Source organism: Dermacentor albipictus, chromosome 2, assembly GCF_038994185.2.
Source record: "Dermacentor albipictus isolate Rhodes 1998 colony chromosome 2, USDA_Dalb.pri_finalv2, whole genome shotgun sequence".
NCBI lineage: Eukaryota > Metazoa > Arthropoda > Arachnida > Ixodida > Ixodidae > Dermacentor > Dermacentor albipictus.
The window spans coordinates 132,991,177-133,135,355 of record NC_091822.1 but is presented as its reverse complement, the minus strand read 5'-3'; the positions used below and the strand labels follow the sequence as shown (position 1 = coordinate 133,135,355).

At 46.6% G+C, this 144,179-nt stretch overlaps 4 protein-coding genes and 3 non-coding genes across 11 annotated transcripts; 1 reads left to right on the top strand and 6 right to left on the bottom strand.

Annotated features, from left to right (window-relative positions):
- Nucleotides 1–22,887: 22,887 nt before the first annotated feature.
- Nucleotides 22,888–65,528, bottom strand: LOC135917910 (uncharacterized). 5 transcript variants are annotated; one of them, XM_065451547.1, is made up of 16 exons: nucleotides 65,245–65,528; nucleotides 63,196–63,351; nucleotides 61,932–62,204; nucleotides 59,851–59,960; nucleotides 57,049–57,579; nucleotides 50,868–51,045; nucleotides 47,773–47,866; nucleotides 45,638–45,674; nucleotides 44,812–44,904; nucleotides 43,893–43,991; nucleotides 43,345–43,425; nucleotides 39,176–39,247; nucleotides 38,538–38,697; nucleotides 36,434–36,604; nucleotides 35,313–35,468; nucleotides 30,867–31,815 (listed from the first exon to the last, which is right to left on the bottom strand). In XM_065451547.1, exons 1-16 carry the CDS (start codon nucleotides 65,365–65,367, stop codon nucleotides 31,693–31,695), a joined length of 2,457 nt encoding a protein of 818 aa, XP_065307619.1. In that variant the 5' UTR covers nucleotides 65,368–65,528; the 3' UTR covers nucleotides 30,867–31,692. The 5 variants fall into 5 exon arrangements, with proteins under 5 accessions (XP_065307638.1, XP_065307619.1, XP_065307604.1 ...); XM_065451532.1 differs by having other exon boundaries at nucleotides 44,812–44,922; nucleotides 65,245–65,527; XM_065451540.1 differs by having other exon boundaries at nucleotides 35,313–35,450; nucleotides 44,812–44,922; nucleotides 65,245–65,526.
- TRNAL-AAG (transfer RNA leucine (anticodon AAG)) lies at nucleotides 25,552–25,633 on the bottom strand. Its single transcript has one exon. It is a non-coding gene; the product is annotated as a tRNA-Leu (tRNA).
- TRNAL-AAG (transfer RNA leucine (anticodon AAG)) lies at nucleotides 26,308–26,389 on the bottom strand. The gene has a single exon. It is a non-coding gene; the product is annotated as a tRNA-Leu (tRNA).
- TRNAL-UAG (transfer RNA leucine (anticodon UAG)) lies at nucleotides 49,192–49,273 on the bottom strand. The gene has a single exon. It is a non-coding gene; the product is annotated as a tRNA-Leu (tRNA).
- A 12,390-nt stretch (nucleotides 65,529–77,918) lies between the features above and the next one.
- LOC135917456 (uncharacterized) lies at nucleotides 77,919–100,244 on the top strand. Its single transcript, XM_065451019.2, has 10 exons — nucleotides 77,919–78,070; nucleotides 80,264–80,362; nucleotides 82,704–82,818; nucleotides 83,728–83,800; nucleotides 92,579–92,624; nucleotides 93,253–93,272; nucleotides 96,267–96,339; nucleotides 98,379–98,482; nucleotides 98,763–98,819; nucleotides 100,093–100,244. The coding sequence occupies exons 1-10, from the start codon at nucleotides 77,948–77,950 to the stop codon at nucleotides 100,139–100,141; spliced, it is 759 nt and encodes a 252-aa protein (XP_065307091.2). The 5' UTR covers nucleotides 77,919–77,947; the 3' UTR covers nucleotides 100,142–100,244.
- A 12,935-nt stretch (nucleotides 100,245–113,179) lies between these two features.
- On the bottom strand, nucleotides 113,180–124,003 carry LOC135917444 (uncharacterized). Its single transcript, XM_065451010.1, has 9 exons — nucleotides 123,911–124,003; nucleotides 122,011–122,125; nucleotides 120,171–120,243; nucleotides 118,150–118,195; nucleotides 117,761–117,780; nucleotides 117,243–117,315; nucleotides 116,793–116,896; nucleotides 115,522–115,578; nucleotides 113,180–113,303 (listed from the first exon to the last, which is right to left on the bottom strand). The coding sequence occupies exons 1-9, from the start codon at nucleotides 123,971–123,973 to the stop codon at nucleotides 113,255–113,257; spliced, it is 600 nt and encodes a 199-aa protein (XP_065307082.1). The 5' UTR covers nucleotides 123,974–124,003; the 3' UTR covers nucleotides 113,180–113,254.
- A 4,748-nt stretch (nucleotides 124,004–128,751) lies between these two features.
- LOC135918864 (uncharacterized) lies at nucleotides 128,752–137,680 on the bottom strand. The gene is made up of 5 exons (XM_065452555.1): nucleotides 137,553–137,680; nucleotides 134,741–134,798; nucleotides 133,148–133,284; nucleotides 132,231–132,343; nucleotides 128,752–128,957 (listed from the first exon to the last, which is right to left on the bottom strand). The coding sequence occupies exons 1-5, from the start codon at nucleotides 137,615–137,617 to the stop codon at nucleotides 128,752–128,754; spliced, it is 579 nt and encodes a 192-aa protein (XP_065308627.1). The 5' UTR covers nucleotides 137,618–137,680.
- Nucleotides 137,681–144,179: the final 6,499 nt, after the last annotated feature.

Here is a 144,179-nt window from a genome sequence, read left to right as displayed (position 1 = left end):
CCACCGACTTCTTGACTTCTTACATGTACATCCACTCAGTATAATATACCCACCCGTGTTAGGAATTTAACGTTCAGCCACAAAAACAATTAAGTCTATTGAAAGCAGCAAGTGAAAAACTGAAATGTACTTGACAAGATCTCATGAAGCCCACCAAGTTCTTCAGTAACCTTTCACTGTAGGATCATGTCAGCCCACTCTAATTTGAGCTGTAGTAGCCTTGTAATTTTTACAATGCACTTTTTGTCACTGTCTGAGCGGTTTTAAATGTGCCGTGATGATTAATAACTAGATTTTGGAGTACACGTAATGCGGGAATGGTTTCATTAAATCGATCGAAGTTGTTACTGGGTAACATGGAAAGTACGCAAGTAATGCAGAAGTCGTTTAATGCAAAGCATACTGTGATTCACCCAAAGCACTTGATGGTATATGGGTAACCAGTTCATGTCTCACATTCTTTCGGGTTTCTTCAGCAACAACGACAACTACAATGAAAAGTGTAGATTCGACGAATATCTTCAAATCTATGTGTAGCGAAGCTTTCATATGAAGATGGTGGATGTTATAAGAGCGTTCATCTTTTGAAACGCGTATTTCAGCACAGCAATTTCCATGCCAGAAGGGCAGATCAGCAAGCAACGCGCGCAAACAACCATGGATTACGTTAACCACGTGATCCATGCCACCACAGATTATTTCTGCATACTGCGTCGAAACTATTTTGCGAACTAATCTGAACCAGAACGAAGTTGGGGTATAGTTGAACCAGAGCCGAACAGATGCATTTGTTTTTCTGTTCGACATGCTTTTAATGGCACAGAACGGTTCGCGGTAGAGAAATAATAAGTACGCAGATGAAACGCAAATGTTGGAATCTGTCTGAAACGAAGCTTTCGCGAAGCGGTTAATAAAACGTTGTACATTTGTCCATTACTTCATTCCCGCGTAAAAAAAAATTTCGCGCTTGCTTGCTCTCGCTTTAAAGGAAGAAAAAAATTTCGTGCTCGCCAATGCCCTCGCGTGCTGCGAAATTAATGAGTTGTCGGGCTTTTAGCGGGACGTCACAGCTAATCTGTAGCCCGTAGTCGTTTCTTTATTTAAACCATTTCACGACATCCTTGATTGGTGGAAAACCATTTTTCAATCTGGACTATGGCCTACGTCATTCGATTGCGCTGAAGTAAGCTACAGGAACACGGGGCACGAAGTCCCCGTACGTGTCAGCCAGGGTTCAAAGGGCTGCCGTGAAAGGGCTATAGTGTGTAGTTGTCGGGACATCGGCAGAAGATAAGGGTTAGCCTACTCAAGCTGGAGACTGATGCTGGAACTACTTGATTACATTTGCCTCGATGTACTAATCTCTGCGTGGACGCGATAACTATTTTCAATATACAGCCGGTGGCGACCACGCGATGGCGAATGGTTTTTGTAATAAGCTGCGTGTTCTACGTCCGCTTATCGTTTCGATGGCATCCTTCCTCGTGCCTTCATTTTGTGTGTTTATTTACCTAAACTCAACTATAGCGCAAAACATGTCTCCGGCATTCCAAAGGCTAAACTGTACTTGAAATACTGCATTCCAGCTGGGGCAGAAAGGCAACCGTGGTCGTCTTGGGCAATATATTGTGCAGTGTTTCCTACCGACTGGGTGACCGATACGGCACCTTTGAGGTATGTTTCGCCTTCCACGTGCGGCAAAGCAGACATTCTGGTGGAAATTCCTATCGTCCTGCTCACCAAAGTAGAGAAGCTGTACTCAATGTCATTCGACGAAAACACCGTTGTGGAAACTTGGCAATAGTGCATTCACTACGGGAAATTTTTCGTTTGTGATTAATTTTTCTTGGCACACGGCCTACCCTTCGCAGTGAATCGCGCAATGTAAAAAGTGATCTGTGCGTTCAGGACGCAAACATTTCATCTTTTGTTTTTCTTTCTTTCCTTCTTTCTCACTTGAGAAGAAAGTCGCCTATCGGACAGGTCACGTAGAATTTCAATCAGGTATTGTGCGCTAAAAATTCTGCAGCCTTAAGCTCATAGAACACGCCGTTCTTGCCTCGACCCCTTGTTTCACCACGCTGCGAATCGCTCATCCGAATACGCAGCATGTTTTTTTTTTACATTCATTTCAGCTGCTGAGGCCAAATTCACGAGCGTTCACGAGCTTCCTGTTATACATAAACCGGCACTCAGGTTATATAAACTGCTTAATAAGCTGTCGACCATATAAACTCACTTATTATCGGAATTATCCCGCGCCAGTTATTATAAAACTTTCATTCTACTGAACAGCTTTCATTTATTAAAGTCCTTGAGTTTGGGTCACTGCATATAGAATTATAAATTTTTTTATAAAGAATGACATATTATAAAATTTAAAAAAAATATAATGACATATTAAATTGGTTATTGCACAGTGCTCTCCCAATGCTACAAGACTCTAAAAATATATATATGTTTATCCAGTATGGATAATCTGTCTTCCTCACCGCCGTTGTAGCCAGCACATGTACGTACTAAATTTTACTTGTGGTCTTTCGCTAACTGAAAACAAAAATCGTTGAGTTTAACGTCTGGAAACTTCCCAGTGGGTTTATGGGGGGTGCCGTATAGAGTGAACGGCTCCGGGTTTAATTTTCGCTACCTAGGCTCCTTTAACCTGCACTCAGAAGTTCGGTACGTAAGCGTTTTTGTATTCCGCCCCAATCGCAATGCGACCACCGCGGCTGGAATCGAACCTACGACGTCGTGCCCTGCAGAGCAACGCTATATCCACTGAGCCACTCCGGTAGGCTTACGCTAAATTTATAGCTCTGTACTAAAGCGCTTCAATTCGGTTGGTCGAATATGCTTTGAGGGCACTCGCGTAGTCAATGAAGCACTAAAACGACTAAGACGATGAGCAAAACGTGAACAAGGTGAATGCAGGAGCCAACGTTTCGACAAGTGGACTTGTCTTCTTCAAGGCAAGTCCTTGAAGAAGTCCTTGAAGTGGCCTTGAAGAAGACAAGTCCACTTGTCGAAACGCTGGCTCCTGCATTCACCTTGTTCACGTTTTGCTCATCATCTTGAATTTCCATATCCCGCATTCCCCGTCTTTTCTCTAAAACGACTAAGGATCGACTTGAGACAATCAATTGGCAGACGCCCGCAGATCACGATCGCGTGATAGCGAGAAACGATCGCGTGGTATAAATATCCCAGGTCACAGTACCGTGTTCTCCCTCCGTCTATTCCTTTTGTCCGTGTCTGACCCGCTGTAGCTACCATGAACCCTGATACGAAGAGCGCGCGCTTGTTAGGATGGTGTCCGACACCTGGATATGTTAATCGTGAAAGCATCGTGTAATTCGTGTTTAGAGGATTGTTCGATGCTAAAACATGCTTCCTTCAGGTATTGTCCTTCTCAATATTCGGGGCTTCAGAGCGAGCAACGCTATAGAGGGACCACTGGAAGCGTCTGGACGACGTGGTAAGTGGCATTGAAGCCGTTGGCAAAGGGTGTACATAACGCGGTACACTGTGAAATAATTTCACTCTACAAAGTGAAAAAGGGTGTAAATGTGTTTATAACTCCCACACTTAGGGTGTTATCCATATAATAGACACCCTGAAGGTGTGAGTTATAGACACATTTACACCCTTTTCACTCTTTAGAGTGTAAATTATTTTACAGTGTACACCGTGAGAAACTGTCGCGCGCGTTGAGCTAAACATTCTTCACAATCAGGACAGCCTTGTCTAAGTGACTGGGTGAACGAGTGGGCATATTGTAGGCCCCTGCCGTTCACTTCGAGTAATTTGGTTGCTATACTGGGCTCATCAATACGAAATTCCTGCAAGAAGTGACAACGCAGACCGAGATAAATGGAGCAGTTTGCTTTAAATTAGGAAAAAAAAAACAGATTACAAGTGCATGAGAACGCCGTCTTTTATGCAGAATGATTATCGAAGAGGAACTGCTACTGATAATTTTTGTAGCTATCTTGCTTCATATATGGCAAGCGTTACAAGTGCCTTTGAAGAGACGGCTTTCTTTTTTCAGATAAACCGCTGGAAGTTGGCTCTCGCCCTCATCGTACGTGTCCAAACTCGCGGAGCGTTATTTTATTATTACTTTGTTATTCCGAGTGAAGTGTTCCATCCAGCCCCTGAAAAGCCTCAAGTGGCTTTGCGAAGAACTTGCGGCTTCTTCGAACTGAGTAATAGCAAGCAAATAACGCTTCTAGAGGCAGGCAGCCGCATCACGGCGCATGGACTTATCAATAAAGGAAAAAGGAAACAACTCGTTTTATGTAAAACACGCCTAATGGGTAGCTTAGAAGATGCTTATCGCCTCGGACAAGGCGCTAACTGCTTTTGCCTCGATCCGCCTGACTGTAAAGCAGGCCGCCACTGAAAAAAAAGAAGGAATTCTTTACAGGTGATAACTTCCTCCTTTCCACCGAGCCAGCGTCCAGGCTGAAGTGTAGAAATAGCCTCACTAACACTGCTGTAGTTGGGCGCGTGAAGATAAGTGGCGCTTGTTGCGATTGGCAAGTCCTTCGCACTTGGTGCCTCTCGTCACTTGCCAATATATTTGCATCTTAATGTTCTTGTGCGAGAGCCGAAAGGTTATCATGCTAACTTTTGTTTTTTGTGGTAGGTGTCGTTTGCTGTGACTTTGACAACATTTCATCCTAAACAAACAGGTTTCCTTCAGATTTCTGACTTTGTTCCCTGGCTACCGTACTTAGTTACGAAGCTCTCACCGGCAGCTGTATAGCAACAGGCTATTACACCCGACGTATCTTACGGGGAATATGGGCATGAAGCGAGCCAGCAAAGAACAGTTTGCTGAAAAGCTGTGTGAGATGACTATGGCAAGCTTTCATGACCTGGAGTATATCGTACATGATCATGGTCATATTTTGTCAAGAAACAAAAGGAAATACTAATACAGTGTTTACGTGTAAGGTGACTGAAACACTCCGTGCTCTATGTTAAAAATGTTTATATCGCAGTTCAGATAACTTAAACAGTAATGTTATGGGCATAGACTCACAGAAACCTATATTAACAACCGAGGGTCGGGTCGTAGTACACGTCTACCCATAAAAAAAAAAAAGATAGGTGGGTATTCGGCGGCACCGTGCTTCGAACCCAGTGCCATCCACGTACAAGGTGGATGCTCTACAATTTCACCACCACTGCGGTTAAAAAGGAGTCTGGCGGTCTCATGCAGCCAACTTCCCAATAGGTGGGTGCCCTTCCAAGCGTCTGGAACTCCCGTAGCTGCCAGGTACCTGTCCAAGAGCGCGCTTGTATCTTTTACAGCGAAGCTCTCTGTGGCTAGGGTCCCGGTAATTCTTCGCGGCGTAACGTCGACAGAAATTTATCATCATCTGTGGCTCATACCCCCCAAACTCATACCCCCATAAGGCAGAGGTTACAAGCACTCAGCAAAACGAAGTCAACGGTGCACACATTGTTTGGAATCACGCATACACCATACACAACAGCATACGTTTCAACAGAGAACAAGTTCAAAACAAGCATCCGAACAACATAACTGATCATAAGGCTCTCCTGCGCCTACATGCAATGCGAAGCTCGTAGCGCTCCCTGCATAACATTACTGTTGCGCAAGCTGCCGCGGCGACGGCAGCTTGACTGTTGCATACGAAGCAGGGAGTGGCGTAACTACACTTTCGTAGTAAAAGAAGATCCCGCCTAGCCACTGATTTGTCTTGTGACAGTGCTATGGGGAGGCCACATATAGTGAGGACTCTTGAAGAGCAGCGTGCATGCGAGGCGCGGCAAATTTCTCTTCTCTCTGGTCCACTTTCTGTAGGTTCACAAAGCAGCGGCGCAAGCCAAATCGCAGGCCGTCGAAACGTCTTAGGCCAATAATTAGGTAAAGTACACGTCAATGTCGCCATGTGAATAATCTCAACCTACGTCGCAATGGGCACTCGTTCTAGTTGTCGTTTACAGCTTCCCTGTCCAACCACCTTCCCAGCGTAGATTGGAGAACTTTTTTTTTTATTTTGCCGGTAAACACCCGGCGGCAGCACACCTCTGCCTCCCGCAGCAGCGGCGGACGCTCGACTAAAAGCTATGGTGAGAGAAGGGGCGTGGTTGTGCGTTGATTTAGCCTGGAACACTGGCCTTTCCAATGCAGCAGATAGCACACATTAGGAAAATTTAAGACTGCTGCTTTGCTGTCGGCAGTAGCAAAAGCAGGTTCACAACGAGTTTCTGCTGGAAACCACTGAGACAACATGGATGGCGCATAATGCGTCAGTGTGACCTTCATCACCCGCTGAGAAGGAATATATATATTTTCTTTAATTACGCATGTAGGTCATATCACTAAAGCACCAGTGATAATCGTCATCTTTGAGTTCTTGTATTCTGTTTTCTTTAGTCAATTTTAGTTGCGTCGGTTTTCTATTGCATATAATTCTTTTTCCAGCAGTTTTGTTGCGACATTACTAAACATCACGTCAGCTTGAAAAAAGAAACATTATTGGGAGTAACTACTGCTTTTGCCACTTTCTGTATATCCTCGTATTTCGATCAATCGCTTTCTTAACTTACCATGAAATATTAACTAGCCCAAAGCTATACACATTGTTCCCGTAAAGGTTGCCTTGCGGAAATAAAGTCGCAAGTACAAATTTATTATTTCTCATGAGACATTTCAAGCTCGCCTTCTTGATCTGCACTATCTCAAACTGGAGACATACCGAAAGGAATGAAAATCTCGGTTGTCAGGCCAATATACAAAAACGGAAAAAAGAGTGACTGCGGAAATTAGACCGCTTTCTATACTTTCAGCGCTTGCCCACATAATGGAAAAGCATGTAGCATCCGTGCTGTTGTCATTCTGTGACCGATTTTCACTGAACAATAATCCTCAATTTGGCTTCACACAGAATAAAAATACAACTTCCTTGTTAGATGAGCTTTCCGATTACATCAACAGTTCGATAGAAAATAACCGAGTGGTCCTGGCTTTAATGTTAGATTTAACAAAAGCTTTCGATACCATCGACCATAATATTATGATAAAAAAGTTGCAATATCTAGGCTTTCAGGGACACTTCATTAAGTTTTTTTCAAGTTATTTTGCTGACAGATTTCAGTGTGTTAAGTTAGGAGAAACATATAGCTGTTTGGAGCCATTAAAATATGGAGTACCTCAGGGTAGTATGTTAGGACCCCTACTTTTTAACATTTATGTTACAGACCTCAGCCTTCTACGATTACATTCTAAAATTTTCCAGTGCGCGGACGACACTGCGATTACTATAGATGTTGCAAACATTGATACAAGGTTCCAACAACTACAGAGTGATATGGTTAAATTATGTAATTTGTTTCAGGAAAATTATATTTTCATAAATAAAGGAAAAACAAAGCTAATTTGTTTTAAGAATCCCCACAAAGCTATCACAATTAATACGAAGATTTTTTTTGCATTCATCAGACTGTAATTCATGCCATTGCCTACCTTTGCTACTCGAATCAATTGTAAAGTATTTAGATGTACATTTCGATCGATGTCTTAATTGGAATAGTCACGTTAAGCACATATGTAAAAGGCTAAGATCAATTGCTGCCATGATGTATCACCTTCGTGGCAGAGCTCCATTTAAAGTAAAGCTTACTGTATTTAAGGCGCTAGCTGAAACTTTACTTAGGTATGGCATTACATTATACGGCACTTGCTCTGAAAACAAAAAAGAACTTAATCGTGTAATTCGTAAAATAGTCAAGAGCGTAACCTACGGTACAGCGTCAGATAGCGCAGGTGCAAGGAAAAAATACCAAGCCCTGGGTATACTACCAGTGAAAGAACTATTTAATTATGTAGTTTTAAAGAATCACTACTTCAGCAAAGAATTCAGGGTTGCCGTAAAAAAGAACGTGACATTGCGACAAACTGAGAGGTACGTGAAACCACGTGTCTACACTCACTATGGAAAAAGAACCCGGAACTACTATGTCTTTACAGTATTTAATCAATTGAGTGATGAATTATGTACAATAAACACGAAACGCAAAATGAATAAAGCGATCAGAAAATGGTGTGCAAGCTCAATAAACACGTAGTAGGTAAAGCCAGTTGACTCATATGAAATTGTTTACCGGCTTTGTTTTCAACTTTTGTTTATGTTCTTGCTTCGATAACTGTGTATAATTTTGAATTCAGCAGTTCGAAGAATTGAGTTGTAGTCCTGTAAGTGACTGGTGTATTTATGTATCGCTTTGATGTTTTGGCTTTGTTTTGACTTTGATGTTTTTCTTGTCAACATTGTGCAATGAAAAAACAGGAACTCAATATGCTTGTTTTTTTTTCATGCACTGGACGGTGTTCAGTGTATATATGCGAGAGAACGTATTAATTGTGGTAAATGAATTTAATATGTTGTTTCACCAACTGCCTGGTCATTTTACAAGCACTGCGTGCTTAGATTGACCAGCAAATTCACCCTGTACAAGGAACTTTGGATAAATGAATGAATGAATGAATGAATGAATGAAAAATTCTCGGCTTGAAAATGGCAGCAATTATCGCCGAACGATTCACGTGATATTAACTGCGGACATCTGCAGGGTAACTGCTCTCTCTATGTCCTGTTTGCCTTCGTGCTGCTATCGCCTCTGAAATATGCGGCACCATTTCGTGCTGCCAATGTCTCTATATAGCGAGTTGTGCTGCTTGTCAGGCGAGAGGTGAGCACTTACTGGCGTAAAGCAACTTGGCTTATTTTAATGCGAGACGGCCAGCTTCAGACTCTGCGGGGTCACTGTTTCCTACACCTTAATACAAACACACTGAGCTCGAAGTAGCACATATATTTAGACAAATTAGCTTCAGTTTCTCGCTTTCATTCCGAGTAGTGAAAGTAAGTGGACAAGGTCGGGTGCTGTCGGCAGAAGGTTAACGCGCCTGTTAAGAAGGCGACATCTCAATGTTCGCATCCTCGCTATACAGGAAAGTTTCGCGCTTCGCACGTGCGTAGATTTGCGCCAGATCACGTATCATGAGATGCCTGCTTCTTTTTTTACAAGCCAATCCACCTTCAGCGAGACTCTGTAAGGGCAGCGATACTTCGCTGCGCTAAACAAGTGATTTGTGTGCCACGCGTACCGTTCTCGGCAGTGACGGCATGCGTTCAGCATGCTTAACTGGGTAAATGGAATTAGCATATCTTTTATATCACTGTTTGCCTGAAGTCGACTGCTGGACGGGTTGCTTTCCAACGGAATTGGTCTCTCTCCCACTTATTAAGGACTTCGCTAAAATGACGTTCACCAAAATGAGCTTCTCTCGAGCAAGTAACAAAAATGCAAGTATAACATAGCGCATTAAGGATGACGGTGCGTTCCAAGGGTGAATTCGTCTCTCTCCCGCTTATTAATGACTTCGCTTAAATGACGTTCACTTAGATGAGATTCTCTCGAGCAAGTAACAAAAATGCAAGCAACATAGCGCAGTAAGGACGAGGGACAAGTCGAGACAGGAGCTTTCTCTCGTCCTTACTACGTTACTTCCTAACCCGCCGTGGTTGCTCAGTGGCTATGGTGTTGGGCTGCTGAGCACGAGGTCGCGGGATCGAATCCCGGCCACGGCGGCCGCATTTCGATGGGGGCGAAATGCGAAAACACCCGTGTGCTTAGATTTAGGTGCACGTTAAAGAACCCCAGGTGGTCAAAATTTCCGGAGTCCTCCACTACGGCGTGCCTCATAATCAGAAAGTGGTTTTGGCACGTAAAACCCCAAATAATATTATTATTACGTTACTTCCATTACGATGAATAATCAACATTCCCAAACCTATTCCCTGCTGGGGTGCATAAGAAGCGGGAATTAATATTGAACTATCGCTGTACTGGGACGGCACGCTTCCGGTGACTGAGGGTGCGCATAGCGCGGCGCACAGACGAAATCTGGCAACACTGTCAGGAAAAGGAGCGAGCAGGAACAAGATAATGCAGTAGTCTGGCTAAGTAGTTGTTGCTGTGCTCAGGTGCCTTCCTCGTGTCACATAACTTTTTTTTTCTCCGCCTAGCGCCTCACTAACACGTACCGTATTTCTTCTTTTTCGCTGCTCTCTAACGTTTAGTCTCGTGCCGTCTGCTCAGTGACACTGCCTCTCGAACAATCACAGAGCATTTGACATCTTCGGTAGGACACATTTGAACTGTCATCGTGATTAACATAGCCCACTCGGAGCACTTTCCAGCTTGTGTTACAATAAATATCATCGACCATATAGCGTCTGTTCAAAGTCACAAGCCTTCTTCCTCCTTTTATAAAACTTACTTCGTGTTTCTTTACGAGTAATGGAACAGTGGTGCTTTTTTTTATTTACATACTGAAGACAGTGACCATTCATAACGTGTTGTTTGGGCATCTCTAGCCTCTCTTCGGTTTTTCTTTTTTTTCAATAAACGCGTCCGCTACACTTCCTAAAGTAAAGAAAAAGAGAAATGCTTCCGCTGTGTGTGGCTCCTCATCTCCAGGGTTGTTCTAGATAACTTTATGTAAAGCTCTGAATATCCACCCATCTCTTGACTTTGACATTAACCGATTTCAAAGAGAGAAAATTTCCTTTCTGCAAATTCTTTTTCCAGATTCCTTTTGCTCTCTGCTCCTGCTGCCCATTTCTGTCTTGTCGCCCATAGTGGGTTACGCCATCTCACTGGGGGACCATTGTTACGTGGAAGCGTTAGGGAAGAGCAACGCATCCAGGAAAAACCTCTCCAATCGATCAGAATGGCAGAAAAGATAAACAGGCCATTTCTTTTCGGCACGTCGAGCCTCAATGACGTTGTCGCCAGGCAGCGCATCGTGTTCTGCGGCGTGCATTTCAGTTCTGAAACGGGGTCGGACAAAAGCGCTGGTGCTCCTTGTGTCAGCACGATGGCCGCCTCCGCCCTCTTAATGATGTGCGAACAATTCAAACGATTCTGAACGCGCAGCCCACCTAATTTCTGCGTTACGTTTTAACTCACAAGTTCGAGTAATCTCAAGATTCAGCATCGAGGGCTAATTTAGGCCTAATTACCGTTTGCAAAGGGCTTCATTATAAAATTAGCTGAAGTTATTTTGACGCTGCAATTGTTCAACCACGACGGGAATCGTGGGTAGTATATCAGTCTTTCTGTGTGTATGCGTGGATTCGTTGACTAATTAAAAAAATTATTATGGACTTGCCACCCCAAAGGGACAAGCTATGAGAGCCCACGTAGCGGGTTCATTTCGGTCAGCTCGGTTTTCTTAAAGTGCACGCAAATCTTGGAGTAACCACACGAGGGCCCTTGAACAGCACGTCCATCGAAAAGCGGTCACCGCGGTTGAGAGCTGAGCCTGCGACCTCGTGGTCGGCAAGCTGACAAAGTGCGTTGCAGCAGCTCCATTCGTTGTTCAGTGCAGTTCCATTGTGCAGCGTTAGAAACAAAAAATACTTTGACAAAAGCATCAAGATGCCCTGAAAGACCAGCGCAACCCCGCGGAGACCCACCCCCAGTGATCTCTATTGCCACAACATGGACAAAGTATCGATATTCTATGCTTATTAGAAAGTTTTAGCTTGCTTGTATATGTACTAGCTTTTGCAGAATAGTGGGTGTACCAGAGAGCTGTACGACCACAGCAACGCTGGCTGCAACATTTCTTTTTTTGTGTGTGAGGCAGAGTCTAACCGGAGAGCAGACGTCTATACCGCAGTGAACTACAACATTATAATTTATTGCTGGTGTAAAGCATTGGTACCAATGCCATCGTCAATGTTCAGTCATTTTATGATTTTCCTTCCATACGAAAACATTCACTCGTCGCAAAATATTTTTCAAGCGCATTTTAGTTGAAAAAGCCCCCATATAATGTCGCTGCCAGCTTTGATCCTTGCCATCCACGGTTCCGCTACCGAGGTTATCCGTAAATGATAGGAAGTCTGCGGACACGGTGAAACTCAGATATCTCGTGCGTAGTGTACTCGACCGGTACCCTTGCTTATAAGATTGTTGCTTGGCCAGGTTGTCTGTAGAAGTTCTTCATGCATGATGCATATATGCACAACGATGTCGCTATTATGGGACCTGCGACGACGTCTGAGTTAGAGCTGTACATCGAGAAACACAAACCCGCCGACTGCACGCCGAAGCCGTTTCAATCGATGGACGAAAGCATCTGTGGGTTACAGACAGTTTTCTCTTACGGTGATGAGGAGCTAAAAATGGGCTATGAAAAAGCCGCACACCTGTTGAAAACAGTTAACGACGAGTCGGCTGTGGTAAGCAGTAGACACCTTGATGTCGGGGCGTGAGGACGTCAGAGAAATTTCGTTCGTTGTTGTTCCTTCATGCTTCTTTCCTGCTGCTTTGTTGAAGCGCTTAAGATCGCTAGATCAGAGATCAAATGAAGACAGATTTGGCTCGTTGCACTGGAGGTGCGCCCGGCAGAAACGGGGTTCTTGGCGACTGTGAGTGCAGTCGCCAAACTGGAGGAGGCTTGATCTTGAAACAATAACGCCATCTTATTTACAGGACTTTACAGGTAACAAGGAGTAATAACAAGGAGGTAACAAGGAGGTAACAAGGTGGTGGTAACAAGGAGGAATTTCGGAACAGGCTAACACTGGGAACTTGTCCCAGTCGGCGGTGCCAAAGATGCATAGCACCTGACCTTAGTGAAAAAACCCGGAGAATTGCTTCAGGCGTAATTTTAAAGGTGCGGCAGCCCATGAGTCACCAACAACCTATAATAAATTTACTGAAATATAGTTGGTCCATTTAATGCCCACAGGGTCCTCCTACCCGGACGGGAGTACCAGCCCGTCAACACTGACAGTGCAACAGTTCCTCTCCCACATTCTAAACAACGAACGTGGGAACACAAATAAGGTCAATTTCGCATGCATCGCACCAGCCACGCGCGCGCACGGCAACTAATGGCGTCTTCGAGTGGCCGTTTGAGAGCGCTCTAGACCACTCTCGCGAGCGGCGTTGTGTACGGCTGGCTGAAAGAGTGTACACGCGTTGCATTCGGCTTGTTCTTTTCGATCGCCCTACACCGCCTTCGAGCGCATTCAGGCGTTCTGAGCCCTGCTGTCGGAGCAGTCGTCGAAACTGAGGGCGTTTCCAGCAACGTCATCACAAGACAGCGTCGCTGCTGTTGGCTACGGTCCACCTTATGGGGTCTTCGGGGCTCACAGGAGTACCGACCACCGCGGGTTCGAGCTTAGCGAGCCACAGGGCCGCGTCAGCCGTCAGCCTCTAGCGCCGCTGCGCGCGAGCTCAGGCCACAAGGGGCTACCGAGCGACGCACGCAAAAACACAGTATTGCCCTAAAATGAAGGAAACCGTTTATTGTCTCCAACGGCACCCAACACTGCACAAACACCCGGTCCCGGGACGGCGGGGAACCAAAGGGGTCCCGCACCAAGGGCGAAAAATACAGCTAGGGGCGCCTGTAGCACGTCGCTGCGAGAGCACAGGCTCAAGCTGGGACGCGCCGCTAGGAAAAGTCCCGGCGGCTATGCTACTTGCTCTCGCGATAACCAATGGGCCAACTCGCGAGAGCTCGGGCAATCTCCTTCGGCTTGGGCCTCCGATGAGTGCGGCTCGGCGTGGTACGACCTCGCGCGAGCACTAGGCACCCGTTCTTCGGCTTAGCGTCGGGATAGGAAACAACACGAGGTACTCGCTCCCCGCACGGGCAAAGGCACCGTGCGTGAGCTCAATCCTAGTCACAAAGGTGTCGGCGGATGACAGAGAGCATCGTACGTACCGGGTGCTGTCCGAAGGATAAAGAGAGCCGGTACCGTCACGGCAGTAGCCACCAGGGGCCGCTGCGTGACGTCACTAGCTCCGCCCTCACTGCGAACCATGGCGGGTGGAGCGCCACCGCTAAAATCCGTTTCGGAGCAAGGGCGACGTGGCTTGGATTACAGACATGGGTGAAATGCGCCCGCGCAATGGCGCGTCGAATTCCCCAAATCCCCACAACCTTGACCGGGGAAAGCTAGGCCACTGCATGATGGCGTCTCAACGAGCGCTCGTCCCAGCGGCGCGTCTGCCGGGAGCTTTGGAGAGGCGAAACACGAAGGAAGGAAAAAATAGCCGACGATTACGCTTCTTGGTAATGCGATCTTTGAGCGCAGCTGCTGCCTTATTTCAACAACAGGCAACCGCATACAAAACACGCAGTGCCCAACGGAGGTGGTTCTGCGTTTCGGATTGGGCAGCGCAAACCACGATCCGCTGCTATCGAGCCGGCGCCCCGGCGATGCGCCATCGTGCCATCTACTACCGGTGTCACACACATGCACTTCTTATCGCAATCGGCACCAATCCGGATCGAAATTCTTGACTGCGATTGGCTCTCTCGCGCATTTTGTGCAATGGCGCCAATCACAACCGAGAAATTCGATCCGGATCGTGCTTGATCGCGATCAAAAAGTGCGCCTTGTGACACCGGGATTATAGTGAGTCACCGCCATGGAGAGAGGGCGGTTAGCAATTATTATTTAATGTTTCTTCCGACGTGGGGAGAGGAAACGGGTGGAAAACAAGGGTATTGAGTAGAGGTCACACACTCATTCACTCACAGACAGGCCTCAATGTGGCCACACAAGGTCGGGGTGGGAAGTAGAAGTAAGACGACAAAATGCCATAACTGTCTTTCGAGTCACCGCAATGGCCCTGAGCCAGGTAGGGTGTAGGGTGCAGCCAGCCAAGAGTGCAGGCGGGTGAAGGACAGCCAAGAGCAAGCACTGCCAGAGCCGACAAATGCCACTGAGGAACGCGCCCCGCAAACGGGGAAGCGAGAGACACGGCTGAGAGCCGTACAGCCACGCGACGCGGAGACGGAGGAGCGGAGAGCCATGGATCATCCGCGAGGTGGCAAGGAGCGCCCGCCGCCGGCAACACGGCAGTGCCGCGACAGCGGTAGAAGGGACGGCGAGGGCGGAGTGGACGGTAGCGGCGAGAGTCACCGCAACTGCGCTGCGCGGAGGAAGGGGGCGAGAGGATAGGCGAGAACACGTGATCCGGTTTTGGAGGACAATGGGGAGAGCAAAACTTGAGCCGCGCGCGAGAGATGGCAGCAGGAGCGCGCGTAGCTAAAGCAGCGCGTGGATGGTGACCTTGGTTACGGCGAGGCCGACGGCGACACGAAACGCCGCGCTCAAAAAATAGGAGGGAGCATAGCGCAACGCGATTGAAGCCATAGCTGTCGGCCCAACATGTGATCGCAGTCAAAGTTCGGAGTTGCTTTTCATGTTCTCGCTTTGCAGGCAGAGCCACGGCTGGGCAGCTGAGCAAGCTCGCACTGAATAAACACTACTGGCATAGCTAATGGGAACCAAATGTCTCGGGATACATCGAGTCTTGCTCCGTGATCTCGAAGCAAGAGGTCACGTAGTGGGCCATCACTGTGGCTTCACGGAGCGTCCGCTTGCCAAGGCTGGCTGCATGACGCAACGTTCCCTCCTATGTTTCCTTCCTCCATAAGGCGAAACATCTCACGTTAGGCAGTAGTCACGTGGTTTCGGATCTGCCATTTCCTCCTCCGAGAATAGAGAGTTTTAGCCCAGCGGGTTTACGGCCAGCGGAGCGGAGCGGGCGAGCGGAGACGCGACTGCGCATGCGCACCACGCTGAGGCGGCCAGCGGTTTTACGGAGCAGCGTTTACGCCCGCTGGAAAGCACTCCCCAGCGGAGGGTATACGCAGCGCGCGAGCGTGCGTAAGGGCGCGCGGGCGTGTATGGGAAATGCAAGACGGCAGCCGCGAACATGAACGCCGGCAGTTCTGCATCGAAGACGGCGACTGCCGCGCTGATCCGTACATTAGTACTCAGTACATTATTAACAAATAATGCACTGAGAACATGTAATATATGTTTATTCAACATTTCTTCCATAATAAAAGCAAGCTTAATTCAATTTCATTTCTCAGTAACTCCTATTCCAACCACTAGGTGGGGCAGCAGAGCGCCCCGCTCTTTACCCCGCTCGAGCGGGTGATCCGCTGGGCTAAAATTCTTTTTTCGCGAGCCGCTCCGCTGGCGCAACGGTGGAGACCGCTCCGCTCCGCTGGCCGTAAACCCGCTGGGCTAAAACTCTCTAATGACTCACACGTTCGGCTTGCGCGCTTGTCCACTGCCTCTGATTTAGGAGAACGCCGGATCTTCTCGTCTCTGCTACGAGGGATAGATGCGACTAGTCGAAGATACCATAAGTGATGCACAGGGAAACAACACTTAACGAACCACACAGTGCCAATACGAGTCCCGCGCGCCATGCTGCATGACGTGTTTTCAATTAGGCACACACCTACTTTCAGACAGACGGTCCACATCTACGAAACGCGCCGTCGTCGTTGATGGGCTGCAGGCTCACTACACTTTAATCCCTTACAATGTCTATTGAGCTAAGCGCGTCGCTTCGACCTGGCTACATTATAGTATCGCATTCTACAGTCATCATTACCACATGTCAGCTTTGCGCATGCAGGCTCATCCGCGTCCTCATGTGCACCCCGCTGCTAATTTGCACAAATAATGCTAGATAGCCGTGAGCCACGATAACAGCGTAAAGCTGGAACCACATGGCGCATTTCTCGCTCGCGAATACACGACGCTAGGCAAACTCCTGCGCCACCGCTGACGTGTGGCACCCGCGCGAGCACGACGGGTGCGCCGCGTTTGCCGGATGTTTCGCTGAGGCGCTCCCCATATGGTTTGCTCCGCGGGCTCACGCGGGCTCCACCAAGATGCTCGGAGGACAACACCATCTGGTGGCGTTAAGGGAACTAATGCGTGACCTATGGCGTGACGTAGACTCGCACTGCACTGCCAGGGGTAGACGCGGGCGCGGCGACGCGACGCGACGCGACGCGTTCTTTTCAACTCCGAACAGCGCCACGCGGCTACGCGATTTTCATGGCCACGTTCGTCGAAACGACGCCCGGACCCCTTCGCCGCGCGTCTATCGCACCGGAAATCGAGCCATGCGGTCCCAACTTTACGGTATACTGCGCGCTACGCTAAACCACTAATTAGCATATCACACAGAATTGGCAGCAGTGAACTCTACGAAGCTGCCTGATACATCAGTGCCCATTGCGTTCGTCAAGAATTGTAGTAAATCGCGAACGGTGAATTAGTCAATGGAACAACTTTGACTGCGCAGAAACCCGAGGAGGAGGCTCTGCCCACCGACCTGCCCGCACTGCCCGTCATGCCGTTGGAGGATATGTCCCCGGAGGACTCAGCAGCCTAGGCCAAGGAATGAATATTCGGTACATCCAATGGACCATTTTTTTTTCCGCGTGAGCGATTGGAATTTCTTTCTAATCTGAATTTTTCTCCAGCTTCGTTACTTCAGAAGTTGGTTAATTAATCTCGACGAATTATCTAATTAAGCAAAATACAAAAAATTGCGTGACACAGCAGATAGGAACATGCGTTTCGTTGCGCCGTCTTAGAGTACATCGCCTTATCTTAAAGCTCTGGATAAAGTTAGCTGGAACACTCTGGACACACACACACACACACACACAAACACACACACACACACACACACACTATATATATATATATATTGTTACGTCCAAGCGCGTCAAAGGGACGCGGGGATCAAGAAGAGGGGGAAAGAAGAGGACGAAGACTGTTCAGCGGCCATTCCTGTTGTTCGTAGCCTGCCGTTCCTGCTCTCGCACGCCTAAATAAACCCCTTTCCCCGTGCTTGTAACAAATTGGTGGACGGTGCGGGGTACACCTCGTAACCACGGAGCCTACGCTGCTACAACTTGTGGGGATTTGGGGGATTCGACGCGCCATTGCGCTGGCGAATTTCACCCATGTCTGTAATCCTAAGCCATGCCGTTCTTGCTCCGAACCAGTTTTAGCGGTGGCGCTCCACTCGCCATGGTTCGTGGGTGAGGGCGGAGCTGGTGACGTCACGGGAGTGGTCCCTGGTGGCTACTGCCGTGACGGTACGGGCTCTCTTCTCCTTTGGGACAGCACCCGGTACGTACGATGCTCTCTCTCGTCCGCCGACACCTTTGTGACTAGGATTGAGCTCACGCACGGCGCCTTTGCCCGTGCGGGGAGCGCGTACCTCGTGTTGTTTCCTATCCCGACGCTAAGCCTAAGAACGGGTGCCTAGTGCTCGCGCGAGGTCGTACCACGCCGAGCCGCACTTATCGAAGGCCCAAGCCGAAGGAGATTGCCCGAGCTCTCGCGAGTTGGCCCATTGGTTATCGCCAGAGCAAGTAGCATAGCCGCCGGGACTTTTCCTAGCGGCGCTTCCCAGCTTGAGCCTGTGCTCTCGCAGCGACGTGCTACAGGCGCCCCTAGCTGTATTTTTCGCCCTTGGTGCGGGACCCCTTTGGTTCCCCGCCGTCCCGGGACCGGGCGTTTGTGCAGTGTTGGGTGCCGTTGGAAACAATAAACGGTTTCCTTCATTTTAGGGCAATACTGTGTTTTTGCGTGCGTCGCTCGGTAGCCCCTTGTGGCCTGAGCTCGCGCGCAGCGGCGCTAGAGGCTGACGGCTGACGCGGCCCTGTGGCTCGCTAAGCTCGAACCCGCGGTGGTCGGTACTCCTGTGAGAACCGAAGACCCCACAAACTTCGCCGAAGCCGTCGACTTGCCGGACTTCCGCCACCATCACCTGACATGACTGAATACGCCTGCCAGATTCCCGGCGAGACCTGTACGACTTATATCGAAGAAGTGCTGAAACTGTGCAAAATAGTGAACTCTCAAATGTCTGAAGAGGACAAAGTTGGACATCTGTTGAAAGGGATAGCCGAAGACGTCTACAATTTTTTGATCGGCAAAGAAAGCTTGGATTCCGTGTCTGACGTCATTCGCCATTGCAGGACCTTTGAGACGCTGAAGATGCGACGGATAATACCGAAGTTTGGTCGCCTGGCGAATGTCACAACGGTGGCAAGTGTAGACCCGAGTTCGTGCGTTGACCTTCCATCAACAATACGGCAGATTGTTCGCGAAGAGTTGCTCCATCGGGAAGAGATGTACCGTTGCACACCCGGCATCGCTGGTGCGTACTTACCACACGAGATGCGAAACACGGCCGTTTCGACCGCATGGCAACCCACGGTTCACTCAGCGACCGTCGAGTATAGGTCTACTCCACAAACGAGAGGGACCCTGAGCTATCAAGATCATGACTACGACCAACGCCCTCGCCGCACGCACGCCTCCGGGCGGCCGATGCCTAGCCATGATGAATGGGACCCACCTGCTGGCTATGCAGTCGACAGCAACATGCGTGACTACGTGCAAGAACACCGAAATTTGCGGCATCTGCCGGTGTGTTTCCAATGCGGTGTCACGGGCCACATAGCGAGATTTTGCAATCGTCGCCCAACAACGTGGAATCGTCGATCGGGGCCTTCAGCAAGGACCACACCTCCTACGAGGACAACTCAACAGCCATGCACCACCTCTTGGTCAGCTGGCGTCCCTCCTGGCAACGATTACTGGCAGAGAAGCTTCCGGAGCCGCTCGCCGGCATCTGACAGGAGTTTGACGCCACCGCCAGCTTCTCGTGCACCGCGTTTACGTCAATCTCCATCGCCAGTGCGCCGCTCAGCCTCGCCTTCACCACCGGAAAACTAGCTAGCGCGGCCGATGGGGGTGAGGTCACTCGACGCCATATCATCCGCAAACGAACGGCCTCACTGAGCGCACTAATCGAACGATCACAAACATGCTTTCTATGTATGTTGCGTCCGATCACAAGAATTGGGATGAAGTTCTACCGTTTATTACTTACGCATACAACACCGCCAAGCACGAGACAACCGGCTACAGCCCCTTCTTCCTTCTATATGCTCGGCCGCCCCGGTATACGCTCGACACTGTCCTCCCTTTTTACCACCACGACAATCCTACGGTCGCCGATACGCTGTGCCTCGCTGAAGAGGCTCGGAGACTTGCGCGTCTTCGAACTTTGGCATCACAAGAAAACTCGAAATCCCGCTACGACGCACGACATCGGCCAGTTACATATAACCCTGGTGATCTCGTTTGGCTTTGGACTCCCGCAAGGAAGCGCGGTTTGTGTCAAAAGCTGCTGGCAAACTACGATGGACCATATGTTGTCATCGACAAAGTCAGCGAAGTGGACTATACTCTCGCGCGCCTCACGAACACTGGTAGACGTTCTGCTAGGACACAAGTCGCGCATGTCGCACGGTTGAAATCATGCACGCCACGACAAGCTAGTTGACTCGCCCAGGGGGCTTTGTCTGCGAGGGGAGGTATGTTACGTCCAAGCGCGTCAGAGGGACGCGGGGATCAAGAAGAGGGGGAAAGAAGAGGACGAAGACTGTTCAGCGGCCATTCCTATTGTTCGTAGCCTGCCGTTCCTGCTCTCGCACGCCTAAATAAACCCCTTTCCCCGTGCTTGTAACAATATATATATATATATATATATATATATATATATATATATATATATATATATATATATATATATATATATATATATATATATATATATATATATATATATATCATCGCGCGATGCTCAAGAGACGAGCCGCCACGAGAACGACGATGAAGTTGGTCGGTGCCCTTGGCGCGAGCGAGTGTCGGCCTGGCTGCCTGGCTTCAGTGTAAATAGCCTGTAAATAGCCTCTTTCGTCTGTTTTTCCATACGTAACAATATATATATATATACATGTGTGTGTGTGTGTGTACAGGGTGGTTCTGCTATATATGCGAGCCCTACAGATGCACCAGTGAGTGGCTCTGTTACGTGCGGTATTACGCAAAGAAACAACAAATGGTACTTAAATATCCCCACCGCAACAAATGTAGAGCTTCAAACGCATCATTCCTTTATTTCAAGCGAGGCTTTACATTCCTTATTCTTTGGTGTCTGGTGCGTCTGTTCGGTTGCCGTCTTGTCGAGTAAACTGCGATAGTGAGATAATGCGATGGTCGACTGGGTCGATCCGGGAGACAGTGTGATCCGTGGTCGGCGTAAATCACGTGGGTCGCGTAGTGGACGGAGGGGTCTTGCGCGGCAGGCACGTAATGACTACGCTGCAAAACGCGGTACCGAAGATGACCAGTTCCGTTACTTTTCATTAAATGCCTCAATGTACTTCAATGCATAAAACAGCGCTTACTCAAAAGAAGCAGCTAGAATGCTAATATATTTCATCGGGCACTGTAAAAATTACCTCAAAACTAGCGCTGTCCTGAGAATTCGTTCCAAGTGGATACGCCTCGCGAACTCGCCGGTTATAATTCGTAGATATAAATGAGTGCCTTACAGTTACCACTTAAACAGTTATTAGCCTAATTATGTGAATTATTTAGTGGGACATTTTGATTTCTCCTACTTCTAGTGGCCGATTTCATCGATTAATTTAGATCAAGGTTTAGAATTGTGCCATGTGCGGCGAATCAGTTCTGCAGATATCTGCAAGGTGGCGGAGGCAGTTGCACGAAACGAAAACGTGTCATCCATCTCACACTAGCACAAATCTACAAAGGAAGCCCATACAGGTTCTTAAAAAATACAGCTTCGCAAATAAAGAAAATTTTGTTGTGGTCTCGAGTATCGACTAGAAGTCCGTTATTGTTCTTTCACGTTGAAGTATTTGGGCTGCTGATAGAATTCCTTTAATTGACTTTAAATTCATTATATCATTTTAAAAGATTCCAACGAAGCCAGGCCGACTTTTGCGGTAATGCAAAATAGCATATTTGCAACGTTGCCTATTGAAATTTTTTTTTAATTGCTTGCACGATGCCAGTAACTGTAGTAGGCGTAAACAAGAAATGTTGCAATTGGCAACTTTCTGTAAGGACTCTTTCTCATGCGAGAAACCTATAGGATAAATACTTCGTGTCTTATTGTAGGATTCGAACCCAGGGTCACCCCGCGCAGCAGCCCAATGCTTTACCCAGTAGAACGCACGTATTTCACGGAAGAAGAGCAAGTTTACTAGTCCTTCCCTCAAGCATGCTACAGAGCTTTGAGACGCTTGACGCGTGTCGAATAATACTTACCAAGTATGAGTGCGTTAGTTTTCCGCATCGTTCGATGTGTCGACTATAGCGCTTTGAGACATGGTGTCACTGCATCGCCTTCGAGATCAGCAAAGGCGGGCGACAGAAAGGACACGCGCGGCGTTGTGCGCTGCGTAAAATGAAACGAATGTTTTAGGAACAGTTTATCAGGTGTTGACTAAGGGTGTGCTTTATAATTTACAGAACCAAATCGAATACGAATCGAGTCATTTCTGAGGCCGGCGCGAACGGTGTGGTTCGGCGGGAAGAAAGCTAGTAGCGTCAGCGCATCTCCCATTTATTAGGCTCATCCACACAATTCAACTGGTTCATTCAATCGGATCATCTTGTGCATCCAATCGGCGTCACTGCATGGAGGAGCAGCAAGCTATCTTTGGTGGCACACAATTAACCGGCACACAAGAACAACAAAACAAGAAGCACAAGCGCGGCTATTCTTGGGGCTCTACCCTTCGAAGCCGCTTTCGCTCACATGCCTCTACACTCTAGGGTGCCTCAATGCGCACCTCCTCACCCGCTCCGGAGCGGTGGGCAAAGAGGACATTGAGGGCACCCTGTTGAATCATCAGCTTCTCCCGCGTTTGGCCATTGCAGTCCACTTCTGCTTCGGTGGTGACGTCAACGGTACCTGCATCCAATCACTGCGCAGCTTTGTCTCTGAGTGTTTTCCGCTTTTCCGCGGTCTCTCCGCCTTTCACCTTCTTGTGCGGCGCGTGCGAAAGCTTCCCACATACCCCGCTCACAGAAGCAGTGACGTCTGTAGAACGCTACGAAGTCGAGCAGTATTTATTGATCACATGTGTAGATTCATACACTGCAAGTGCAAAGCCACGCATGTGATACGTAAACCTTGGCATGATACGTAAAGACGTCTTCATCAGTCCATGTCCACTGCAAGACCAACGCCTCTCCCAGTGGTCTCCAATAAGCCCTGCGTGAGTTGACAACATGTTACGCTTCAAAGTTTTTAAAAGATTTCTTCCCAACACAATTCTCTGCCGTCCTCGACTGCGCTTAGATCCCTTTTGTAATGCTAGTGTGGAGTGTTCTTATTTTTTGTTATTCCCACTCGGGCCATCATATCCTTGCCACGTTTCAAAACTTACTTAACTCCTCTAAACACTTTTGAAGCCTGCTAAACGTATGATGGTGCTAGTGAAAACAAAAAAAATATGCTACACAACACGTAAAACAGAATGCGTGGCTGCAGGAAAAAAGCCTTCGCGATTGCTTCCTCCACTTACGTCGACCTTATGCGAACGAAACTTTCTGAGCTCCGCTTCAAATCAACGCGAGCGGGTCAAATGACAAGTCGGCTTGACTCCAACCAAACCGACCGCGTTTACAAGCATTTGGCTTTGCAGACGGAGCTAGACAACTCATTCACCGCGGTCGAGATGGCTGAATCCGCGCGGCCGTTTGTATGGAATCGTCGGTCCGACTTTGGTACGATATGCTGACTCGGCGCTACTTCATCATGCTAGTCTATATGCAGACACTAGGCTGACGTCATGTTTGGAACCTGCACCATTGGGCCCGTCCAGGGTTGGCCCGTCTCGCCCGACCAACGTACAAGATCGATGACCCTGACCCTATGTTGGTCCTCAAATACGTTATTCGGAATGACTGGCAGATTAATGCATAAAGATTGGTTCTTGGTGATACTCGAATACAGCAATCTGATTGGACCATCACACAAGGCGTGCTATTGCATACACTGAAGGCTTTTGTGGCCGAATAATGGTAACGCGACAATGGATGTTTACACAAAGCCAGCAGTGGGAATGATCTCGTTTTGAAGCACAAAAGACAGCGTAATAAAAGACACAGTGGCTGCTATGGAATGCCACCCCACTACCCAAAAGAGACCGCCATTCCACGACGCTGCCTTCGAATGTTTGGGCGTAATCGTGACTGGACGAATACGTAACACTTCGAAAACCACCGGGGTTTGCGTTGGCAAGTAACTGTGTGCGTGTGGCCAATAGAACATTGCCAGGACTATGAACAATTTTGGTAATTATTGGTCTTACGTCCATACATTAACTGCGCAGCAATAAAAGCAGTTGACAAACTACGTTTAAACAAATTACCCCAACGAAAAAAATTCTGGCACCTGTGGGATTCGAACCCACGCGCCCGAAAAGGCTGATGCCTTAAACCAGCGCCATAGACCGCTCGGCCACGCTACCTTTTTTTTTCTTTCTTATCGCCGGCTTTGACATACACAAACGATACCCAAACGATAAAACATGTCAACAAGGATTTTGCTTGCACGACTTATTAACGTTTTTCAATGCCGACAGTTTCTCTAGCATGTCAATCCATGTTGGCTGTTAAGGGAGTGGATGGACACCCCTGAACCATATACAACAGCTTCAATGAAGTGATCGCGTCTAGGTCGCGAATTGACATCCGCATTGTTCAATTGCGTTCTAGCTTTCCACAAACTGTGAAGGCCCAGGAGCATTATAGCGGCCAACGGAAAACCGCCATGTGCAGCTTAATTGAATTGAAATGCAATCGCAAAGTTCGTTGTGGAACGGCTATAAACAAGGCACAAAGAAATGCTTTGTGCGCTTCTTCCCAAACGTAAAAAGAAATATAAAGGAATATATAAAATACCTACGCAAGACGGCTCTCCACAGTATGATTACACGCCGTTAGTATGCTTGGCGGCTTAAGCCTTTTGATTAGGAAGCATCAAGAAGAGCTACGCAAAATGCCATAGAATGCCGAAGATGCAGTAAAACCTGATTAGCTCAATCTGAGCATATGGCTGTATGTTACCGCCCCGTTTCATAGGGAGTGCAGATAAACGTAATCCTCATAGTTAAAGATAAATAAAATATTTCAATCATTAGAAAGCGTATATATATCACGTGACATGCATGGATTTGAATGCAACAAAAGGATCTAAACAACAATCTTTGGGACTTCGTTCAAGGGGATTTCTCGTTCATCTTTACAGACTAACTTTTGGAGTTGTGCATTGCGCTAAACAAAGGAACATAGACATGAAAGTCGCGATGCTGTGCTTATTAATCGTAACAGTGCACTATTACAATTTGCTCAATCTGAGAAGATGGCTGTATGTTACCGCCCCGTTTCATAGGGTGTACAGATAAATGTAAGCCTCATAGTTAAAGAGTTAAAGATAAATAAAATATTTCAATCATTAGAAAGCGTAAATATATCAGGTGACATGCATGGATTTGAATGCAACAAAAGCATCTAAACAACAATCTTCCGGATTAGTTCAAAGGGATTTCTTGTTCATATTTACAGATTAAGTTTTGGAGTTGTGCATTGCGCTGAACAAAGTAACATAGACATGATAATCGTGATGCTGTGCTTATTATTCGTAACAGTGCACTATTACAGTGGCATTTCCTTTCCCGCCCCACATTCGAAGAGCCAAGATACGACATGCTGCGGCTATCAAAATTCAGGCGTCCAAGCAAAAAGTGATTGGCAGCTGTGGGATTCGAACCCACGCCCCCGAAGAGACTGGTGCCTTAAACCAGCGCCTTAGACCGCTCGGCCACGCTACCGCCATGTGTGCCTCAAATCATTTCATTGTAATTGCAATGTTTTCTGGCGTGGAACGGCTATAAACAAGGCGCTCAAGAAATACTTTGTGTGCTCCTTCACAAATGTAAAAAATTAAATGTACAGGAAATATTTCAAATACCTACGGAAAACAACTCTCTAGAGTATGATTACACGACTATAGTGCACAGAGCTGCTTAAAGGTTTTGATTACGAAGCATCAAGAAGAGCTACGCAAAATGATATAGATTGCCAAAGATGCAGTAAAACTTGATTAGCTCAACCTGGCAAGGTGGCTATATATTTTACCGCCCGGTTCCGTAGGGGCTGCGAATAAACCTAATCATCATAGTTAAACACAAAAAAAAATATGTCAATCATTAGATGAGCGTAAATATGTCGGGTGGCATGCATGAATTTGAATGCAACGTAGGGATCTAAATAACAATCTTTGGGACTTAGTTCAAAGGGATTTCTTGTTTATCTATACAGATTACCGTTTGGAGTTGTGCATTACGCTAAACAAAGTGACATAGACATGAAAGTCGCGATGCTGTGCTTATTAATCGTAGCAGTGCATTATTACAATGGCATTTCCTTTCCCGCCCCACATTCAAAGAGCTAAGAAACGACATGCCGCTGCTATCAAAATTCAGGCGTACAAGCAAAAAGTTATTGGCAGCGGTGGGATTCGAACCCACGCCCCCGAAGAGACTGGTGCCTTAAACCAGCGCCTTAGACCGCTCGGCCACGCTACCGCCATGCATGCACATGCCGGAGCGTGCGGCTCGTTGCCCGGAGCCGCTCGCGATGCGTGTCGCGTGGCGTGCTACACTTGTTGCTGGCGGCTGTGCGCAGCGAGTCTCACGCCACGCGACCTCGTTTTTGTCGCGCCTGTCGCGCCCTCTCCCGGAGCTGGAACTAAACAAGGTGCGGCAGCCTGCCCATGGAGTGTCGCAGTTTGTCGCGAAGTGGAGCACGTTCAACGGCGGTTCACGGCAGCTAGAGTGTACTAGCAGGCCACTGCACGAGACGTTCATTTTGGGGTTCCCCGACCGTTTGATCGCAGGCGCTAGTTAATACGGGCGTGAGAGAGAAAATCTGGGGGCCTTTGCTCCTGGAATATATGACACAGCCTAGGCACTACGGAGCAGGTTTCTTAGCGCGTGAGTGTTTAGAAACGCTTGAGCGTTTATTAGAAGTTTATTTACACTTCGTGAAAAAAATTATGATAGTAAACATATGTGCACATAACTAAACAGGCGATATACGGGTAACGCGTTCAATTCATTATGGGAGAGTTTCGTGATCTGACGGGACAGCGGCGACCGAAACGCGGTTGTTTGTAGTCAGAAGGGTCTAACACAAGCGCAGGCTTTCGCACATTTCGTAAGTGTTTGCTATTACAGGGTTTGAAGGAAATGCGTGGGAAATGGCGCGTGAAATGTTCGATTGCAAGCAGCAGAGCTCTTTAAATCGAAAAGCGTAACAAACGAATCTGTAAGAATACATAGTCGAGTTGAGTCAGATTTATAGGCGCAGTCACACCGCTGCCGCTCCGAATATAATTTTCCACACTTTGGAAACTGCATACAGCCTTTCGCTTGTTACATAGAATATCTCGGTTTTGCTCACTCAAATAGTCCGGTAACGCCTGCTGTCAACAAAGGCATCGTCAAACTGAAGTAGTGCACCAATAGACCCCAGTAAGTAATTAAAAGTAATCCGCGTGGGTTTTCTTCCTCGGTAGCTTCGTGCTACACTTGTGTGTATGACATTTTTCTCTTTGATTAACCTTCGTTCTCCTTGGGTGATTCAAAAAAAGTGTTTGCCAATACAAAGCGCGTTTCAAACAGTTTTAATCACTGCTGTATATGTAAATCAAATTTACGTTTAAATATACAGGACATATCTTGCACACGCTTGAGGCATGACCGACATAAGTTGTATTAAAGAAAAAAAAACATGTCCTTTGCAGTTAACCAACGAAAACACATACACACGCCGCATAAAGACTTGGAAGTTTTGTATTTTTTGTGACTGCTTGTAACGGCACATACGTAAGTGTTAAATGAGAGCAGTGCACATGTCTACACAATGTTGCATGCTATCTGATACAAAAATAGAGCGATAGCAAAATAAACCACTTGGCAATAAGCACATTCTGACAGGTCAAAAAGAGTTACACAGCTATTATGAAAGTTTGAATGCAATAACCCCACCAACCCAGCAGGAAGAAAGTAATGGCTCAAAATAACACTTTTCCAGTTCCCGTAACAAGTTTTGTGTGTTGCTAATTTCGTGCGCTATGCTACACCACCCTTTTGTTCCAGCAAACTCAAATAAGTGTTTGCCACAGACGTTTCCTTTTTATTATAGATTCAAGTTGTCAAACATTGTTCCAAGCAAAGCATTGTGGCAGTGCATAGTAATAAAACTTGGAAAGGCCGGTTGTGGTTTATTGCGTTATTATTGGGCGCAGTGTTTCTTCATAAGTATGTTTGCCGGACGAATGTCGTTGTTTGCCGAACGCAGGTTATATATGCGCTCGATCGTGGTTTGGCGGGCATAGCCATCAAGAACATGGAGATGGACGACTGGAACACAGTATGCAAACGAAGGATGGTGCTCACGAAGACAGTGGCCCGGCAGATGACACATTGTCGGGTCATGCCAAGACGCAAACAGTGACCATCTAAACACTGACTGCCATCCAAGAGGAGGGATACGATGGGAGCGCCAAATTAGTTAATTCCATGCCAATATTTTTTAACGCGAAACATAACAACGGCAACATTATTAGCGATTTTTTTACGCGCGCTCCATCGAATTTTCGCAGAAACAGCGGACAGCGCGTATAAATAACCTGATATTTAGATTTTTGTGACGAAAGCCTTACTGAATATATTGGCGCGAAAATATGGCACATATATACCACTGGGACTAAGATTGCTCCTTAATTTTAGTCTGTCATCGGAAGTGCTACCTTAGTGAACACGTGTGTTTATTATTGAGCTGAAATTTTTTGTGATATCGTGTGTAAGATGTTATTTTTGCCCTGACGAAATTTTGATTGCGTTGGTTTACAGCGAAGTGTTATTGCAATGTGGTGTGTAACAACTACCATATTCTATTTCCAGGGCTTACTAAGAATATATTCAGCACATTTCGAGCCAGAAATTAGTCAGTTACGCTGTCGGTCCAACTATGTTTATGTTGATTTCAGTACCTGAGTCAATGAAAAAAAAAGTATGGCAGCAAAATCAGGCCAATTGTCGCGATTGCCTTGTTGAGTTACGCAGAACACGCAATACTCCTTTTCGCCTTTTCTACAGCTGGGTGAGGTCGAGTGCGCCTCAAGGAGTATTGCGTGTTCTGCGTAACTCAACAAGGCAATCGCGACAATTGGCCTGCTTTTGCTGCCACACTTTTTTTTTCATTGACTCAGGTACTGAAATCAACATAAACATAGTTCGGAGATCCCGTGGTCCATTTCATTCTGTCCGCGACTGCACGTAAAAGCGAATTGCTTTTGTTTGTAATGTCGCCCACCGCTTTCGCTCGTTTTCCCTCTACAAGCAGTATTCCTACAAGGGTTAAATACCAGAATGACACATGCTTGTAATTTACGTTCAGCTAATGCCGTCCGGTAGAGCTTTGTACGGGTACTGCTGCTTACCTGGTGCCACAACGTTGGGTGAACGCACAAGAATCCCGGAACGAGCGTTTATATAGAGCCAAACAAACATTTCCTCATTTCACAAGGCGTTTTGCGTCTATTTTATGAAATTGCATGTGGCACAGATTCGATTGAGGCTTGTAAATATCGTTTGCAATCATTTTAATTAAAAAAACGATTCCACACTAAGACGCCCGCGATTAGGCAGCAGAAACAAAAGAAGAAAAAAAAAAGAATGCCGAGTAGCGCATCCGGCGTAGCACATGCCAGCTAGCGTTCAAAACTCGAGCGCCCAAAACCGGAAACAGTTAACCCCATCCATTTGGTGCCCTACAGTTAATTCGGCCGCTGGGCCCTATGTGAGTGTCCGCTCTTGTTGAATGCCTTTCCCTATGCCGGCGTTTTGACAGCGAGCGTCCGCGGCCTTTGAGTCTGATGTGCTCATGTTTGCCCGTGCGCACTGACACCATGCTTGTTAATTTAGCTAACAAGCGAATGTTTAGACGGGGGCCTTCTATACTCCGGCGGCTGCTTCGTTGCCACGGCCGCGCGAGCTCTGTCTTGAGTGCGATCTGCGATGGGACAGTGTAGGCGTCTAGGAATCGTGAGGGCCGATAGCTTCGTGTGCGCTACAGCACCGATACGCTTGCGCCCCACCCGCGTTCACGAAACGAAACTCACTAACTTTTTCGTTACGTCCTCTTGCTCTCGCCTCTACCCATGGGCGATGTGTACCGAAAGCCTCCTCCAGAAGGTGCATCGGATCGGTAGCGGTGGCGGTAATTCCGAATGTTCGTCATAGCCGAAAAGTATGTCTGTGGTAGTTCGTCTTAAGCTCGTTTTTTGTGCATCGATTCTATGGAAAGCCTAACAAACGTTCGCAGGTTGTTCGTTTTACGCGATAATTCGGCTTAACCGAGTTTATCTTAACGAGAGCTCACTTTATTTTAAACTTTTTTGACGAACCACTCTGCGTTTCGTTTGTAGCTTGGCGCTTCTTTCGATTCGATGGTTTAAGAAATGTAATCCACTTTGCGGCTTTCCGCAAAGCGACATTTGATATAAAATATTATGCAACATGAAAATATTGCAACGACTGTGCAAGGGAAACACTCGTCGAAGGCGTCCGTTCAAGGCATCTGTTGAAATTAACGCCACAAAAACGCTACTTTCTACACTCGAGCAATGTAGACCAGTCCTCTACTCCCTCTACATCACGAAGCACAGGAAATGGCACGTTCACAACGTTCTCGGGAAAGCTCCATTTGCGTTACGTGATCGTCACCTCAAAACATTACGCAATAATAGCCATCTGCACTGTCATTTTATGCAGCCTCAATTCCCAAGCATGCAGTCGCCAAGCTCAAGTTAACCTTTCTAGCTTACTGGCTTCGTATAGTTAGCAGATGCTCTTGGCCTACATCTTGACGTTATATTCGTTTACGACTGAAAAGTGCAGCCTGCGGTCATTTACAATAAAAAATACTATGCGTCGGCTAATAAACTAACCCAATGAAAAACACAGGCATATCATAAATGGCCGTGTGAGACTTGCGGAATTATGTCACTGGTTGAATCTTTTCTATATGAACACATACACAGAGTAGTACATTACTTATAAAATGGGACGTCAAAACAGATTACCTCCAATGGCACTAGTACATTCACATCTTCAGATTAACTGTTGCGCGTTACATTTGCAATCTTGCGAGTGTCGAAAGCTGCAGGGTGCGCGCCATCAACGTGGCAACAAAACATCAAAAGCACAGTAACAGTCATTTCAGTATAAACTTCCTTGTATACACTACTGCCGCATTGTGCTGAAGAGAAAAAAAAAAAACTTAAATAGCACAGCCGCATTAGCGCTCCTGCATCGCGTTGCAGAAGCATAACCAGCAAAGCTGTCTGTTTCCAGTATTGAAACTTGTGCCCTTAACTCCACCTTGTGCCCTTAAACGAGAGCGAAGACATTTAGAACCGTCATGTACGTGGATACCGGGGCCTTTCCAGCGGTTCGCGTTGTTCATAGTACTGAGGTCCCACGAAGACGCATGTCCAACAAAGGCGACGTCGGTCTTGTTGAGTGTGCACAACGTCTGGCTATAGGTACGTTGAACACAATTGCACGGTGCATCTCCTTAGCTAACAACATACCGAAAACAGTTTAAAAGAAAGCACGTAGATTGCTGCGTATTAGCCAACGTCCGTTCGTGCACGCCTGTATTTCAAGCTACTTGGACGTACTTGTCGCGGCAAGCTTTCGAAGATGATGTTGGCGAAACAGGGGTACGAGTCAACCAAAGTGGCAAGTCACATACACACACAAAAAGAGGTTATAGAGTTCTTTCGTTGTCATTCGTGGGTCACCGAATGATGCACGGGTCAGTCGGTGACGAACGTAGTCAATGTGTCATTTGTAGACGTCGGGTAGAACGCGAAGTAAATGGAGGAGGACAAAGTGAATGCTGTTGTCGTTATTACCTTGAGGAAAAGGCCGAGCAGCACCTGCACAAGGACAGTTTTTTTTTTCATTATTTTATGATTAATCCCTAGTACGTCCTAAGCCTGCTTGTGACTATACAAACACTTAAACATTGCTACGAGTGGACCAACGAGTAAATAGGTTATTCTGGCTGGAGCACCCCGCGAAAAAAACATCCGAAAATGGTCGGAGCGATATAGTTCCCAACTAAGAACGCTGGAACGGCAGATTTTCAACCGCGCATAACAAAATTGTGTGTGCCAATATCTACAGTGAATTCCTAAGTAGAAAGAACGGTGCACCGCGGCCACGCTATGTATCTGTCGAAGTGTGACAAAGCCCTGAGAGAAAGCAGCTTCGTTAAGACAGCACCAAACTGAAGAACAATGATGACTGCTTTGCCGTCCAAACAACATGGTGGCTGCGCAGCCTGTCGGTAAACAGGGACAGAAAGTTCACCTGTGCATAAGAAAACGCACGACATCACAATTTCGTATGCTCCTAGTGTAAGTTCAAGCTAGATTTTTTTTTTCGACAAGAGCTGACGCCACATCGCCGAGACGTGTTCCAAATGCGTTGCAAAATTTGAGCTCAATGCCATTTTCTTTAGCTGTAAAGGTATACTGGCTTCAACGCTGGTCATATATACTAATGACAGAGGTAGTGCACTAATTTATCTACGACTTCGTACGGCTTCGTTGATAAAGGGCACTGGGCTTTCTTTTATTTTTCTTTATGGTTCGACTGTTGATGTCCTGAAGATTATATGCCACATAAAGTTTCTTGAGGAGATGAGTAAGGTTTCCTCGCTGCATTAACAACGTATACATTTTGCCACTCACCCGCCGCGGTTGCTTAGTAGCTATACTGTTGGGATGCTGAGCACGAGGTCGCGGGATCGAATCCCGGCCACGGCGGCCGCATTTCTATGGGGGCGAAATGCGAAACCACCCGCGTACTTAGATTTAGGTGCACGTTAAAGAACCCCAGGGGGTCGAAATTTTCTGAGTCCTCCACTACGGCTTGCCTCCTAATCAGAAAGTGGTTTTGGCACGTAAAACCTCATAATTTTTTTTAGCATTTTGCCACTACTTTGCGAGTGCATAATTAGGTCTCGACATTCTTTGGAGTGTGTGCCACTAGTGATCTCCATAAGGTTTGGAATGCAAGTTTCACCATGGGCAATAACTTTTTAAATATTTTACACACTTTTTATTTGCAGCATTCTTGAGACATATAGGTTGAAATAAATTTGATTCACGGTGAATCAATCTAATCGTAGTACAAAAGTTCTTTGCGACAATAGAATAAGTCAATGATACGAATCTCGAAGGGTGTTTGGCGCTGTAACGGCACCATTTATCGAAACGCATGACCTGTTTCTAATTTTGCCGACTGAATGAACCCATGTAATTGAAGCGCACCTTAATTCTCTGCAGGCGCGTGCGAAAATTCTGTAGTCCAAGATGTACATCCGTATACATCCAAATTCGTATGAGCAGAATTGTATTTTGAAAATAGGTCTTCTTTTTTAAACATAGCTATCACAAGGAAAGTGTACTCGTGACGCAAGAGTGGCAGCTCCGCGTTAACTCGGGGGGCCCACAATATATTTTTCTCGTAAACCTTGCCAATAGACTAGGTAACGTGTCAGCTCAAAATAAACTGAAAGTTGAGGTGTGGTGTCACGTTGCAACATGCTAATACGCCACTTTACACGGAAGGCGAGGCTGACAGAGAAAAAAAAAAGCTTTACACGAAAGACAACGTAACGAGTGAGCGGAAAGAAAAAAATTACGAGCTCAAACGGGAACTGCAGCACATTTTGAACACGTTAAGAAAACGCTCTAGAGCACTTGACGTTGCTGCCGCGTAAATGCGAGCCAGATACTACTCCCTAAGCTGCGGAGAATGTAAAATTTTGCAAAATAGGGCACATGCTCTGTACTGCGGTTTTCTAAGCCTCCTGTCTTTGTGCACCATATATATATATATATATATATATATATATATATATATATATATATATATATATATATATATATATATATATATATATATATATATATATATATATATATATATATATCCTTCTAGATCCTCTAAGAAACCGGAAAGCGGAAGTTTACGCTTCTCGTTCGTGCTGTCAGTGTTGACTTGTTGCTCGTGGTCACCTCTGTGAGTGTTGTGTGTTAGTGAGTAAGAGTGCGCGAAGCCAGTGTCGTAGATAAAGGGAGTAGCGAAGGATTAACGTCGACGAGAGTGAACGGGTGGGCGGAAGAAGCCGACGACGAAGAAGCGACGCGCGTGATATCTGACGCGCCGCCAAACAAAATACTGAGAAGGAAGGAACCATTAAGGGCCGTACACTATGGGTGACATTGAAGAAAATGAAGGAAGAAGAGATGAAAGAGAGACCCTAGAACGGCGGGGTGGTGTACGGACGCAAGTGAGCGTCGAAGAAGTCAGCGCCCGCCGGGAGCGGGAGTAAGCCGTCGCGCCGTGGACCCGAGTTTCCAGATTCCCACAGGCAGAAAACCTGGACTGCCTAACCTCCCGAGCCAGTTCAAGGTCCCATCGTGTGACAACCTGAAGTTCGCTCAAGGAGCGACCAGTGCCTTCAGTCGACGACGGCGCGGTGCTCTTCACCTACGCGGCCACGTGCCAGAACTGTTGGTGAGCCGCACCCCGCTCTCAGTCTACTGTCCTTGTTTATTCGGACACACCTAACTATAGGATTAGGATAGCAGTGACTTCGATTAATGAGAACTGCGTTATAAGCAGTGTAGAAGCAGTGACTTCGATTAATGAGAACTGCGTTTGTTATAAGCAGTGTAGAGTGGTCTTTATCTTTTTTTCTATCCTTTGTTTACGTGTGTTTTCTTTCCACTTTCTATATGTAAATATACATTCTTCTTTCACTTCTGAAATGAAACGCTCTCATTCTTCATTTCAATAGAAAACATGGATAGCGATATTATTTTTCCATAAACGAACCGTGACAGAGATATGCCAACTTCCAAAGGTTACCATGAGTGCACCGCGGAAGGAAGAAAAAAGAAAGAAGAGGCATGCGGGCAGTCCTATAGGCGCCGCCTTAGCTGACAGGATGAGATGAGCGGGAAAGGTTAAAGTAACTTAGTTAATAGGTACTGACGGCCTGTTTGGTGATCCATAATTTTGGTGAAGTGGCGTATACTTGAAAAAAGAAAAAAGATGTTCACACGAACATGAATGATGAGGACAGGCACAGGCGCTGCTTCACCAAAATCATGGCGAAAGTAATAATCGCGCTTGCGATATCACCGTTCATATTGCGGCCCCAATTCGGGAATATATCTATATAGAGAGTCATCGCATGTATTTCGTGGTCTTTATCCGTTTTCAAGAGAAGTGTTTCAATGCCCCTTTGACTCCGAGAGATGCAAGCACACCAGCATGGGAATAGAGGGAAGTGCGGTGCAAAGCGCACACAAGGCTATACTGATCACTTAGTTTGGGACACGCATGCAGCGTATACCATCTCGCCGACGTTGGCGGTGGTGTGCTCGTAGACGAAGACGAGTCCGAGATGCGCGATGGGCGTGATCACGGGCAAGTAACAGGTTGCGGCCACGGGCACGGCGAAGAAGAGCGGATCGCGTTGTGCTTCGGCTACCTGCGCAGAAGGAACAGGCTAAGCTTGGCCGGCGCCGGTATAGAGGATGCAATCTTCGCCGAAATGAAACAGACTGTGGCACGACCGCCAGAAAATGCCATCGGCTCGTACGGCGTGCTGCCGCGATTCCTTGTAAAAAATTAACGAAGTGGTCACTGTCACTTAATGGAGGTTCACTCGTTCAGTCCCCAGACCAAGCGTGACGCGGCTCAACGCCAACGAATCGCGCCGCCAGCAGCCAGCTAGCCGTCGGCGTCATTTGCATGCACGTCGTGAATCGCTGCAGAGGAGTGATGGTAATCTCTGTTCGCGGACTGCATCAGGTCGGGCGAGCGTAGCTTTTGCACAGCTTTGAAGCACTGAAGCTGCAACAGGGGCGCCCCCTGGTCTGAACTTCGGTACATGTGGCATTACTATATATGCGTGAGAACTTGTAGCTGCCATAGGTTCCCGCACATGCGTGAACCACACGTGGCGACATTGCAATTGAAATGAGACAAGCCCAATAAACCGTTCTTCCTCTCTTTTATATCGGCTTTCTCTCGAAATCATCGGAATATTCAGTAGGCAATGATAATATTTAAATCACAGTAATCTTCCCTGTCAGCGAGATTTAAAAAGACAAAATATATTTAAGCGGTTCACATAACGACACTTCGTGCAACTATGAAATGCTAGCATTGACAATCAGCCCTTTGGCTTCTGTCTTGTAGTGGCCGGCGTCTCTATACTGTGGCAAATGTGCAATGTAGGGAAAAAAAGACACCGCACTTAGCTGCGTTATCACCTAAAAGAAAATCCGCGTTTGGAGTAGCAGCACACAAGGAGACATAAATGATATATGTAGCAGCCATCGCTTCCTCCCTCTCTCCACCCTGCCGCATACAGTGACATAACAGTGCTTACATTGCGGGTACGTTATGTGTTCGGATGCCTGCCCATAGTGCACACGCACGGTACAGTAACGTCGACTGCGGGCTCACCATGTCCGAGATGATTGGCACCAGCTGAGCGGTGAGCATGCCAGACTGCTCTCCGCCCTCGTTGATGAACGAGGCGACGGCCAGCAACACCAACAGCTGCCAGGTGGCCGACATGTCGCGAAATCGCTCGTTCGTGTAGCTGCTCACCAACCACACTGCCAGCCCAGAGTCCTGCGTGGAACGGGGTGCGGAGGCTATGTGTATTCAATTCAGTTCATAATCATGGTAATATAAGGAACTAAAGTTGGTTCATTGCAGCATTCAGATCGGAACAATCAACCTCGCCCTTATGTTAGGACGATCTAACGGCCCGAAGAGATGCGGGCAAGCAGGGAAACTTGCGAAAGCCATTACACATCCTTCCGGTTTCATCACTTCGCGCGAAGTCATACATTTCGTTTGTTTGATCTGCATTGTCCTGTACACTAAATCTAGGAACGTTGGCCGAAGAGCAATAATTACCAAACCATACCAAGTGCACCAATGGAGGGACTACATAATGGTGACCGACGATAAATTATGCATTCCAGTGACGTGCTACTGGGCAAGAAGTGTTGGGCTGCTAAGCACGAGGTCGCAGGATTGAATCCCGACCACGGCAACCATATTTCGAGGCGGGGCGAAGTGCGAAAACACCAGTGTACTTAGATTCAGGCGCACGTTAAAGAGCCCCAGGTGGTCGAAATTTTCCGGAGTCCCCCGCTACGGCGTGCCTCATAATCATCAGATCGTGGTTATGGCACGTAAAACCGCATAACTTCATATATATATATATATATATATATATATATATATATATATATATATATATATATATATATATATATATATATATATATATATATATGTATATATTACTGGAAAGGAAGGTAGCCATGTTTACTGGCCGACGGGTCAGCCGAAAAGCCGCGTCAGCTCTTCCCTGCACTGCTCTGCTCCCGGAAGTTACGCCAGTTTCGCCACAACGAATGCTACAGCTTATTTTATGAAGTAGACTACTTTGTCTTTCAGCATGGTACAACATATCTATGCTTTAATACGGCACAAGCGTGAGAAATAGCGCTAGTTGGTAAAGCAAAATTACAAAAAATAAAAAGCAGCCCTAGCTATTGTACAATAAAATGAACCACAGGCGCTAAACCCTGCGGTTGTTTTTTTGTCTTCCTATGGTCATATAGCGTGCGCTGTTTGTTTAGAGTTGATTTAACCCCACAAAGCCCAAACACCATCCCGCATCAAGGAAAATATAAATTTGAACACCTTTATTTTAGGGTATTACAATTGTATTCATATATAAAAACAAGGAAAACGAGAAGAATCGTAATTTTGGCTAAAAAATAATTACCTTATTAGTTATGACTGACTGGATTACTGAACTCCCGCACACAAACTTCGCTTCAGCATGTCAATACGCTACTATAGGTTTCGCATGAAGCTTCCCGCGCTTATGCCAGTCTTTTGAGATATCAAACGGCGTACTAAATATAAGGAATCAACCTGGGTTGCTCTGCAAGCATACGTCTAACATGCTTCGGGAGGTAGTTAATTTTGGCACTGTATGTTGCCCTCCGTGTTATGGGCTTCGCTCCACTTACTACCACTCGCACGCGCGACCCAGCCGGTACACTTCGAGTGACAGTTCCCCTCAACGACCAGTTCGGAACCCCATGCAGCGTCTGCAACGGCCGCGTCTCAAACGATGCCTGAAAACGCTATCTGTCACGAGGCGACGATGCGAAAGCGATCCTATTATCACTGGGCCAGCGTGGCGGTACCACGCAGTACCAGAGGTGTCACCGCTCGGTATAGTATAGTATAGTATAGTATAGTATAGTATAGTATAGTATAGTATAGTATAGTATAGTATAGTATAGTATAGTAAACTATAGTACAGGTGGTGCCATACCAACATGCGGGTTTTACCGTTGTGTCATATTGCGCTATCTTTGGGATCGGCTGACGAAAAACGGTCCGACACTCGCAGGAAAGAAACTGCGGTTAGTTCCCAAAAGAAAGCGGAGCGCTTTAGAGCGAAACTTTGGGGTCTCGTGGGGTCAACACATAGTGCGCATGCGCAGCGTCGACATTCGGCAGCGCGGCGCACCCTCAGCGCTGCCGATAGCCAGCGGCTGCCGCCGTGGATGAGGATGATGTTCCAGGGCAGCTGGGCGATCACGTCCCGCAGGGGCACGCCGCTGACGCAGGGAACGCCGAACACCAGTGCGAACGCGGCCAGCGTCACGGTGGTCACCAACTCGGCATGGCTGAAATAAATCGCGCAGAATAAACAAGGCGCAGTCAGGTAATGTGCACCCGAAACAGCCAACTTTCGGCGAATTTCTACAGCTTGGAATGACAAGGACTTCGGTCCTCCAGCTCGATTCGCGAGCTCTAGAAAAACTTTTTGAACAGAGAAACGTCGTCACTGCCCCGAGAAAGAAGCGTATGCAAAGCAGAACAGATGAAATGTAAAAAAAAAATATGCAAATGCACAAAACACACAGGCACAACACACGCACGACACACGTACACATGCTAACGCGAATACACACGCGCACACCACCTTTTGACCATGTTACCATCATTTTTTCGCCAAGTTAATGCCACTTATTGCATGCTTTGCAAGTCTAAAAGTTCTGCCTTTTATTTTATGCCGCGACGAGCGGGACTAAACAAATGTTGCTGTCAACAACGGAGAAACGCGCAGATGACGATAAAGTAATGCACTCGTGCGTCACCCACCTCGTGAATAGTATGACAGCGCAAGCGACCGTGGCGACCAAGCAAATGGCGAAGCAGAAGCGTTCCTGTAACCTGCAAGAGATATGTCAGAAAGATGTGGTTACATGTCGACCCCGGCCAAAGTTTGTCTCTTTTTCCCCCGTCTGCTAACTTGAGAACACTTAACACTCCGTTTCATAGTTGATTTCAAGTTCTCCCTATTCACATACACGCGAAACTTAAAGCGACATTGAAGACACACTTAATTTATCCTGACAAAGTATTCTTTGAAAACTATATTTCGTTAACTTTGCGAAAATATATTAGTCCTTAGAAAAAAAAATGAAGGCTGAACTTTTATTTCTGAATTTCACGCCTAAATACAGTATGGCGTCACGCATTTCGAAGTATTTTATCTTATTTTGGCCGTCGTGCCCGTGTAATTGTCCTCGAAACTCGCTAAGTTCAGCCTTGAGTTTCTTGAGAAAACAGTACAGTTTATCTTTACCGATAAAAAATTAACCAGGCCTGAGTAGATCTCGTCAAAATCGATGATGACACGGCGCGGTCGTGCAGGAACTTAAAGGAAGCGGCGTCATCCGTCTTCTGCTTTCTCGTATTTTTTTTCCACGCCTCTTCTCACTGTAAGAGTGACTTCTTTGGTATTATAGAAGGGTAATTTACTAATATAGTACAAATAATTTTTTTCCTCTTTAGTGTCGCTTTAAGCACGACAAGAGCCAGAACGTCACTTTTTTTTTTACAGACTGCAATATTAGGAACACTTTTAGCGTTATATTTCATGCTCGATTCAAAAAAGCAAATACATGTAAAACTTAGGATTTATCTTATTCGGTCATCGGCTGGTCGATTACTAATACGTTGCATTTAAAATAAGCTCTGAAGGTGCGGCGTTGCCATATCGCAGGCTACGCAAAGAGTTTGTTACAAAATATTACCTAGAGGTAAATATGACCTCATCATCTATGCAACGGGCGCTGTCCCACCATGGGAATGCTGGGAAATGGGTTCGAGACGCTTTGCGTCCAACGTTGCTTAACTTTAAAAAGAAATGTAATTGCCACAGTGATAATGCTTTCATAGAACGAAGTTGTCAAATAACGTCCTCGCTTTCCCGTAACATATATTTTCTTGTTAGATATTCACATTTATCACAACCTTTAGGCGAAGGAAACAAATACAGGCGATTGAAGCTGAGGCATGGAGTGCGCAGGCCTTGTAGTCCTGCTTTCAATTTTTTTCTTCCGTCTTTAGAATAAATAAATAAATAAATAAATAAATAAATAAATAAATAAAGTTGTTTCCATCCATCCATCTTTAGAAGGACACTGAAGAGAAAGATAGACGTACTTGAAGTGCCTCAGTAAATTACCCCTCTACAATACAAAGGAAAGCCGCACTTATCATAAAACAAAGCTTCGTAAGCAGGAAAAGACTCCAGAATGAAAGGCGGGTGCTGACGCGTAAGTTCCCGTATCAGGTGATCGTGACGTCACGAACTTTATCGGCATTTGTCAGGTTTAGTTCATTGTTTGTTTGTTAAGATAGGCAATTTTGTGTTCTAAAGAGCGGAGGACCGAATTTGGCAAGTTTCGAGTGCATTTGGCGAGCCACAATGAGTCACGTACGAAAATAAACTTTGAAATTCGTGACGTCTCAGAGAGCTAGCGGCGTTAAGGTATCGGCATGAAATTTAAAAAAAAGCAAACCATTGAAATATTTTTTTTTTTGCGTGTCGAATGATCAACAAACGAAGTGAAATTGCTGAAAATAGAGTTTGAGAAAACGTTTTATCACTGTCAACTGCTTTAGTGTTTATTCTTTATGTCCCTTTGATTGCCAATGGTTCCATTCACGCTTGATTTATTAGCACAAGAGGAGGAGGAGGAAGAAGAGGACAATGCTGGAATCTACGGGCAGATATAGCCTTGAAGAAGCAGGCCAGAAAACGCTCCTCCCCGAGCGTCTCCTTTTAATTACCATGTGGGAATATATATGCGTGGGGATAGGGAGTGCATTAAGGGACACACTTTATTCCATATCTCAAGAGGCTATCAAATGCGTTGCGTGATTCGTAAAGCTTAAGGTTACTTTCTAAACTTTTTAAACAGCATGCTCACTGACCTGGAGAGGCAAAGCAAAAGGGTGGGTCTAAAAATTAATCTGCCGAAAACTAAAGTAATCGTTAACAGTCTCGTAAGAGAACAGCATGCAGTTGACAATAGGTAGCGAGGCACTGGAAGTGGTAAGGGAATACATCTACTTAGGGCAGGTAGTGACCGCGGATCCGGATCATGAGACTGCAATAATCAGAAGAATAAGAATGGGCGTTTGGCAAGCATTCTCAGATCATGAACAGCAGGTTGCCATTATCCCTCAAGAGAAAAGTGTATAACAGCTGTGTCTTACCAGCACTCGCGTATAGGGCAGAAACCTGGAGGCTTACGAAGAGGGTTCTACTTAAATTGAGGACGACGCAACGAGCTATGGAAAGAAGAATGATGGGTGTAACGCTAAGGGATAAAATAAGACCAGATTGGGTGAGGGAACAAACGCGAGTTAATGATATCTTAGTTGAAATCAAGAAAAAGAAATTGGCATGGGCAGGACATGTAATGAGGAGGGAAGATAACCGATGGTCATTAAGAGTTACGAACTGGTATACATTGTGGCATAAAATACATTTCTTGAAAAGTGACAGAAGAAAGGGACTGGACAGAAGTTACGAACTGCATTGCAAGGGAAGGGAAGCGTAGCAGGGGCGGCAGAAAGTCAGGTGAGCGGATGAGATTAGGAAGTTTGTAGGGACATGGCCACAATTAGTACATGACCGGGGTAGTTGTGGAAGTATGGAAGAGGCCTTTGCCCTGGAGTGGGCGTAACCAGGCTGCTGATGCTGCTGATGATGATGATGTTGATGATGATGACTCGTTGAATATTGGCTAAACCCCACACGAGTTCTCACGGTTCGATGAAACAGGTGTTCTTGAATAGTAATAACGAACTCTGCATTCTACGCGCTGTTTTAGTACGAACAATGCACCATGCTGACAGACGGAACGCTGCTAGCCAAACGCGTCTTCTCGGCACCACCTCCGAGAAAGATGCCGATCCTAAGTCACCACACGTAGAGGTTCCCACGCAACAGCCGCACGGCTTCACCGGTTTCCTTCTTGGCCAATTGCATCAAACTACATTTCGATCACTCGGTCCCGTTAAGGTACACCTAAGTTTAAGTACGCATTGAGTGAGAAACAACTGTTGCAGTACGACGCATTATTGGAACGGGAAAGGTGGACCACCTAGCTCGCCATCTTAGTTCACAGTCCGTAAATATGGGGCAGTCGTTAGCCACTGGTTCAGTAACTTTTATGCTAAGAATCCAAACTCAAGACAGGAATATTTCACCTCCCGGCCGTAATTTCACAGCCATAGCAATGGATAGGATATTAAGTTGAATTTAAGAGTGAATCGAATATTGCACCAACAATGCCTTTGTGTTCCCTGCGTTAAGCTCAAAGATGAATGAATGATCACTTCGCATTGCGATCAATGTGCGTGATGTGAAAATGGAGCACCCAGGTGCAAAGCGTCTATTCATAAAGGGACACTAAGAAGAAACACCAAATCTGCCTAAAATCCCGATGCATCCTTTCGAGACCCTGTCTTCATGCATTGGCAAAAATAATTGTTCATTACAACCGTGTGAAAGGAAGGCGAAAGTTTTCATTCTTGAATTTTGCGCGGCACCGAACCACTGTGACAGTGAGTCAATGTTACGTCACGAATTTAAAATCATCCTCTAGTGTTTGTTCCAACTCTCCTCGTTAAGTTGTAGAAAGTCGCCAGATTGAGTCCTTGGTTCTTTTAGAGCACAATGTATACACTAGATTATCGAAAAAAGAAAGTTAGTTAGTCCTGAGCAGATATTATGAGAATATATGACGTCATAGCGAGTCGGTGCGGGAGCTTCAAGTTGGGTGCACCAGCTGCCTTTAGCCCTGGCGCCTTTTCTGGTTCACAAGTTCACCAAATGTGGTAAAGCTAACGTTTGCCGTGTCCAAGAACAGCAAGTTACGGATCAAGATTAACCTAGTATTCCTTTAGTGTCCCTTTAAGGAACGATATTGAATGAACGCTGCGTAGTCACTGCCCTTGTTTCCACTTACTCGATCTTGCCCATGCTGCACAGTTTCGCTTGCATTACGTCACGAATGGCGAGGGTGGATGATCGCGGTGCGAGTTCGTCACTGCAAATGAGAACGCCACAAATACATTTAAAAATCAGTCGTCGCAATCAGATCAGTGCCATGAATGTGGACACTGCTGTGGACGCAACTATACTGCGCTAAAAAAAATATTACAGGTGATTTCTGGAAGTCACTTCGTGCAGTGTAATGTTGTTCAATTAGAACTGCACCACCACTTAGACAATGACACCGCCTGCGTTACTCAGAGCCAGCTCTGACGTAAGCAATATGCGACGCAAATAAAATACTTTATAGTTATTTAGCCAATTGTTAGCAGCTATGGGCGATTATTAACTGCGATTTCTCTAGCCAAGAACGTCCGCCCCTTCAAGTAATGCAGCACAAGGGGTACATAGCACTATATGCAACAGGCGATAAAAAAAATGTGCTAACACTAAAAAAAAAAGGCCGTCTGTGACACCTACACACGCGCATACTGGGAAATGCGCGTTCAGTGATTAGCTTACTATTCGCTGAGGTATGCGAAGAACAGCGCCGTCCAACAGAGCAGTGTGGTGCACAGTGCCACGGGTAGCACAACCAGCGCGCTCACCTTGAAAGAGTACCTGCACCAGACGCACCAGGAAAAAAAACTTTTGGAGGGAATGTCGCCAAGTGTAACGTACTTGTGCTTTTGTTAAACGGTTCTGGATCCACATGTGTTCATCACTTGACTTGCTGAAATTGTCCGCACACAAATTCCGATAGCCATGATGCATTCCTCCGTAATAACCAAGCGTTCGTCACAACGGGCACAGCTATTCTAATGGGCTAAACTGGATGCAAACAAGCACCTTCTTTCCAAGCGAACCAAAACTACGATTTATTGCGTCTGTGTTTCGGAGAATCTGGCCCTAGCTTGATGCATACCCACGTATGGCAAACACTGCAGTACTGAACATGAAAGAGCTAGGAAAGATGGAGCTATTGTCGCCGCCCCTTTTCCTTATGCGGCGGAATTCTATGAAATTTTATTTGTCTACTGTGCGAACTCCGGCAAGTGATGTCCAAGTGATGTCCACCGTTATCAACCATTCTACAGACTGGACGATAAGATATACGTAACTTTCCGCTTTTGCACACTTCACACATTTTACTTAACCCAACCTGAACAAACACTATGTCTAAATCTTTATATTTCAACCACGTGCATGAAACAATGAAGGCAACCGCCTTCAAAATTGAAGCCGTTAGACTCTTTAGACTTTGTGACACCAACAAAGCTTAAATCCCTTCAGTGTGAGATGAAACGCGGATCCTTTTCGTTCGCCCATCTCGTGTTGCCATTTATTGGTCTAACAGATATATGGGTGTTGCTAGAGTCCGATTCTCTCTCTCTCGTTCTATTGCATACGCCCACATTTTGTTTTGCACAGGCGCACTCACCTGGGAACACCTGCTGCAATGAGTGCCCTCGTTGACTTCACGCAGGCTGATGCGAGCGTCGAAGTCATGACGACTCCGATGATAAAGGTCTTTCTGATGGTGAAACACATCCTGGATTACAAAGCAGAATTACAAAGCTAAATCACCATGAGCATTAAAAAAAAAGACTACACGTAATGCCGAGCAGTCAATCAGGCTAGCTTGGCTTGTTCTGACTGGCCACCTGGTGCACCCGTACTGACAGTTCATGAAAATGTCAGGATCTTTTCGTATAATCTCTCTTCAGCAGTCCAAAACAGAGATTTTTCTTCTTTTTGACAAGTAAAAATAAACGGATAAGAAATGATTCCTTATCATATGCGTTGTAACCCGCCGTGAGTACTCAGTGGCTATGGTGTTGGGCTGCTGAGCACGAGGTCGCGGGATCGAATCCCGGCCACGGTGGCCGCGTTTCGATGGGGGCGAAATGCGAAAACACCCGTGTACTTAGATTTAGGTGCACTTAAAGAGCCCCAGGTAGTCTCAATTTCCGGAGTCCTCCACTACGGCGTGCCTCATAATCGGATCAGAAATCAGTTTTGGCGCGTAAAACCCCATAATATAATTTTTTAGTCATATGCGTTGTGTTCGGTCATAATTTCACCACGTAATCCTTTCAGCATAAATACACGTGGCCAATCATTTTGGAAAGGCACGAATAATCGTGCATGGCTCCATCTGATAGAGTGAAAATTGTACCACACTAAAGATTCTGGAGAATCTGCTGACGTCCAGGCGGATTGAAAAAAAGGCAATTGCTCAAAGCGAACAAAATAATAATACTCACTTATCATTTGAGACCGTCTCGATATCTTCTGACGCACCTGGAAGGGATAAACGCTCGCTTTTATTTGTTCTTTTTTTCTCACGAAAATTTTATTATGAAAAGAAAAAGGATTGGTAGGATAGCTGCATCTCGGTGTAATACGCCCGCTACTGCTACCGTTTTGCTACCGTATTCATTTGCGTAGTTATCCTGGTTATCCTTCAATATATGACATAGCGAACGTGTACTTTTATTACAGAGGCTTCCGATTTCACCATATTTATCTATGGGAAAAAAAATGTTAGTGAATGTTTTCCGACATATATTTGGCATGTCATTAAGCTCGGTGTTGGCCTGAGTGATCTCTGTTCAAAAAACAAGAATCGAGATATTCGTTCTAAAATTTTCAGATTGTTTCTTGTACCGCTGCTTCTCAATACAATCTGTTGAATAAAATCATGTTCGGCTTCAGTTATTGACTGAATGGGCAATATTTTCAAATTCTGTAAGCAGGTTTTCCCACAAATCTCACTTGTCCTAACCAATGGGGTCGCTTTCCCGGTAGTAGCACTGTTAAAGCTAGGACGCGCGTTTTGACACCTTGGAAGCTGCGGGCAACGGAAGATTGCCGGCCCGCACGTTGGTACCTTAATTGCCAGCCCCGAGGCCCTCGATCTAGGTCAGGTCAAACTAAGTGTACGGAGAAGCACACTTGCAGGTATTGTATATCATCTATTCGACTCCTCTAAAGGCCCAATCACAAGAAACAAGTTTCCGGCGGATTTTCGGCATCGGCGCTGTGATCTCACATGGGCTAAGGTCCCGAGATAATCTGTAGACTTTGGCATGAGCCCACTTCAGCATCAAGCGAACGTCGCCACCAACGTCGCATTGTTCTTTACGACTCCGGCCGACGCAGAAAAATCTGAAGGAAACTTGTTCCCCATGGTTGGGGCTTGACTTCTAAATTGTCAGATCACATTAGGGCATGTTATTGTTTGGCAGGGCTTCCGCAACGCCACTTTATAGCGAGCTCTTAACATTGTGTGGCTGCCTATTAGTCTACTGCTCAGTGATGCTTCCTCTACCTAGTAGTGTAGCAGGTTTATTTCGGGAACTATAGAGACATTATATTGAGGATGACGTGGCTGCAGGTAATCACCGCTAGTCACATGCCGCGTGCCCTATGGAAGCAATCAAATCAACCGCTTAGGAGTGGCGCATAATGGCATAGTGCAGGAAAGCTTGCCTGTCAACTCTGCAACTTGAAGCTGCTTGGCAATGGCTATATAATTGGCCTTTCAGGGTTCTCACTCATCACGGCCTCTACCTGTTGAACAAACTGAACCACCTGAGCGCCCGTCAGACGACTGGCAGCGCTTATTTTTCTCAGATGATAATTGGCAACAAACTTTTGTCTCACAAAAAAAAAACTGTGGGGAGGAGGGATTGGGTGAAGTGCAAGAAGGTGGAGATCCCCAAATCGCTGCGGTCTGCTCCCCGAAAGCGTACAGATTCAACACCTGTACCAGACTGCAAGCTGATATCCAGGAACAAGTGGGCTAGATAGGTGACAGAGGGGTTGGAGAAGACTACAATAAGCACCTATAGGCGAATGGAATGAGAATGCTGTTTTCCACGGTGACTCAAAGCCGTATCCTCAAATACCACGCCCCTCCAAGTATTGCCTTTGTGTTCAATGTATCATGCAGCATTTTTATAAAAGTTGCATGCGTAAGTTTGGAAGTAATGTTATTGTGTTTTCGATACGTTTTGACTTAGATTTATCTGTATTTTCATTTCATTTTCGTAAATACTTATACTTTTAGTCTGTCATATGCTCTTTTTCTTATCTATAAGTAAGGAAAGTATATAGTTTATTGATTCCCATCTAGCCTCAGGCTTGGGATCCAGACGTGTTTAAACAATAGTTTTTTTTATTAAATATTGTTACGGGGCTGTTGGGAGTATAGAAAGACTATTTACAACATATACTCAGGCAGAGCCAGTGTAGTTAGAAATGGCTGACCAGCAACAACACCCAGCAGCCAGCGTCTCGCGATATTCTTCTTCCTTCCTAATCTTTTATTCTTCCGTAACAATATTTTAGGCAATACAATCAATCAATCAATCGATCAAAGTATATTTTGGCTTACGAGACGAGGTGCGGGTCAGGTCTTCGCGGGAGTAGTTCCAAGGCACCAACACTTTCCTTGAGCTCCGAGAGTCGGCCGTGTCACCGAAGTTCATCTGCGATCACGAGGCCGATTACTGCCGTCACTTTATCGCTCGCCATCTCATCGACTGTTTTTTTGCGTTGATGTTGCGAACACTATTGGGTTCTGCCATTACAAGGGATGCCGGTTTACTTGTCTTGGTGCCTACATGCCGCAGTCTAGTGTAAGAAATATCAGGTCATCGGAAAATAGAGAAGACAAGGTGTCCTGCTAGACGAGGAAACTTAACTGTAAAACAACATAAAAATGCCTTAATGAAAAAAAAAATTGCAGCGTAAAATTTTTTTCGTCATCAAGTAAATCATCATCATCAGTGACACCAGCCTATTTTTATGTACACCACGGGAAGGCTTCTCTCAGCGGTCTGCAATTACCCCTCTCTTGCGCTAGCTGATTCTAACTTGCGCCTGCGAATTTCTTATTTTTATCACTCACCTAATCTTCTGTCGTCAACTGCGCCTCCCTTGGTACTCATCCGGTAACTCTAGTGCTCCACCGATTATCTGCCCTACGCATTACATCGCCTGCTAAGCTCCATCTTTCTCCCTTAATTAATGTCGACTAGAATATCGGCTCTCCCATTTGCTCTGATCCACGACGGTCACTTCCCGTCTCTTAACGTTACGCCTAACATTTCTCGTTTCGTCGCTCTGCGCCGTTGTTAACTCGTTCCCGAGCTACTTCGTTAACCTCCAAGTTTCTGCTCCATATGCACCAGTAGATTGCAATAACTGTACGCATTTATTTTCAACAACAATGGTAAGCTCCCAGTCAGGATGTGGCTCTGTGCACTCCAACCCATTTTTATTCTTCTGTAGATTTTCTTTCCGTGATCGGAGTCCCCTGTAAGTAATTATAATTAAGCTAAATAAAGATGAATTGCGCTAAATATGTGCAAAAAAAAAGACAAGCGCTTTCTCTGACGCATTAAGTTCACATTGATTGCTAGAATAGTTGTTTACGTAACTGTGGCGCTAGACAGCAAACAAGCGCTACATAATAGCCAGGTATGCTAGGACTCGCATCTCAGATCAATGACATAAAATGAATTGAGCGCTGTGTTCAGGGCCACGCAACAGCGAGGTTTGCCGCAGACCGGATCGCTGAAGCTTTGCGCAGCATCTGAAAAAAACTTCAATCATAGCCGGCTAAAATTTGCTCTTGACGGCCAGGGCTGAGGGGTATATCGGTACAAACTTTTATGCCGCTTCATTGCGTACGTTTGGCGGCGATCAGTCGATACCGCAGAGACCACCGCGAAAAGTGATTAAGGTTTCAGGGATCAGCCTATCGCAAAAGTGTCAGCGGAAAAAAAAAAGGGGGGGGGGGTATCAAAATTGGCAGCGGTGGGATTCGAACCCACGTCTCCGAAGAGACTGATGCCTAAAACCAGGGCCTTAGACCGCTCGGCCACGCTACCCACGCTCCGGTAACGTACCGTATAGAGTGCTCACTGTTTCCCTTTTAAATGAGGGCCTATAGGTTGACGATGTTGGGAGAGCTTCACGCTCGTCTAGCTGACGCGTCAGTGACACAAATGTCGGGCTGCTGCGACTTAGACAAAGTTACTCCCTGCAGCCCAAATCTACATATTTGCGTGACTACGACATCGTCCAAGAATTAGAAAGCTGCAGTCCATTGTAGGTACAGAAGTGTTTCAAGCTTCCACCCATACCGGAACAGGGCTATACTTCCGCTGGGAGTCGAACTCGCGGTCTTCTACTCAGTGCTTAAAAGTTCGAACGGACTAATCACAGAGCAACTGCGGGTGGATAAGGGGCGATAATAGTCGAAATTTTATGGTGATATGGAAATGTTATATCGGTTATCGTGCAATAATTGAATAATGTCCCTTTGCGTATGTGTTGTAGATGTGTTCCGCATGTGTTTCAAAAAAAAAAAAACTGTCTCGCGTGAGTGTTTTCGTCGAAAAGAAACCATGAGAGAACTGCACATTAACGATTATGCCGCTACTGTCACTTTACAACGGCAGTTATAGTAGAGTATGGAAGGTCACTGCAGTATTAACTTTTCACGTCTCTGGTTTAAAATTTGCGTCACAAGATGTCGCAACCAGCGTTGAATCGAACAGAATTTACTTTTGTTTTTTACATAAATATTCTTAAGGTTTGATAAGGATATTTCAACCCATTGCGAGAGGCTATTCTTTGGGTCCAATTGAGTGTGTACTACAGTATGTAATCAGCGGCACACAAACCGCGAATGGAATTTATTTAGATTCCATACAATAAAATGGATTCACACTAGGAGTAGCGAGCATCGACCATGATGCCACCCTCCATTTCACAGACATTTAAAAAAAACATACAGACATACAATCTCTACATACAAACACTATTACAAATGCATGCCACAATAAACACACTCACATTGTTTGAAAAAGTAGTGCTTGAGTGACTGAACGAAGTTGTGACTGTGCTTTATGATATAGGAGTTTGTTCTACACGTTGAACATCTTGCGAATTCTAGCAATCAACGACCTAAATATTTTTCCTTTTTTTGTTTGTGGAGGGTATAGGGTGAATGTTCCAGCATCCATAAGCAAAATTTCGAGTGGGTAATGTGTGAAGTGATGCGTTAAAATGGCATTGCAAACATTCTTTGGTATTGCCCAAGAATGTTTGTGCCAAAATTACGATATATTATGAAGCACGCTCAGTGGTGGTCTCCGGAATAATTTTTACCACGTGGGATTCTTTAGTGTGCACCCGATGACCGTTAAATGGGCATTTTTTTTTTCTGCATTCCGCCCTCATCGCGATGCAGCAACATCAGCCGGAATTGAACCCGCGACCTCGTACGCAGCAGCGCGACGCCATAGTCACCGAGCTACCGGAGAGGGTAACCCGATAACAGCGTTGTTTGTGCTGCACGCAGCTCCTGTAACCCGATATTCCGCAATACGTGTACGGACAAGCTAATTCTGTCCGTTCTTTGGTTTCGACTGTTTAGTTAGTCTCTCAAATTCTAAAGTTGGCAGATGTGCGAGATGCCTGCTGGATGGCGGAGAGTCGCCGTCCCCTGAGCCGGTGGGGGGCCAAGTTTTTGGCGGTGACGCTTCCCGACTCACGCTCCTCGGGCGCCACTTCGGCGGGAAACACGACGCTCGAGCCGCGGCCCACAGAGCTGCCTCCGGGTCGGACTCGGGTGGGAGTCGCCATCGACGAACTCCTTGGAAGCAGAGACGCGGAGCGCCGTCACGCGATGAGTAACGAATGCAATGTAGCCCGAAGCTACCGAGAAAGCCAGTGCATGTGCATCAGGAAGAAAACTTCGCAGCTGGATAAAAATTTGAGCGTGCCAACTCGCTCCAGCACTGGGACCAGAAATGTCCTTCTACTCATGCAAGGGGCGGTAACGCCCCTTGCATGAGTAGAAGGACATTTCTTTCATGAGTAGAAGGACAGTAGAAGGACATGAGTAGAAGGACATACCGGTAAAGTCGGTGCGTTCAATCAACTAATCAGTCAGTTTTATTCTGCCAAATAGAGTACAAAGAGGCATATAAAGGTGAGACCCCAGGATCATAAGGCAGTAAGAGGGCTCCCTATATACTTTAGGGCTGGGCAGTATCGAAGATACCTGTATCGTAGGTACTATACTAATATACTCTTTGGGTATCTTGTATTTGTATCATGATACTTTCAGCAACACGTGTATCTGTATCTGTATTTTCGATACATTATGCGATCATGTATCTGAAGATACAGGATACACTCGTAGCAAAATCCGTGGACAAAGCCCGTGTCAGTGAGGCAAGTAATACAGGCCAGTTAAAATTTATTACAAGAGATATTGATGCTAACTATAGCTTTTTAAATTGCCATACACGATTGAGAAAACTGTATGCTGCGCGGCATTAGTATTAACAATGAGGAAATATGCACCACATAAGTTTTTAATTATAGCCATTGAGTGGAACGTTGCAACTGCAGAATAGAAGTTGTGTGACTGTTCATATAGCATACCCTTTTGCTAAACACTTTGCGCTTATAACATACTTTCAAGAAGTACATTCTGAGCATGTTGTAAAATACATTGTTTGTGCACAGCGCAACGCAGAAAAAGGCAGAGCGCAGAAAAATATAATCTTAAACCGCAACGCACATCGCTTCAAATTTCGAGTTTCTTGATTTAACTTTGCAAGCGCTGACACAGTCACTTATACATACCCGCACACACGTTCTATAATGAAATTCAAAGCAGCAAAAGTGGGCGATAAACAAAATATAACCGTTTTGTTGTATTTCTTCTGCTAGAAGGTGTCGCGCAAATAACTTGGCGCCAGCACGTTCTTTGAAGTCATTTGACCTGAAAAGGCACTATTTGCAGATTATTCTGTGGCAGCTGCGCAAAATTTGGTCAGAAGTAGATCACTAGCAATGATTTGCATAACATGGAGACAGAACATGACTGCTACAACAATTAGAGAGCAGCGTGCAAAAGTGTGGCCGTAGATAACGCAGTAGCCCGTCAACCACTCAAACACGACGTTGTGTTCTTTGATCATCACGTATTGGTGCGTTTTTCGTATCTTCCACGCGAGTTGTTCACAATACCTGCAACGAATAGTTGTAAAGAGACAGTGTAGGGCCGCCTTTGAGTCGCGGAATATTGCCCACCAATTCGCCGGTTTTTGATTAATATAATAAACAGCGCCTCAGAGGGCAATGAGCTCCGATCACGTCGATGTTTTCAAGTGGTAAATATTGCACCTGACGACTATCGATCGTGAATAGATAACCACTGCACCGGTGGAACTGTTCCCACTGCAGAATTAGATATTCTTACATAAGTTCGAGCTTTATATAAGCGCTTTAAAGTATTTTTACTTCCTTTTTATAGATCTTTATTCTTTGCAGTTTATAAGAGTTTCGTAGCTGGTTTCCGCTCCATCACCCCTCTCCGCTATATTGCTCCTCCAACGCGATTTTACACCCTTTATGCTGCCCCTGTCCACATCCCCGTAAGCTTTTTAATTACGGTCTAGTTCAATGACACATTTGCACATTTTCTCTTGCAAACACCACAATATCTGCTGTTCTTCTCCTGAGTACAAAGTCAAATCAAAATGTGTTGCCTATACTGCGGCACGTCAAACTTTAACCTAGAACCTAACTTACGCGCATTTTGAACATTGGTACAAGCTCACTAACCCGTTCCGTTGTCAGGATGATGATAATGAAGAATTAAAGCGTCTCACTTGAAAAGGGATGGGGGCATATCTCATCAAATTTGTTCTTTTCAATTTTTTGTGTTTCTATGTCTTTAAGCGCCTTAATGCCCTACGCTACATTTGCCATTGTATGGAAACACTAAATTCATAGCGCGACGTGTTCTTTACAATTGTTGTTAGGTTCACAGAACGCATGCAACCTATTCAGTGCATTCAGTGCAGTTTCCCAGCGCCTAAGTTCGCGTACTACTTGGCGCTTGCAGATAAAAAGATGTGCCACATCTGCTGAAGTCATGAGTGGCCCTCGCTAACACTCCCAGGGTTATATCTTGTAGACATACTCAAATACCTAAGAAAGCCCGCGTCAATGTGGAAGGCGTGGCTTTGGCTTTCATGGGCAGAAAGTAGTTTTTGCGTCCTCTTTCTTCTCCCTTTACGTTATCTGCTCACTTAAGTTAAAACCACACGTAATTTCGCCTATGCTTTCCTTGGTTTCATTGTCTGTTGGCTTCGTATGGTAGCGTCTACAAAAAAGTTGAGCCCCTCAGTCCCCTTTGTTCTCGTTCTACGATTTATTCTTTTGTGACATACGCGTAGTCATGCAGAAGGCATTTGAAAGTGTTATAAAATGTTAGTCCTAATTTCTTCAGATAAGCTTTTCCAGAGTCATGTGGCAACACATGAGCATGGAAACATACCATATACCGTATTTATCTCTGGCGCTGATAATGGTTGAAATATGAACTGTATAATGGCGAGCATTGATCTGATGCAATAGTTGTATTGATGGGCATCTTGCAATAAGGCGAATACGTGTGAAAGGTAGTAAGATGACGTGTTAATTGAGGCAAAGATCTATGGAGTCATATGAAACGCTATATAGGCAAACGCTCAAGGTCCCTGATTTGTCTCCACTTGAGGCAAAGGAATTAGGCAGGTTGGTGCATTTTTCGTTCATTTATCCTGGCTTCTTTTTTTTATCTTTCGCAATACACCCCTGAACAGTTACACAACAGCTATCCGAATATGTTAGTCACAAGAAAATCTATTCGGCTCCGAGCTCTACCAACAGATCTGACAAGGAGGAAAGCGAATGGCACACAGTGAGCACGAGTCATGCACACCTCGAAGTGAAGGAACATCTTAAAACCAAAGTACTTCTTCAAATGCTCGCAAAGGTGAGGAGGTTGGCGGAAGTTGTAAGAAAGTTGAATTTTTATGCAAGGAAGCTTAGCATGTATGCAAAAATTGAAAAAAAAAGAACAAAGCTAGAAAGCTAGCCCATTCAGGTTCCTCAGACGGAAAGCTTGGCGACTGAGAAGTTCATCCAGCGGACGAACGAGGCAGTGTAGCATGATATGTGAAGTTTAAACTTAAAAAAAATGTCGTTCACTTCAGCATATGGAACAGAGGGTGGAGGCGAAAGCCTGCGCACTGAACAAGACATTCATTAAATTACCTGACATTCTCGTTCGAACACGTTGTTTGTTACTTCTGATTGTTTTCTCCAACCAAAGGTCCTGGGTTCGAGTGCCTGAATTGGCTCTGGCTTAATTAACGGTGCCTAAATTAATGTCTCCCTAATTAACGCCATAGGTCGTGGGTTCGACTCAAACGAAAGGTCGCGAGTTCGAGTGCCTTAACTTTATATTAATTGACAGTGCCTTAATTTCGCTTTAACACCAAAGGCTGTGGATTCGACTCCCACATCAGCTCGAGGATTTGATTCTCCCCGAAGATCGTTGGTTCTAGCGCCTGAATTAACTCCATCCTAATTAAAGTTTCCTCTTCGTTTTGTCATGATGAGCGACATCGGGCCCAGTCGTGGAAGGAGACGACGACGACGAACGCGCGAGCAGTGCCGAGAACGCGTCTCGGCGCGAGGCGAGCTCGCACGACTTTTTTTACCGCGCGTTGTGTTTTAAGCCCACCGTCTGATGAGGCATTTGAGGCAGTTGCCTTAAAATGTTACAGAGATTGCGAGAATTGTCTGATATTAAGTAAGCAGTACTTTGGCTCGGCTGCTACTTCGCTTTGGCTTACTTCTTTAGCTAGCTTCTTTTAACCTCCCTCTTCTTTCCGTCTTTACTTCCCCTTTCCATTTTTCTAGTGCAGGGTAGCAAACCGGAGGCTATAACTCTGATTAACCTCCCTGCCTTTCCCTCATTTGCATCTCTATCTCTCTCTCTCTCTCTCTTTATGCATGTCTACCCATCACTACCAATCATTTAGTATTACAATATTATAACGATTACATATGTTGGCCAACTTTGCCTTTGTTTTGCAGATACGTCCTTTCAGCTGAGCGGGAACGCTGTCACAATCGGCTTTTTATTTTTGTTGTTTTTTTTTGTTACGACCATGACGCGACAACGGCTGACGTCACCATTTGTTTTATATTTTTAAGGCAACCAATCATCTACTATTACGCTATTATCATATCCAACAATTAACTATTCTATCATTCTTAATACTCCGCATCCCAAACTATGCTTCTTTGTATGCAGACGTGTAACGCGAAAAAGTAAGCTTTTGAGCAAAGTAACATTTCAAGGTGGTATGACGAGAACGGTTCTCTCATTTTTCTTTTTCATTTTTCATGATTTTCTTATCAATTCTAAAGCTACCAGTCATCTACCTTTACATTATTGTATAACGAACAAATGTCGAAATTCGCCAATTACGCATTTCTTTTTCAGATACACGGTGTGGGACTCATGGTGTTACGGAAAGATTTTGCTGGTTTACACACCAAAGAATGCTTACGCATTAAAATGACACACCTCGAACTGCTGGCACATATGAAGAAGATTGTCGTTAGCTAAGTTGTGAAGGCTATGAGTGGACAATGTGACAAAGTTCGACATCTATTAGCATACCTGACTAGTTTAACTGGCATGTCAACCATTGGCACCGAGTGATATGATATCGCCTTCCGTACATGACGAAACTTTCCTAAGTAGATTATGTATTACTTGCATGCACTGACAGCACATTTTCACAGGACTCTTGTGCCCATTTCCTTTATTCTGTAAAAATGTTGCCACCGTTACTCTGGCTTACTCGCAGACGCACAACATTTCTTGGTGGGCGACCGAGTTTGAATAAAATGTAGTGTGCTGACCCCAAATCCAATCAATTCTTTTTTTCGTATAGTCACCGTGACATCCAAGACCACCGTCACCCCTATGGCTATGTCATGCAGCATGTTGAAACGGCGATGACTTTCGCGATGGAACGTTAACACCTGTTCGACCTGCACCGATCCTGAAGGCGGTACAATGGTGCACAGTTTCTACGTAGCGTTATCTGATACGATGAAAGTACTCTGGAATTAGGGCCAATGCCGAAGACGAGGGGTGTAGCCCAGTATTAAATGGGAGCTCTGACTAGGAAACAAGACGACAAACTGGCACGTGACGCAGGTGCCAAACTTCTCAAAGAGCAATCGGCTTTGGTGCGAGAGGCGTATGCGTGCAATCATGGTCTATTGATTAAAGCACTGGGCTGCTGCGCTCAAAGACACAGGCTCAGTTCCACTGTCGACCATGGATTGCTTTCTTAGTGCAGATGTCCGAAATGTGCCGAGGCAGGAATCTTCGTATCGGTCTACCTACTTGCCTACCTATATACCGCGAAGTGCGTGGAATCGGGCAAAGAATGCTTGGCATTAAAGGGACGTTCATGTGGCGGTTACGGTCCTGTCGTAGTGACAAGCGTACTTGTCTCGCTTTTTCCTGTGGCCGTTTTTAACCGACGAAAAAACTGTTCCGAGTTGTCGCTCGGAGCAAGACACGACTTTATGTATCCGAACTCTCTCCACTGTTGTCGCCGATTTGATCATCACAATGTGACGATATATACTTCTCCAGGAAAGCCTCTCGGAGCAGCTCCATAAGAAGAACTTATGTTCCCGCTTTTTTCTTATATCTCGAAGCAATCTATCGGAATGCCCTTGATTGGTACCGGCGAGTCACTCCGAGGTAAAGAATACCGACCTGATAGAACGGCGACTCGGGCTCCAGGGATCCGACAAGGGTCTCCTGCGCTGCAGCTCGCCCGTACTGGCCCGCTCTGACCTCCGAGTCGCCAGGTCCGACAGGCGCTCGGTGACGTTGGGCGTCAGCGTGGAGGGCGGGCACGACTTTCTTCGCATCGTGCCGGGAGACGGCGACGGCGGCGGAGAGCTCCGAGCACCGGGGCTGCCTTCGCGGAGCGAGGCGACGGCCGGCGGCTGCCGCTGCTCGAGAGGAGGCGGCGTCGTCGACGTGGAAGGCGAGGATGCCGACTTGGTGGACTCCGGACGCACCGACAGCGTCACCTGCGTGTGCTGTTCGTCGCTCGTCTGCGGCGGAGTCGGGTCGGGCGACTTATCGGGCGAACTGCTCTGGCCCTTCAGCGCAGCCCAGGCGGCGCCGCACGTGAAATGGCCGCAGATGTCCGCCATGATGGACGCCATCTTGGGCAGAGCGACGCGCCCCCTTCGACTGCGCGTGGTCGCCGTGGCGGTAGACTTGTCGGGGCTGTCCCTGTAAAGCGAGGATGCATAGTGCGCGGCTGCATGGGCGGAATGTGGGCGGCATCGACCTTTCGTGTCGTCGGTTTCGCTCCTTTACAACTGTAGACGTGTGCGAATGTTCGAAATCTCCGAGTAACCGATTCAATATCGTCCTATTTGGTTCGAGCGGTCCTCGAATCAAATAGTCGCTACTCGCAAGAGCAAACGTTTTTCGTAATTTTCGCGTATGTCACAAGTACCAGCGGTGCACAATACAACATGACGCTGAAGTCAAAAGACGCAAATTTATCCCGTGGCGCACTCCTTTCCTGTCCAATCCCGTGAACGAACCCCCCTCCCGCGCACCCCGCAAAAAAGAGAAAGAAAGAAAAAGAAAAACGCAGCCGCACACAGCGTGCATAGACATTACGAGCGCCGATATAATGCACGTACTGTCCTATAGGCCGACGGGTGAACTGAATGGTGTACTCCTTCGTAAATTATTCGCTTCATTTTTGTACAGGTGCCACATGAGGCGAATGTTGAAACATACTGCGTGTACGGTGCAATGGTGTCGTTTGCTGTCACATTCTAGTTTTTAATTCGAGGGCGTCAGTAAAATTAAAGGACATATTTCACTGCGATACGAATTATACGGACACTTCAGGTGTATTTCTGACGTCGTCGTCGGCGTCGCGGGGAAGTTCCGGATAAGGTCCAAGTGCGATAACATATCAGCCGCACGCCGTGTGCTGTGGGTGCGACTGAAAAAGAATGCTACGCTAAGCCGAGAAGGGTATTGGCTCAATCTCGCTGGGAGTAAGGCAGCAGTGGCGGGGCGTGGGGGTGGGAAGAGGGAGAGGGCTGTGTGTTTACCTATAGGGCGTGTTCGCGCGTGACCCCATGCTTGTTAATTTAGTTAGTCCATGTTTACACGTTTCTACTGTCAATAAAACTAGTATGCTTACTTAGTATACTTATCTAATGATTTGCAATCTATATCGATGCATTGGCTGTCGGGCGAAACTGCGACGTTTTTAGCAACGAAGAGGAAAATGGTCATACATCTCACTATAGCACAAGCTATACGTACAAGACTTGTTTATTATCTGCACCAAGTATAACAGTTAAAGAACGGGTCAGCTACCACCAGGGCTAGTTCGCCGTGAGGCAAATTACGCGCTCCGCGCAGAGACGCGAAGTACAGCTGCACGTAATCACGGTTTCACCGGTAGTGGGTTCACAATATACACCGCAGGGTGTTTGAACCCACCACCTCCCAGCTTCGCAGAAAGAAGCGTTCATCGCATCTTTGCTGGCATAACAGTCAAAGAACATTTACACTCTGGTATGCTTCTCGGTGTCAGTGACTTTATTAACCCAGCCTGGCAAACTTCCGTAGAACTCGTTCAGTATAGCAGTGGTGGTCTCAGTAGAAACTTCAGTAGTAGTTGAATAATATGTAGAGCTCCCAGTGACATCTTTTACGTCCGCACACTTCATTGAATAAGAACGGTTAGTTGCTCGTCCCAAGACTATTAGAGTACCCCACGCCCTAAAAAGCATATAAACGCAAACTACCACACCGACAATTTATCAGGGCAGTCGCAATCCGTAATTTAATTCTGACAAGTCGTTGCAAGAACAAGCGAAGTATTACGAATTTTTAAGTGAAGCTTTCTTTGCGATCCTCTCCCGGACTTTCTCGACAATGACTGCTGGCTGGGTGAGTGCTGCCGCTACTGATGTCCCAATAGATGATACTTAAAAAATCGTGAGCCTTTCCACTCTGTGAAGGTGGTTGACCAGCGAAGCTGCTTAGCACACGACACGGAGGTGACACATAATTTTGAACAAAGGTACGAAACTTATTTATTGTATTGATGGGTGGTCATCGTGACGGATCCTACGCACGCTCATTTATGGTCTTCATCGGTGGCCATTATTTCACTCGCAACTGCACTCACAATCTTTGATAATGTTAAATCGATGCACGTACGCCACTGGGTGGTTGGTTGGGCCGGATCGCTGTGGCATCGCAAGGGATATGTCGGCAACACGGAAAGCGTAAACCGCTCTCTTTTCGATGCCGACAAATCCGCATTGAAATCACCGACAACGACAACAGGGGTAGTGTCGTCGCAGCTAATTCACGCAAAGTGAGTAGCCATGAACCTTACGAATGGATGCAACAGTGCTACAGTTCGCCTGCTAAAGTGAGGCCGAACCCCTACTTAAAAAGTGGAAGGGGGGGGGGCTATCCCGCCCCTCCCCCCTTCCTGACGTTAAGCGCTGGACGTACATATCACTCTGCGGCGGTGGGGATTGGATCTTCCGTTGCAAAATGCTGTCCATCTCTTGCACTAGGCGCTCGTAGTGGACCGGTGACAGAGTGGCCCGGCGATTTTGCATCTGTAATTGCAGCACAGAATTCAGTACACGCTTTATGTAGCTGGAAAATACACTCTTAGCTTGCTTAATTGAACACCAATGGCACGGAAACAAAAAAGAAAGAGCTTGATATCTGCAAGCGTACATACTTTTGCCTTGCCTACTTAAAATCTCAGATTCACAAAAACCTTATACTGTCTGCTAACATTCTTAGGTTCCCTAGCTACTTGCGTAAATGACTTAGCACTAGTCTCAAATAGTTGACATCTGCTATGGCGTCATGTAGTTAAAGCAAGCCGCGCACTATCATCTCATGGAATTTAAGAGTTCTCACTGGCAATACGAGAGCTTTTACAAGGCGTTGTTTCCTTCTCGTATTCACGCACACATTCAAGATTACCGCAGTAAGTTACTCCTTCATATGCAACGGATGCATGATTAAGATTAATATGCAGAGCTCCACACGTAAAGCGAATGGCTCTATTACGTTGTACATGTTACTTCTGAAGCATAATTATGACCTTCTGGCTTATAAACAAGAATGTTTGAAGACCGTACGTTCTTATCAAATATGAATTTGGGCCTAGCTGGTCAAGTCCTCTCGGAAGTCGGTGGTCTCTTGCATCGTAGCAATATAGTTCAACCAACACTGAACGTGATTTCACGCTTTTGCCTTCATCGTTTATGTGAATTCAGTGATCAGACATTGAAGACATCGCTAACAAAAGAGAAGTCAAGTACACGAAAAACTGTATTTATATAGGTCTGTTAGAACTTTGCGAACGTATCTTTTCTTTTTTTACTTTTAAGTGCATAAATTTTACAACAGCCTTGGCATATCTGTAGACTTTCTGCAAACAATCAGCTAGGAAGTCCCCATGATCCACAGTAGGCTGAAGGAAATAAATTTGTAACAACTGTTGTCCACAAGAAGTTTGTAGATATTATATAGCCAAGAATACAGATTTTGAGAAGGCAGTGCGCTCTAGAGGCGTATAGAGAACCTACAGATTGTCTTAATGTTATTGTAGTTTTTGTTAGCAAATCGAACATCTTGTCCTGCAGCATATATGAGTACATAAATGAAACTGCAGAGGACTTGTTCACGTCAGAATTGAAGTGGTTACTAAAGATGTCGCAGTTTCGCCCAAAAGGCGAAGCATCAATTGCGATAGCAAAATGTTAGACAGCTAGACGAAGTAAGGATAGTACCTCTATGAGCCATATAAACTTGTAAACATTCGTTACCTACTAAATTAACAAACACGCTACACGCGCAGAAATGCAAACATGAACACATCTCGCTCGACGACCACGGACACTCGTTGACGAAAAGGTGTGGTCACAAAAGCTGCAGCAGTGCCGAGTGAATTGCCCTTCGTGCTGCCTTCCGCTTCATCACGAACTAAGCGGCGAGAACACAGCGCACACGAAGCCATCAGTCCTGGGCGTACCTAGACTCTGTACCCACCGTAGATGGCTTTCAAGATGGGGCCAGTGTGGCCGCGCTCATAAGCGTCATGTGCAGCCGCCGCTGAAGTAGAAAGCCCCTCCCGCCTCACCCACCTGCGGCCTTGCGCACAATGGAAGACGGTGCGTTTTATGCCCGCCTTGGCTAGCACGCGCAAGATAGAGTCACCATGCTTTCCGCCCACCCTCGCACGCTTTCACTCGCACCCACAGCATTAGGCTCGCGGCCGCGATGCTATCGTATTTGAACTTGGTACGGAGCATCAGGGCGACAGTGACAGCGACGTCGACGACAGCAGCGGTAGTTCACCTGGACCGTCCTAATGATTCCTATCGCAATAAAGAACTTACTAATAAGCGTATAAAAGGTTGTAGAATATCCGTAGAATTTTAAGGATCTCAGTAAAGGGTCATTGCAATAAAGGATTCAAGATTACTGTAACCAATGCGTAACTTTTCTCGTTTAATATCTGCGAGGGTGGTACGGTTCTTCAAACGGCTTCCCATAGGCCGAACACGTGCCTTTGCCTGGCTCGGCGATCGAAACTGCTGCGAGACGAACTTGCATCGCAGGTGGAGCACGGCTTTCTCGAGCACCGAGCTGAGCACCAGGGCCACCAGGAAGTCGGGCAGGACCAGGGCGCCCAGGAAGGAAGCCGTCATGAAAGCGATCACGAGGGGCCGTATGCGAGCCCCGGACGCGCCCAGGAGCCACAGGGCCGTGCGCAGGGACAAGGTCGTCGAGTCGGCGGCCACGAACAGCGAGAAGCACGCGATGAGCAGCACCGAGTCAACCTGCGCGCGCCGGGGCCCCCACGCACAGGGCGCGGCGGAGAGGGGGTGCCGTTAGGTGGAGGGCGACAGTGTCCACCGCGTACAATAGAGACTTTTAGCCTGTCCGCTATTCCGGTAAACGGGAGTGGTTTGGGCGGATTGCCGGATTTGCGGGGGCGTAGCTAGATCGCTGCAGCCGCCTGGTAGCGTAGAGTTCAACCAGACAAACACAGAGCTAAAACTGCAGTAACCCACTATATCCTGCTTCGCTAGTGGTGCAAATTTTTGTCAGCGGCGTAATTGTGAACACGATTACGCCACTGTCGAATATTTACACCAGCAGCTAAGCAGAATATAGTAATTAGCTCTGTGTTTGTGTGGTTGAGCTTTGCACCACCAGCTGGCGCCACCAATCTGGCCGCTCACGTTTACGCCCCCGCTAAACCGGCAAACCGCCCGCACTTGCCGGAGTTCTGGACACGCTAAAAGTCTCTATAGGTCTGCCGGTAAATGACGAAGACGCGTTGTTAACTTTCCTGCGGAAGTGCGCGCGACAAATTTTCATTGCAGTCGGCGTGTCGAGATTGCATAAGAATGTATAAACAGTCTGCTATCTCGACTGACTACAGTCGAAGCTCTGGTTTCTCTCCTTAGATAAGAAATAGGCGACAAATTTCTCACAGGTACATCTGTAAACTTGCGTCCGATATTTCCGGTTTACAAAGGTTACAAGTGAACTGAATGCAGAGAAGAAGGATTTGAGAAGTACAACTTACGGGAAGTTTCAGTTAATCGGCTGAATGAACTTATCTCTGCACGTGGGACAGAAACTACACTGTAACGACTTCACAATCAAGTTGACCAATGCCAAAACAGCTGCATCGAGCGAAAAGCTTCGCGACTTGATTCACAAAGCTTAACATTCGCCATATACACGAAAGGTAAGGCGATACCACACTTCGCAGTTGATCGAGTAAACGTGGGTTGCCATTAAGCTGCGCGTGGAACTCACCCCGAATCCGTGTGCGGCGGCGGCAGCGTCCTGTGTGTGAACGCCAATCAGCGAAAACAGCAGCAGCGAGAGCAGGCACGTCGCCACCGGAAGCGGAAGTAGCCGCAGCAGCCACATGCTGAGCACCACGAGCAGGCAGTACGCGCTCCCGGACTTCTGCACGATGAGATCGCGGATTACATTTAGAGGCTCTATGACCAAGGGGTGGTACTGCGTGTCGCTGTGCGAGTCAATTTCACTTTCACGCAGAATTGCAAGGCGTTTTCAACGGCAGGTTTACGATGACAATACTTATGCGCACGCGTGCACGTACATTCATGGCAATGGCTGACATCCCTGCGTATCCAGCTATCCATTAGGACACTTGCTGCGCGTTCCCTTGACTGCCTGCATACTTAGCACTAAATTAACAAGCATGGTGTCACGCGCGCACCGGAAAACAAACACATCTCACTCGATGACCGCGGACACTCGCTGCCCAAACACTGGCGTGAAGAAGGGCGGCAGAAGCAGCGAGCGAATCGCCCTTGTGCTGCCTCTCGCTTCAACGCGAACAATAATAATAATAATATTTGGGGTTTTACGTGCCAAAACCACTTTCTGATTATGAGGCACGCCGTAGTGGGGGACTCCGGAAATTTTGACCACCTGGGGTTCTTTAACGTGCACCTAAATCTAAGCACACGGGTGTTTTCGCATTTCGCCCCCATCGAACGCGAACAAAGCGGCCACTAAAGCACTAAGCACTAAAGACGACGCGAAATGAAAACATTATGAAAGGCGTTAACCGCTACCCACTTAGTAAATTACCTGCACGGCAAAATTATGCTCCTTTATTGCAAAACTCGATTCTGTTGCGTGTACACAAACGAATTGGTTTTGTTATGGGTAAGTGTCAGGCTGTTCCTTGAAGTTGTCAGGACTCGCAAGCCAGTTTGTGTTTCATGGAGCCCTGAAAGCGGTAAAAAGTTTTAAAAGGGCTGAGGCGATTACTGCCTGTTGCGAATAAGTTGCTCAGCCCGAACTTAAACTAGACTCAGATGTAGAGGAGAGTGTGGTGATATACCTAAAATTCCTTGGAATAACCTCTATAGTGAGGTGGTTCTCAGAACGACATGACAACTCGGTGCTATGTAAAGAAAACGCACGAGTTGTTTTATGCATGCAGATATTGAAACAGTGTTATGTGAGGCTTACATTTTATGGATCGAAAAAATTGCATTCAATAAAAAATTAAATATTCTAGTCCCTCCTATCCTCACAGACGCGAAACAATATACGATGGTAATGTGGATTATTCACGAACTATTTTAATCGTATTCTTCGCCTTCCACTGCATTACACGTAAATATCCTTACTCAGGCGGCATCCTTGCGCTGCGAAGTATAGTTTCGAGCGCAAGGATAGTCGAATACTTCGCAATTAGTTGCATACTTCGGCGGCGGCCGCGTATGGCGCGGGCCCTATGTTGAAAGCTATGCGCCGAGTGCTGAGGGCTTCATGTGCACTGTGTTCTGGCCGCTTTGTTCGCGTTGAAGCGAGAGGCAGCGCGAAGGGCAATTCGCTCGCTGCTACTGCCGCCCTTCTTCACGCCAGTGTTTGGGCAGCGAGTTTCCGAGGTCATCGAGTGAGATGTGTTTATGTTTTCCGGTTCGCGCGTGACGCCATGCTTGTTAATTTAGCTATTAAGCGAATGTTTACGAGTTCTTGCAGTCGATTAAGATTACTAACCTTACTTCGCATAGCTGTCTAATTTGCTAACGCAATCGGTGCTTCGTGTTTCGGGCGACACTGCGAGATGTCTTTGGCGCGTAAAACCCCGCAATTTTTATCTCTCTCTCTTTTCTTTCCACTCTTAGGACTGAGTCCGTTCACCACATGCCATCTTGCGGAGCTCCGTTCCGTTGATGCAAGCTAGGCCTCACCTTCGGCCGTGTAGGCGTCACTAGAAGTTCCACCCACTGGGTTGACCTATTTCGTAATCTGGTTCTGGCTACATTGTAGTCTTGTTGGAAAAGAGCAGCAAAGAAAGCGGCTTTTCACGCTCACCGTGTTGTGCAGCAGCAGGATCGGGCTGAAGCAGACGGGTGGGGCCGCACATAGCAGGATGTGCGCCACCAGCATCCAGGCCTTTTCGCCGCGCCGAGTGTTTTCCGAAATGCGCACCGCCATCGGGCTGTTCTGGCGGCCGGCTCGCAGTCGACCAGCACCGAGAGGATTGAGGACAGTTTGCAGGCCTATTATGCGACGACACTCGACGCAGTGCCGCGCGTGGGAGGACGTTCTTCTTCTGGTTTGTCTCGTGCTTTATGTCGGTGATGATGATCATGAAGGGTTGTGAAAATGACAACCACGACCGTGATGACAACAGCCCACCCGCCCCTGGGGGGGGGGGGCGGAGGGGGGATAGTATAAGCATCGAACAGCAGTGGGAAAACAAAATATAGAAGAATACAAAGGAAACAGGTCATAAGTGAGGAAGAAAATACGTGCACAAGAAAATTCAACTTTTAACACAGAAAAAAAGCTAATAATAATAATAATAATAATAATAATAATAATAATAATAATAATAATAATAATAATAATAATAATAATAATAATAATAATAATAATAATATGATGATGATGATGATGATGATGATGATGATGCCGACGACGACGACGCACAGGGAACGCCATGAAAGAAATTCGCTGTTCTGTCGGAAAAGTGAAGCACCGATTGCGATAGCAAATAAGTAGATAGCTGTACGAAGTAAGGATAGTAGTTTTATCGGCCGCATAAACTTGTTAACATTCGCTTACTAACTAAATTAACGATGTTAGAATGCGTAAGCATGACTCAAGTGAGTGACTGGGGGAATAAACTCTTATTCGGTCCAGCAAAACGTGATAACACGCGCACTCGGCTAACCCCACGACGGGACTGACACATCTAGCCTGCCGTCCCGGTCGCGGGCGCGCTGGACGGCCAGGATTTCACCGAGGACGCAGAAAGAAACAAACACTGAGAAAGCGCTGTCTTCCTGCGTCTGCTTCTTCCTACGTCCTTGTTTAGTCGCGCTTACACATTCTATCATGGATTTGCACCAACTATAGCCCGACAATGTGTTTTAACTAAATTAACCAGCATGGTGCCACGCGCGCACAGGTAAACATGAACACACATCGCTCGATGACAGCGGAAACTTTCTGTGAAAACGCCGATTGACCTCCGCGCATCTGTCGCTTCAACGCGTACAAGCATCGAAAGCACAGCGCATACGAAGCTACGACACTACGCACACTCTGAAAACATCCCAGATCGCTTTGAAAATGAGGCCCGCGCAGGCGCGTACCTTGGCCACGTCCCCGACCGCCTTCAAGACACACTAGCGCCGGCTACGCGTCCGTACGGCGTCCGCCCAAAGAAAAGGCGTCTAGTACGGCGTCCGCGATTTGCGTGGCCAACGCCGTAGTAGACGCCGCGTTTTATGGTATTCTTTCGGATATGGCGTCCGGACTGTGAGGCTTAGATGACAGCATGGAAGAGAACATACCTTAAAGCGAAGTTTCGTCGAGCTGTAACTGTATAGAATGTGCCTCCGAAGTTGAAGCCTCGTTCCTTGGCTTTTCATTTCCCAGTGACATTGGAAAATAAATATTCTAACAAGGTAACTGATGCATCGTCAGGTTTTCAGGCTCCATAGCATAAATATACGCCTACCTTGGTAGCTGGGTATGAGTAGCATGGCAAACTCATTTAAGTATATCATACCTTCATTGTAAAAGGTTTGTGGGGCCCCCCTAACAACTAAATGTTAAAATTGTCCATTACAGTATCAACAACTATTCAACCAGGATGTTTTGATGAATAGCTTTCTTTTATTTGACGGGTACAGGCAGCGGGATTTTGTATTTATTCTATTTACTCTTTGCAAAGTTCATAAGTTCAAGAATGGCGTAGACCAACAAATGCCACCTCGCATCGACAAAAATTTTCACCTGATGATTTTGTTTTTCCATAATTTTTTTTAGGTTCAGAGCGTTGAATGCCGAACTGACATGCCAGAATTTGAGTTTAGAAAGAAGGTACGTTATGTTCTTCTGAACATAATAGGAAACTAGGAAAGACATTTCCTTTACGCCACGTAGCTTTTCCGCAACATGACTTCAAATTCTACTTCAGATGTAGTACATGATTGAGTTGCAGTGTTGTCGCTTCTAACGACATAATACATGGTACAAAATGATCTAAAGACTCCTTTGAAGTGCAACCATTAGGGCGGTAAAGGAATCCATATGCTGAAAATTCTCACATCGATTAGCTTTTGTTCATCTAACAGCGTGTACCATGAAAAAAAAATAACAGCCGAGGTGGTCGCGACCCAGAGAAGATAGATGACAGAATGTCATGTGTTTCTTGCAGACGTACGAAACGGCCTCTCGAAATGGCTTTATTGGACCAGTAATTGTGCAAGCGTCTCCTCAACTGCTTGGAGACACCGTCAATAAGCCAAAGAAGAATTATTTCAGCCAAATCGAAGAAACTAAATAAATCCAGCATGCACTGCGACCTAGATGACTCGATAACATTTGATTCGAACAGACAGCTTGCGCCTAAGGGTCGAAAGCTCCACGTCGGCTCAAGAGTCGGTGTACCAAGCTACCATAGCTGCCCACTCCGACGATGAGTCAACTGCGCGCACTCGTGGGTGCCGTCTGTTTCCTGTCCTTCTTCTATCAGTTCTACACCCTGCTGACCGTTTATCTCGAGTACAACTTTAGCGTCACCATGGACGAGCGACAGCGAAGCGACCACATTATCTTTCCCGCAGTCACTGTGTGCGTCGACGGCTGGTGAGTATCGCAAAGTGACGCGACGGGCCGTGAGCTGTGCAGCGTTGCACCTGGACGTAAAATTTGGAAACTACTCCCACGCTAGAATTGTTCGTAAGAAAAAATTGCTGCCAATACGATTCGAGACATATATTTAGCGAAGGTGGCCTACCACTGGTAGATAGCACTGACGAACGAAAGGCTTCGTGAATTCGGCCCCTGATTTTAGCCTGGGAGGCTGCGCAAGCATTCAAATCAAGTGCATTTAGTACAGTAGTTTGTTATGACAGGGGTAGAGTAAGCATAAGTACACGTTTGAGTCGTAATCACACAGCGGCTTCTCGATGATTGGCTTTATCGGGAAACTGCTGCAGCCGAACAAGAACAAGATGCACAATTTGCTCATATTCTTGCAAAAGTTAGGGTATCTTCGACTAGTCAATCCACACCTTTGGCTCAGGGTAGTAGCAAGCGCGGCCACTGTCAAAATAATAATGCGCAACGGCAGCCTCTTATTCCAAAGCTACGGAACGCCCATGGACAGACAACTTAAAGTAAGAGCTCGACCGCAACAACACCGCGGAGCCGTTCGATATATTCAAGAATTTTAGCGTTCAGCAACATGGTCAAATTTTTGCCTTCCTGCAAGCAAAATAAGCACGCGTCAGCCTAGCTTTCTTCAATGACACATATAGCACTTGGCTCAACAATTGATTATTGTTCAAGACTGTATAACATCTACGTCTCATTATTTAACGTAAAAATAGCAGTAACCGAAATAGTGATCTGGAGAAAACATCTACTAAATACTGTGCAGAGGGTCAGTCTACCTAATTTCTCATTAAGTTATTCTTACTAATGAGGTGTTTTCACTGAAAGTGGGCGGCCCCGTATATATATATTTTTAACGCTTGTTTTAGCGCCTGCAATCGCACATTTTATACACTGATGGTGACATACAGACTACATATCTGGTCACATGTTTCTTTCTTCTTCCTACAGATGACAGCGATGTCTATATTGGTATTAGTCTTCCATATATAGAAGGATGTGAAAAATTCGACCCATCGATATGCCTGGCGTTTGTTTCTTTAATATTTTTTTTTACTTTTTTTATGGGCGGAGGTGTCCCCAGTGGTGTGCGTGTATGCGTTCATGCGTGTGCGTCTGTATGCGTGTGTGTGTTTGTTTAGTTGTTTTCTTAAGAGCGCTGCATTATTCAGTGCTGAAACAAAGCAACGATGTCATCGCCGCTGGCTTAGTAAAAGAAAATGGAATTCTATATATATAGTATAACCGAAACAACCTTTTTTTTTTTCTCTTCACATAGGCTGAGCACCGAGAAGCTCTGCAAGTACGTGCCAAACAAGTGTAAAAAGCATGACATGGTGAGCTAACAGCGTCTGCTTTTGTCCGACAGTTTGTATTATTTGATGCACACTGCCTTAGTAGGCTGCTTATATATATTAGAGTTTCGTGTGGGCCATTCGGGCCACGCACGAAATTTCAGTGGCCCGCTCGACCTATAGGCCGGAATCAAGGCATTTCGTGCCATACATTATATTGTATGGATTTCCGTCTGTTTGCTCGTTTCCTTCTCATTGCTGTGTTACTGGATGCGGGACGCGCGTTCTCCGGCAATACTCGTGTACAAGATTGAAAACACTCTGCACGAACCTTTATTTGCGAGAGCTTCACGCTTAAGCCGTAAACACGTCGTTGCGTATCTCACCTGTGACAGTTGCACGCTGACACTGTTCCTGTTTTAACGATCCTGCGTGCTGTCAATTTTTCTTTAATAGTTTTGTTTTATCTCTGATTTTGACCCCAGATATATGCTCCCGGTCTGTACGTGCCCCAGGCAGTGCCAGAGCTGCGCAAGAAGGCGTCCTTCCTTATCCAGGAGCTGTTCACCTGCGTCATCAGCTCTGGAAGTCTACGCTGCCCTGCCTTTAACTGCACTGACAGGTGTGCGCCACGCACAGAATTGCACCGGACAACAGCATCCTTGAAAGGAACGGGAAAGGGTGCATGGGGGCAAGGGGGTGGGGAGGTGCGTGTAGTAATTACACGATCGTCGCCACTAGAGGCAAACCACACGAAGTGTTGCTCTGGAGCCACTGGCTGTACAGTTGAAAATTTTTGTCTGAGGCACGTGGCATATTTTGCCTCAGAAGTTTTCGGCATCACTGCATCAGCGAAAAGGCATGGTTTACGCACCGCCCTCGCATGAAGCCTCGATGTTAGCGATCAACTACATTAACAAGACTAAAAGCTGATCGAGACAATTTTTTCGCTGTTTTTCCACCGCGAATTTCATTGATCGCATACCATGTGATCGCGGTATGTGAAGGCATCTTCTAATATACTTAGCACGGACTACGAAAAAAAACTTACCGTCTTTTTTTTTATTGACGTGATTGGATTGGATTGGAAAAACTTTAATAAAAGTCCTGCAGGACGCACGTCAGCGCGCAGTGGGCGTCTCCCACGCAGGGACCGACAGGGAATACCTGGCGGCCGCTGCGCGAGCCTGCTGGACGGCCCATTGCTGGTCTTGTAGGAGCGGGCTTCTTAGGGTCTTCTCCCACTTGTCGGAGGTAGAGTCGGGCGGAGTGTTTCTGCACTCCCAGAGCACGTGTGCGAGTGTCGCCGTGACCCCGCACGAGGGGCACGCATCGTCTGGGTAGATGTCCGGGTAGATTATGTGTAAGGTGGCTGGGTTTGGATAGGTATCCGTCTGTATTAAGCGTAGCGTTAGCGCCTGCGGCCTGCTTAGTTTGGGGTGCGGGGCCGGAAAGAGACTTCGTCCCAAGTAAAAGTGTTTGGTTATTTCATTGTAGGTTATTGGGGCATCCCTGTTCGCCTCCAACTCATCGAGACGTAGTTGCCCGGGGTTGACGGCGCGGTCGGTAAGCGCGCGCGCAGCGTCGTGGGCTGTCTCGTTGAGGTTGGGCGGGGCGCCCGGAATCCGACCCAGGTGGGCGGGAAACCAGATGACGGTGTGGTGTTTGAGGGTGCTTGGATCAGCGCCGCGGAGGATGCGTAACGCCTTGACGGAGACGACTCCTCTCTCGAACGCTTTGATGGCTGGTCTCGAGTCGCTGAATATTGTCGTGCGCTTATCGTCGAGCATTGCCAGGGCTATGGCCACTTGCTCCGCCACCTCGGGATCACGTGTGCGTACCGTTGCGGCGTTTAAAGTCCGTTGCGAGGACGAGACCGCTACCGCGGCGAAGGCTCGGTTGCATCGGTAGGCGGCGGCGTCCACGAAAGCGACGTCGTCCGCTTTCTTGTTTACTCGTTTGAGGAACGCGGTGGCCCGGGCTTGGCGCCTGCCTCGATTGTGTTCCGGATGGACATTTCGCGGAATGGGTGCGATCGTGATCAGGTCGCGGAGCTCGCGGGGAACCGGCGTAAGCTCCGGTGGATCCTGGGTGTTCAGTGGGAAGTACCCGAGCTCGTGCAAGATGTGACGGCCGGTCTTCGTCATCGTCAGTCGTATCATCTGCGCTCTCTCCTGAGCCTCAGCGATCTCTTCGAGGGTATTGTGCACCCCGAGCTCGACGTCGTGATCGGGAGCCCAATGGCCCGCTTCACTACCTGTCGGATTAGTGTATTGAGCTTGTCACGCTCCGATTGTTTCCACTTATGCATTGCTGCGACGTAGGTGACGTAGGTATTGACGTGATGAAAAGGAGATAACTCACAAATTCGGTGCCAATTCCACTATTTTATGAGAAAGTCTGTTTTACACATGCTTTCTTCCACACTCACATAGTTCTCAAACTGGCACCCTTGTTCGTGCAACACATACATTTATACATAAATCCCACTTTGAATGTACAGCTTACATATCTACTGTATAAGCCCTCAAATGCGTTGTAGAACATGGAACCACAGCATACCTTACGCTCATGTGTTAAACAAAGTAAACGCTAATGCAAGTGTCCAGAAAGCGTTGAGATAAGCTGCAGAGGTACGCTAATTATTTTGGCACATCTGCCGCTGTATTTGTTCGTGAGCCATCTGGGCGTCCTGTCGATAGTCTACAAGATGAAATTTAAAGTGTGCCGAATGTGGGATTTATTGTATTGACCACTAGTTTATGGTAATTGAAGCATGGTAAATTCTAAGTTTCAATTTCTGACCGTCTTTTTTGCTCTTGAATTCAGCGAACATTTGGCGCAGGTATTACATGAGAGCTGTTTACATCGGTACTGGCTAGCCTCTATAAAAAAGAAGAATGATTACAAAGCAAAAAAAAATATTATTGAGTCAAATACATTATAATGAGACTAATGAATACAATTAATTCTACTAGCATCAAGAAATGGTCGCACGACGCTTCAGTTTGCTTGAAACTGAACAAAACCGCAAATAGAATAATGGCAGTAGCGCAGCTTCGCCATGAATTTCGTTAATGACACTAAGGCGCTCTTTTCGCAACTATTAAAAAAAGGGGTCTAAATTTTCTGTTCTTGCGGCGCTACTTTTCAACCCATGGCGAATGCGAGTTCTGTTGCTCACGTATCATCACAATACACCTGCTGCAACGACCAGTGCTTACAACGGCATGTTTTCTCCGCGTCTTTCCAGAATCGACAGCACCTACTACCGGCTCCCTTCGCAGCAGTGCTACACGTTCGACGTGAACGCCATGCCACGGCATGAGCACCCTTTTAAAGACTGTCCGAATCAGTGGGAGTGGGGTGAGTTGACCTTGCTTGCGACAATGAACGCCAGCATGCATACATAGAGTGCGTTAGCATGGCTTTTTGCAGCACATCGTGATATTGTATCCCACTATGTCAATCTATACCTCGGCCTCTGTTAGACGGTTTGAGCAAAGCATGTCGGTCGTTTTCGCAGCACATGCCTGTCTTTGAGGACGCTTTCTATAGAGCATTCGGTCTATATAGCTGACTCCCAGCCATCGCTGAATGCCGTGACATCATCTAGAACAGAAGTAAAGCACTTCTGCGGCAGCGGTTACGTTTTCTGTTAGGCCTATAGCAACCTCCAACAAACAAGTGATACTAAAGCCAGGGACAAAGCACCGTGATACTTTGTCGTCGAACTGAGCCGAGGCTAAATAAAGTCCAGTGCTGCCCTTAAAGTGTGATTTAACCAAGTCGATAGAACCCGATAATTTATTTGTGAAACAATAATTTCGTTAAATTGTGACCACTCAGAACACTCATGTTGATAAGATTTTTGTGAAGGCAGAAATTGTCGGCCTAGTGCACGAATTACAGAAGAATATAAAAAAGTATCATCCCCAGCAAAGCAAAATGCGCCACAAGAATGTAAATCCGTTGAATTGCTTGTAGAAAAGTAAGAAGAGCACAGTAAGAGTGGTGGCGTCTAAAGGTCTCATGCACATGCACAACCACGCAGTTACAGGCATTCATCGAAGATCATGCAGAGGAGGACAACACGATAGTTACTCAGTAGTGACGTTGGCTGCGCAAGGGAAGCAAAACAAGCTTACAATTGATACCCGTGTCACGCGGGCACCCACAAACTCCTTTAGGATAAGTGAACGCGAGACTTCCTAAGGGAGATCGACCTCAAGGAAGTTGTGGTCGTGTCACACGGGCAATAACGAGTTTCCTCTTTTTCCTTTCTTTTAAGAAGCCGCCAGAGGCGCATTCAGTAGTCTCTATCTCTCTTTTTTTTTTTACAAGAATCTCACTTGTCATTATGCTCGTCGCTATTATAACTAACGCTCATTCCATAAAAACATTATTCAAATATATATTTAATGCGAAAAACACGCCTCTCGTTAAAAATCACAGTGCGCTCACTAAAGATAGCAGTGCTGACAGCGGCGCTAGCCCCCCCGTGCTTATCTGTTTAACTTTGCGGCGTGGCGAGCAGGCAAACTAGACTAAAGTGCAACATTTCGTGCACGGTGACCCCCTTAGCTTTCCTTTTATTTTGTCTACTGTGCCGGTGTCATTCATGAGTGACCACACCTACCACTGCACGACTAGCACGACAAGTGCTACGTTCACACGAACCCGACGCGCGTAGGTTCAGCCATAAATCAGGCTGACCGAGTCCGACGTGATCGCGCTTGCATGAAGTCGCTTCTGGTGAGTCTGGATAACTACGGCACACGGCGTCGGGCCGAGACATCAATGTGTTCCAACTGGACTTCTGGTTCCCGCTGCCGTCCGCAGCAGCTCTGTTTCGTGGGTCGTATCGCTACGATGAGGTTGCACTACGTAGGGCTTGTCTCGGCCTCGTCATGATGTTATTCCCGCTGCCGGCGCCTAAACCGCGACGTCCCAGTGTCCCCGCGCAAGTCTTGGCGCTGGTAGACCCTACCCGTTCACGCGTACGTGCACGCTGCAAATGGGTCGGGTTGGGTATACTTACCCCACGCAGTGGGGCTGATTGAGCCCGACTCGACGCTTGTTCAGCCCGCCCGGCTAGTGTTTACATGAATTGGGCAGGCATGTTCAAGCCCGACAAGACGACTCGACCTGATTCTATCGAGTTCATGTAAACACCCTGGAGGAAGGAGGGGGAAATAACTTTGTTGCGTCTCCCGCGAGTTGGTGGGTATGGCCAAAGGCCCCGCCTAGGTGACGGCCAGGAGTTCGTGGGTCTTGGCGGCATCGTCGACCCGCGGGACGTCCCATAGTTGATCCTCGAGGGTGGGGCTGAGCAGCGCGGCTTCCCAGAGCGTGCGAAGGCTGTTGTTGCTAGACGCCGTGTTCTCGTTATTTTTATGTATTCCTCGGCATTCCCATGATATATGCTCCAGAGTGGCTCTAGATTCGCATGTGTTGCATTTGTACGTTTAATATATATCCGGATATATGAAAAGAGAAAAACATTTCGCCAGCGGCACAGGTTGAGAGTATTGTGCAGCGAATGACTGTTGTAGATGTATACTTGAAATTTTATTTAATTCAATATAACTCCCTTCAGCCATCGAGACAGATCGCCGATCTTCCTTGACCAAAAGCTCCATTAAAGTCCCTTAGCGGAAGGGTGACTGTGTGACACCGAGTGCAACTCCCTCGAGATATAGACGACGGAGTTAACATGAGTTTGCGGGTGCTCGTTTGACAAGAGTATACCTGTAAGTCGAGCAAACATGCCCATATTAATTTCGACAAGAGATGCTGGTTGCGACGAGCAGCCGCAACAGTTACCGTAATCATGATCAAAGAACATTACTCGCGCTCTCCCAAATAGATAGATGACCGACACTCAACCGGCGTGGCGCAGCTTCGCTAGAGAGGCAGAATTCATACCAACACGCTCAGAATCATCGATCAAAAGCAGCCAACGAGACCAGTCATGATCATCTGGGTGCCAGCTCCCCACGGCATTCCTGGCAACGAGATCGCCAACCACGTGGCTCGAGTTTTGACCCGCCGAACCTACGACGAGTAATGCGAGTCCAAACGCATGCGCCCTCCAGTCTGTAGTACCAAGACATAACACAACATTACAAGTTAACCCGCAGAACATAATCTCTCCCCCTCCTCCTCCCGCTTCACACACATAAATCACTACCTAGACAGCAGGAGATATTCTTCCGAGCTCCACAAGTCAATACATTGACCCCAACCAACCAGGTATCCCCCCACAGCCCCTACACAATTGTATCCGCAATGCCGTTTCTGCCGAGAAGCCGGGTCCCTTAGACACGTAGTAGGGGGTTGCAGACATTCCCCACTAAAACCTCCAAACCCCTATCACACCAACGAGCTTTGGAAGAGAGCCTTCGCCAGCTCTGACCGCCAGGATTAGTAACAGCTGATGGCGAGGGCCCAGAACACGGCCCGAGCTCAAGGCATTCTGTAATGAGGATGCCATTCCAAAGCTACATTCGCACAATAATGTTCTCTCTCTCATTCTCATTCTCTCTCTCTCTCGAGGACTTAATTCTTGACTGCTCGCCACATGTCTAAATTTTCGTCAACTATACTTTCTAAAACCTCATTCCTTCCGCGGCCGTTACACTTCTGCCTAAGATTGTATTGGTTTGTGTATTGGTAGACGCCCTCACCAGAGCAAGATCGGAGTCGCGTCAAAAGTTGGAAGCGATATCCGAATTTGCGTCAACTTGAGGAAGTCACTCCACTAGCAAACTATAGTCAAAATTTCGTCTTATCGCTCTTTTGTACGTATGGAAGCAACTTTCTTTGCTTGCGTGTCTGCTGTCTTCTCTATCTGTTCTATTGCCCTACCCCCCCCCCCCCCGCGCCCTTGCTGACTGCCTTTCAGATAACAGCAAACTGCACTGGACAGAGACAGTGTGATTAGCAACAATTTCCTTGCCTTCCTTTTTGTTTCTCTTATTTTAGTAAAGGAGAGTCAAGATTTCAGGAAGAGTTGTCTAACTCGAACATTCATACCCGCCATGCGCTTGGTCAACATAGTCACCTCCTCCGATGGTGTCGTCCTCCACACAATCGAGTGCACCTTAGGGTATAGCGCTTCTCAATAGAAGCTGGTACGGGTGATCATAGGTATACCATGTGTCAGCGGATATCGCAGAGAGGAGCTTGAAAGGCCTTCATAAGGATCCTTGTCAAAATTCATTGAAACACCGGACATATTTTTCAATTGGCCATAGGCATGAAAGAGTTTGTGTTCTCTTACCTGACACTGCTGTTGAGAGTGGTCGCATGGGGCCCACAATTTTGCGAACTTCACAAACCTCAGTGAAGACTCCAAAACTCTTACTTTATTCTGAACCTGCATGCTTTGTACGATTCCTGAGACAGAAGAATAAGTGGGAAAACTGAAATTTTAACGGACAACATCAATTGGCGTCTTAAGGTGATTATCAGACACTTCACTTATAGAGTAATGTCTGGAGAATGTCTGTTAAATATACGTCGCATACATGACGTGAATGCCAGCGCAATTCTTCTGGGCCCGCAAGCCTGTCTGCAAGACATTTCAGAAATCGAAAATGAAAAAAAAAAAGGGTTCTGTGTACTTAACCGCCGGAACATTGTCGTCCTAGAGTTACGTAGTGCACGACGTAATCACTAAACCCTTATTTTGAAGGCATCCCTCAGGTGGAAGCTTCACCCTTATGGACCATGTACGCTTATGGGTCAAGTATTGCACATGCATAATCCGTCGCTGTGGCTTATCGCGTTCCGTGGCGGAGTGTCCACGATGTCGCGGGTTCCGATACCGGCCACGGCGGCCATATCCCAGTGATGGTCGAGTGCAAACACTGTCGTCTACCAAGCGTGCGCACGGTAACCCTTTAGCTATTAAGCCCGAGCCTTTGCGCGCACGATTGTGCGCTTTCGTGCCATTTGATTTTATTATCTCAATTTATCTTAGTAACACTTCCGCGTTAGCGGCTTTTTATTCGCTTTGCTGTGAACTGAACTGGTTCAACTGAAGTTACAGTATATGACTGCCGTTTGGAAGTATATCCAGTATCTTGTATATGGCTTCATTTATTGTAGCATGTACGGTAACTCATCCTTTTCTCTCTCTGTCTATCGTGTACGTGTTCTCGTACAGAATAATAATGATACATATCAAGTTCTATAGTATATATGTTTGTAAAGTGTCTGTGGTATGTTTATTTCCCTGTAAGCATTTGTAAAAGCTTTTTTTATCTTTAAATTTTTATGTTTATCTCTATCGTTCTCTCATTTAGTGCTTTCTTTACCTGCAATTTCGGGGCATTGAGATCTTCAGTCGTCAAACTACTACATTGTCGCGAGGAATGAACACACAAAAAAAGGAATCCTAGCTGTACTGGCTGCACAGCTTCCTCGTAAAAACTGTTCGCGCACTGTCTAAAAAAATTTCTTACACATCCGCCAAAAACACCATCTCTCTCTCTTTCTCTCTCTCTCTCTCTGTCTCTCTCTGGTCGTTTGTGAATTGTCTAGAATTGGAGATGCATTACAAGTTTTCGAAACGCGACACGATGCTACTACTGCCCCGCTGGGTCTACCCGCTATTCGTGCACCAGACTGGGCTCTGCCCTCCCGACCAACTGTCCGCTGTCCAACTCCTTCCGGGAAAAACCATCCAAGTCACCGCCCAGCAGGTGAGCGGGATCTCGAACTGGCTCTTCTGGATCGGAGAGTCCGGAGTAGGGTCTTATGTTTGAGTAATTATGGAGTTTTGGAAATAGGGTCACCCAAGCGGATTTCTGTATCTAAATATTCCAACTCTTTTGTAAGCGTTTTTTGCGCCCTTGTGTACTATCATTCCATTTTTCGCACGCAAGGTGAATTTAACTTCGGCACCCTGTTTCTAAAACTCCCTATTGTCTCGTTCATGGATGCTCTGTTTTCGCCGTTGCATACTCTATGTCGAATGATATTATGGCCGTATGCTGGACTTATTTCTCCTGTTAGTCTACTTTTATGAACTATCGAGCCATTTAAGCCACAATGCGCGTATACTGCACATCCTTCCTATTTCAGTACTCCTAGAGGTAACTTCGCTTATCTGCGCCATCACATTCTGTATCGTGTCTGGCGACACCAAGCCGCTGTAGGTTGCGCTAGACTACTTTCTTTTTCGTAATCTCTCAGGAAGGAAGCTAAAATAAAAGATTTGAAAAAAACTCAGCGCACATGTTGAAACCTACGAGAAGCGAAACTTTTAGCGAAGCAGTCAATTAAATTACACTCAACTAAACGCGATGCTTCCAGTTGTGTTATTTCATACCATGCAGGCATGAAATGGTATAAAATGGTATGAAATGGTATGCATGGTATACCTGCAGGTATGCAGGTATGCAGGTATGCAGGTATCTAAGCTTATACAGTGCTTATGATTAGGCACTGCATCACTCACAAGCTATACCGAAATACAAACTCCAAGTCAGGCAGATGCACGCGTGAGACGTCGACTCAGAGGTGTCACTACGATGCAGATTATGTGTGACGCCTGTAAAAGGGAGAGAGAGAACGAAACCCTTATTTTTAGTGGGGTGTGACACCTTCCTCGTATATGGCTGATCCCTTGTAATGCAGCGCCCCATTGGCTCGCGCCACTCCGCGCGCACGCGGGATCAGCAGTCGCGGTCCCTGCGATTCTGAACTGGTCAGCGAAGTTGCCCAGGAGGAAGTTGAGGAAGAATGGGGAGCTGAGGTGCATCCGCGAAGTACAATGCATATGTGAATGCCATTAGGCATTCTGTATTCCTGTGTCTCAATGGCACACGCCCATAGTGGAGGGTTGGTCGAGGGTACGCCCAGCATCACATACGTACCTAATTGCACAAGAACGGGGTAGACCAGATATAAGAAATTTATTGAAATAAAAAAAAAGTCCTTGGATATCACGCGTCGCGCTTTAGAGATTGCGAAGAAGGCAGTACTCTATGCAAATATTTTACGTCATGATCTAACATTGTAATACATACGACACTCATGAGCTCACTGGCAGTGTGTTTGTCAATTCCGTGCGATGTGAGCCAAGCCGGCTCACATGGCTGTGTTTTATCGAGACGGATTGACCGTCAGGCGTGAAACGGGTGGGCAAGGCAAAGAGAGCTTGGTTTTAAAACAAAACTTTGATATAAATTATTTATTTGGGCTTTAGAGGACTCATTTATATTCATTACTAGTATGGAAGCAGTTCGTGGTGGTCATTGTTTAGTGGAACAGTGGACCTGTAGCAAGCATATATGCGCTTAACATTATCAGGTAGAGCAGAGCTTATATTTATCATAAGCTAGTTGTCAACCGGTTCCTGAAAAAAACAAGAACAAATTCATTGATGGCCGTAGCTCCCATTCAAGATTGCTGATTGGCCGTAAGGAAGTTGGGCGGCCAAATATGATAACAAAGCCTAACAATATTTCAACAAAATTTCACCTCTGCCTTACGACACCCCTTCAACTCAAAGGTGACAGTCGAAATGTCGCAGGCTATCGTACTGATAAAAATTACCTTCATTCATTTAGTCAGAAACAGTATTAATTGGCATGACTCCAGCTCATGTACGCATCATGTCTTAGTTCAATTATGGCAAAAATATCTTTGGAAAGTGATTAGTTGACACCTCCGATATTGTCGAATGTGGCCTTAACAAGCACAAGCATTAATATACCAGAACATCACATCGCTTATTCCAACAGTACATCTATCGGCGTTCTCGTGCCTTAGCGCAGTTGTGCTTATTAGATCTCAGATTTGCAAATTGAGTCTATAGCCGGTTGCTTACTCTTACTGTTCTGTGCTTACGCAGACATATTGAAATATAACAAAAAAATTTCCTCCCTCAGCTGCGCACCTTTAGGCTGCCTGCGCCTTACAAAAGCATGTGCACCGATTACAAGGCACAGGGGTCATTCCCAGAATTCAAGGGCATACTCAACTTCGACGTAAGTATTTTTGACATTGTAATGGTGTCGGTTTATACTACACATATGCGGATCATTATTAAAAAAGAAAAGTTGAATGAAAGTCGGTCAGAACTTACACGGCGTCGCAGTCTAACGCGCTAGCACACGACTTTGACGCAAACCATCAGGGCATCAGTCAGCTGAATCCTACGCTCTCATAATAGCAGCTTCTAGAGCACCCTGGAAACACGTTATTACTTCATCGTGAGAGTGTAAGCTCGTGTAAAAAGCAATTTTGGGATGTTCGTCCGTAGTTCCTACCAACCTCGCGCCAAGTTCTGTATCGTAAGCTATGTATACCACCGGCGCGCCGTTTAATAAGTGATGAATTATTTTCTAGCTATGGAAAGAAGAATGATAGGTGTAACGTTAAGGGATAAGAAAAGAGCAGATTGGGTGAGAGAACAAACGCGAGTTACTGATATCTTAGTTGAAATCAAGAAAAAGAAATGGGGATGGGCTGGGCATGTAATGAGAAGGGAAGATAACCGATGGTCATTAAGGGTTACGGACTGGATTCCAAGGGAAGGGAAGCGTAGCAGAGGGCGGCAGAAAGTTAGGTGGGCGGATGAGATTAAGAAGTATGCAGGGACAACATGGCCACAATTAGTACATGACCGGGGTAGTTGGAGAAGTATGGGAGAGGCCTTTGCCCTGCAGTGGGCGTAATCAGGCTGCTGCTGCTGCTGATTATGATGATGCTTATGATGATGATGATGATTGTGATGATGATGGTGGTGGTGGTGTGATGATGACGGTGATGATTATGATGATGATGATGGTGATGATGATGATGATGATGATGATGATGAATTATTTTCAAAAACTGCAGACATTTGTGACGTTGCAGAGTCATAACACCAGCTAAGCTGTTTCTATTGAGCAGTTTCAACAAATATATTCAGTTACCTATATTTAAATCCGCTCTTTCAAACGTTGCCCGTATGTGACGTCCGTTTGAAACCTTTGCCACCATATAACCTCTTTAGGGACTTGGTAAAGAATTTTCGTACAAATGCAGTGATTCACTTCCATGCATTTTACTTCGTGAGACAATTTGCCTTTTATATCCCCTCACCCCCCCCCCCCCTCCCATTTTCTCGTGATGTGATCTTGTTGTAGTTCACAGGGCAGTATGTTAAATTATGCGTTGCTCCTCAATCACAGTCATATTGCTCCGAATAGCCTTCGTATGTAATCTATTGCTAAGGCTTGTAATTTGTGCACACACTTCAAACTTCGTTTACACATTACGTATCACCTGCCTGTAAATTTAAACAAATGTAAACAATGCGCATTTTATAGTTCATCGAGGTCAACATTGAAATCTACTACAAACCTTGTATAACGGAACGAATGAGCGCAAGAAACAAGAGTCCTCTGTTTATTTGCAACTGTTCCTATTCAGGAAATCTGAAGTTTCGTCACACATTGTACTGAACATGATCCCCGTTTCCGCTTGAGTTAGAGGGAAGCATAGGTCATTACGGCAGTATGACACTTTCAGAAACATGCTTAAATTGTTAGCAAACGCGGTTTTTATTTCACACGCATTCAACTTCGCACAGATTTGACATAGCCTTTTCGCTAAATTTAATCTCAGTAGCATTTGTTGTTCTGCCAGGGAAGAGGGCTAAAATCTGGGCGCTCGTAAAATACCCATAACGCTCCCGAGCGCTAGCATAAGTAATTTATTGCAAAAGCCGCAATAAAACCACGTACTTTGAGCTTTGTATACGCAGCAGCCATTGCCTATTCCTTATTTTAACCAAACAAAAACCAGGTACCTTCTTTAGTTCACCAAGGACAACGGGCGCATTTCGTATCGCACATAAAAATACCGTGAAATCGAGGGTTCGCCAACTTTTTGCGACGCTCCTCATTAAGTCCGCAGCATTAAAATTTTAAGACATTTCACACTTAAGATCGGTGCCGCTCATTTCTTCGGAATATGAAGATTGTATTACGTAGGAGTCTTTCCGGACATCGAGAAAGGTAGCTAATAACGGAAGCGTGACATTTGCAAACACTTTTTTTAAAATTAATTGTAGCAGCTCTATGCCATCCACACGCATTAAACTCTGCCCACATATTTCCCGTAGTTGCCCTCCTATTATTACTAAGTTCGATCTCCGTTTCAATGGCAGTTATGCAAGGGCTGCTTGCAGACTTTTGCGCCGTTAGTGATGACTGATCTTCAGTCTCATAACGATTTTATTATGCCAGTTTATTTTTATTTTTTTACCAGCTAGGCTAACCCTAGCAGGGACGCCACGTATGAAATACCTACGCCCATACGCATCCTTCTATACGATCGCAGCTCTGCATGCATAAATGCGGCATGGAGCTTGAGGTCACCCACTGCGGCTGCGTTCAGGCTACGTACGAGTTCACGGCCAGTTACCCGTTCCCAACGTGCGACTTCGGCGAATCAGGTGAGCTAACGCTTTTTGCAGCAGTTCTTTCCGTTTCTCTCAAAGTGTGAAACAGATTCAGATCCTCCTCACACTTTGCGCATCGATCATAACACTGAAATCACGTCGAATGCTATTCTGAAGAAACGCATTAGTGGACTTCGCTGACCGTCCATCGAGCAGCAGCTGCAGCGAAATTATGCAACGGACTTTCCATAATTAATACCCTGTGGTGAAAAAAAAATTGGCTTGCATCACCTCTTTTTTGACTAAATTTAAAGCTCGACTTCTTCTTCTCCACACTTCGGCTCGTGGTTGCTTGCGTACGTGCATGTGTTACTTAAGAGCATGCGTCATATGCATTTTTATACGTTCGGTTAGCGTACAGCTACAGTCGCGCTCATGTTAAAATACTAGACCACCGATGTTTCACGTTCAAAGGCGTAATGTGAAAATAAAGAAATCTTCCAAAACGTCGAGAGTTTGACAGGTTACATATTGGTTGGCAACCAACCTGCATCTTTAATTTTATCCTCTTGTGGTGACATCTACGCTGCATATTATTCACGAATTCATGCATCTTAAATATTATGAAAGGCCTTTTCCTTCTTTCATATTTTTTTCTTTCGCTTTCTGTCTTTGAAAGCGCATGTGTATATATTTTTTTTAATTTAGAAAAAGTCTGCACTATTTCCATCAACCGCGCAAATATCTCCCGTCTGGATATGTAGATACCTCGCAAAGTGTATTGAAGAGCGCGAAGGTTTCCAACAGTAGACAGGACTTCGTCCTGATTCGTGTGCGGCACTTTGAGGTATTCGCTGCCTTGTTGGTACAGTTAAACCAACCCAGGTGACGGCTTACATCTCGCACAGCAAATTGTTCTATATGCGCATTCGAAACTAGACGGCTGATTTCGCTCTCTTGCAGAACAATGCAAATCGGCACTCACGGCGAACGGAACTTACGACAGGTGTGCTCACGTTTGTGGCCTACCGTGCGAGTAAGTAAGGCATCTTCTGCATCGTACAGCGGCGCTTTACGCGACTAGTGGAGGCTCCTTGGGTGCGCCGCATTCTTGGCACGAACTATTGAGACATACTGTTCCCTGCATTTAAATTTAGAACTTGCATGCCCCGTGCATCCGAATGTTTCACAGACGCACACGGCATGGTCGAGGGAATCGCATCAACGCCTTTTTCCTCATAAACCGCTGTGTCCGCAGGTGAATATATCTGCGGGCCCAAGGAATAACAGAGAGAAGGAGAGGAGGCGCGGAAAGGCAGAGAGCTTACTCAGACGTGTTTCGCGTTGTCTTCCCTGCGCAGGGAAAAGGGTAAGGACATCGAGAGCAAAAAATAAAGGGGTTACACGATGCCTTGTTTAAGTTTCTTGCGCTGACAGGCGAGCTGCACTGATTACCTGCGACATTTTTTAAATGGCCTAAAACATTTCTGTTTTTTTTCTTCTTTCTTTCCCTTTTTTTCCTTCTTGGTTCTCATAGAGCACAAATGTGAAGCCATGCCAGTCGTTGTGCGCTAGTGTTCGTTCGTATAACATGCTTTTTGACACTTTCTGTTTTAATTTCCTTTCTTAACTGTTTGCTTAAGCAACGAAGTTGGAATTTGAGTATAGGCGGCTCTGGCGTAGCCTATCTTCCCACGGTTCTACACCTAAATAAAGAAAAGAAATGTCGTACCTCTTTTACGAGACTTTACTCGGCACACTATGACATGCAACGACGAAGTACATCACAGCCGCGAGTGTCACAGCATCGCAGCTGCGAGGGTCGCTGGAAGTGCCTTTCGTGGGACTCAAATTAAAAGTTGCCGTCATTAAGAAGACAGAACCGGAGCCCAGCGCCGAAACTTTCGACGAGGACATCAGTTCCACGACTAAATACCCTGGCGAATAATCAATCGCGTTCGATAGCACACTGGATCCATGGCCTGACGCTGCAACTGCCACGCAGGTCAACGGGCGCCTTGTTGAAATGCTTACGTGCCACGAGGCCGGTCACGCAGCTTTATTGAGGTTGGCGCTCCATGTACATACACTCTACGTCAGAAGTACTCGGGTCACGTTGCCTGCTACCGTCAGGGTGAATACGGGATCTTTTAGAAAGTTCCTGTGGTACGTCATAACTTTGTACGCCCTGAGGAACGAAAAGAACTCCCGTACGCACCACCCGCACGTCTGGAGTTCCAGGGGCGCCGTGGGAGTAGCACTGCAGAATTCCGAACGACATGGTGAAGGCACAGAATAGCATCTGTGCTTTAGACAGTGTATACGCGTGTCCCTATATCTCTATCCTTACTTTATCAACATCATTCTAACTTTCTTAAGAAAAATTAAATTCTGGTGATTTACATGCTAAAACCACGAGCTGATTATGAAGCATGGCGTAGTGGGGGACTCCGGAAGGATTATGACCATCTGCGGATCGTTAACATGCCCCCAGTGCAACGGACGCGGGCGTTTTATTATTTCGCCACGATAGAATCGCGGCCACCACGGCCGGGATTTCAGTCCGCGACCTCGTGCTCAGCAGCGCAACATCATAGCCGCTAAGCCTCCGCGGTGGTTCATAACTCTCTTTAATCCCCTCTATTCTTCTCCAGTGCTGAGTAGCAAGTCAGAGCACACCTTTGGAGGCCAACCTCTGTGCCTTTCTTCTAATAGTTTCTTTTTTATGTCCCCAACACCGCAACACCTCACTCACGAAGGCTCTCTACGGCTGGGCATGAGTGTTCGCAGATTCGATCCCCGACTGCGGTGGCAGCGTTCCAAAAGTGCAGAATGCAAATTACCTGCAAACGTTTAACGTTACTGCGCACGTTAAAGAACCGGGCACAGTCTAAGTTAGTCCGGAACTCTTCGTTACGGCGTTCTTAGTGGACAATGTGTTTTCGCATTCCGCTTCATAGGAACGCAGATGCTGCTGCCGGGAGTCGAACTGGTGACATGATTCGCAGCGGCAGTACACCAGTTCCACCAACCCCGAGCGGAGGGCACGTGAACAGTGAAAATCATCCACTCGAATTCGAATGCTGGAATAATCCTTGCAGCGTAGAACACTCAGTTGAACGCTGTATACATTTCTCTTTGCAAAGTACGCTGCAATCAAAACAATACTTTTTATTTTTGTTTGCCTCGAAGCATGTAATGACACGGACAAGTTAACTGTAACGCAATTGCGCTGCTTTCCTGTGAAATAAAGATGTCTGCTGTAGCGGAAAATACTCGTACCCAGAAAACAGGCAGCAGGAATAACTGCTTTCCCATACCGAGAGATGACCCACTCCCGATAGCTGGTGCACCGAAAAGTTTGCCGAATATTTTTTTTTGCAAAAAAAAAAGAAAAACATGACTCACCTCTTAAGCTTGAAGCGGAATGTAGCAAGAGGAAGCACGTGTTTTCAACCTCCCCACCTGACACCCCATGTAGACCAACCCATCCATTTTTGAGTTTCGGGCCCTGGTGACTACCAAAGCACCCAGATGATCTTGGAAGAAAACATATTGATAGGCGAGCAATACGCGGCCTCATATTTTTGGAGGAGGGCGCTGGCCTCAGGCTCGCTTTGGAGCCTAGCAGGTTTTGGTGACCGACATGAACAACGTGAACGTTAAAAGTATTTTGCCAGCTTTCGGCATTATATTCCAATCCTGAGTTCATGTTTCCCAATGTGTCATTCAAGCGATGCCAATCTAAGCAGTCAGTAGAGAAGGCTGAGCATATTGATTCTATTTATTGACTCAAAAGTTAATAAATAATGGAAATTTCGTCTCTCTACGAGTAAGTCTATGGACTTTACTGCATTGCTCATTCAATATTTTTGGTTTTACATGGAAAGTTAGACCACAACCCTTTTTAGGTTCGATGCGAGCCTATTTTTGTAGGCGTTTGAGGATTTCCAAGGAGATATATCTGCCTGCATTGTCAGGTGGTCAGAGAGAGGTAGTTTAATGAATGGAAAATGTAGAGAGGTCGGCCGGATAATGGAGCATCTGGCCTGCTACTCTACGTAAGGGAAGGGGAAGAGGGGAAGAAAAAGGGTCACAATGGGGGATGATAATGGGAGGAACGAGGTGATTGACACATTAAACAACTAATATCACAGGCGTGAGTTCAGGCCCGTGTCACATAGGAAACGTGACAGTGCACGCATTGTCTCTGTCGTCTGCCAACTCTGTGGCCACGCGCCTAGTAAGAGGTCCTCTGACAGTGGTCCATTGTGTAATTGTCTCAATGTACCTGCCAATGTCAGTCTTTCTCGCGCATACTCAGGGCACACCACGAGCACATGTTCTATAGACTCTACCACGCCACACACTGAACAGTCCGGGGAGTCTGTCCGTCCAATAATGTGCAAATATTTGCGCGTGAAGGCGACGCCTAATCGCAGTCGGTGTATCAGGCATGTATGAGGGCGTGGAATTCCACGCAGAATTGGAAATTTCATATCGGGATCCAGGCTTTTAAGGCGGACGTGACGAGCGTCTGGCTGGGCCCAGTATCTCCTCGTCGCACTCCTCATTAATTCCGACAGGAGGCATGTGATGTCCGGTCTGGAGAATGGCACTGCAGTTCGCAGGCCATTGCTGAGGGCGCGCCTTGCTGCAGCATCGGCCATCTCATTACCGTTGAGCCCACAGTGTCCCGGGATCCATTGGAACACTACGCGGTGGTGTTTTTCTTGAGCGTATGAAAGCAGCTCGGTGATCTGCAGGGCCAGAACCTGATATGCGGTGTGGCGCAGGAAGCATCCCAAAATTTGCAGCGCGGGTTTTGAGTCCGTGAAAATGCACCATTCTTGAGGTCTTTCCCCGCAGATGTGGCGAATCGCTTCCCGAATAGCCACAAGCTCTGCAGCGGTTGATGTTGAATTATGGTCGAGTATGAAACCTCGAGTCATCTGTTGGGCTGGTATCACCACAGCTGCTGTCGATGCCTTAGGTGACACGGAGCCGTCTGTGTACACATGAACATATGTCTGGTATTCTGACCAGATGTACGCGAGAGCAAGTTGTTGTAGTCCACTGACGGGAACCAATGATTTCTTTAGTATGCCGGGGACATGTACGCACACGGAAGGTTGAACCATCACCCATGGTGGTTTGACGGGGTGATATGGAAGGGCATAGCCTGTTGTTATGTGGGGTAGATGGCAGCGGAGTGCACTTGTGAAACTGCTTTCCGGACGCTCATGTAGAACCGACGTCAATGGATGGCAATGGTGTCGTGTCAGTAAGCGTAAATACACACGAAGTGGTTCGTGGGACAGGTATATCGGTAATGGGCATACGTGGGCTTCCTCAATTGTGCCTTTGTTGGAGGCACGCCGTGGCAACCCGAGGCATATTTTGAGTGCCTGCGCTTGGACGCTCTCTAATGTCCGTAAGCAGGAAATGCTCAAGTTTGAGAGTATCGGAAGGCTGTATCGAATGTAGCCCACGAAAAGAGACTGATAAAGTCTTAGTAATGAGCCTTCCGTGGGGCCCCATTTCATGCCTGTTGCGAAGCGAAGAACATGGCAAAACAGATTAAGTTTTTGCTTCAACATGTTAACATGCCTCGTCCATGACAAATCGCGGTCAATGATAATGCCCAAGAATCTGTGGTGGGAGACATACGGCAATATGACACCGTTAATGGAGATCGGGTAGCGGCAGACGGATTTGCGCGTGAATGCAACCACAGCACATTTTTCGGCAGCTAAGCACAAACCCTGACGCCGTATGTATCGTGAAGTAGATGACACAGCCCGTTGTAATTTCGCACGTAGTTGTGGGCGTGTTGTACCAGAAGCCCAGATGCAGATGTCATCTGCATATGCACTGATGTGGATGTGAGGTGGAAGCTCACCCACCAGGCCAATCAGTGCCACATTAAATAATGTTGGGCTGAGAACCCCTCCCTGAGGAACTCCGCGGCATACCTGATGACGGTTAGTGTCTCCGTCAGGCGTGGACATGTAAACGAAACGGCCGCTGAGGTAGCTCACAATCCACAGGTAGAGCCGGCCGCCAATACCCAAGTCATCTAGGGCATCGAGAATGGCTTCATGAAGGATGTTGTCGTAGGCCCCTTTGATATCTAAGAAAACAGCGGCGACGAGTCGGCGTTGACGTTTTTCATGTTCCACTGTCGTAACGAGGTCAATGACGCTGTCAATTGAAGAACGACCCCGCCGAAAACCGGTCATCATGTTCGGATAAAGATCATTTCTTTCCAGAAACCATTCGAGCCTCGCCAGGACCATTCGTTCCATAACTTTGCCAACACAGCTGGCTAATGCAACTGGGCGGTATGAGGTAAGCTCATAAGGAGTCTTTCCAGGCTTCAAGAGAGCAACCAGGCGGCTGATCTTCCACTGCTGCGGAACAATACCGGAGACCCATGTGTCGTTGTAATAATTGAGCAGTGCAGTGCGACCAGCCCTGCCAAGGTGAGACAGAGACGAGTACGAGATCCCGTCAGGGCCAGGAGCAGATGAATGCCGACACGACGCAAGAGCAGCCTCTAATTCGGGCATCGTAAAGAGCAAGTCGTAGTGGTCACTTGAGGAAGGTGGCGCGAAAACTTCGGATTGGATAGAGGCTGGTTGAGTTGTGCCCACAATCATTTTGCAGAAGTCGTCCGCTACCTCTACATCATTGCGGCGTTGGTAAAGGGCCAGAGCACTGAAAGGGTACCTGTCTTGTGGGGGGAAACGTAGGCTCCTGACTACATGCCAAATACGTGACAGCGGCTTGCGAGGATCCAGTGATGAGCAGAACTTTCTCCAGCGCTTCCTTCCTAATTTCTCGAGATGGCGCTTTATGTGTCGTTGAGCTCGGCGACAAAGGGCGAGATCGTACGTGGATTTCGTCCTTCTATATTTCCTTTCAGCGCGCCGTCGGACTGCGCGCAACCTCTCGTATTCCACGTCGATAGGAGACCCCGATGAAGGTGCACATATGGTCCGCGTGGCCTCACCGAGGGCGGAGGTGATCAAGTCTTCTATTTGCGTTGGTGACTCGAGATTCGCACAGGAATTCTCCACGAATGTCTTAAAAGTGGGCCAGTCCGTGCACCGCACATGAGACGAAGTGGTAGGTGCGAACCACTTGACGCAGATATACGTTGGTATGTGATCACTGCCATGTGTTTCCACATCACTGAACCACCTAATAGAAGACTGTAGTCGTGAGGAAACAAACGTCAGGTCCAAGCAGCTACTATAGGACGCGCCACGCAGAAACGTAGGAGAGCCATCATTAATATTGACGAAATCCTGTGAGTGCATAAAGTCGGACAAGGCTTTGCCACGGTTATTCATTACTGTACTTCCCCATTGGGGGTGATGAGCATTGAAGTCGCCCACAATAATATGGGGAGCTGTGCAACTCTGGATTGCTGAGGACAGATACGAGAAATCAATGTGATCTCTGGGTGGAATGTAGCCGCCGAGGATCGAGAAGACCCGCCCTTTAAGTGTTAACGTCAAGCAAATGTAGTGGTTCGAGTTATGGTGCTGGAGGGCAAGGCGGTAGTGTGGAATATCTCGGCGTATGCACACTAATACCTTGCTGGTTTCATCAGCTTCTCGAGACCACAGCAGTACATATCCAGAAAGGCGGAAAGCAGAAGGCATGTTGGGCTCACATATAACAATCACAGGGAAGCGGTACTTCTGGACGCGCTGTCGGAAGTCACTTAGGCGACCACGCAGGCCTCGGGCATTCCACTGCATCACTACACTGCGACGTATGTGCATCGACACAGAGAAGGGGTTGTGTGGTAGCGCCATAATGAATCACTGCAATGCCGCCAAGAGCGGCTCAATTGCATCCAAAAACTGAACAACAACCCTTGCTGTTGGCGTATTGAGGCCTGAAAGCAGCGTACGCATGGAATGTAAAAGTTCTTTTAGAAGAACGTTCACCTGCTGGTCTTCCGGCTTGTCCTTAATGTCCACTGGACCGGCACGGATTGATGGACGCGTTGCTTCGACGACTTTTGAAGACAGAGCAGGCCATTCCACATCAGAGGAGGTGGATAATGTACCCGCATCTTTCTGAACCACCGTGGTAACATGGGCCGCTGCAGCAGGCGGCGTCTTATCATTCTGCAGCTCAATACGTTGAGGCAACGGAGCTGAGAGTTGCTGTGACGGCGCCTGAGACAGACAAGTGACGCGTGACTCTGGGCGTTGGTGTCGGGAACGACGTTTGCGGCGACGAATAGACGCGGCCGCTTCTTGGTGACTGGAGTGTTCTTTTACCATCTTCTTCAGGATAAGCCTCTCGTTCTTCATCCTTGGACAGTCTTTAGCCGTCGCCTCATGAGCGCCGAAGCAGTTGGTGCACTTGACTGTCTCCGTCTTGCAAGTGTCATGCTGGTGTGATCCGCCGCATCGACGGCAGGATATGTCGTTTCTGCATACAGCACTCACATGGCCAATCCTGTTGCATTTGCGGCATTGAACAGGCTTTGGAACATACAGACGGACAGGATGCCGCACATAGCCCACCTTGACGTGGGATGGGATGGAGTCGGCTTCAAAAACAACTTTAACACACTGTGATCGGCCGAAACGATGAATGTCGACTATCTTGGCCGTAGATTTGATCAGTGTCCGCAGGTCGCTGTCCGTTATTTCAGGGTCTACGTCTGTGATAACTCCAGCGGAAGTCCGTTTGCCGTGAGAGAGATAGGGGCGGACCGGCATTCCGCCTAACACTCCAATTTCTTTCAGTTTGTCCACGGACGCCCGAGATTTCACATCTACCGTAAGGACATTCTTCCAAGCGTTGATTCTGACCTCTTGGACTTGTCCCGGAATCAGCTGGTCGAAGAATTGGGACAGCCGCTGTCTGTTGATGGTATTCAAATTAGCCGTCTCCGTTGTGGCTACGAAGGCCACAGAGAACCCGTCAGGTGCATCAACATTCTCTGCAGGCAACTCCCTCGCTGCTGATGTCCGGCGTAATGCGCCAAGTTTGTCAACAGTCTTTGTAGTCGACTCACCAGCTGTTGATGTCCGGCGCAACTTCCTTTTCAGGCGGCGCGATTCAACAGGCGTGAAGCTGCTACTGTCGGAATCCATCTCAGTCACCGTGGAGTCATCGGCCGAATCTGGAAGCTCCACGTCGGTGACGGTCGTAGCACAGAGGGCACCAACCGGCCGAGCAGCAGCTGGGTCAACTGCGTCGACGGGAAGCTGCACGGGACGTGTGGCCGCCATCCCGAAGGACGACGCGAGCACTGTGTACACACAATATTAAAAAGCTACAGAAAAGTGGAACAGCCGAAAACACAGATGCTCTCTACCGTCACTTCTTCTTCACTTCCCAGGTGGTCAGAATATAGCACGCAGTTGCCTGGATCTGTGTCACTTACTGCACCTTTACCTCAGCTCACAAATACCGCGCAGTGAAGCTAAAGCTACCGGTCCCTGTCATTCAAACGGAACAGAAAACCGGCTGCAGGTGCCGTAAGAGACTAAATGGTCGACAGTTGTGCACAGCTGATCTATCCGTTAACTTTCCATTCAACCGGTGTAGTGCGGAAGAGGATTAGCTGCCGACTATGGACGGCCTCTTAATCTGCTTATTACTCCTGAGCGGCTATGCCAATTGTAGGTTCTGTTGCGCTGCACGTAATTAGTGAGATCCAGTGCAGTTAATATAAAGGGTACAATGTCCACACTTTCGCGTGTAAGCAGATGTTCGAAGACATTGAATGAGAAATCCCCTAGCGAGACACCATCTTATCTGTGTCCTTCCTTTTCAGACAAATCCTATACGACGTCCGCATATCTGCAATTTCCGATGAACAGGTTTGTATATCTTTTTTCAGCTGTTTACGTTCGCCCTGGAGGACAGTCCTTTAATTATCATCTATACTGCAGCACTTCTGAAGCAGTGGCAGAAAAAACTAACATGAAACAAATTAATAGCTGCAGCTATCAATTCGACACGACTGCTGCTCCCTTATCAGTCGTGCTTGATGTCATTGTGCGACACAAGAAATTCATAGGTCAAATTGCCTCTTTTGGCCTGTGTGCCTCTTATCAGTTCTCTCTGTCAAAAAGAATTGTGATATATATATATATATATATATATATATATATATATATATATATATATAGCGAGAGCTACAGAACTGATGTAATTACATTACTCTTTTTTAAAACGCAGAGATTGAATGCAACCCCTGAAAGCGTGCTTTCAAGAAAAAGTAGCGTTTTTAAGAACAATACCAATGACTTATGTTATTGGTTGATTATTGCGAGATAAAATTTCTTTAGCTGCCTCACTATTGTACGTTGTGTTTCGTGGACACGAAAGCTACATGTCGAACGCTCACGTGCATGCACTCATGTGTTTTACTTGATTAAATGGTTCCCTGCCAACGCTGTTCCAACGAAAACGTCTCGCAACGATCTCGTGCCTGTTTCTTTCCAGGGCCCAGCGCGGGAAAGAACGTACGTAAAAATGGCTTCGCCTTGATGACTGACTCCTTGATCTGTTTGTTTTTGTTTTTTTTATTTTATTACTTGTGCGTGCTTTTTTTCTAAACCGCGATCAAATTATAGAGTGGAGACTGCAGTGCATTAATTACCAAAAATGTAGCGCCGGAAAGCGTGGAGCGATGTTTACCACACATGCTCTTTACTGGGAGCATGGGTTCATTGTCGGGGCAGCGCTGTGTTCCGGGAACGACTGTGTTCGGAACTGGATCGGCTGTGTTCCGGGAACGATCGCCAGTGTCACGTGCGTCCCACGTGCACGCTTAATGCAGAACAAAATAACATAGTGTGTATTGCACTACCGTCACTAACAGTAGTGATTCGTACTTCATCGGGAATCTGTGAGGATGAAAAGACGATCGTTCTGCTACGACCAAGTATTCCGTACTATAAGACGACAAATAAAAGTATGCCCCGTATTACTTGTTGGTGAGCTCATCAGTTTTTTTTTTTTACTTGATGAAGGTCATACGGGGCGATCAGACGAGGGACGAGTTAGACAAGTAGGCGTGGCACTCGTCATGCACCATAATTATGGCACCCAAAATTGCCATATGATTTATGGTAACGTACGAGTTTTTGTACAAAATGTCATACGTTCATGTGGCACCATGGATAAGGTGCTTGCTGGGCATTTGGCTTTCTTCAATAGAATTTGAATAGCCCGCACATTTCAAAGCCACCATGCAGTACAGGTAAATTGCCTATAGACGAACGTATTTCATCACTTCCTTTATTTTATACATGAATATGCGGCACTGTAGTTGCAATGATAGGATTGCAATAAACCTATCCTCGGCAGGGAGGGTGGCATTTGAGGCAGAAAAGAATTTTAATTTTTTTTTTTTTAGGCGAAAGCATGATATGCTCCATTACGCGAAAACGTCACCGAAGGATGGTACCAAAAATGGCTGATGTCGCAAACAGTAAAAACAGGTCAAAAATGCTCGGACGGACGTCAAATTTTTCAGGGAGGTTCCTGTAAACAAAGTAAATTAATGACTTCGAAGAGAAAGTCTGGTACCTTTCGGTCTGGCTGGGAATCGAACCCGGACCTGCGGGAGCGAGACGAACTCGCTCTCCCGACGCCACGGCGGCTCCACGGCGTTTGCTGACTAGATGGGTGCCTAGTGCGTACGTCATTGTGTACGTCATGTCGCAGTCATCTAGCTTAGTAATGGTGTGGCCTAGTGCGTGCGTCACTGGTCACACGGCATCGCAGCCAATGGGGAAGATGTGGCGCCACGTCGCGAGTCTAAAAAAATGAGCGCGTCCATGACGTTCCATAGTCTACAAACGGTATAATGTTTTCGCATTCCCACTCGTCTTAAGTCTTACTGATGAATTTGTTTTGTTCGTCTTTATCCGAATCTTCAACGTTTCTATCGGCGGGCACATTATGTTGTATTTAGGTAAAGTTTAGAAAGCCCAAATCCTCGGCATCCCGCATGGCTAATCCATGCAGACTGCATCCGATCTCGTGTCATTTCTTGTACACAAAGCACAGCCATTTCTTCAGTGACATTGATATACATCATAGACGTTCATTGAATTGGGGCACATACTTAGTTTCATCTACGCAGTTGAGTGAGCCTTCATTGATTTTTTGAAAGATCGACTTATAATCCGTGACATATACCCAATAAAACACGTTCGCGTTAAATGGGTCAACTGATGAGAGGCACATACGCAATGATCCATACCTGGGACACAACTTGTCCCGCCGAGAGGTTACGAACGTGGTTTCGTCATCACAGCAGACCCTCACTCTATGAGAAGGTAGACGGCCCATTAGTCGAAGTTGGCGAGAAAACAGAGAAAATCCATGAGCTGCACTAACAATATCAAACCGTCGCTTTCGTGACGAGCATCCGCTATTTTGTTACGCACCCTTTAAACCTGGGCCACATATGCTTTCAACCGGCAGCAGTGGGGAATCGTTCCACACATATCTGGATTCATCACATTCATATGCTTGTATAACCTCACTCTATCACCCTTCGGGGTAGCTGAGTACCTAAGGCGCTAGTATACTCAGCTCGAAATTGCGGGCTAATCCCCGGCTCCGGAGATTGCAGTTTGAGTGGAGGCAAACTGCGAAGACGCCCGTGTGCATCGTAGCGCAGGTTAAAGATCCCCAGTTGGGCAAAATTCTCTGTAGGCCTCCACTACAACGTCCGCGGGACGTAAAATGACTATTGGCTATAAAATTGTAGTCACTCTAACCCATATTTCCCCACAAATTTCTTTTCTAGACTTTTAGTTACAAAAAAGCAAAAGGTCATTTTTTTTCCACAGCTTGTAGCACATGTGGCTATGATCTTGCGTACCCGTGAGGGCAGACGTAATGTTGAAATTCCGAAGTTTTCCTGAACGCCTTTCTTTTTCCTATAATAGACAACTCGACTGCTTTCCTTCCAATTTCACTACATTGAAGTGTGACTCATACCTAGTGATACAAGTTGGTGTCAACGAGGTTTATTGAAGATGGGCACGTACCTCGTGGCCCATGTTCAGGGAACCAAATTCTCTTCACGGAAATTCATTGAAGCGTTGCACATGCCTAGTTTCACATGCCCAGTTATGATAGCTGAAATGAGCATGGTTGGTTGAAGAGAAGCACATGCCCAGTGCAGTGACCGAAATTCTCATCAAAGACATTCGTTCAATTCTGGCACTAGCCTGCTTTCACCTATGCAGTGATGCAAGTTTGGGGGAGCCAGCGTTGTTGAAGAGGAGCTCATGAACACTGCCATTCTTGTGTACATCTTCTGTACATATAACTCGTTTTCAACGAGTTATATGTAAGTGACAGCGTGTTGCATCAGGGTGATGCGCCATAGCATATTCTATGCGCTCAGCTCGCGTTCATGTAAACGTGATTGGAGAGCATGCACTACATTGTGCACTGGTTCTCCTGCTGTTTGCTTATTTTCTTTCTAACTGCAGGGAGAAGTTCACTCTGAAGCTGCGCTTCCGCTCAGACATTGAAGAGCTCGTCCTGTACCAGCCTACGCTGACCGTTAAGTGAAACGTTTTCATTTCACCATCCCTGTATGCAACCGAAGACAATGAACACGAGGCTGTAACTTTGTACTTGCTCTTTCCCAAGGTCTGGCAATAGAAGGCAGCCCAAAACCTAAAATGACAAAGTGATAATGGGTAATGTTATGTCAAACGCATATGGCGTAGTGTATCAATAACAAGTGACACAGAGTATCTTGCCTATCAGAGGATGACCGGTACTTGCCTCGGCCAGACATAGCTGTAGCTGACAGCATCGATCAGTTGTACGATTGCCTTGGAAAACTAGGGCTATCAAAAAACTGCAACATTCGACGTGCCAGTGATCGCCTTTCCATACTGTTACCTCAGAGTCAGTCAAATGCACTTTACCAATGGCAACCTACACATTTCAATGCCTTGAAAGACACGTATCGTTAAGAGCGACAGGCTGTGTGGTCGAGTAAGTTTTACAGCGAAGCGTTATATGGCTAGCCGATTCCTCCGTCCGTCGCCTGTACGTCGTAAACACCTCGAAATTTGCATACCTTGACACTTCTGTACGTACTGCGCCTCCGCATTTTGCTACGCCCTCCGTTCTCTGGTTTACTCATCGCAGATTTCAAAATGCATATAGCCGAGGAACTGTGACATTCTCAGTCATTTTGGGCAAATTTCAAAAGGAATCACGAGATGAAAGAGAGAGAGACAACATCGGCCAGTCTGATTTCCGGCTGGCTGAGATTTTTGTACCCTTTGTAGCGGCTACTGCGTGGCGTGAAGCTGATACGCAGTATTTCACATGTATTTTCAGTCACTTTCGTCGCATATCGATGTGTCCGGAAGTGAAGATGCGACAGTCTCTCACTCCAACCACTGGCACGCACCCCGACGATGAGAGTGTGTCAAAAACGCACAGTGACTATGACATGCAACTATCATGAACAGCTTTCGCTCTTCTTTTTTTGTTTTCGTGTTTGTTTTGTGATGATTTACCGTAAGGAATACGGAGAATACTAGGAAATGAAATAAAAGCTTGTAACTCTGCATCGTGCAGAAACTGGAACCATGTCTATGCCAAGATGTCCTTAACCCATTTCCAATGCAGTACCCCTGCATGACGAAGGAACTTAGCTGATCGGAAGACGCCTGCTTACTCTGTATGTGCGTGCGTTCAGCACGAATGCCGGTGTGGCGACCCGAGATCGACGTCACCTAAATGTTCACTCTGCCACATTCATGTGTGATTGGAAACATTACTTGTTAGTCTACAGAATCAATGGAAGCGGTCGAGACTCTTTCCAGTGGATTGAAACAGAAAGGCTCCCTGCGTGACCATACAGGATTGTTCCGCGCAAGAACAATGGATTTACAGGAGAGAAGTGTTTCCCGTTCTTTCGAAGTTTCTTGAAGATACCGATGCACTCAGCGAGCGGTGACAATTGGCATTACTTGCAAAGCGCTTTATGTGGTAGGATGTTTATGACATGCTCAGGCGAAGCAACCGCCGACATGCCTTTGCAAGGCTACATCGCTTGTAGCTAACATCCTGCTCCTCTTCTTCGAATGATGCGGGGACAGCTTTCACAGAGTTTGTTCAAGTCTGCAACCGTTTGCGCAAAGACAATCAGAAAAATTGAGAATGTTTTCCTTCATCTCTCAGGGCTCTCGCCTGCTTCACAAAGATTCATTGCAAGTTTGCCGATCAATTAAGAGCTTTAACATTTTACCCGACGCGTCATATGGCTCCCACTGCTATCTGTGCAAGCTGTTCTTGTTTTTTTTTTTAAACTTCGATCTCGACGCGCATTCTCGTCTACCTGCGACAATAGTTGAAAACTGGCCGCACCCACACGAGTGGCAGCAGTACCGAAGAACAGATGACACTAATGATCGTGGATGGGCGCTATGAAAAGGCAGCAGTTAACAATACTGAGAGTGGCGTATAGAAGCCACGAAATGAAACGAGAAATACTCTAGAAATAAAACCTTGTAGAATAACCAGTGTGCTCAACGACAGTTTTCTTTTTCGTTTTCTTCTATGGCCACGTCATACAGCGGATCGAACTACTTGCGTACGCCGGCGGCTACCTGGGCATATGGCTCGGAATGTCGGCCCTCGCATTCCTCTTGGATCTCCACGGTAAAGCGTATTGGCACAAGTATGTATACACGTTCCACCTATCTCCTGCTCTTTCTCTCTCTCTCTGTCTCTCTCGCTCTCTGCACGTGACTTAATCCAGGGTGAACAGACTTAAGCAAAATTTCATCGAACAACGCCACCCACGACCCGAAACGAGAAGCGTGCACGCTTTCAGAAATCTACCAAAGACATATAGTTTGTAAAAGTGAACGGTGACCCGCTCTGTAATTATTTCGAGGTAAATAAAAACATTGTTGCTTTACGTGTTTTCATTGCCTCTTTTGCTGCATTTTTTACAGGAAGGAAATCAAGAGAATCTTCAGTACTATGTTGACGCCGAGCGGCCAAAGTTTGTGGTGAGCATGTCAACTGCGTACTTGTATAATCTGAACGTACCCGTCTTTCCACCTGAGCGCTAAATATATACGGTATGAAAGGTTATCTGCACTGAAGACCAGTCTATGCTAAATGCAACCAAGATGAAGTAAAATCACATCAATTTGCCTATCTTTCAGGAACGAATTGCTTGCTTACGCTCAAGACAGCCTCACTCAATTGTCAAAGCACTCTGTATCTGTGTTAAGCAAGGCTGGGATAATTCAACGATTCTATACCAATATTTATTTCAATTTCGGGCTCTTAGTCGGTGGACCGAGCGGCGCACCGCCTACGTTATGATCGGCTAATCATGGGCGACGGATGAAGAAAAAAAAGAAGATGCACATAACCATACAATATGAATAGTCACATTTTGCTGACCCAAGAACGAAAGCACAGAAAAGAAAGCAGCACTCAGGCAATGTACTTTATAATTTGACAACAGTAACTGATGACGTACCCAGAGAGAAGTTTAAGGTTGGCGAAGAAACTAAAAGATTTGAATATTTGAAGAATATCTTTCTAATTTCCACATCATCAATCCCGCCTTTTACATGCCCACCCCTCATGTAATGTCCTATTCTGGACCCTTGAGGCATTAATAAATAAATAAATAAATAAATAAATAAATAAATAAATAAATAAATAAATAAATAGAAACATTAATCAGTCAAAATCAAAAGGTCGCTATTTCTTAACGATTCCTCTCGCTCGATTCAGTCCCTTTCTCATCACCCACCACTCGCGATTAGCAGAACCTTGCCTTAACCGAAGCGGAGTACTGCAAGAACTTCCCTACGAAGCGCACAATAGACAATAGGAATATAATTGTTTCATTACCTGGACCCTGCATCGTCGCTTAACGGCACAAAGCAACAACGTAAAGAAACAGCCCAACAGAAACTTATGACTGAGGAGGAGATCGGGGTGACAGCTCGATTGGACATTTATTTCAGTTTACGAGCTAATCTTAATCCTTGCTCATTCTCGAGTCTCTAATTATGACATCTCTAGTGAATTCTGTTCAACAATTCGACCAACCTCATTCAATTTAAGCTAATGCTTACGTAGTTTGTACCGCAACTGGATGACTGATTTTATTGATTGACTGGCCCGTAGCTACGTCTTGAGTCGCAAATCAACACTGTGACAATTAGAAGCGCCGCGTTGGAGGACTGTAGGCTTCCTTCTTGTAATTTTCTTTTTCACAATTATGAATATCTTATTTCTATTTACCCTTTTTTATTGCAGGCTGAAAAAGAAACAACGATGGATTGACCCTGTGATTCGCGTCCGCTAAAGAATGTTCAGCACAAGTAGCTCCTTCGAGATCAAGGTGCCTGCAACATTTCCTCACGCAAACGAAAAAAAGAAAAGAAGAAGCGCCGCATGAATTGAAGCAATAGACGCTGCAATTGCTTCATCAGAATCTCAGCGTGCATAAAGTTGCTCCGAAAATAACAAAACCTGATGTATGCATTTCTCGCGGACCAGCATCATGTGAAGCACTTAGGACTATGATAAAGGGTGTCGACCATCCTCGTTAACCTAGTTTCTTTTTCTTTGCGTTTTTGTCTTTCACTCACGTGATTAGCAGTACAACTGACGTGTTCACTATTTCATCGGCAACCAAGCAGTTCAATATTTTGGCATTGGACCAATCTAAAGGACGAGCCTATGTAACCGTGAACTAACAGCAAGAACTGACATGGCATAACGTATTTTTAGATCCTTCTAGAGCTAGGCTGCGAGGCACTTTATTATTGTTGTTGTTTTGTTTTTCAGTCAGTACAGAAAGAATCGTTTAGGGCTTGGCAAGGATGCTCAATGTCACTGAAGGTCGAAAAACAGCGGTAAAGTACTTTTGTCTGCCAGGTTCACAGTCAAGACAACTGCAATAGAGAGAGAGAGAGAGAGAGAGAGAGAGCAAGGACAGACAACTGCAACTTTTTCCAAATGTTCTACAAGTGACAGGGGACGATTAGTTATTGTTCCTGGCCAGGTACTGCTACATGTGCAGTAGCTGAGTCTGAATCGATGTGACAAATGGTCGGTTCTTCCAAAGGAGCGTTCAATTTTAGAAGCGCAGATAATCGTTTCACGTGAGTGCGCCTTGCGACGGGTGAAGTCTGCAACAGCCCAGCGTTGCAGGCTTAGGTTTATGCACCGGTAGACAACCTTTACTGCAGCTTACAACACGCGAAGCTAACTTCACCTTTTCGAATTAAATGGCAAACAGTTGTGATCAGTACTCGCCAAACTGCGAAGCAATGACAGTCACATCTAGCGTAATTCTGGAGAAACACTGCTCCTGATTATTACCAGCTCTGAGCACGCTTTTCCTTCCTATCTCTGTCATCTCTCCATCCTTTATCCTCCTTTCCCACACTGCTGATTGACATTCAGGCGTCAGCCGCGCTCTAAGCAGTTGGGATGCGGTCAGCAGGCGTTGCTCTTTTATCAAATAATTTCTCTCTCGGTCATATAATTGGCCTTCATTTACCTCTGTTTTACTTCTTGTCATAGTTGGTGTTGTTTTTGTTGTTGTTTTGAAGGCCCATAGCACGTATTCACGATAGGGGATTGGCAAGAAATTCCAGTGGTTACCCCAATAATGCTCTATTTGATGATTTTAACTGTTTAAACGGTGCATCGGCGGATGTTTCGGCCTTTTCTTCGAATTGAAATTTGTCACGGCAGCGATTTTCCGTTGTGCGTGTTTCGTCTTTTTTTTCTACCTTGGAAGAAAAACCTTGTCGAGAATCATTGCAAGGAAACCTCCAAGTGCCACCCAATACAGCGATATAGTTGCTGGTACGATGGCAACGATGAGGACGATAAGGATGACTATAAGCACAACTAAATATACGGTACAATCACAATTGCAATGACGATGATGACACTTCATGATGATCCATGAAAAAGGCAACGACAACAATGGCACCTAAACGATGACAACAATGACGGCGTGGCGTCGATAACTATCGGCGACAGCAACTATGACATCTGTATATGCGGCACGGTGGCTCACACATCGCAGACACCTGTTTGGATCCTGCGTGGGGACAAAGTTCTTCAGTATCTTCACTGAAGAAAGCGTAAAGAAAGCAGAAGAAAAACATTTCTGTAAACGCGGCTAGCGTATACAACGCGGCATCCGATGCGATATCCCACTGACCTGCATGGGTGTGTGGCTCCAACTCTTTTTTGAGTAATAGAACTTGTTAGTACCTGATTGGGTCTGCTGGAAGCTTGTTGGATCTTGCTGTTGGTGTACGACAGGTCAGGCATTGAATGATCCGCTGAATCTTACCAAAGATGACATTTTACAACGATGACCCCTGTGATGGATGACACAATGATTATATGATGTACCAGTAACCTAATTGGCTTCACATGTTTGCGTATGGCGCACAGCGTGTACAGGCAACCAACGAATGACGATATAAAAATAATATGAGTGCGAATAGCTATTGTTGCAGAGCTGACCAGCAGCTAATGCCGACTAAGATGAATTCCAGTTAATCAGGGATCGAATTCACGAAGCTTTTCTATCGGAAGTGTTATTTGCCATCGGCAGGTCGCCCTCGCTAACGATATGTCCAGGATCAGGATTGCCTGAAATGTTATCTTACGAACAATTTTAGCGCAATAACCTTTTCTGAATACCGGCACAGAACACTTGTATTTTGAGAAAAATGTAGCGTCTAAGTGCAATGAGCTTTGTTGTTGCGAAAGACAAAAAAAAAACAGCTTGGGCGCTATGCAGGATGCGCCGAGTTTGGCGAAACTCGGGATCTTCACGAGCTCTGGCGACACCCCAAAATGAAAGCACGAATGGTACCGAGACACAGTTTATCTTTCGACAAGCCTCCAGTTTCATTGGTTTATCTAGATTCACTCTGGCTGGCTATCATTTCTTGGGCGTTGCCTTCTGGGCGGTCGACAAACTGGGGCTCACGTGATAATACCGTCGGTGCATGGTCGTGCCTTCTTTCACTTGTTTGTCGTTCCACCGAGTGCATTACATGCAGAAGCAAGTTGTAAAACAAATGCATTTAGTACAATATTATTAGTTACTTTAACGTGGTTTAGAAGCATTTTGAAGCTTACGAGATGTGCACTGAATGCGTCTTAGACTAATTTGTAATTTAGTACCCTTCGCATTATACCACGAGGGAGCGCTGTAGTGGCGTCATCACTAAAGCCCCTCAATTTTCCAAAAGTAGCGCCATTCTTAGATCTTTCCGCCACCCCGCTCACCCAGGCGCTTCCTCCTCCACTCCTCCTGTCGCCCCAGCCTCCTCCGCTCCCCCATTGGCCAATCTGTGTCACGTGAAAGCGGGCCCCGCGCTTTTGTATATTTTTTTCTTTCCGGCGCAGAGCAGGCGCCGCGCTTTTGTATATCTTTTCTTTCCAGCGCGCTGCGACCCCCAATCTTGGGCCTGTGACCCCCATTTTTGGGCCTCCGCGACGAAGTACGGCAGGCGGTTTGAAGGAGCGCGGTAGTTTTATACAATGTGTTAGGGCCGAGTGCTTAATTGCGATGCCGTGCTGCTGCGCCTACGGTTGCCACAACAGACCCAGTGACGGCAAAAAGCTTTTTGTTTTACCATCCGCCGGGCGCAACGCAAAACGAAGAAAAGTGTGGATTCACAAGATCGGGCGGGCTGACTTCGAGCAAGTGGCAAAGAACGCGCGGCTTTGTTAAGTGACACGGCTCCTCCAACCTCTTCTTTTGACGCCCGTGTCAAAACGGGCCCGTGTCCAGTGCATTGGGGGGTGCGTTAAAGAACCCCAGCTGCAAAAAAAATTTATCCAGAGCCCCCATTATGGCGTGCCTTATGAGATCGTGGTGTTGGGATGTAAAACCCAAGAATCAACTTTTCTTCTGTCTTGTGTGCCTTGACTGTTCCAGTTAACGCAACACTGCTTCCTTGTGAAAACTTACAACGCAAAAGAATACAGACGCACGTAGTATACAGAGATAAAATTAGCACTTCAACAAAAGTGTTGCTGGTGCCAATGAGGGAGGGGGATAATTATTTTCTGAACCTCTTTCCAGTTGTCCCATCAAGTTCCTTCTTTCTTTTCTATCAAATTCTAACCATTTGCACTGTAATAAATAAATAACGATTTCATATGCTGGTAAGTTGTTAAAATTATCTATACCGCCTATGTGTGAAAACGTTGCTCATGGCCACCACAACCTGTGCATGAGCTACGTACATCTGTAAAAGGCGCGGAACAGAAACGGCCCTGCTGCCAGGCATTGCTGACCGCAGACAGTCGGAATCTCTCACGCGCCGGCCGAACAAAAGCATCCTGCAGGTACGTAAATTAACCTACGAAACCACGTGCACATACTTTCGCGCTGTCAAAACCTGAAACTCTGGTAATTACTCGCGTGTCTGAGCACACCGCGTGCTTGTGTCGTGTTTCAGCAACACGAACTTTCAACGTGCGCGCGCTTTACGCCTTAAATACGCCTTGAATAATGGTGCTTTTCTCTATTTCTTCCGCAAATCCGACACGACATTCTTAAGGCCAGTTACCGACTGACAAAGCAAGATCTAGATTGAAAAAACTGCTCCGCAGGACTCGAACGAACTTTTCCGCGGATTTCCTCCCGTAGCGTGTTAGCCGTCGTCTGCTACGGCAGGCCCACTGCCGGCGGCGCCACCGTCGAGGCCGCGCCGAGCGGAGGAGGAGAGAAGTGAATGGCGCTACTTTGGGAGATTGAGGGGCTTTAGTCATCACATCCATTCACCGGGCAAGCATGGCGGCTAAGCATCAGGGAGGCCCAGTGTAAACAAACCCGTACAACGAGCTTGCAGTGCGCGACGCAGTGATCAGGCTCGACGAAGGCCACTATTTCTTGGATAGTTCTGTTCCTCCGTGGGCAATCTTCCCGTGCACCCGGTAAGACTGCCAATAGCTTCGGCGATTTTACAGATCGCAACGCGCACCTATTGTTCACGGCGAAGTGCTGAAGAAACAACTTGTCCGGTGCTGCTTCTGCGAGTGCGCCGAGTTCCTCCACTCTGCGTGACTGCGAGCGTCACGAACATTACATTGTGTGGGCAAAAGGTAGACATCCTATATAGCTACGAAGCGACGAGGTGGTACCGACGATGGATCTCGCTACCAACACAGTGAAGGAGACTTCGACAAACTGCAGATAAGTATATTTCTACTGTTTCATATTTAGCATAATAAGAGTGCACGGATTAAGTCACTTTCGTAGTAACGAACTGAATGTCCAGCAGTTTAAAGAAGGCAGTGAGAACCAATGAGTGTTCGTGCTTTTACGTGCAAGTGGGCCCGCGAAAATATGGAATAGATGAAGGTAACCTCCACTAACTTGGTAAGGCAACAGAAATTCATGAGTGACATTAAGCTAGAAAATTTATGGAAGAGTATCTTTATCCAAGTGAAATATCAATAGCAAATACTGATATAAAGCAGGAAACTTATACAAAAATTTCGTGGGTTGAACAGCACATGGAAGGCATTACCGAATCGTGATCGCCACGTTACCGATATCCTTGAAAAAAGTCTAGAATCATTGCATTCCACCGGTTATGCAATATGGGACATAAACCTGGAGGTTAACAAAGAAACTTGAGATGTCAAGGACTGTGTAGAAAGCGAAGTAACAAAAATTGTTGCAGATAGCATTAAGGCAGGAAGACAGTGGCGTAGTAAACCGTGGCAACTGATATGCTAGTTGAGATTAAAAAAGAAAGGAATCGGCAGGCAGGCCATGCACGTATTCGATCACTTGTTGCCAATTCATATCAGGTGATTACATAAGCATTACAGAATGAATGTCAAGGAGAGAGAACTACAGCCAAGGATGGTAGAAAATTGCGTAATGGGACAAGAATATGATGTTTGTAGGCATAGGATGCAATCAGCTCGTATAAGACGGGATTGTAGGGTGAGGCATTTGTTTTGCAGCGAACAAAAATAGGTTTGTGGTGCTGACAGTAGAGACTCGTGAAGGTGCAGGGCCACATCAGCTGCTGGCACACTAATCAACATGACAATTGGCTCTGAAAAAGAAAACCCCAGTTTTCAAAAATAAAGCAATGTTGTCCCAACGCATTGTTTTACTATGCATACTACACTAGAGGCTTCCACATTTAAGGGCACTTGGTAATAATAGTCAACGAGCATTTTTCTTTGTAAATAATGGTTTGTACGTGGCTGATTCATTCCAATACACTTTTTTGCAGCAAAACATTCTGCTGCTGGAGCCACTCAACCGCCTGGTGGCAGTAGGCGAGCGCCAGGCACGTGCTCTTGAGAGTGTGGCAAAGGTCCAGAGGGCTGCTCCGCAACAGTAGTATCGGTGCCCTCACTGCTCTCCTGTCGAGCCCACAGAAGGCACCTTATAAAGGAGCCTTCAGTTTAATATTTTGTTTATTATTCAGGAACATGAATAAAATTATTGCAGTAAACATTGTGCTGTGCATATTAGGAGACTTATAACATGCACTTTGTGTCCCTTCAAAATAGGCAAAAACGTAAGACAACCTGTGCCGCTCTTGGACCATGTAAATAAAAAATACACTAATGCAGCATACACGTCACCATGCTGTTTGTTCTTTCTATGTGCAAGAATACAGTGCGTGTTCATTAGCCACAAGATGAACGGTGTGTGTAATTCACAATGAAGAAAGGAAACAGCAGGAGCTTAATAATGCTATCACCTATAGACTGTGCATATGACTGCAACACTCCCCAATTCAAATGTGCCATGCATTTACAAATTACATGCATGTTCGATACCACATATTCTTTAACATTGTCTTATAATTGCATGTACCATATTTCACACATCTTAAGCCCTTGCATAGCACACTTCTGATGTATCCATTTCATAGGCCAAATAATTGTACACTTTGTCCTTTTGTGTTGTATGAAAAGCAGCATCCTTTACAGTCGGATAAAACTTCAGAAGACAGGAGAGGCCCCACCCAGATGACCAAAGCGCAGCAGCCGATTGCCTACACGTCTAAAGAAATAGTCCCTCTCCAACGAGCAATATTAGTCTGTCTGGCGGCACGATATCAGTCTCGAGTGCGTGCCCATTGGTGCAGGCTTGTGTTCACCTGCCTTAAAGTGCAGATTCCGCAGCCTCCTAAAGTTGTATCCGACTATAGAAACACGTAATGCCTTGCACCAGTTGCATAGGCTTCTGCAATTTGATAGCACACAATGATCAGGAGCAGAAATCTATAAAGGCATCCAAGCAAAGCTGGCTGGCCACACTTCCATTATGAGGGGCTGAAAAAGGTCTCGCCAAATATTCCCATGACGTCCTTGAAAAAGAGGTGGTGTTTGGCACTTCTTTAGAATCAAAAACAGATTACACTGAATGTTGTGTAGCACGTCAAAACAAACTGAGCTTGGTTATTTGCACAGCATGTAATGGGAGGTCGAGCTTCACATAGGAAACAAACTGCTCTGTCCAGTACAATTTTGAGGCCGGTATGGCACCTATTATGGCACCGGTATGGCACCTATTATGTCAACAGTATCTATATACAAATTACACTTTTCACAGGCCATTGATTTCACCATTATTTTTGTGTGATGGTTCTTTCAATCAGCGCTTGTATTACATGAGCAGGTGGATTTGAAAGCAAAGCTTTGTTTGCAAACCTTCCGACTTCCATAAGTGTGTGGCAAGGCACTGGCATGTTGTCGAATAGCTCACACTTCCTCGGTCCTGCACCAAAGAAGCCCAATGCTCTATTTTAAGTTGGATCGCACAACAATTCAACGGCACACAAAGGAGTGTAACACACACAGCAAAGCATTCTGCTGTGTGTATTTCTCTTTGTGCCCCGTCGAATTGTTGTGCAATTAAACTTCAAGCTTCTATACCAATACACCGTCTTCAACCTCACCAATGCTCTAGTTATTAGGCCACAATGGTGCACATCTTTGAAATTTCCCAACACAAATTAGTTCTCCAAAAAATCACAAATGTTAAATTTTGCAGCACAGCTGTATGTATGAACGTGCCATATTCTTTACCACTAAACTCACAGGAATCAAAGAGGCAAGCATTAACGAGCCTTGCTGCCGCCGTTACCATTATCATCATGACACCAATGGAAAGACAGTGCCACGTTTCAGTAAAGGGAGTGCTGGAGGGAAAGGTGTGACAGCGAGGGCTTACAATAAAAATAACAGTTACGAGACATGTTCAATGCCAACATATGCTGCATGTCGCTCAGCCTACTTTGGCAATGCGGCAAGTGTTTACTCGTTTGGGCATATCACGTTTTGTGTAGTTATTGCTCTAAAGCTGTACAAATGGTCTATTTGCTCTGCAAGTTTTATTTTTATCATGGTAGGTTAAAGACCCACTTTTCATTGGCATCTGCACCACATTTCTCCCGATATGTAATAATGCCTTGGTGGTTCATGACATCTTCACGTACAGAGAGTTCTGGAGAGTATCGGATGTGCATTGTTCTAATGCTTAAGAATTAGAGCCCCATTATGAGACGAAAATATACAATTTATCCATCCAAAATAACGCCGCCCCCCCCCCCCCCAAAAAAAAAGAAGATGCACTGAACCTCTGGCACATGCATCGACAGTGAACAGAGCAAACAATCTGAAGTATTTTCTTCATGCAAGCCAACACACTAAGATTCTCAATGCATTTTCATTTCGCCACAAATGCATAGGCACAACCGGCTTGGCGCAACATCCACATCTCGCGCTGCAACAAATTGTGCAATGCCTCGCTGTTTCATAGTGCGGCCGATAGATTACGCATGACCAAAATTCAGCATTGTGCATACTTAGTAACTTCACCAATGAAGAACCCCAAGTTCTTTATGAGATTAGGATTCATAGGTTACTTCACACAATTAGTGATATCCATTTATCTATTTATACTTAACCCCTTTCCCAAGAAAGTGAGCCATTTGGAAGGCACCCTGACAGATAAATAGAACAATCGACAAAAAGTGATCAACCAGCGAAAAAGTCTGTTAATCACAGTAACGCTGATATTGAAGGCGCCTTAATTCCTACGTACGTTCCTTCGACACACCCGACTACGTTCGTAATGTTCCCACGAAGTGGGAAGCATTCTTTTATATATGCCCGCTTCGCCGCAGTATTCTGGAAAGCTAGCCACCGCTTACGCACTGCCGCATCGATAAGCGCGTCAGACACATCTCTGACACAGTGGCTAACAGTAGTTTGATGGCGTCCGATGTAACGCTCGGCGCCGACGCTTCCCTGAAAACTCCCAGTCCCGTAGAAACGGAGGGCACAGATGACTTGCTCTAAGACGGTGAGCGAATGAAGCCCGCCACGCTGTCACCGCAGACGAGAGTCTTCGCCTCGCTCGTCACACAGCCAGCACACTGATGTCTTCGACAGGCGAAAATGACGCTGAAACTCCCCGCCGGTCATGCAGGTGAACGGGTCCGGACGGTCATACTGACGCTTGCTGCCGCTGGATGCAATGCCGCTGCCGCTGCTGCTGCCGCCGCCATGTTCCCGAGTTGAACTCGGAGGGGGTTTCGCGATGTACGAGTTTAGCACGAGTTCACCTGTCAATCAAAACCAGAGGTCACGCCCCGCGCGAGGCATGTAACTATTGCGCGCGCACCCACTACAGTTGGGCCACGCCCAACTTATCTGCCGGCAACAGCGACGCGGTGTCGAGCTGAGAGGCATCAACAATCTTGACCGCCGACATAAAACACGCACAACGCACTGTCATCGGTGATGTACTGAGCACCACTATCGAAAACAAAGCGTTGACTGTCGCTGGCACACATCTTCTCGGGCTGAGATGGCCGCACAACACGGTTTCATTGCCTGCATTGCGGCGCGTAGCGCACAGTAAATAATTATCGGCACGTCACTGTAGGTGCTTGCAAGGCGTCGAGGGGGACGACGATGCTGAGGAGGGCTTATTGCAGCAGTCGTTTCAGATAGCTGCTCTGTCATCGGTGATGAAACGGAGCCACAACGTCGTAAACACGATCAGCGTCCGAGAATCGCTCGCTCTTCTAGGCCCAGTGCAATGACATTTCTTCATCACAAGCACTGCGCACTCAACAGTTCCAACACATCTCTCCGTTCGAAATCTGATTTCATAACTGCACACAAGAGTCCTCACCTGCCAAAATGCGAGTGCTGCGGTGTCGTTACGATATCCATCTGCGATCGCTGCTGGCTCCAGCAGAGGTAATCCGCAAGCACCTTCGACTGCACAACACACTCATATACTGCGTACGTGCGCTCAGAGGCGCCTTCACTGGGCAAGCGATGACAAGCGATGAATTCTGTCGCTGGGGAAGCACGCACGTTTCGCAATGTATCGCAAAGGCTTCGCGCACAAAGATAAACTGGTACATTTTCACTGAACTGCGACACTACGCACTCTAAAATAACATACCGCCATTTTACAGCGACAGCTGTTGTGTCGTTTTTAGTTGGTAAAGCGGGGGCCTTAATAGCCTAGTGAAGCGCCTGCGATGAACAGCCGTACCGCGGCGCTGCGTTTCTATTCCCCTAATAGAGAAAGAGTGGCCATGACCCTCCATGGATCATGACCGACTTTATTGAGAATAGCACTGCAGCGCCCCTAGGCGACTTATCACCGTATGAACGCCCTCGTGCGTGCGACCCGTTTCAATGTACCGCTTCTAAGCTTTCGCCTCCCTGTCGCCACTCACGGCAAGATGTGCAAAATTTAATAATTTGCTCGATCTCCGTTTATCATCACAAATTTCTAGCATTGAAAACGAAAAACAGATACCTAAAGAAATAAAAATGTGCGTTATATTATTTGTCGCATTTTAACGTATTCGTTTGAGTGAAAGTGTAGGTGCAAGAATGCGCCGCATGTACCACGTTCGCATTCGATGGAGGATAGATAGATAGCGCCCGAAAGATGAGGCACGCCCTTGACGCGCCCGGGAAAGGCGTGGCAAACGGCTCACGGCAAGTGTGCTGACAGACAGCGGGGCAGTCACGGTATCGCTAAGTTGCGATAATCCGTTGATAACAATACGCGGCGCTGGCGCGTTTCGTTGTGCAGCCTTCTGCGCTTGAAACGTGGAAGCAGCGTGCCGCGCAGGGTGCGCTCATGTTGTCATACGCGACTTTCTGTCTACATATTTTTTGCCTGCACCTTCGGCCCGTTGCGCGCTATCTCCGTTCACTGACTGCCGTCGAGCAAACTCGGGCAAAACTCGGGTGAACGAGAAACTCGGGGCATCCTGCATAGCACCCCTTGTCAACGTTTTATGTGGACACAAAATCTTATACAATTTCTTTAATTTTTCTGTACTTGTATCTGTACACCCGGTGTTTCCACGAACACTTTCAAAAATGTTTAAAGGTTGCCTGTGGCAGATAGCATAATTCTAGTTCATGAGCTGGTTTACTCGCAGAGGTCGACATTATTTGCACAAAAAAATAGAAATGCATAACCGACGAATTAATAAAAACGAACCAATTAAGCTTTAACTAATTACATTATGGTACTTATTGCAATTTACAGATTCTAGCGCATGAGGCAGGAAGGCATATATATCGACTTTAATATGATTAAGTGGATGGCACCATTTGCGAAATATGAGTCGTCAAACATGGTGTAAAAATGGACTGTTGTTCCGCTTACTTTCTTAACGAAACGTCGTTTTATGCACTGAAGCGCAAAATTAACTAAAACACCAATGCATTTTTCCACAAAGTTCCGAAATTAATATCTCGAAACTGGTGCCATCCTGAAAATTCGTTCCAAGTGGATCTGACTTGCGAACTCCACGGCTATTATTTGTACATTGCAACATTGGTCATACGGTAATTAGTTAGTAACCTAATTAGTGAAGTTTTGTTAATCGGTCTATTATGGATTTCAATTTTGTCTGCAAGTAATGTCCGCCTCTTGCTCATCAACTAGAATTGTGACATCTGCCAAAGGCAACGTTTAAAAATTTCGAAGGCATTCGCTGAAACACCATTTTACTGATGGGATACTGTACACAGTTTCATTGCACCACCCATGCACATCAGAAGATTAGAAATGGCGGAAGCAAATAAAAAAACAGAACGTCGGTATCACGCCTGATTTAAACGAAACCATGGAGAAATCACTTGGAACAGTTGCTACGCCCCCCTTTTTTTTTTTTAATTCAGACGCATGATCATGGTGTAACCAGGAGCGAAACGTGTTCTAGCTTGAACACTAAGCGCTTGTGAATGCATCACATGGGTGTTACACAAGCTAGCGAATGTGACGCAAGAGACGCGTTTTTATGCGAAGCATATTACGAGGGCTCAACCCAGCTCCTCAGGCGCGGCGGTGACCATGAAATCACGTGACACCGTGACGTCACGACAGAGGAGAAGTGGCTTTGGCTCAACTCTTGCAAGACGGGCTGGGTGGGAATCGAACCAGGGTCTCCGGAGTGTGGGACGGAGACGCTACCACTGAGCCACGAGTACAACGCTTCAAAGCGGTACAAAAGCGCCTCTAGTGAATGCGGTGTTGCCTTAGAAACGCGCTGTTTCTAAGGCGTGCGTCTCTTGCTCAGGCGCACATTTCGTTGCCGCGCCGAACGCTGCTTTGCTCGACGCTCACCGCGTCCAATGCGGGGCGCGTAGTCGCTGCCCTGTAGCCCATTGTCTTACACCCCTTGGCGGGTCGACGGGAACGCTGTCGCGTTCCACTCTTGAAGGCGAAGAAGTAATGCATGAGTTGTTTCTTCGTCTAGCCGAACCAAATATAGCCAAGCAACAGCAGTTCACCAGGCTAAACAGTGGTTCAACAACTAAAATAAAGGCTAGTATGCTTCGCATCCTGGGCTTAACCTTACCTAAGCCACAGCCATTTTTTTAGTTTGTCTACACTTCGTATTCAAATAAAAGAAAATAAAATCTAGAAAGCTCTCGGTCTCCAGTCATCGAAAGCCTCGACATCCCGGTGACCGTTCCTTATTACCGGCGTTCCTTACGACAGGACTGCGATCAGCATTCGCATTATAACAACACCGACTTGCAGTCGCTCATGCGTCATTTGTGCCACTACGACGGAATGAATTAAAAAGCGTGTTCCATTCTTTGGTATGCCTCAAAACCTGCCGCGATGCCTGCTCAATTAATTTCTTCATTTCTCGTGTTAGCATATGCCCTCGTCAAACCTATGGCAGCTTTGAAATGCGACAATGGATTAATTATATGCCATGGCCATGCATAACAAACGCTTAGTTTATTCGCCTACAGGCGGACACAATATCACCGCAGTGCATGCGCAGTGACAACACTTGTCCAGTTCGATCTTCCGGGTCAATATATTTGTGTTCTCGTGGGGCTTCAGATCTGTAGTGACATATTGCAAATGCGAAAACTGCGGTGCTTAGCGGATGGCGATTACGCGATCATTCCACCTCTCTCGGTTCTTGAACCTGTAATAAAAAAAGGCAGAAAAGTACATCGAAGCTGCCATATAATCTTGCTAAAAGAGGAGGAGGTGTAGGAGCAAGAACTGGGGAGATCGCTAACAGCAGGTGGATCTATGATTGCAAACACAACTGCAATTTCTACGTCTGAGCAGCCGCTCGTAGCATGTGGTAGACGCTGAGCACTCAATGAATTTGAAAGCTAGATGACGCGCGAACGACGTCTGCGTCAAACGCGCATCATTGAAGTTGCTGAAAACACAGGACCAACGCAGAAGGTGGGCTTGAACTCAGTCTCAGCACCGTTCATACCGCCACGGCCACCATCCCAACCTCAAGGTTAAACATTTACGTTGTAGCATGGGCCACGTAAGAATGTGAAAACAAGCGTCGCTTCTTTAAAGTTTTCGATTTATTTACATTGTTATTATTTTCGTCCTATGGTCTTTTTTGCTGTAGAACATACAGAAATGTAGTAGCCCAGGTACATTACGCCTCAACCGCTCCACAAGAACTGGGGTATTATAACAGGACAGACGACGAGTGGTAACATTTTTCTTTTTAATATCCAGTGTCCTCGACGCAACACAGTATTATCTACGATCGTGTATTGTGCCTTCCTACACATTAGTTCATTTAGTAAAGCTTCATCGGCTGTTGCCAACTTGAAGGAGAATCTAACAGGCTGTGATCAGCATAATTATAACCCTGACAAATACACAGACATTGGGTAAGAATTTCTGTTCTACATCGTCACGCTGGGGTTCCAGCTGACCTAGATACTCACGCTTTATCTTTCGGATTGAAGTGTGTTGGATGCCACTAAATTACGAGGGTCAAAAAGTAGGAACGTGTCTGCAATGCCACATATGTAGAACGCCGGCCACGTTTTCAGTATTGCACTCGCATGTTGCGCTAATGATGAAGGCAAATACTAGCCTGTGTATGACCGACAACACCAGGTAAAATGGCGAAGCTCGTACCCACTGATACAACAAAAATTCGCTGCTGTTTCCCACTGAGCGCTAAGACCAAAGCAAATTAGTACTGAGGCAAACTTTCGCTATGTCATTTCGTTTCAACAAAAAATGTTCTAGCGATGAAACAAGAAGTCTCGTTGTTCCGTGGCAGTGCATTGATTTTCCTACCACGTTTTTGTGGAGAGCAAGCGTTGCCATGAAAATATTGATATCATAATAAGTTCTTAGTCAAGTGCGTAATTTTAAAGCGACTCCTTCCTTGTCTGTTGTTTCATCGTTGGATACATTCGCGGATATATACACGAAGCTTACACGACTTGGGTCGCTGCGTATGCGCCAGTGAATATATGCACCGATAGATCACTTGGGCCGCAGAGTACTGTGCGTCCCTGGATCACCCATTCTGGGCCAATACCCCAGAATTGGTATGTAATCGAATAGAAAAGCACGACAAGAGGCAAAAAGTTAAGAAGACGTCAACAGAAGCGGCCAACTGCGGCGAAAGCATTCACGTTAACAACACTGGGACCAGAGCATGCATTGAACGAGGCGGTAAAGAAGTCGGCAGCAGAAAGTCGAATACTTTTCTACAGAGAAATGCGTAAAAGTACACATTTCACTTGCGTCACTTTTGTACCAACATTTCTGTCAGTAGCGTTTCGTTTCGCAGAACGTTTACATTTAAAATTTGCGCAAACATGAAAGAAAGCTTCGCTTATCCTCGATTCCCGCATAAGCGTCGGATCCGCCATATTAGCGCATGATGCTTGAGCAAACCGCTCTGCCGTTACCGCCACGTGCTTTACCCCGTACTGGCTCGGCAGCGCCGGCTGCATGAGTGGCTCGGCTTAGCTAGCGCGTGTACGAAGCTGGCAGGTAGTGGAAACGATATGTATGTATTTATGTATGCACGCCAGCTGTATGCCTCAAACTCTACGTTAAGTTCGATCTTGTTATTCATTCTTCCCTTTAACTAGTTACAATGCGAAACATGCAAAAATAGCCTGAAAATGTCGGCCGCGTATTTTGTTTTCGCACCTTAATGGCGCCCCGAGCTGCAAACGTAGCTTGTGCTCTCACATATTTCCAGCCTGTGTGTGTAGAAAAGTCCTTCGCGGGCTTAGGCGTCTGTGACGTGGGCAAATGCAAATGTTGCATTCGTTTGCTATTTAATGTTCGGATACGCACCCGTGTTCCGGAATTATATTATTTGTGGAATCGTGTGCAAGTGCACACACACTTACCGCAAGCGCAGGTCTTTCTTCGTCCAGATATCGCCGAACGCTTTTTCGATTGCTCTCCTGTAAGATCGGAAAATATGTTTTTTTTTGCTGAAGAAGTGTCTATTAAGCAACATCTATATACGTATCCCCCATAGCGCCTATATTCAATAAATCAGTATGAGTTATGGAGACATAAGGTGTTATATATATAAGGCACCGCATACAATCATATGGGATTATTTAGAGACGGACGTGGCGTGGCACATTCCTCATTCCTTTTCTTTCTTTTTTTTTCTTATAGAATATTATAACGAACACCTTTATGGTCACTCTGTGTGTAAATGCACTATTTCTGGGAAACTTCTTAACATACATTTTTGTGAAGCAGTAGTAAACACGAAAAAAGCGTTCATATGGTTTTTTTTTTGTTTATATCTGAGTGCCACAGGCAATTAATTGTGCGAATGATGGGAAGCCCAAGGAAATAACGGCGTTTTACGGATATCACTCCTACATACCATAGCGAGAAGCCTAATGTAAACTGCAACATCAGCTCCTCGTGTAGTTCGCTTCAGAAGTCTAACACGCATTTCATTGACTTCTCAAATATATATGTACCATGGAGTTTCACAGTTCTGAACGCGCAATTTCTATGTACGTAAATTTAAGCACAAATGTGTACGATATTCTTTCCATATCTTCCAAAAATTAGATTTTTTCACATTGACGATTTTATTCAAAATGACAGCATTTCATTGCTTCGTGCGTACTTCGAGTTAAAATTTGCGCTAAGATTTTGCTACAAGTGCAATTAGCCGTGGCCACATCAACGTGCGGGAAAGCGCCAGACGATACACAATAAATTTTGCCATTGGGTAAAATGAAGCAGCTACTATTAGCCTCAATTGCATAGATTAGCATATGAATTGAAACTCTAACAGGAAATAGCTCATGATAACACCTGTTGCGCTTAATTATAACGTGAAAGTTCCACGTGTAATCGCCTTGTAACCGGTTTCTAAGCATCGAATAGTTACAAGTGTAAGTCTTCATTTAACCTGCTGTCGCAAGCGCAGGTTGACGCGTAAACGTAACAAGGCGTTTGAGTATAGTTTCGGAATTGTACGCGTTTTAATTTATGCTGATAGTACATGACTGAGGATTACCGCATTATGAAACGGCTGATACGAAAACGGGACACGGATCATATGCGAAAAAACCTGCCTGCGTATTAGCGCTGTAACCGAGAACACCTGTAAGTCATTCACGACGAAAGCGTGAAGCGTACGCACGTGTGTGTTCTCATCATGCCCAGCATGTCCAAGAGAAATGTTATCACCGACAAGCCGAGCCATATGCCCAGGTAGCCAGCGGCGTAAGCGATAAACTCGATCCTCTGCAAAGTGCGGACAAAAAAAAAACTTGTCATTCGCAGACGTTAATAACATTGAAGGATAACTAGTTGGTATTGGGTTTCTCTTCCTTTCTTTCTTTCTTTCTTTCTTTCTTTCTTTCTTTCTTTCTTTCTTTCTTTCTTTCTTTTAGAGGAGGAGTTTGATGACTTCATAATGCTGAATAATGTGTTCCCTCAAGAAAATGGGCGTTCTGACGAAGCCATTTGCATAATGAGGGACAGAGATTGAGCAAGAACTATGACTTTCTTAGAATCCTCGTACCATTTGTCGCGCGCTCTATGAGCAGCAGTCGTTGTATCTGTGAATAGAAAAAAATATTTACTGAACTGTAAGCGTCGGCTGATAGAGCACCAGCTCCTCGATGTCTGAGCGGAAGCGCAGCTTCAGCGTGAAACTCTCCCTGCGTTCAGATACGATGCGGTTAAACAGTGAACTACAATGATGACGGTGACTAGTGAATCTATAACTGTCCTAAATACAAAAATGTAGGAAATATATCGCCTCGATTACCCCTTACGGGGGTAATAGTGGCGTAGCCGAGAATGAATTGCAAATCATGCATGAGCCGCTCATGTAGGTTGTGGTAGTGAGCTGGCTTTCATGGTCACTTTCGTCGTCAACGTGTTAGAATTGTGCTGGGAGCTTGCGGAAGAGATAAGTAGTTCTGATGCTCGTGAAACTAACACCATTTCGGCGACTGAGATCTCACTCTGGCCACAATTAGTGCCTGCTTGGTGTAAGAGTAGGTTGACAGCTTAACGGCTGTCCGTGAGCAACAGCAAGCACAATTCGTGCAGCAGTACTTGAGTGAGGCGTCCCTCGAGCTTGGTGCGCCAGTGACCTACCGAGCGTTTCTTGCCGGGCCCTGCGAATAAATGGTCGCGAAAAGAAAGAAGAAATTCGCAATAAGTCTTCACATAATCCTCACGGGTGCACGAAAGACGCCTTCTGTTTGCAAGGCAGTCCACAGCATATAGGATGATTTTGCCATTAAGGAATGGTTATTTCAAAATGCCACATCATCATTACTTTATCTAATACGCTGTTTAACGCTTGTTGAGAAGTTGTCATGAGGGAAAGAATAACAAGCGCCGAAAACATTATTTCCTATACTTGGCATATCGTGATGGCAGCAGATGCTGTCTCTTTTTTTTCTCTCTCTTCTCGCAATAGAGGCGTCAAGGTCTAGGCATTAATGGAAAACACTGCATATGAAGTACCAGGAGATGCTGACCTGTTCATTCGAAATCTCCGTTATGCGGACGTCGTAATGGATCTGCCTGGAAATTGAGGGTTAAGAAAAAGCGCGATGTCAGATGAGCACATTGTGACTGAGAATGACCGCTCAGGAACGGACTAATACACAACCTGCACAATCAAACATGACTATCCTTCAACCCCAGTAATGAAAAACCATGAGCAATATCACGAAAGTTCCTTTCTTTTTACACCAAACAGCTTTTATTTTCCTATCTTTATGAGCGCTGCAATTATTACCTTGTCTATGAGTAGACTACTCGCGAAAGTGGACACTAATGCCTAACAAATCACAGTCCAATTAGTTAATTTACAATGCTTAACTAATGATCTTCCTAATTCATTCATTTAAAGACACACTGTACTATTTGACAATAATAACATGATGTTAATTCAGCACAGATTCTCAAACCAGCCCCGCTTTCTGGTTATCGTCCGCACCAATGTGCTACGAAATACTTTAGCGTTCCTCTTAACAGCTACCTCAGAGCCTCTCTCGCTCCGCTGCTGGACAAAAATTACTGAAAGGCTAGTGTACTTCGTGGCACATTCTGCGTACATATGTTTTGAAAATGGTGCTAATTTCATAAATGTGTATATTGCGACGTAGCAGTTAACATTACCTTTAATACGCCCCGAATACGTGGCGGACCGATCACACTCAAGGCAGAGATCAATCTCAAGATAGGTCCCCGCAAGCAATGAAGACGAAGAACCCGATGTAAGGATGATCGTGAGTGAGTGAGTGAGTGAGTGAGTGAGTGAGTGAGTGAGTGAGTGAGTGAGTGAGTGAGTGAGTGAGTGAGTGAGTGAGTGAGTGAGTGAGTGAGTGAGTGAGTGAGTGAGTGAGTGAGTGAGTGAGTGAGTGAGTGAGTGAGTGAGTGAGTGAGTGAGTGAGTGAGTGAGTGAGTGAGTGAGTGAGTGAGTAAACTTTTTATTTGTTCCAGCAAAGCGCGATAAAACGCGCACCCGGCTAATCCCACGACGGGACTGACAGATCTAGTCTGCCGGTCCGATCGCGGGCGCGCTGGACGGCCAGGGTTTGGTCCTCAAAGACAGGACTTCACGTGCAGACGATTAAGAGGTGCCCAAGAAATGCCCACACTAATTTCCCCCCGCGCGCAAGCGGCCAGCCTGGTCGCAACTTAAAGGGACGGAGAATGCCTTGTGAAAGGTTTCGTATACGAGTGACGTGGATGATCTCGACAACGTGGTCGGTAGGAACAACAACAGGTTGAACGCAATAATTAACGGGAGAAGTCTGCCCCAAGACTGTGTATGGGCCTATGAACCAAAACTGAAACTTGTCGCGCAATATAAGCTAGTTACCACCATGATACAATTGCGCAATTGCACTTAAAGTTCAATCAGTGAAACCTTGCTGATGAGCTAACGGAGCTACCTTGCAATTTCTTTTGCAGACAGAGCCCTCCTCTTCAAGGCGCTCTCTCTTGCTTCAGAGGACACTCTCTGGCGCAAGCGATTTCACAGGAAGTGTGCGAAATGAACAAAAAGAAACAGGTGGTTAGTCACGAGTTATAAACGCGCAATAGTGTTTAACCATTCGTTCCGTTCGGTATTACAGTACTCGCTGTGGATGGTTCGCAGTTTGACCACGTCGACTACTTCAAATATGTGCTTCGTTTCTGGGATACTCCATTCTCACGTCAAAATTAACTCGCACGTCATGCAACTTTGGTCATAATTATTTTATATAGAATTTAAAATAATTATGCTCGATGTTCACAGCTACCTCCGGGGCAACCACAGCTCGGAGATAACCTGTGATGCAGAGACTGCGTACAAGTTTTTAGGTGTAATGTCATGAAAGTGTCGGCATACTGAGCGCGCATGGTTGAGGAGTACAGTTGGGTGAATATCCGCTCTAAATCTGTTTTGTAGCGTTGAATAACGAAGGACACGGAGTCAAGTACGTATATCGTCATCACGGTATACATCACCCAACGTATAGTAAGCGGTGCAACTGATTTCACTTACTCGCAGGGTAGTCCGCAGGTACGCTTGCACTTCGCGTACGTCCCATTTGCAGTAAGCGCAGCGAAGCAGCTGCCTGTAAGGCATTTATAAAACGAATCTTAGCTTTAATGCGCTTAATTTGATGCCGATGAGACCACAGCATTTTTATGGTATAGAAAGGTAACAACTGAGCATCGTGGTAGCAAAAGATCAAACACTGGCAATAAATATTTAGGGAAAGTGATATCCACGGTTACGAGCACTTTATATACAATCTGTATAATAATGTTGTATAATGGCTGAAGCAAATTAAGCGTAACTGTAGAGGTTTTGTGCGTGCCAGACACAGTCTGCAATTGGAATCAGTGGCAAATGAGGAAAGAGAATTTAAAAGCCTGGACGGTCTCAATGTGTCTTCCCCTGACCTGCACATCGCACGTGGCTTGACGCAAGGTCATCGAAAGAATAGCATTGCTCGTGATGAATAAGCGGTATAGCCTTTGTACCTACATATTTCTGTAGCACGAAATTAATGCCCTGTATTGTCTCTTACCAATTCATTGTATTTAAAGAATAATAAACTGAAAGTGAATACGCCCTCCAATAAATGTCTCATTAGACTTATGGATAATGGGTTTCTAGACGGCCCATTTGTAGACTTCACTACATTTGAAGCCGCCGTTATCGCACTCTCTTTTCCTGTCCTTTCGTAGAAGCCGAGAAAAACAGCCGTGACCCTTTATTGCTATAGCAAATATATGGACAATATATGGACGCTCCAGGCGCATTTCTGCCGTCGGCGTGGGCTTCGGCGTCGACGTCGACGGCGCCTTGAGGTTCCGTGTAAAGTCCAAGTGCGATAATATCGTCGCCTCGAACCGCGTGCCATACGCTGTATGTGTGAGTGAAAGCGTGCGAGTATGAGCCGGCGATCGCAGCCGAATCTCGCGCACCGAAGAGAGGAAGCGCGCAGTCTTCCGTCACGCGCAAGGCTCCGGAGGAAGGGGAGGAGGGGTGCGTTCTCCTCCGGGCGGCCCGTGCGCCCGCGCCCGCCTAAAGTCTAATTGTATTTTGAACGTCATCTGCGATGGCGACAAGGTCCGCCGGGGTTAGGTAATGGGGGGGGGGGGGGGGGGGGGGTACGTTGTCTCTTGAAAGCCATCTGCGACGTGTACGGAGTCAGCCGGGCGCAGAGGGAACTGACGATCGCAGCTCAATCTCGCGTGCCATGTATGAAGGAAAGAGGGGAGGCAGCGCCAGAGGGAGGGGGTGGGGGCAGCTTCGACTCTGGCAACAAGTGCGAAGTTTGCATGGCCGCTCACGGTCGCGCACGCCGTATCTTGAAAGGGCTCTGCAGACGGCTTATACCTTTGTGCACGCTGTGTTCTCGCCGCTCTTGCGTTGAAGCGATAGACCGCACGGTCATTTCGCTCGCTGCTGCTGCCGTGCTTCCTCACTCCAGCGTTTTGACAGCGTCTGTCCGCGCTCATCGAGTGTGATGTGTTCATGTTTGCTTGTGAGCCCCGTCACACCATGCTTCTTAATTTATTTAGTAAGCGAATGTCTCCAAGTTTATACGATCGATAAAATTACAATACTTACTTCGTATATATGTGTATACTAATTTGCTATCGCAATCGATGCTTCGCCTTTTGGGCGAAACTGCGACATTTTTTTTTTCTAGAAACATGTGATCCGGCGACTCCGCTTGCCATTGACCGGTTAGTGAATCTGCTAACATAACCCCAAATAATCGATTTCGCGTGCACATTTAGATTTAAATAAAAAACACCATAGAGCTTGCCGTTATATTCAACATCAGTATCAAAATCTTGGGGCAGATCTGGAATTAGGAGCTTACCTGACGCGGTGAAATCGCACGTCGGAGCGGGGTAACTTGCCGTGAACTCGTGCGTAACTTGGACGCAACCGCAGTGGATCACTTCCAACTCCATGGCACACTTCTGCATACAAATCTGGCACCCCAAAGAATAAAGAGGAAGACCACAATTCTTTTTGCACATGCTATGGCACCAGATCACATATAGCTGGTGTCCAAATTCACGTTTCATAGAGCGGCGCCCTCTGGATTTAAATTGCGGATCTTAAAGGCTACGTCCTTGCTGGTTGAATGCTCCGCACGCGATTTGGGGAACGGGAAACACGTCACAAACGTCGTGTTTTGGGCATCATATATTCCGTAATATTGCAGATCGGCCGTCGATGGTCGTAATGTTCGCAATTTTTAGTTCCACCACTGATACCATTTACGTCCTATTCTTTTTATGCCCATGCATGCGCTCTGCAGAAGCGATATAAAATGTTGAAACTAAAGGATATCAGTGTTCATGGCGTATGAAAACGTTGAGGGGCACTGCAAGCACAGCTTCAAGCATGGCTAAAGGGCAACACTACCAGTTTGGCAGTGGTCATCGATAAATTTCTAAGCAAAACACCAGCGCGTCTGGCCCGACTCACGTATAGGCTACACCACCATCGAAGCTGTGATCTGATAACAATTTTGCATGTTTCATGCTAATGTTCGACTTCTGTAGAAAGGAAGTAACTTTCCCTTCGCTACGTCGTGATGTCAGTGCTTCTGATAAAATGATTCAGCTTTTACATGACTGACGTCTGTTTTCTTCCTATACTGTTCTTTTTAGTTGTTCTTTTTTTAAACATTCACATCATATTCATCACATCACATCATCACATCATCGCACCATTATCCTCTCACCTCCTCCCATCTCCCCTCCGTCGCAATAGCATGTCAGGCCACGAGAGCACTGCTGCTGTTTCTGAAGTTAACCTGAGTGACAGTTTGTAAGGGAGTGCTGGAGGGGGGAGGGTAGGATGGTCTGTGCGTCCATACATAGTGGACATGTCCATTTCATCTGCTGCTGAAGTGATGATTGGCTGAGAGCGCCTGTCTCCTTCTGACGCGTGCTCCATCCCAGCGAATCATAAATTAAGCAGCAGACGAAAATGCACATGTGCACTTGATGGAAACTTACAGAATACCCCTTCTGAACACGCCATTCCTTTTTTTTTCTCCAGCTTCCCTGAATTCTGCCGTATCTTGTATCCTCTTCCCCCCCCCCCCCCCCACACACACACAATCGTTTTCCCTTCATTTCCCGTTCTTGCAGTACGGGTTAAGAACCCGAACGTCTGATTATACAGGCTCTCCCTTATTTATAATGACGCATCATTCCAGAAATATATTGGCCCTTTGGTACGATCAACAATGTTCCGAGATGAAACACCGCGTGGCCGTGCAAATACTAGAGCGTATGCATTCTGCCGTTGTGATTAACTGCCCGAAATTCAATCCCGCCGGGAAGCACATACGCACAAGGCAAGTTTCGACTACTTCGATCAAACTGCGCCTCATTGAACTATATATGCCATGAACGCGCCTTGCTCTCTCATTGCGGCCTTGCCCGTCTCCAGTTGCTAGGTGACTTCGATAGATTATTTTCTCCACCAACAACACTATTCTAACATCGCTGCCGGTGCCATAACACCCCATGTGGGCGCAACGTCACTTTTGCACAGGGGATCGGCGAACACTCGTGATTTATGCCGGAAAAATGACTCGCGGTACGGGTGTATCGGACGGGGTATATATCGCAGGAGACGCACTCGAGTGATTTTATGTCAAATGATGATGCAGTAAAAAAGAACGGACCGCCCGTTTTTGGCATACGTTCCAAACATTGAGATGAAAAGAGCACGCCCGACGAACTGCGCATACTTACGTCATAGTTCAGCATGCCCTTGAATTCAGGAAAAGTGCCCAGCGCCCTGTAGTCCGTGCACATGCTCTTGTAGGGCGCCGGCAGTCGGACGGTGCGTAAATGCGTGTAGTTCGAAGGACGAGACGCGCGTTAGGTTATTATCAGCACGGAACCTAGTGGATCCGTGTGAACGCAGGATGCAAGCAACAACAAAAAATGGCAAGGACGAAAACCCTCAGGAAGGTTCTGTTTTGCCACAGACCTCGGCTCCACTGTATTACGAACTTCAACCGGTGCCACCAGTGTTACGACATCCAACCGGTGCCACCAGTGATACGAACTTGTACCGCTGCACCACGAATACGGCTTTGTGGTCCCGTAGCGCTCGTCACCCGTTTCGTGACAGAGCGTTGGTAGCGAAGACTCCGAGCCTGGCGTCGATGAGAATAACAAAAGGGACTTTATACATTATATACAGGTTATCATACAGGACATGAACGGATCGGCACTGGGGCCGAGAGCTCACACAAACGCGACTGTTCTCGCACGACGGCGTCCGGCGAAAACGCGTGACACATCTCACCCCAGTCGGGAGCGACCCTCTCTCCAGGTGGGGTCAGCGGATCCTGTTTTTCAGGCGGCTTGTCACTGCTTTTATAATCCCCGAGGCCCATTGTCACTCAACCGGCCCAATACAAAGTCAGCACACGACGGTCGTCCGAGGGGTCCAACCAGCGACCGCGCTGGCCACTCGGTTCAAAGTTCGCGCGCGCGGTGACCTCCAGGCAAGGGAGGTGCGGCGCCGGGCCGTCGGGCACACGCGGGCACGTCAAAACACGCTGCTCCGCCGAGGCTTCTCCCGCACGAAGGCGCAGCATCTTGACTTGTGAAGGGAGAATTATGGCGCTCGCAGGATAGATTCCGCATCTTGCAGATTCGGAATCCGGGCTTGTGGTAATGGCACAACAGCATCCCCGCCCTCAGATAAGGCGCCGGGAAGACGAGCTGCCTCCACGTGGCTCGGATGCCAGGCGCGCACGTTCGTCAGGCTCGTCCAAGTTCACGTCCAGTGTCGGGACGCCAGGTAACATCACGTGCCCAGGTCCGACTCGCCAGGACAGGAGCCCTGCTCACCACGTCGTCGCCAAGGCACCTTGATCAGCTCCGCTCGGGTCGTTCCTAAGACCTTGCTTCTCGCCACTGGTCCCGCTTGGTCGTTCTGCAGCTTGCAAAACCGACCGGCAAAAGGCAACACCCAACACGAAGAAGTGCCCTCTGTCTCCCGTCAAACACCAGACAAGGCCATAATTCAAATCAACCTAACTAAATTGTTTTCCCCTTTTTTCTCCCGCTGCAACAAGAGGCAGGTGTACGATCTAGCACACAAGGCTCAAACAACCAGTTTTCAAATTAACAACACAACAAAATAGAAACAATTATTAATCAGCAATAATAATTACAAATAGAATGGTCCCCTTGAAATCGCTTGGACCGAAAACATACTTCTGAGGAAGCAAATGAGGTCATTCATTTTTCCCGGCGATATTTTCGCGGAATCCGAAGCTGCTTATATTTGCGACCCTGCTTATCCGTGTAGCGGCGGTACAATAAGCCAGATTCCTTGCCAAATGAAACCCCCTTTTCTTTCACTCCCCGTTTGACGCTCTTCCTCAGATCGGCTAGTGAACAATCTTCCTGTTGTTCGCGAATCCGAGTTTCCCTTTCAACTGCAGCCTGCTCCTGCCAGCTGGCGGAAACCGGAGTGAGTGCGGAGCCCGCGTCGCCTAATTTCGGCGTCGAGTCTCTATCGCGGCTAGCACTGCCCGCGTCACTCCCACTCACTTCCAGGACCCGCTCGTCTAGGCCAGCCTCCGAGCTCTGCCTCTCCCGTGACTGCTCGCCACTCAAGTTACCGTGATCGGTCCGTGTGCCGCACCGCCTTTCGCTCACCGACGCTAAGTCAAGTTCCCTCGACAGCGGGCGCGCTTTGGATCGCGTGGGGGCCATGTACGCCACGTCGGCAAAGAATGATTTGCCCTGATCCCTCAGCAGCTGCTCCGAGCTATTTGAGAAGAGGTAGGAAAATTGCTCCGGGAGGGCGGCTGACACAGCGGCTTCGGTGTTAAGTTTTCCAAACTCTCCTTCAATGATAACCGTTGCTATCGGTAAACAGACACTCTCCTTCTCGGCCACTTGCCGTATCCTAACGCACTCTCCCGTAAAATCACTCGAGGAGACGAAAGACGGGTGAACAACGTCCATAGTTGCTGCAGAGTCCCGCAGTGCTCGGCACTTCTTGCCGTTTACCTTAATTTCCTGCACATAGGGCTCCAATAGACGTATGTTCTTGTGAGTTTCCCGTATCGTTGCAAAAGCAATTCTCTCTGGGCAGCTTGCAGCGATGTGCCCTTGCTTTTTGCAATTGTAGCAGGTTAACGGTCTCCGTTTTTCAAAAGAACGCGTCATTTCGTTTCGCTGTTTCGGACCATCGTCATCATTCTGAGATGCATTCTGTCCATCCCTTACAGTTTCTTTGGGAAGGGACTCGTCGTCCCGAAACTCGCGACGCGTGATTTCCTTCCGTTCGTCGGGCTTCCCGTAAAACCCATCTCTTCTATCTGCTTTTTCTATGCGCACTGCCTTGCTGTGCAAGCTGCGGCGGGTGTAATACTCTTCCGCTAACTCTGCTGCCTTGTTTAGCTTAACCTCCTTTAGCCTATCTTGCAGCCAGAGCCGGACATCCTCATCAATGCAACGGTAGAACTGCTCCAACGCGATGCATTCGACAATTTTGTCGCGGTCGTCGTAAACCTCTTCGCCCTTCAGCCATTCCACCAGGTCGGCTTTTAGACGAAACGCGAAGTCAACATTCGACTCCTTACCCTTTTTTGCATACCGGAACCTCTGCCGGAAAGCTTCGGGCGACAATTTGTACTTCCGCAGTAGCGCTTCCTTCACATCACTGTAGCTCTCAAACGCCTCTTTCGATAAGCAAGTTATTACGTCTGATGCCTCCCCAGGAAGCAAGGCTAACAGATTCTGTGCCCAAAGGGATCGCTCAATGCTATTCCGTTCGCAGACGTGCTCAAATTTCACGAGGTATTTGGCCATATCCTCTCCGACGACAAAGGGTGGAAGTTGATCGCGTATTCTTGGAACATTAGAAGTGAGACTAGGCGCTGGCGAGCTATTTCGGGTCTCCAACTCTTTCATTTTAAGCTCGTGCTCACGAATCTCTCTCCTTTCCTCCTTTTCCTCCTCGCGACGTTGCTGCTCTCTCCTTTCCTCTTCGCGACGTTCCTGTTCTCTCCTTTCCTCCCTTTCCCGACGTTCATTGATATTCGCCAAGGCCTCAGCGGCTTCCTCAGCCGTTACGTCCCCAGTCCTCATGACCTCAAGGATCGCATTCTTTCTTTTGGTTGAGCCCAACTCAATGCCCAACTCCTCACAAATTTCGAGAAGTTCCTTCACCTTGTACTTCTCCATCGTTCACACTGTCCTCCTGCTGTTTACCCTTTTTGAATATACCTGCCGTACGCTACTATAACACTACTAGTAAGACATATGCAAGTATTTCACACACTGCCCTGTTTACCCTCTCAGCATCCCCTGGTTTTCAAAACACTCTTACTAGGCTTGAAACACACAAGGTTAAACACAATGCAACACCAAGTCAATCCCTGAGCTACTATAACCTGTGTCAGAGAAAGTCTGGTGTTTGAGGTAAACTTCAGGCACTCACCGCGCCGAGGTAGCTGATGCCGGTCAATCCCGTAGCTGCCATCCAGTATTACGAACTTCAACCGGTGCCACCAGTGTTACGACATCCAACCGGTGCCACCAGTGATACGAACTTGTACCGCTGCACCACGAATACGGCTTTGTGGTCCCGTAGCGCTCGTCACCCGTTTCGTGACAGAGCGTTGGTAGCGAAGACTCCGAGCCTGGCGTCGATGAGAATAACAAAAGGGACTTTATACATTATATACAGGTTATCATACAGGACATGAACGGATCGGCACTGGGGCCGAGAGCTCACACAAACGCGACTGTTCTCGCACGACGGCGTCCGGCGAAAACGCGTGACACATCTCACCCCAGTCGGGAGCGACCCTCTCTCCAGGTGGGGTCAGCGGATCCTGTTTTTCAGGCGGCTTGTCACTGCTTTTATAATCCCCGAGGCCCATTGTCACTCAACCGGCCCAATACAAAGTCAGCACACGACGGTCGTCCGAGGGGTCCAACCAGCGACCGCGCTGGCCACTCGGTTCAAAGTTCGCGCGCGCGGTGACCTCCAGGCAAGGGAGGTGCGGCGCCGGGCCGTCGGGCACACGCGGGCACGTCAAAACACGCTGCTCCGCCGAGGCTTCTCCCGCACGAAGGCGCAGCATCTTGACTTGTGAAGGGAGAATTATGGCGCTCGCAGGATAGATTCCGCATCTTGCAGATTCGGAATCCGGGCTTGTGGTAATGGCACAACAACTGCCATAGCTGCATCCCACAAAACCACCGGACATTTCGAAAAATGCTTACCTTATTCCATGCACAACTCTGCTGCGCATATCGCCCATTCCGATATGAAGTGCAGTTTGTGATATCACATCCCTTCTTTTGATTTCTCGAAACAGTTTCTTTTTTTTTTTAATTAGGCAGTGCATTGACAAATCACGCGATGGCGCCCAGAAGATGTTAGCGAGGAGGTGCGCCGGTCGTTTCATCATACGCGCTTTCTCCGGCTTGGCCAATCGAATCGCACTGAAAGTGTTGTCTCCGAAATGGACCAGTCAACAACGCGGCCGAAAATTGCGACCTCTGCAAGCGCGGTGTCCGAAACGTAATTCAGTCCGAGACAAAGTGCCCCTCTAGGTTCCGACTTCGTGAGGTCGGCAGAGGTGCAAGTTTCTCGCCTGCTTGACGGTCACGTGGATGACCTTTCCCGGGAGCAGCTGCACAGCGGAAAGCTGGTCGGGAGGGCTGAGTCCTGTTTGGTGCACGAATAGCGGGTACACCCACTTTGGTAGAAACAGCATCGTGTCCCGTTGAGAGAATTTGTAGCGAAGCTCCAGCTCTGCGCAGAAAGGGATAAAAAGTTTACTACTTTTGTACAGAGCAATGACATTGTGCAGGCGTAGACAACGCGCATTTGAAAAATCAATTAATTTTACACACCGAAGCAAAGCTTCAAGAACAATGGAATGAAACCAATAAGGTAATCACATTTCAAGTGAGAAGCTGATGCTTTACGATCAATGCAAAGAAGTGTACCTGCCTGAAAATTTTTGTATAAGAGCTCTGCCAGTATTAGCGCTTATAGCTTAAGCGAACATCGTGACTTCCTAGTTATACGTTGTGGCGCAAAATACATTTCTTGAAAAGGGACAGAAGAAAGGAAGTCTTCCTTTCTTCGGTTCCTTTTCAAAAAATGTATTTTGCGCCAGAATGTATACCTAGGAAATCTAAGCACCAACTTGCCCAAGAAGAAGTCCTTTTGGAACATCGTGACGTCTGTGACAACCGCGCAATTGTAGGTTGCTGAAACTCACCTCTGAATTTAGTAACTAGCAAACCAAGCATTGTCCCCGTCAACATGTTGTTACCACAGTGCTAGTTCATAGCATTTCACAGGTAAAACTCACGTAAGAGGGAGTAATCATATAAATTATCATGCGAGGTAGGTAGGAAGGGGTGCAGGGTAAAGTGGTCACCCACAAGGTGGTGCTGCTACCGTCAAAAAAAGAAGAAGAAAAGAAAACGAAACTGAGGTTAGCGCTTTCAAACATTACCTATTTACTCCCCACAAAAACAGACAAGATGGTACATTCCTCAATGCCCCATTTTCCTACGTGCCTATTTCGCTCCTCGACGAAGGAGTTGACATCTAAACGGAACTTCGACAAAAATTACTGCGTCCTTTTGAAAAATGCTGTTTTGAACAGCGACATGCCGATGACGAGTGCAACTGCATGACGACAACGATGTGCAAACAGGGCGCACGGCAGAGTGAACTTGCTGAACAAGCAAGAAGGTAGAGCACAAGACGATACCGAGACACGGCGTGGTCCTCCATCTGCCTCAAAGAGCGCATAATGGCAAAAAACGTTTGACTAAGGGCGAAAGTCATTGACCGCGGTGCTAGACTTGGCCGTCGCTCTGCAGGGACAGCTGTCGCGACACTTGCGTTGCCTAAAAGCAGCGTCGCATTGCTAGGGAGATGGAGCGATCACCTAAGCATCGCAAACCTCGACTCGCCACTGCATTGAATACGTTATGCTTCCACGCACACCTTTTACACGAGAATTTCGGAGCCTTGCGTTGTCAAAGCTACAAAACCACGAAAAAGTAAACGCGTTTAATGGTAGCAATATGCGCATGCATATACTTCACCAGCGCGGTTTCAACACAGAATTGTACTTGTGCTGCCTGCCCATGCCTTCTCCGTACTGAATACCTGCGACAGGAAAACCGTCGTTGGCGACCCTGCTATTGTAATAAATAGGCGCAGCGAGAAGCCAGCGTTGGCAAGAAAAGAAGACCTTTTAGTCCTTGCATTTGTTTGGCAGCACAAACCACACAGTAGCAACAGTTTATGGAAGAACCCCGAAAACCTTACAGACTGTCTCGGGTCTTGTTCAAGCTTCATAAAGCTTGTAAAGCTTACAAAAAAGATTGCGCTGCAGCCTTCTTTGCGGATTGCGCTACGAGTTGCTTAAGCGAAGCGACTTTCCCAGCGGTTGTCATCATGGTGAAAGGGCAGCCGAAGGAACACGCAGGCGCTTCTCGGATTTTAGAATTTCCTGACGTCATCTCGCGAGCGAGCTCTCTGGGCTCTCTCGGCTCACGCCATGCGATCATGCCACAGTGCTAAGGGCTACAAACCATGAGAATCGAAACAAGCGGGAACGAGACCAAACCAAACAAGCGCGAGCGAGAGCTGACGTGAGCAGACAATAGTACGAAACGAGCGGTCCGACTGAGATCAGATATGAGTACGCATCGAAGGGTCGGGTGGGTGTGCATAAAACCAGTTTCCCGCGCGTACGTCACTGAACGGGCTGCTCTCATTGGTCTCCTCCGTTTGAGGCTCTCGTGTTTTATCTACCTCTTTGCGTTCGCTCTTTCATCTTTCGATGTTGTGCTCGTTTGCTCGGTTACGCCGCCGCCGCCGACGCTCACCGCAGGAACAGTCCCCATAAAGAGCTGCCCTCTAAATTCAGTCATAAACAAAAAGGATTATAATTGGCCATAAACAGAGTGGGAATGTGAGTGAATGTGTCGCTGTCACCCTTTGCCATGCCACCGCCAAGTGCTATCTAACTTAACTGCCGCGCTCCCCGACAGATGACATGATCTTCTGCCCACGTTCTATAGTCAGATTAGAAATTATCAAAGAGAAAGTCATTAAGGAGATGTAGACAAAATTCCATAGTGAAAACCCTCTGCAGCATCACTGATTAGCTCAAACAGGCTAGAGGAATGTTGTTTCACCGCCTCATTTCGAAAGAGTTGCCGATAGAACATATTCAGCATCAACAGTAGCAGCAACAGCATCATCATCGTCATCGGAATGCAGAACAGTTCGGTCGCATAAACAGAAAAAGCGGAGAGCCGCCGGCAGCGCGAATGCGTCGGCCGAACCTTTGGCGTGTCTTCGAAGCGGTAAACATTCAGGCTAACAGGCATTATGCCTCAAGGTAGCGTGAACATGCAACAAGAAAATCGAGCTGAGGGGCGCATTCCAGAGTTGAAAATGCTGAAAAGGAAAAGTCAACCAAGTTCCGACGCTAAAACAAAGGTAAGTTCGACGTAAATGTCATACGATTAGGACACGAGATGAGTGAATAATGAATATGAAAAAGAGACAGAAAGAGACGGATTATAGAGAGATAATGAATGTTTTTTACTCATTTAGTCATTAGAAACACCTTGTAAGTCGAACATGTCATCTTTAGGGCCGACACTTGGTTGACGCTTTCTTTTTAACACTTCTATTCAGTGGACGTCACACGCAGGATGATAGGAGGCGCCTAATGAGGAATTCATTCTTCTAATTCCCTTTTCTGGCAGGTTGGTGCTGCCATATGTCTTTCACTCATGTGCATGGAGTTTTGTGAAGTGGGGTATATTTATGCTCGTGCATGGCCTGTGAGATCGGGAAAGTTCGCGCGAGTTGCCCCGTCTAGGAGTCGCTGTTCAAAACTCCTGTTACTCCTCGACACGGCGTTATGTCGACCGAGTACTGTGCAAGTGAATCCCGCGTTTTTACTCGAATAACTATGAACAGTGGGGGCTGTAAAAGAAGAATGGCGGAGTTGGCAGCCCACCGGTTACGAAGCGCACTCACCCCAGTCCCACTGACTTGGACAATCCTGGAAAGGGTGTTCCTCTTGCGGTATCGCGTTCACGTCGAACGTGAAGCACAGCTGCGATGGGAGCCTGTAGTATGTGCTCTGAATTCTGCAATTTTTGTAAGAAAGGAACGTTTCAGAAAGGCTTCCATCCGGAACGAAAAACTACAAATTGGTTACCTGTATTGCGGCAAATACGTCAAATGCTCTTTGCATGCTCGTGCTAAACTGCATATCTGCCTTTGCAGAATATCGACTTAGTGCACGAAAAATCATATCTGCAACTAACCAACACTAAACAATCACTAACCAACTCCTTGAGTTCTCCGTCTAGAGCGTACACATATAAAGATACTTGAATTGAAACCTGTTATTATCAAAGGCAATTTTGTAGTTTAATCTATTGCCGGCATGATTATGTGTCCCATCGACAAAAAAACATTGCAGTCTGCGCAAGATTTATTTTTAAAATATCGTGCACTTCCTCGTTTATCGAGAAACAACGTAGACACTGAATCAAATTTCATGCCCCATCTCCGGCGTAGGCACAATACTGTGACGTCACGGATTTAAAAGTGTTTCACATGAGGGGGCTGTTTTCATTCAGAAACTATTACCAAAACTCTCCATGGGCTGATTGTACGGTTCCTTTGCAATGCAATGTGATCTTTGTTTGAAGATGAACTTAAAAGTTGTTCCGAAAAAAGCGCTAGCAACATCCATGACGTCACGAAATGCTTTAATTCGAAAACTGTGACGTACCATTGCCATGCACGTTTTAGTTTTTTGCGTCTTTTCTGGCTTACCAGGACTCCCCCCCTCGCCCCTTCAATTTACTGGTACAACTTGATTCAATTTTACTTTTTAGTGTCCCTTCGTACAAATCTTTGCACAAATAACGTGCAAGTGGCACCTGTCGCTGCAGTTATAAGCGGGGCACCTCGCTCCGCCAGCCGTCATCACGCAAGAGAACAGCTCCTGGGCTGGGAACGTTGTGGCATTCCGTAGGACCGGCATGGACTGCACTATGTACAAGCCCGGGGCTTCCATCTGCGTACACGGGATGTAAAACAAACTTTAGGAACCTTGAACAAGAGTGCACCGTTTACGACAGTTGTTCACGGAGGAATATTTGCCAGGTGAATAGAATTTTAAACATCTACGTTAATAGCGGTTGCATTTGCAAACTACAAATGCATTAAGCGTGATTTTTATCTCCAGGAAAGGCAGGGAGGCCGGCCTGAGTAGGTGCGTTCGAGCCTGCAGCTTTTCATTAAGGAAGAGGAAAGGTCAGCTGAAACAGTTGATTGCGAAGGGCACGGAAAAAGGCGTGAGAGTGGTTTGCGGTCGTATGGGAAGTACGATTATGGAAGTATGGAAGTACGATGCGTAACACCAAATAAACAAGTATTTCGGCGTCAAGTGCAGCTAAAGTAAGTGATGAAGGCCTGCTCTTGTTTTGTTTTTGTTTCTTACGCGTGGGTGTCCGTTTTATGCATCACGTCAGCCTTCGTTCTCTCGACATGGTCGAAGAAGCATTGCAGTCACGGTGCACTTATTACGAGTTCAAGTGTTCCTTTCAAGAGTGACACACTGCACATTACAGCGACTCTATACTAAACCTGTCCGCCCACTCCCGCGGCGTGCAAATATGCCAGTTAGGCTTCTGTCAGCCTCAACGCTGCATATTATCAGGCATAGAGTTTCCTATAAACAATACTAGAGCGAATTCTGGTGTTGCAGCCCTTCACTTACCATGAGAATGATGGTTAGTACATGCCACGGATTTGTCTAATGTTCGTGCTTCTGAGTTCTAACGATTCTGTGAGGTTACTTATTATGTGCGTCGGCGTCTCTCAGGTTGGATTCGCATGAATACAATTTCGGTGTATATTCCGAACGGTGTATCGCATAAGCATAAACATGGCATCACATTAAAGGTACATACTGTGCGTGAGTGTAAACATTGCATGAGAAAACACGTTACATAGATTCACGTACAACTTCACCAAATGTTCAATCCACAGATATTCCTACATGCGCCATGGATCCGCATATTTACCTTACACAAAAAAGAGCTTAATCATAATTAGTTAAGAAGATACATGCTAAGAATGAATCTCTTAGGACTGCCACTTGAGCACTCTTTCGCACTGAAGCAAAGGTTGAGGTACGTAAGGCAAGAAAATACTTAGAACCCGCAAGGGAGTTTCTCATTATGACTTGTAGGCAGTGTTGCACACCTGCAGTGAGAGTCATTGCAGCAATGAATTAGCTTGAACTTTCATTTCTTGCCTTTTAAAGTGGTTGACAACAATTGCGGTGATCAAGATTAGGCTTGTTGCATTCAAAAGAAGTTATGGTGGCTAACACATTTTCACGCCATCATCTCTATACAAAAAATTTTCGAAAATCGTGCATTGGAAAAGAAACAAACGAGACATGGTTGGTAATAGTGTCGGCTATAGGACTTGCTCTACACAGTGAATTGTCATCGAGTGCTCACCATGTCGTGCTTGTGGCACTTGTTAGGCCTGTATTTGCACAGCTTCTCGGTGCTGAGCCTGTGAAGGAAAACAGGTTATGGAAGAACCACTGACACTCCGACCACTCTGCTACAGCTACGAAATGTATACAGGGAAAAGGCGTTACTACTCAAAGTATGGTTCTATGTCCATCGTGCCACTATGAATTTTGTATAAATTATAAATTCAAGCTTAGAAAACAACATTTAGTTTGGTTGCTTAGTGCATTTTTTTTCTTTTTGTTCGCATGTCTCTCCTTTTATTTATATATTTATTTATTCCATTTTAAAGGTTCTTATATATTTTTTTTTCACAAGCCCCGGTTTCTGGCGTTCCTTCTATTATCTCTTTCAGAGACAGGATAGCCCACGATCACGAGCGAAGCAGGTAAGAGGGGTGCTGTGAACGCCGTTGATACCACGTGACGTTTCAGTGGCTGCCAAGTCACTGCGGCGTCAGTGGAAATGAAGACGCCGATAATGCCGCTCGCGCCGCTCTTGAAGACGCACAAGAAGAGGCCATACCGCTTTCATGATCCGACGCAGCTAGCAGACTTCGAGTGCTTGCACAGGAGATCACGCTATCTCTATGGTGCACACCAAACAGCCAGACCACCCAGAGCAACCGTCAATACCACCTGCCCTCTTTGATGCATCCCTAGATGCCAACTGGACTCCGTCGAAGAGAGGCGACTCTGCTTTATCGCTTATGGCTAGGGGTGGCTTTCACTAAATCTTACTCCTTCCGCATTGGAATGGCCGACAACGCTCTCTGTAATGCCTGTCTTTGCGAGGAGACGCTGGAACATGTTCTGTGCGACTGTCCTGAATATAATGTTCAGCGGCAGTCCCTGGCATCTGTTCTAGCGCGCCTTGACAGTAGACTATTGTCCCTCGACACGATTTTCACATGCCGCCGACAGAAGACATCGCAGGTGAAGGCGAAAAAGGGACTACTTCGGTTTTTGAAAGAGACGGGATTGGACAAGCGGCTGTGAGAGTGATGTCGCGTACAATGCCAGATTGATGGACTCCAACGGACGATGTGTGTGTGCTGTGCTATGTGCTCTCTCTCCCTCTCCCCCTTCCCCATCTTTAATCTCCCCCATCCCTCTCCCATGTGTAGGGTAGTAAACCGGTTAACCTAAACTGGTTAACCTCCCTACCTTTCATTCTCCACTTTTTCCTTCCTTCCTTCCTTCCGTTGATACGCCGACTGACACACGGCCGTTGACATGTGGCTGACTGTCACCGGCCTTGTGCACAGCACTCCTTTATTCTCAGTTGTGCACCCTCGGCGTTAACACACCTTCGCTCGTTGTAGCACCCACCTGCCTTACCCTGCCTCCCATTTAGAACAACCCGACCTATATATACTGTGCCGAGGAAAACATATGTCGCCTTGAAAAAGACAAGTCCACTTGTCGAAACCTTGGCTCCCGCTTTCACCTTGTTCTCGTTTTGCTGATCACTGTGAATGTGGTCGTACTATGAACATAGTACCACAACTGTTCTGATGTACACATACACTCTTTACATATCTACTGCGGACATGGTACCACTATGGACTCGCCGAACTGTCAGTTTTACTCCTTAGTATCATAATGCGATGTCAGCTGTGGAAATAGCAATAAATCTGCACCATCATTGCTTACATGATCATACACTTTCACTCAATATACGCGCAATATCCCACTTCAGTTAGCGGACCTTTACTAAGACGATGGCAGTTACTCACCCGCAGTAGTTGATAAGTGTGTATGTGGGTCTTGCAAGCAATTTAGCTTAATTTCGATGACGATCATGCCGTTTTCGCAGAATAAAGCTAATGCTACTAGTCGAGGCACTTCCCTCTCAGTTACACTGAACTGGCACAAGTACACTCATTTGTATCGATATTTCTTTTTCATAATATATATGAGAATAATAGCTCAGACTACAAATCACTTTCTGCGAAGGTCATCTAAAATTTCCGCAGATACTCTATTAATTCCACAGCGCAAAAGTACAAAATATTTCTTTCAATAACTACACCTTCAATTCAACATCTCGAGAACGCTCTTAACACGAATCCGGCGAGAGCGAGCCGTGTCATTCTCCTCTGAATGAAATTTGCCTGCATTGCCTCGATGCAGAACTGCTACAGAAGCGAGTTCACGCAAGCGCTCTCGCGTTATGATATCTGTGCCCGAAATTCGACTCGAGCGGCTATAGTGTACTGTTTGTGCAAACCTACATGACCCTCGGACGACTTTCTGCGAATCACAGGGGGTTAAGGCGGGTGGGTGCTGCAACGAGCGAAGGTGTGTTAACGGCGAGAGTATAGAATTCAGAATAAAGGAGTGCTGTGCACAAAGCCGGTGACAGAGCCGCCTGTCAGTCACATGTCAACGGCCGTGTGTCAGTCAGCGCGTCAACGGCGTGTACATGCACCCCTCTTACCTGCTTCGCTGATGGCTCGCAGAAAGGCGTCGGAGGGTGAAATTTGCTTTCCCGTGTACTTGTAAACGAGCTGGCGACTCCGATTTAGACGCGTCACGTAGAGACAAGGTATGGTTAGGATAGCTTAGGTTATGTTAGGTTAGGCTAAGTTGGGTTAGGCTGCATATTTGTTTGGTTATTGGCTAAAAGGCTACCTTTCATACGGAAAGAAAAGCAGCTTAAAAGAAACGGAAGAGCGAGAAATCTACACCCTCGCCTGCGTCACCCTCTCATTATTCTGCGCTCTTTGCACTGTTTTTCGGTATCTGAGTCCTATAGTATCTGAGTCCTATAGAAAGGGCTGCCTTCTCACCAGCCGTCGACGCACACTGTGACTGCGGGGAAAACGATGTAATCATTCCGCTGACGCTCGTCCATGGTGACACTGAAGTTGTACTCGAGGTAGACTCCCAGCACGCTGTAGCATTGATACAGAAAGCACGCTAAGCAAGCGGCGCCGATGACTGTGTGAAGCTTATTCATCGTCAGTTGGCCGTGCGTTCTGCGCAACGTTTCCTTTCCAGACTGGAGAGCTGCTTCCCTTGCGAGACGCTGTCATGTTATGTTCACCCCGAATACTGCCGGTTAAAAAAAAAGCCCGAAGAGCCCTGAAATTTCTCATTTGCATTAACGTAGAGTACACCATTCTTTTTTGCTTACGTTACAGAGTTCATGCTTGACGATTGCAGTGAACTTTCGCCGTGACAGCAAAGCTTGTGTCGTCAAACTGCCCCTTGTCACGAAAATCTCTCGTTGCTGAATTAATGCATTATATTGCTGCATAAGTACCGTGAACAAAGTTGAATAAGCGATGTGCGCGTACCATCGAAGTGCGCGTACCGTCAACTAAAGTGAGAGTTATTCATCCTGCGTATGCAAAAACACGAACTTCTTTAATACATCGGAACAGGATAATTCTATTCCTAATATGATGAATGTACTGCATTCGAGAGCATCGTCTTGAACTTGAAAGAGCTCGTGTTTTGCTTCAAACCGCGCACTCTTAATGTCCTGTAGTTCGAAACATCACAATTCGACATCGACAGTTTGTAGTCCACGCGTGGTTGAAGGGCCGTTTTCATCGAAGTAAATGACGCAATTATATATTGATAAAAACAGTACGTCGTTCATACATAATTCGGCCACTGATTGGTAGTAAAACGGGAAGAAGAAAGAATTCTGAAAATGAATAAAAGCGGCTCCCCTATTCACAACACTTCAAATGCTTAGCTGCCTTTAAATTAGTGTGACTCTATATCCATTCACCATTTGACGAAAGAGTAAAATTGTGCATAAAAAGACGATCCTATTAGCTCCAATCCAGTCGAAGGCACATTAAACCATAATTTTTTCTTTTCGGGGGATTTTATTGCGGATGCGCTTGTCTTTTCTAGGCTATATATTGTAACATTTTACTAACAGTGAAGAAGCAAACAGTGGCAAAGGTGTGTTTTAAGAATTAAGCTAATTTCTGGGACCTGCCGCCGTAGCTTAGTTGCTATGGCGTAACAGTGCCGACCTCGAGGTCGCGGCTTGGATCCCTGCGGCGGCGGCCCCATTTTCGATGGGGCTGAAATGCATGCGCGCTCACGTGCGCATATTCAGGTGCACATTAAAGCGACCCTGAAACACTTTTGATGATAAAACGTCAAATGACTCCCACTGAGCGAGAAAGCCGGCGTCTGTCGTCTCTACAAGCGAAAAAGGGCACCTAAATTGCGATCGTCTGTTCCGTCACGAACGCACCTCGACGGAGCAGCGGGCGAAACAGCACAATTGCGGCCACCGCGATCGCAAGGTGCTTCGGCAGGGGTCACGTCACCCTCGCTGTCGCTATTGGAAGCCCTTGCTAAGCACGTGTCCCTTGTCCGCACAACTTCTCGCCTCGGTAAGGCCAAATCAAAACGCGCCAACACGCTGGCCAAACGTCTCAGCGCACTCGCGAGCCCGCGTGGAGTTCGTTACTCCAAGGATCACTCAGCTGCGTTCGAGTGAACGTTAATACTGCCGCATTCACAAATCATAAGAAGTGCGTGGGTGTCATCGGATTTTTACGAACACAGTAAGAAAACGTTGCCTGTCTGTACAAACGGCTCCGGCGAAGCTTGTGATCTAAATACTGTTGCACTGTATGCCGCAGGAAATTTACAGCCTCCTGTCGAAAACTGCGAAGCATCCCTTGGATGCACTTCCGCGATGTCGCAATGTAGCGTCATCGCAAGCAGCTGGGCCCACCAACCGCTACTGGCTGATTTAGTGACCGCGAGAGCATCTTCAGCATTACGAAATTGTCGATTTCGGGTTAAATGAACGAAACATGCAATATATATTCCCGAGATCTCGAAAACACAGAAAGATCATTTCATCTTTGCACTGCCAGTCTACACACGACAGTAGCGCGTACACAGCTGCGCCTGCTGGGCGTCGCCTCCGAGATATCCGCGGCTTGCTGCGTAGCGTAGTCCCCCACGGCCTTCATGGGCTGACACTACACAGCTGGGTGCCGCCACGACACGACACATCGCCGCCACAACACATCTGGGTGGGGCTTTACCCTAACACATCCCCCCCCCCCGGCGTCTCCCCTGTGCAGCTACCAGGCGCTATAGTGGCGATGAAAAGAGAAAGCCGAGCATCGATGCTATAACCTAAATATACTTGAAGGATTCGGAACATGTTTGCCACGTGAGAATCGTGATACTACTTCCTTTTATTACAAGGCCATTCTATAACTAGTTAGAAAACTGTTTCAGCGCCCCTTTAAAGGGATACGGACACAAAAGTTGGTGAGTGGTTTTTTTGCGTCAGAACAAATGTTGAGCTGTTGAAAATGACGAATACAACAAGCTGCTTAGGAAAAAAGAACGAGAAACGCCTTTATTTTGCGATTTTCTGTTGCACTTTGCCTCCAAGCGGCCGCCGGGGGAAGCTGAAATTTGACGTCATGACACCCCCGCGCGCGCGGCCAAGGTCAGCTACAGCACGCGCAGTCTTTCCGAAGTGTCGGTCCCTTGCAGCGTTTGTTTATCGCTGTCAACTATGTTCACACCTGCTCCGTCTGAAACATTGTCCCCGTCAGCGCTCCATGCAGGTGGTGCGTCTTACACGCGTGCTCGCACGGTCGTCGATCGCTATTGACGCATTCGTCGCGGCGGAAGAAAATGCCCAGACATTACTGCGCCCACGGCTGTTATAACAGCATGATCGGTCGTGACACGCCGTCGCGCATGTTTCCCAGAGACGAGAAGGTGCGTAAACTTTGCATACGTGCCTGTCAGCCACCACACCCAGCATGGAGACTTCTAAAAAAATGGCTTCATTTGCGCGGGCCACTTCATCGACGATGATTATGCGACCAGCCCGGCTGTGCTCAAAATCTTTGGCATGCCGCTCAAAGGGCTCCTGTTGAGGCAATACAATTCAAAGAGCGGGTGCTTAGGGATGCATTCGTAACTGTCAGCTGTTTTAGCCACCTTTTGTTGTTCTGGCAACAGACCCTCTCTCTTTCTGTATGCATGTAGCCGCAGCGAGGACCGCAGGAGCGTTTGTTGAAAGAAGGGAAATTACCCTTTCATTGGCTGTGCAAGAACAGATATTCTCGGGTTGTGACAGAAATTGTTTACCCTGCGGATGCATGTTATTGTCACAAAACAAAATAGTCATGTTTTATTCACTTTCGCTGCGTCTAATATTGAACGACACCATACGAGCGCTCTTTTAATTGATCAAATATGCAAAACACAGCCAGTGAATGAATGCCAGACAACAGCATGCATGTGTAGTAATCTAAAATGCGCAGCACATTTATCTACATTGCCTTTTCACACGTTGCTTTTCAGCCCCAAGTAAAAAATTACGGATTTTCATAGGCCTCTGCATGATCATGCGTCTGGTTTCATGACTTGGTTGTTCGCGCAGCATTTCCCTAGTAAATGTCACAGGCAAAGACTTTCCTTTCTATATGGCCACAGAATCGATGTAGCTAAGTGATCTGGTAGACGGGTTCCTAGCGCAGCCGCCCATCTCAACGAGTTCAACGAGTAAATGGCTTCTAATGGCGTGAATGTGATAGCAGCCGTAAACACAGGGCTATGAAACGGCTGGAAAATTCTACACATGCCATGCCTCGTCGCGTAAAAACGAAGTGTGTAGCGGTCGAAAGCCCACAGCGTAGGTAAGCACAAAGCGGCGAGCTACGCTACCTACGATTCAGCCGCAATAGCTGCCTTTCTGCCTCAACGCGGGTCACGAAACTAGGCATCCTACGTAACATAACTTTACGAACTGCGGCCACTACACTTCAAGTTTACTAGGAAAAAGAATTGCCATGTTGCTGGCCCGGACTGCCTGACCGGCACGTTCAAGGCCGCCTGCTCTTCGCCGCTTGACGCGGAAGGCTCGTAACCGTAAGCGGATATATTTCTTGCTAAGTTGGAACGGTCCTCATCTACAGACGTGTACTCATCGCTGGTAGAGGCACCAGAACCCGAATCCATGCTCGCGATGGCGGCGGCGGCGCGCCTCGAATGACCGCAGCCGGCCGGCTGGCTATCCGACGAGGGTGTCGTGACGTCACGCCTTCCAACTCGCTTGGGCCGGGCGGCGTTGCGCGCGCTCACAAAAACGCCAAAAATAAAGCCATCCGCTGAAAAATGAGTGAAGTGACTACTTGTTTTCGATGTACTCGCACACTGAGGACTCATTTTCGGTATTATCGTAAAATGTTCAGATTTTGTGTCCGTATCCCTTTAAAGAACACCAGGGGGTAAAAATTATTCCGGGGTGCTACACTACGGCATGCCTCATAATTGGATCGTGGTTCTGGCCCGCAGAAGGCCAGAATTTAAGTTCAGCTTATTGAGCAAGCTTGTGCCGCGAAAGAAAGTGATGCTCGAATCAGAACGCCGCGAGTGCGTCGTCCAATACGGCGTTCCGGATCAAGTTCGCCCGCCACTTCCACAAGCTTCGTCGTACGTTTCGTGTGATCGGTGGTTTTTAGAAAATACCAAAATTAGATTCTTCGCTGTTACGTGCGCCAACAAGCAAAAAGCACGCCGTAGTCTCGGAATAAATTTTTACCACCTTGGGTTCTGTAATCCAAGTACACGGGCCTCTTTGCAAACCGCGCCAATCGCGAACTGCGGCCGCGGCAAGATTGGAACCCGCGGCCACGAGCTCTGAGCGCGAAACGCCACAACCACCGAGCTATACCGAGACAGGTATCACTGGTTCTCGCGCACATTTGCGTTCTCGCAGTGCGCGCGTAATCTGAGCCGGTGCAATCCAGCGATTCCTTTCTCACGATTCCTTTCTCGCGATTCCTTTCTGACGATTCCATTCCGTTCTTATCATCCACCGCTCATGAACGGCCGATGCTCGTGATAACATAAGCGAAGTTCCGTTTCGACCACCGACAAGCAACGAAAAAGTAAGAAGATTCCGAAAGATTCGTTGCATCACCCCGGCCTTGATAAGATACGCCGCCTGATTTTACTATATGGAAAGTGCGACAACGTTAAAGAAATTTCCAATACTGCATGCGCGCGTCTTGCCCCGATCGACAACTTAATACCAGTGATTATCCAGTGAAAATAAGAAGACGGCTAATTAGAAAACGAAAGACGCGTACCAATATTGTCATCGTTCCTTCGCGAATCCTCGCTGTTTCTCGATGACCTGGCTCCCACCGGCAAACACTGCAACAATTATTCGATCCCTTCTGGTCCAATGATTTTTGCAAGAACCATAATGCTGTGCAAGAAATATCCGACGCGGCAAAAATAAAACATAAACACGGATACCAAACTCAGAAATTACAGTGTCCGCAAATTCAATAACAGAAATTTTTCGACTTCCGCAGATAAACGTGCCCCGTTCTTCCTGAAATTTCGCATATGCGTCGCAATATACGCCGAATGAATACTCGAGGCGTTTCGTGAGAAAAGCGTTTGAGGTGTTGCACAGAACTCAACCTTTGTGGGTGTTCTTTTTTTTCTCTTTAGTATGATCTGCCTCTTAGCTTATGCACAAAATACGAATTTGTTACATCAGTGGCAAAATTCGCGCCGGCAGGAGTTAGTAAAGAGTCACGCGATGATGAAGTCCTTCATACCTTTACAACAATGTGCAGCAATTTCTGCCTTCTACGGATCTAAATATCAGTGAACGCCACAAAATCGATGACGTCGCACTTATATTCCATCGCAACCGTAATTTGTGTACTAAACTTCAACATCGTAAGCTAGGCTTTTACTTTGCCGTCTAACAAACCGTCTAGTTCAAAGTCCAAACGAATTCATGACTTTAACGAACCCCAATAATGTTCATGGATTAATCTCTTTTCGAGTTAGTTTGTTTTACTGAGTGGGATATGTTACTAAAGCAAAAAAAAACTTTTAATTATCATGGTTATATGCAGAAAACAGAATGTACGAGGGGAAGAAGGTAACGGTCTCATCATGTTTTTTTGTCTCCGAAACCGCTCTACTTTGTCTAAATACAAAGATTAAAATGTAACATTGCTTGGTAGGTTGACATGTTGGCACCTTGCATTTTACTGTAACCTTGCCGCATATTCGAAACAAACTTTACGGATTCGTGCTTTTCGTTGCCTATAACGACACAACGGTCTAGGTCAAATAGCTGCCGATAGTCACGAAGGCGATGGCAACAGCGTGCTTAAACCACTTCCATACGGTTCCGCGTTTATCTTACATTATATCCGTGATTACTATTTTGCGTTATCGCCTACGAAATAATTTTGAAAAGGGACTGAAGTACAGTGCATGATAATGTGCAAGGGCTCACATGGATACATGGGAAATCAGTGCTGTAGTTTCGAATTGGCACAAGGCGCTCACTTGCGGACCCCCATCGCGCGCATTGTTTAGTCATAAAAACGGGAAAAAAATGGCCGGCGGCGATACGGTGGCGGACGCGA

What these genes read in the sequence shown, in the direction of transcription:
- LOC135917444 (XM_065451010.1), bottom strand. Translation starts at nt 123,973, where the DNA reads ATGTGCACGGACTACAGGGCGCTGGGCACTTTTCCTGAATTCAAGGGC. An exon ending in AGGGCATGCTGAACTATGAC is followed by an intron (nt 122,126 to 123,910) that starts GTAAGTATGCGC and finishes TTGGGGTGCCAG; the next exon opens with ATTTGTATGCAGAAGTGTGC. An exon ending in ACCTGCGGACTACCCTGCGA is followed by an intron (nt 118,196 to 120,170) that starts GTAAGTGAAATC and finishes CTCAATTTCCAG; the next exon opens with GCAGATCCATTACGACGTCC.
- LOC135917910 (XM_065451532.1), bottom strand. Translation starts at nt 65,367, where the DNA reads ATGGCGGTGCGCATTTCGGAAAACACTCGGCGCGGCGAAAAGGCCTGG. An exon ending in ATTGCAGCAGGTGTTCCCAG is followed by an intron (nt 43,992 to 44,811) that starts GTGAGTGCGCCT and finishes CGTCTGGTGCAG; the next exon opens with GTACTCTTTCAAGGTGAGCG. An exon ending in GCTGTCATACTATTCACGAG is followed by an intron (nt 38,698 to 39,175) that starts GTGGGTGACGCA and finishes GATTTATTTCAG; the next exon opens with CCATGCCGAGTTGGTGACCA.
- LOC135918864 (XM_065452555.1), bottom strand. Translation starts at nt 137,617, where the DNA reads ATGGACGAGCGTCAGCGGAATGATTACATCGTTTTCCCCGCAGTCACA. An exon ending in GCTTATAACTGCAGCGACAG is followed by an intron (nt 132,344 to 133,147) that starts GTGCCACTTGCA and finishes CAAAAATTGCAG; the next exon opens with AATTCAGAGCACATACTACA. An exon ending in TCCAAGTCAGTGGGACTGGG is followed by an intron (nt 128,958 to 132,230) that starts GTGAGTGCGCTT and finishes CTTTCTGCGCAG; the next exon opens with AGCTGGAGCTTCGCTACAAA.
- LOC135917456 (XM_065451019.2), top strand. Translation starts at nt 77,948, where the DNA reads ATGCTACTACTGCCCCGCTGGGTCTACCCGCTATTCGTGCACCAGACT. An exon ending in TCCAAGTCACCGCCCAGCAG is followed by an intron (nt 78,071 to 80,263) that starts GTGAGCGGGATC and finishes TTCCTCCCTCAG; the next exon opens with CTGCGCACCTTTAGGCTGCC. An exon ending in GGTAAAGCGTATTGGCACAA is followed by an intron (nt 98,483 to 98,762) that starts GTATGTATACAC and finishes CATTTTTTACAG; the next exon opens with GAAGGAAATCAAGAGAATCT.